Source organism: Sminthopsis crassicaudata, chromosome 1 (assembly GCF_048593235.1).
Source record: "Sminthopsis crassicaudata isolate SCR6 chromosome 1, ASM4859323v1, whole genome shotgun sequence".
NCBI classification, from domain to species: domain Eukaryota; kingdom Metazoa; phylum Chordata; class Mammalia; order Dasyuromorphia; family Dasyuridae; genus Sminthopsis; species Sminthopsis crassicaudata.
Genome location: NC_133617.1, coordinates 585,269,929 through 585,391,824, shown reverse-complemented (window position 1 = coordinate 585,391,824; position 121,896 = coordinate 585,269,929). Strand labels below are relative to the sequence as shown.

Below are 121,896 nucleotides of genomic sequence, written 5' to 3'. Positions count from 1 at the left end.
TAGCAGTCCTGACATAACTCACAGTAGATGTTCATCAATGCAACAGCATTCTTCTAAATTTAACTGGCCACTCTATTGATGTAAATGAAAAAAGTGCTTTTAAAAGAGCTGGAGGGCATCCTAGAGACATTCTCTTCATTATGATTATGTACATTGCACATCTAAAATTCACTTTGTTTAACCTCTATGTACTGGAATGGATAGAATCATCAAGATGACCTATAAAATGACTTCCCTTTTCACACACTGCACTAATGCAGTTTAGACTGCAGAATCAAACTGCTTACAAATTTTTCCCAAAGGAGTAGGAAGATAATCTTCAACTGTGGGCATTATTTTTCCTCTCAGTGGCTGTTAAGTCACCTGTTTTCAAAAACACAAAAACAACATCATGTTAAAAAAGATAACCTGTTAGAGGTAATGTTTTAACTGCAGAAACGTTGCATTTACTATTAGACATGGTCAGTGTAATGGATATTTTTGCTAAACTGTTCTTTGTTTAAAAGGTGGACTAAACTGATTTGGGAAAGAAATTATTTCCAGAAACCAGTGTGATAGAATTAAAACTTGCTTTTGAAGTATGGAATAGAGCTTTTTATGTGTGTCTGACTAAAGTCTCATTCACAGTCACTTCTCTGTAGGGCATGACTGGAGACCACAAAGACCTCAGATTTAGAATAGGGTCAGACCTTGGTAAAGGCTCATCTAAGCCACAGCCCCGTTTTACAGATGAGGAAACTCAAGACTGCAGGTTAATGGCTTGACCAAGAAGGCATGAATTTTAACAGTAAAGATTTAAACCCGCTTCTCTGACTCCAAGTCCAGTGCTCTTTCCACTCTACCACCCTGCCTCCTTGTGGACAGGTAGAGAAAGATACATTTTATAAAAATAAATCTGAAAACACATGATAAACATTTTTAAAACCTTATTAACACATTTAAATAAATTTTAATTTTTTTCCCCACATATAGCCCTGTTTGACAGGAATGACAAAATATATACACTGTCTTAAGTTTACTCATATAAGAATACTGGAACTAATTCATAACTCAGGCTTTAAGGACAGATCCAATATTCTATATGTAATAATGGTTTAAGGTCCCTGATTTGACTTTGGTTATTTAACAAGCCAAGGCTCCTAATGGTGCAGCAAGTTACATTTCTCTTAAGATGATAATTTACATTAAGTTATTTTTTGCATGTCTTAGCACTATCTTAGATTGTAAAGTCTTTGAGGAAAAGGATTTTCTCATTAATCTGTTTATTTTAAAGAGCCTAGGATAATATCTTGTACACAGCCAACACAAAACAGATTTTTTTTTTTCAGGGAGAAATTAAATGAAGTCAAGTTAAAGAACCTTTTATAAGTTTCTAAGCATGTGATATTTATATACATTTACATATATAGAATTGTCTAATAATTATTACTTTGAAATTCAATCTCTAAAAACAAACACCCAGACTATATAGCTTCATCATTCTTTCAAATACTATTAAACAAATAAGAAATATATAAATTTAATCATCTAAGTTACTTTAGGCATTTAGACCTGTACTTCCTTGTCCCAGTGGTACTGTTTTCCTTATTAACAAATTAACAAAAAGAAACTCAGTTATCAGCTACCTGAGATGCAACATGGTTAGTGGTAAACAACATGAAATCACAAGATCCACCTTGCAGCACCATTATGTGACCATGAGCATGTAACTGAACTTCTTAGCCCTTTTGTAAAACAGGAACACTACAGAGATATGTTTCTTGAGAGGTTCAAATAAGAATCTTTATATACTCAGTCAATAATTAAGGACATAGTTGACTAAAATTGCTTAAAATGACAAAGCTGGCAGAGAGGCCAAGAATATAGTAATAATCAGTTAATACAACTATCTTAAACATCTCTTTCTACTAAAAGCAAAAACAATTTCCTGACTTGCCTTGCCAAAAATTTCATTTTTTAGTGGAAGTAAAGGATAGTAAAACTATTCTGGAGCTAGAAGGGAAAGCTGTCAACCAGACAAGACATCATGTTATCTCAAAAGTTTCCAAAACAAAGACCCACTCTATAAGACTTTATCAATCTTTCCTTCTCATCATAGGAGATGGAATGCTGATAAAAATGTTAATGCCATGGCCTGAGAGTAAAAAGGCAAGTTCATTTAAGAGAAACATAAAAGTTCCTAAGGATTGAATTCTAAAGACAAAATCACAAATACTTCTAATGACAAAGAAAAGAAGATCTGAAAAAACAAACAAACAAACAAACAAACAAACAAACAACCTGAAGAGGTCTTTGTAAAAAGCAAAGATAAATGGAAAAGTGTCAAAATCCTATGAGAACAGTATCAGGAAAAGTAAAGAGCAGAAATGATGAGGGAAAATGGATAGCCGATGAATAGGATCACACACAGAAGAAACAAAATTAAGAATGAATTTTTGAAGATGATAGTATAAAAATGTTTCAAAGAACAAGGATGTATATATGTGAAAGGGCACTGGATTTTAAGAGTACTGGGATTTATATCTTATGATTTCAATAATTACATATGAAAGCTTAACTTCTCAAAATTTCAATGTCCTCATCCATAAAATGAGAGATTTGACCCTTTTAGTCCCAAAACCTTTCTTCTTTCTCAATCTGTGAAATGATGAGCCCAAGATAATAAAGAATTCAAACCCTAAATGTTAAGAATATCTAATTGTTCTAAATTAATTCAAATTGCTTGATAATAGTCCAATAGTCAATTAGAAATACTTAAAAGAACTTATTTTGCTAAGTTGCTACTGGTGATCATGGAAAATGGGGAAGATGCTTTTAGCTTTCCTCATCAAAATGATTAGAGAACTAAATGTGTTACATCTTCACTGTTATTATGGATCCCATTTGGGACTGGGAGTGTCTCTACTGGGGTGACCTAGAAGGCGGCTCTGTGCTTGGCCCTGTTCTGGTCAACAGTTCTAATCAAAGTTCTAAATAAAGACAAAGACATACCATCTATTAAATTTATGAATAAAAAGAGGCTAAAGAAAAAAGGTATTCCTATTTCAATGTTAAAAAACATATTAATAAGGCCAGGTAAAACGCATGGGGCTAACTCCCTTGTTTGGTATAATTTACAGTTCAACTCACAATAAGGTATGGCCTACTTTTCTTCACTTCCCTAACACTACCACCACCACCACCACCACCACCACCACCACCACCACCACCACCACCCAAAGAGAATTCACTAGTTGAATTTCTTAACATGTTTTCTATGGGTAATAATTAAGTAATTTATCATTGTGTGGAAAATGTAGAACCAACTATTATTGGCATTTTATTTCCATAACTTAGCAAAGATATACTATTGGAAAAGTGATTCCTTGGGAAGGTAATATTAAAAGTTAAGTGCAAATCAGAAAATCCTAATTTTTTTTCCTGTGATTTGAAATTATTTAGCCTGAGTAACTGTCAATTTCTTCAAGTCAAAAACACTGAAAAACAAAGAAAAAAAATCCAAAATAAAACATGTTCACATTTATAATGTGTTGTAAAAGTATGTTTCACTTTTATAAGGGATATTAATAAGGAGATAGTAGTACTGTAAGGATCATTCAACCTCTATGAGAAAGAGGTGCTTAACTATCTCAAACTTATTTCTCTGATCAACTGATTTGAGGAATGCATAAATGTAAAAAGTTTATTATTAATAACACAATGTGGTGAGCATGTGGTAAACAATATGAATAAACCAAATGATAACCCAACTTTATCTTAACTTCTGCCCCCAAATAGGAAAAAAAAAAATTAAAAATGCTTTTTGACAAAGATAGGACCATTTACATGTTAGTTTTCCCAATCTGTGCAAGGCAAACTCTCTTCTTCATCCTCAGATTCTGGTGATGCTTCTTTAATTCTTCGAAGTGCTTCATGAATGCTACGTGTTAGTGGGTCTGTATCAGGCAAAAGTGTGAAGGATTCTCTCAAAACTTCCTTCTGTACCTTCTTCAGTTTCACCCCTTTCCTTATCTGTGCCAAGATGTTATTACTATCATCTTCATCAGGAAAAGGAGGCAGAGTTCGTTGTTCAACCTTTTTCAGATGAAAACTACCACGTTTCAAAGAAGCCAGTACCTCATCCATTGGTGAGCTCACTTCAATAAACAAAAATCAAAACAGATAATAAGAATTTCTATAGAAATTCTATAATATTTTGTAATCACTAGAACAATAATAATTATTTTAAATAATAATTCTTTTTTCTAAATAATAATTCTAAAGAATAATAAGATAGTGAATAACTTAATATAATAATGAAAACAATAATAATTTAATAAGAGCAAAAATAGCACGACCATTTAGTTTATTCACACAATTTCTACTGAAATAACTTGCATAAGAAAAATATTAATTCTACTTTGGTTAGTTTATGCATTGTTATTTCCATATCTGGTTAAGTAAATAGGGAACTGTTGTCTTTAGTGACATAAAATGTGATTATGCCCTAATGGAGTTCAACACATTCCTAAGACAAAAGTTCACTTTCTTAAAAGGCTCTCTGAAGTTTACAAAAACCTTTTTCTCAAGAAAGCTTTAAGCTATGATGGATAGTATAAATAGTATCTAGAAAACTGAGGTTGAGAGAAGTTTAATGACTTGCCCAAGTGAGAGTTAGTGTGAGACCTAGGACTAAAATTCAAATCTTGTGATTTTAAGAACAACGTTCTTTTCAATATACCACTGATAATGACTTCTTTTTATAACTGCCTATAAATAGCTTTTTTTCCAGGTTGTCATTTTTGTCCCTAACTGGTTTAAGAATAACACACAATTGCTACCTATAGATTGAGCCTTCAGCTATAAAGAACCAAATTCTCTCTCCTTTTATTTATTTGTTGTTTGTTTACTTGCTGAGGCAATTGGTGTTAAATGACTTGCCTATGGTCACACAATTAGGAAGTGTTAAGTGTCTGAGGTCACATTTGAACTCAGGACTTCAGTGCAAATGCTCTATTATACCAACTAGGCACCCATTCTCTCTTCTTTTAACAAAGGACTGAAGACTCAGAGAAAAGATCACTCTTTAAAGTATAGACTTACTGCAGCTAAAGGTTAATCTGATTAGAGCTGTTTTAAAAATGTCCTTCTCAATTTTTCCCACAAGTGCAGTTGGCATTCTAGCCATATTTTGCAACTATGGACAAGGGACATCTAAAGGGAAAATGATTGGACACTGAAAATGTAAATGCTGGGGACAATAGTCTCATGGAAGCTAAGTATCAAATCCATATGTGATGTAATGAAAGGGAAAGTGAGATGAATAAAGGAGTGTAAAGCTGCTTTCTAAACCTGAAATATCCCTATAACTAGATCTGACTTGGTTACAAAATGAACAAAAAAATTACCTTTTGTTCAGCTTAGTGACAGATATACTTTAAGTTAGATAATTTACACATTCAATTCTAATCTAGATTTCTTATTGCATCTTCTCAAATGGTGTAAGCTTCTTATATTTTTGTATCTGTCCCATGATAGTTAATACACTGTAAACATTTCAAAAAACTTGCTAGTGGATGATTAAAGATATTTCAACTCTCATTCTTAAAAATCCATTATTTTCTCTGGTTACTATTCCTATCATCAGTTCTTACCAAACTTATCCTAAGTAAGATTTCTTCTTCTGGTGTTCATGCTCAGACTCTGTATCTTTGTTTTACTAAAATAACTATTTTTCATTTTCAAACTGCTTAAGAATCACTAATCCCTTTCATGAAAAGCAAGAGGAGAAAAATAGAGAACTGTTAATGACAGTAAGCAAAAATAAGTTTTATGAGGAGCTATGAAGTAAAAGTGCAAATAGTATGCATCATTCACTTGAAATAAAAGTTTAACTATAGTTTTTAAAAATTACCTCTTCTCCGCTGCAAACCTTCAGCAGTTTTTTTAAGCTTCTTCCTGGCACTGACCAGCTGATTGCTGTCAAAGAAATGTGCTGAAGGGGCACTGGCAGACTTTGGGATTCTTTTTTCTTCACCTTCCACTTTAGAAAGGCCTTTCTCCAGGGACTCTGTGGGACCATCCTTAGTAGTAGGTAGAGGGGGTGGTGGTGGTGGAGGTGGTGGGGGCGGTGGGGGCGGTGGAGGAGTTGGAGGAAGAGGTGGTGGGAGTGGGACAACAGTAACAGTACTTGGTGTCAGGTCATTATCAGTAAGAAGTGGAAGAGGTGCAACGAGAGGCAGTTCAGAGGTAACACCACTGGGAGGTAATGAAGTGGCTTCAAGTTGTGCTAATGAAGGCTCTTCAAGTTGTGCTAGTCTCTGGGGTTCCTTGGTTTGTAAAGATTGAAGCACCTCTTTTCCTTGTTCCCCCTCTTCGGTTTTCTCTTCTGTCCTTAGAGTTACTGGTAGGGACTGAGGCTGATCTACACTCACGGGGCTAGCAACACTTTTTCTCCTTGCATGAGCCAGCCGAAGTCGTGTTGACTTAAGTATGACTTGTCCAGGGTACCGCTAAAGTAAAACAATTAAACTAGTTAAATGTAAAAGAAAAATGCTTGCAGATAATTTTTATATTGATTTAAAATTGATGTTGTTATACTCTTTTCCTGCAAAATAAAGGCAGTTCTTTGCTGTTCTCGAGACAATCAGAATCTGGTACATATTACTAATGTATGCCACCACAAACTCCTTCATTAAGGCCTTATCTTACCACAAATCACAATGAGATTTTGGTTACTTGAGTTTGTTTACATAAATTTTCATTTTAAATAATTACCCACTTAAGATCAAACAAAAACATGAAAATATGAAGAATAAAATACAGAAGAAAAATGTTCCTTTATATTAGCTAACAGAGAGCAGCTAATTATTTTTAGCTCCATTAATATATTCTTTATATGATGATAACTTTAAAATGAAATAGTATGGCTTTTTTCTGGTTTTGTTTTTTAAAAGAAGTGGGTTTGGACGTAAAAAATTCTAATTACACTATAGTTTGCAGGATCCTTGCTCTACAAATAAGTTACTATTTTGTAATTTCATAGGAATGATTATAGTGGAATCTTTTTATATACCTTATTTATTACAAAGTACAAACCACTATAAGGTGACAGTCTAGGAAATCATTAAGAGTTTCTATTCAACCAACTACTTGCATGTTATTTCTTATAATGCAGTCCTGTAACACTAAGGCTCAAAAGAATATTTAAAACTGATAACTAAGTGATAAGGTTTTTAATTATCTTAATAGATTATGCCATAGCCATATTTTAGTGTGGCTAAAAAAGATGCACAAAATTAGTCTCTCTGGGACCCTAACCCATTGGTGAGTAACATTGGAATGTAAGTAACTTCCATATCTAAAAGGTCTTCAAGGAACTGAGGCTTATCAGAGTAGCCAGGTCATTTATATGCCTCCTGCTGGACTTGTTAGAAAGGGTAGAAGTAGAGCAATGGAAAAGTGGGAAACAAGAGGATTGAAGAATTGGCTGTAATAGTAAGACAAATATTAACTCTAAATCATGTAAAAAGAAATCCTAGGACTATGTGTACAAAATACTTTGCATTCTTTTAAGGAACTGTAAATGAATGTTTTTTATATTACCTGCTTAAATGTGCGAAGTCTATCTAGTGTCTTCTGTCTTTCTTGGCTAACCCAGGTGCTTTTTTCTTTCTTCTTCATCTTGTAACTTTTCTCTCTTCTATTAAAGAAACATAAAACATCAATTATAATACATACTTAGTCATATTTATCATTAGCAGCAAAACCAAAGGAAAAATTCTATCCCAGATGGGATTGCACACAAAGTGATTACTAAGCACTTTAAGCAAATATATTCTGCCAAGCCAAGTGTCCCTTTTAAATAACCAAAAAAAACAAACAAATGAACAACAACAACAACAAAAAAAACCTAGGATGGTAATTTAGGCAGTTTCTAAAAGTTTATACTTTTAATAAACTACCAACTTAATTCGTCAATTCAAGTGGAAGTCACCTCAAATACCTCTTTTTTAAAAAAGTAGCTTGCCATATGTGGTTTTTCTTCAGATTAACTATTACAGGTAGTTTAATAATGCTCACCAAAACTGAATATATCTGCAAATGATACTGCCAACTACATTGATAATAAGGTTGGTGCCAGAATAAATTTTTTTTAAAAGGATGATTTTTAGATAATTTTCCCCCCTAACCATTTAAAATTTTAGGCTTTACATATTTTATATACGTGTGTGTGTGTGTGTGTGTGTGTGTGTGTGTGTGTGTGTGTGTGTGTGTATGTGTAAATCTATTCAGATTACAGACTGAATACAGACTCTCAGATATGTGTAGTCATTTTCATTTTGTAGGAGATGGCTTCCTCTTTTGTATAAAGCAAAGGATGGAACAATATCAGTGATGTCAAACTCAAAACAAAAATGGCAGATATTAAATTGTATATAAGGATGTCCCTGTGAACTACAAAGTAATATGTATGATTTGTATTTTTGTTAAACTAGTTATTTTCCAATTAGACGTTAATCTGGTTCTGGCTGCACTCAGAAGTACTGTAGATTGTATTTGACATCTCTAGACTAGATGATCCCTAAAGTTCCTTTCAGTTCAGTTGCCAGGTTCTATATATTCTATTGATAGAATATCCCTGACATTTGCTCCTTTCTTTTCCTTGCCAATGCATCTGGCTTTTACCTGGGGTAATCTCATAACCTCATGGCTGGCCTCTCCTCCAATTCACCTTTTCTGACAAGGTAGGCATTAAGCTCCCCAATATGCAGCTCTGATCACACTGTTTCTCTGCTTTGCTTAAAAATTTTCAGCGATTCCCCAAATAATCTTCAATAATCAGCCCCCTGTAAAATTTGATTCTAAATAATCTTGCCACATACTACTCCCTTTTTCATGACCCATGTTCTAAACCTGCTTGCTTGCCTCTCTCATCCTGCCTATCTGCTTGACCCTCTAAACAGGGATCTAGATCTCCCCTGAAATAATTTATACTCCCCTTATATGATCCAATTTAAAGACCATTCAGTTCATAGCTTTCCCCAATCTTTCTTGTCTTCTATCCCCATCTCTTAAAATTTTCTCCTAGCACTTCTGCTTTATCTTGAATTAACTGATGTAAAAGGTGAAAGGTAGATCAAAAAAGAGCTCCTTTATGGAAAGAAGCAAGAGACTTATGCTTACTCCCTGTTGATCTTTCTTTGTAATCCTGCCAATATACTAGTACATTTGCACAAGAAAACTCTTAATGTTGGCTGAATTTAAATATTAACGGTTTGTATTTTTAATTTATATTTCATCCATGTCTTTCCTTCACAATGATATTAGAAGCTCAGTATGAAAGTCCATTTTATATCCAAATAATTACCAATAGTAGGCAATAATTTATTGAAAGAACGAATGAAAATTAAAAGGCAATGTAAGGCATAATTTTTTTAGAGTTTGTTTAGAGATTCCTAATCATCTGAGCCCAATCCCATTTTGTTTTCAAAAAGGAGACGCAACTTCCTTTCTCAAATACATAGAAAACTGAATCAATTTTGTAGAAATAGTCATTCTTCAATTGACAAATGGTCAAAAGATATGAATAAGCAGTGGTCAGATAAAATAACCAAAGCTATTTATAAGCATGTGAAAAAATGCTTTACATCATTACTACTAGAGAAATGCAAATCAGAACAACTCTACACATCAGCTAATAAACCAGAAAAGGGAAATTATAAATGTTGGAGGGGATATGGAGAAATTGAGACACTAATGTACTTCCGCTGAAATTGTATATTGACTTGTTCATTACGCAGAGCAATTCAGAACTATGTCCAAAGGACTATAAAACCAAGCATGCCTCTGAACAAGCAATACCACTACTATATCTATATACCAAAGAGATTTAAAAAATAATAATAAAAAGGAAAGAGAGCTATATGTATAAAAATATTGATAAATGATGGTAAAGAATTGAAAACTGAGGAGATATCCATCAGTTGGGAAATGGCTGAACAAGTTATATATGATCGTGATGGAATAACATTTTGCTAACCTAGATGAAATGATGCAAAGTGAAATAAGCAGATCTAGAACAATGTACACAGTAACAGCAATATTGTAGGATGATCAACTATGAGTGACTTAGCTATTCTAAGCAACACAAAGATCCAAGATAATTCTGAAGGTTGCATGATGAAAAATTTTCTATATCTCCAGAGAAACAATTGATGGAAGCTGAACACAGACTGAATGAACTATGTTTTCTTTACTTTTTTTTTCCTGTTTTCCTTCACAACATGACTCCCATAGAAATGTTTTTCATGGTTATACATATATAACCTATATCAAATTGTGTCTTCTTAATGAGGTGGGGGAAGGAGAAAGAGAGAGAGCATTTAGAAGTCAAAACTTGAAAAAGTTAAAAAAATTTTTACATGTAATTGGAAAAAAAGTAAAATGCTAAAATTTAAAAATAGACACTTGATATGAATATGTATATTTGACGTGGCAATACAGTACATTAAATTTTCTTATTACCCAATAAACAAAACTACCATAAGTTTTGACATATACATTAAAGAAACTTTGTATTTCACAACTCTATTCTTGAATCTTTTCTCCCGTTTTTCACTGAACAAGTAATAAAAGAGACAAAGGAAAGATCAACATTAGTGATCCAGTGTTTCAACTGGCCTCCCCCTATATATCCTCCCAACTATATTCTTACTTATGGCTTCATCCAAGCAAGAATTACAGAACAAAACCTTTTCCTGCCACTTTTTGCAAAGTTTTAAATTTAAATTCTGGGTGCATTTAGCAAGTTTCATATCTATTAGTTATGGATGATAAAATTACACTTGCCTTTAATAATTACTTCAAGTCTAAGAGAAAATTAGGATATAGAAATTAGCTTTTTAAAAACTCTTTAAGTACTAAATATAAGAGGACTAGGAAAAGAATAAAGCTATGGACAAATGAAAACATTAATGTACTAAAATTAATAGGGGCAGCTAGGGTGGGACAATGGTTATAGTATACTTAACACTTCCTAGCTGTATGACTCTGGGCAAGTCTCAGCAAAAAAATAAAATAAAATAAAATAAACCAAACCTGAAATTCTATTTGGCAGATTACCCATTTATATAACATGGCACTGTGTTTTATTACCCTAAACTTCCCTTATAATGTTGTGTGTGTGTGTGAAACTAATGATGTTAATAAGCATCAAATTATCATAGCAGCAATACTTTAATTTTTCACGACGAATAAACTAATAATTTAGCTGAAACTTAAATAAATGTAATATTGGGAGTACTTTTTTGCAATCTATTAATTTTTTAAAATCCCCCAATTTTACTTATATTAGAAACACAATTATAAAAATTCGTTAAGAATAAATGTGAAGGCTTTGGCATAAATTATGCCTCAGATAATACAAACAAAATGAAGAGCAATAGTCATACTACCCAATAAAGGACATAGCAAACATAAAAACACCAGGCAGGGAAAATTACATTATGTTTAAAGACATTACAATGGAACAATATCAATATTAAACATATTTGCACTGGTAAGTATAACTATAGTAGACGGTTAGGTTTTTAATTTTTATGTTTTTATAATTTTATAATATAATTTAAAATTATAATTTTAAAAAGCTTTTTATTTTCAAAACATATGCACGGATAGTTTGACAACATTGACTCTTACATAACCATGTTTCAGATTTTCTCCTCCTTCCCCCCACCCCCTCCTAATGGGGAGATTTTAAAAATAGTGTTTCAAATAAATGGTAAAATTTATTTAATACATAAAAAAAAACCTATCTGCTTTATATCCAAAATGCATGTAGATGGCTAATGAAATAAATAGAAAAAATATAAAATTCAGAAAGAAGGATTAGTACTTTAGTTTATAGGACTAGAGGCTAAAATGATAAATGTATGAGAAAAGCAGAAAAAAAACAAAAACATAAAAGATTCAAGGAGGAAAGGATCATTAACTGCTTGGGAGAGGGAGGAAGGGGATAATTAGATACCTTGGATTTCATGGAGAAGGCAAAACTGGACTGAGCAAAATGAGAAGGATTTTAATATGCAGTGATTGGATATGTGGTATTATGTCTATGCCAAGCATGAAGAAATGACAAAAGCAAAAATAAAGAACAGATAATTACTGGAAAACAAAATATACTCATTTTGCCTGGAATATACAATGAATGAAGAGGGACACCATGACATAAGGCTGAAAAGTTGGTAAAAAGCAACTTGTGAAAGACCTTAAATGTGAGTCCTAGGTGACACATTTTCAAATGTAGCTAAATCATATGGTTCATAAAAATACCTTCTAAAAATAAAGATAAAGAATCTTTCTTAAAGCTATTGGAAAAGTGTATTTCTTGCCACTATTAAGAATTTTTCAGCGGTAGCAGTAGCAACACTCAAGAATTTTGGTCATGGTGACTCATGAAACAAACCAATACATATTTGCCATGAATTCTGTGTAGCCCCATTCTAAGACTGGAGTGACAAAGGCAAAGAGGCCAAAAAGATTAACAAAGTTACTATACAAGATATAAGATTTAAACATGAACTTGATTACTGTTCTAAATACAAGATCTTTGTTCTGTGATCAACCAGTAGACACAATACTGAAAGAACTGTAGTGTATCAAAATCAGGCATGCTAATTAACAAATTAAAGTCTTAAGAGAAAAGGATATTACAAGTAACTGGAAGGATGGATCCACAGATCCTTTTTGGAAACACAAATAATGAAGGGATTTCTTTTTTAATCATGTATTAAGGTATTATTTCATATAGTATTTGGATATCTTGTATTATAATGTTTCTGGAAAAAGTATAAATTAGCTTAATTATGACAATATGTCCATTAAATGAGAATGACTATAAAAACTTTGGTATGTGAATGTAATAGAATATTACCATAAGAAACAATGAATATGAAGAATTTAAGAGAATAATTATCTAGATGAACTGATAAAAAATATACAGAACTAGGAAAATATAAACAACAATGTAAATAAAAGAACAATAAAAATGAGTACTGGCCCCAAGAACAATTGAGAAAATGTACCTTTCCCTTTTTCCTGGAGAAATAATCCTTTCTCATTTCCTAAGAAAAATCAATAATTTTAGAAATTGATTTTAGTTGAATGAAAGTCTAAAAAGCCAGATTGCAGAGAGTTTAGAGCAGACTGAAAGAGAGGTGGAGGCACAAATTATGGCTTTCCTTCTCAAAGAATTTAGCCATGAAGGGGAGATAACTAATCAACAGGATTGGTAAGATCAAATAAAGGTTTTTTAATAGATGAAGGACTGCAGTCAAAAGGGAAGGAACAAGCTGAAGATAAGGGTTATTAAGAGTGATAGTGGGGATAATAGCGGGGGGGGGGGGGGGGGGAGGCGGGGGGGGGGGGGAGAGTAAAGTACTGAAGAAGTCAGGAGGCAAGGGATCTAGGACCATATAGAGGTGTAGGGAATTTGCCTTGGTAAACCCATGCTACCTACCTTTTTACCATCAAACAGAGTAAAGGCCAATTGCTGAAAACTCCCTCTTTCTCTATCTACCTTTTATCAACTTGTTTTTCCACTCTCCAAAGCAGTTCTTCCAAACCTTTTCATCCTTCCTCAAACCTCTTATGGCTACCTCAACCCAATTATCCCAGCTGGTAACCTTGTCTACTATTTTACAGAAAAAATTGAGATCACTAGTCCAAGAGCTCCCTTTTTCTTCTCATTCCTTCTATTATGATCTCCTTCAATCCTCTCTCACAAAGAAGGTGGCTAACCCCTCTATCTGCAAAACTGCTCCCTGCCCCCATCCCAAGCTTCCATACTCTCTCATTTCTCTTTACTTTTTCCCCGACTGATGGCTGATGAACCAAGCCTTGTTTCCTCATCCTCAAAAAAATCCTTTTTTGATCCTTCTATCCCCATGATTATTCCTTTGTGGCTCAACACCTGAAGAAGGTCATCTACAATAGATACTGCCACTTCTTCTCCATCACAATTCTTCCCTCCAAAGTTATTCAACATCTCTTAGTTGTCAAATCCAATTGCCTTTTCTCTATCCTTGCCTTTTTTGACCTCTGCACCCTTTGACAACATTAATCACTTTTTCCTCCTAGAGACTCTCTCTTAGCTCTAGATTTTCAGGATACTACTTTTTCCTGGCTCTTATCTTACCTATGTGACATCTCTTTCTTAATCTCCTTTGTTGGGTATTCATCCAAGTCACCCACACCCATAAAGATGAAAAAGTTTTATTTGTGGGTGGTGGCTATTTTGGAATGAATTTAACAGATGATAACAACAACAATAATAATATGTATATATACACATATATATTTTATAATAGTACACATATTCATGTAATTATATCATTTATCCTTTCAACTATGGTATTTCTGCCCTTTTTATATTAATTAATTAAAAGCTATGTATTTATAAAGACTCTTAATTTTCAAGAGCAGAGACAATAAAAGTAGTGGATAGAGCTGGTCTTAGTCAGGTCCCTTTGGTATCCCAGTAATCCATGAACACTAATTAGGTCAGAGCAATTGTATATCTGCACTGCATCTGTAAAATGAGAATTTACTTATACTAATTAAATCATAGGTCTGCCCCAAAAGAGAATTATCAAAACACATATGTTAAGTGCGAAAAATATTAGAGGTGTGTTAGGGAAATAGGGAGAAGTAAAATGGTTTACTAAAGTCAGTTTTCTAAGAAATCAAATTAATTTGAATATGTAGCATTAACTATTAAACAGATCAATCACCAAGTACCCAAACTCACTAGTTGTACTGAATGATGTGTCCTGTATTCATCTTCACTCCGAAGGCGTTGCTGGAATTTTTCACTGTGCTTTGCAATACAGATTTCCTATAAGAAGAAAAAATGTGCATAAATACAAACCAAACTAATTTAACAACTGATAGTAGAATTTAACTTTAATCATGAAATCTTCTGATTCCATTCATTTACCACAATCTAAGCAGGTAAGAGCAAAATTCCTATTCATTCCCACATTCATTTACCACAGTCTAAGCAGATAAGAGTAAAATTCCTATTAGGTCAATTTCAAGATCTGCTTATGTGAAATTTCTCCAAAGACCCAAATGAAGGAATTGGTTTTATCATAACTAGGATAATATTAATAAATACACACCCACACACCTCTAAAGGAGAATAGAAGAAAAAACAATGGATTTGAAATTAGAAGCTCTAGGTTTAAGGTCATGCTACTTACCAAATACATGGACATGGACAAGTTACTGTCCTTCCTAAATCTGTTTCCTCATCCTCACACTACAAGTAATAATGCTTTATGAAAATTTGTTAAATGAAGGCAAGAAAATTTGAAGGATGAGGTACTAAGAAGCTCTCACCAACCCTTCTAGCTTTCCTTTACTTATACCCACCCAGAGGCCTAGGAGAAGGGAAGTTGTGTGATACAATGACACATACTTCTTGAATAATTCAGTGCATCAGTTATCTCACTGATATGGGTATTCCTTTAATCTCGGCAAACTCTGCCCAACTAAGTGATTATTTTCCATTTCTTTTCAAGAATCCTCTACAAAGGATAGATACTTCATGGGCAGCAGAGACAGCCCTTTTCATCAGCCCACTTCCTTTTTAAATCCATAGGTGAGATTATAGATTTTGAGTTAGAAGAAACCTCAATGAGACTATGCCATTTCTTTTCATCATTAGTAATACATGGTACCCTACTAATATCTACCTCAAGCCAGTTCCTCTGATGCTCCTCTGTTGTTTCTTGTAAAATGGGGTATTTCATGATTTGCTGCCATTTAGCATTGCCAGAAGTGTACTGCCACTAAAGTGATGGGGTTTTCTGTTTTATTGAGACATGGGTGCTGATGGACTACATCTCATTTACGAGGCTCAGCAGTATTTTAGTACTTGATGCAATCAGCACAATGTCTAAGATCATGCTATTATGTTCAGACTACCTCTCCTTTTGAATTCTACAATACACATGGATATAGAAATACATACACACACCTTCATGCCTGGTTTCATACTGATAATCAGTACCTATGTCTTGAACAAACAGTGCAGACTGACAGTAAAGCTAACTTAGAATTGAATAGATTGTAAAATTATGTAGCCCTCTCAGAAAACTTAGGCTTCTAGATAAAACAGAAAACCCCAAGACATTTGCAGAGATTAAGGGAAGGTGCTATAAACACATATCTTGTGTTTATTTATATAGCAAAACAATCCTCCAATAAGACATCTCCCTTAAAGTATATGTCACATTTATCTCAAGATTATCTGATACAATTAACAATATAAACAGTATATGATCATAAAGGTTTGTGATTTTTTCATTAAAAATTTTTCCCCCCAGAAAATCGTGTGGTCTGCTATTGAATATGGTTTGCTACAGTTTATATGTTCCCATTTTCATATGTTTATCAAGAATGCCCTTTATATATATATATATATATCTATATCTATATAGATATAGATATATATATAGATATATATATAGATATAGATAATTCTCAAAGATCTTGTAGGACTGAAAGAGTAGGTGTATAGCTTTAGTTATTAATTAGTTATTATTAATGTCTTTTTGCCTATTTAATTTTGGTAAAATTTCATACTGTGTTTTAGTATTCTATTTTGCTTATCTTAAAAATTGAGACTTCAATGCTTTCAAAATTGTGTCACTTCTAGGCAGGCAACACTCCAATAAATAGTCCAAAGGGGAATAATAATTTTTTAAAAGTTTATGCAGCACTTTTAGGATTTACAAAGAACTTAACATGTTTTATCTTATTCAATTCACACAACAATCTTATGAGGCAGGTGCTATTAGCCCAATTTTACCTATGAGAAAACTAAGGCAAACAGAGATTAAGTAATGTGCCCAGGGTCAGACAGTTAATAATCCTGAGACAGAATTTTTACTCAGACCTTCCAAAATCCAGGTACAGCATTCTAACCACTATAGCAATTATATCTTTATTTCTTCTTATTCTCTTCCTACAGAATTATCAAACTTGGGACTCACAAAATTCCTGAGTGCAACTGAGTAAGATCAAAATATAATAGGCTAATGTTTAACAAAGACGTAAAAATATAATACAACATAGATAATATTAATTTGTGGTTTTCTAAAAAAAAAAAAAAAAAAAAAAATATGGCCTACAGGGTTCTGTGTCCAGTTGAGTTTGACACTCTTTCACTATACCATAGTACCTAAACAATTCACTAAAGAAGGACCACAAATGAGTGATAACCATGTTTTAAGAAAAAAAAAAATGTTCTAAGTCACTATGAAAGAATGCAATTTAAAACTAATCTGAGGCTTTGTCTTCACACCCAACAAACTGGGAAAGATGAACAGAAGTAGAAAAAGATCACTGTTGAATGAGCTGTTAGAAGTTAGGCACAATTACACATAGTGGTGAAGCTGTTATATGATCATCTCTGAAAAGCAATTCAGAATTGTACTTTTTAAAAAAGTAACTAAACTATTTCTTTTGATATAAAGATTCCATTATTAGTTATATACCAAAGACAAAGACAAAGTCAAACACAAAAAAGAAAGAACCTATATACACCAAAATATGTGGTGACAAAGTAATGAAAATAAAGTGGAAACTCTTCAATTGGATTATGGATGAAAAAACTACGGTCTATGAATGTAATGAAGTATTACTGTAACATTTCTTGTTATGATTTAAGAAATAAGGACTATGAAGAATTCAGAGAAACATAAGGACACATACATAGAATTTAATAACAAAAAATAAAAAGAACACTAAAATCAAATAATATTATACAATAAATATTGTATAACTGTAAGAGTCTGGAAAAAAAGATAAACAGCTTTTTTCCCTTATACTATTTCATGCAGAATGTTTTATATGCTATGATTCATGCATGCTTCGTTGGTTGATTTTAACTGCTATTTTTGTTATTAAGAAAGGCTTTTAGATCCTCAATCTATATACTATCCAATAGATCAATAAAACTGACTGAAGTTGCAGATAATTGATGATTGATTAATCAACATTTATTAAACACCTATTATGTGCCAGACACTGTGCTAAGAATTGGGGATAAAAAAAGGAGACAAAGGATAGTTTCTGCCCCCAAAGAGAACATGATTTAGTGAGGTAAACAATATGCTAACAAATATATACAAAGTAAAATGAACAGGGGAAGAAGGAGGGAAACATTCACCAGAGGGAAGGCACTAGAGAATACAGAGAAATTAGGGAGAGTTTCCTGTATGAAATGGGATTTTAGTTGGGACTTAAGAGAAAGCCAGAAAGGTCAATGGTTAAGAGCAGAGAAGGGAGAACATTCCAGGCATGAGGAACAGTCAAGACAGAGGAATGTCTTATTCGTGAAAGTCAGCAAGCCACTGTCAATAATCAAAGACTACATGACAGGAAATAAAAGTGTAAGAATACTGAAAAGGTAGGGAGGGCTGATTAAAGGCCAGATAGAGCATTTTGTATTTGATACTTGAAGGAGGGAGCCACTGAAATTTATTGGGTAGTTGGTGACATAATTAGACCTATGTTTTAAGAAAATCACTTTGATTTTGGTTGAACAGAGGCTAAGTTGGAATGGAGAGAAACTTGAGGCAGGCAAACCTACCAGCAGCCTATGATAGTAGTCCTGTTATGAGGTGATGAAAATCTGTACCAGACTCAAGGGGCCTATTTGGAAGATGTTGCAAAGGTAGGAATTGGGGAGATAGTAGCAGAAGGCATCTGAGTGATAGGAGATGAATAAGAAGCTTATAACAAAGGGTCTCAGTTTTTTCCTGCAAAATTAGGAGGCCATTTCTAAAATATATAGAGAACTGATTCAAATTTATAAGAAGAAAAGTCATTCTCCAACCGATAAATGATCAAAAGATACCAACAAGCAAATTTCAGACCATCAAATTTAAAACCATCTAAAGCCATATAAAAAATACTCTAGATTACTATTGTTTGGAGAAATACAAATTAAAACAACTTTTAAGGTACCATTTTCACACCTATCAGAGTGGCTAAAATGACAGGAAAAAATGCTAAACATTTGAAGGTATGTGGGAAAACTAGGACACTAAACCAATGCAATCACTCTGGAAAGCAATTTGGAACCATGAACAAAGAGCTATAAAACTATGTATACCCTCTGATCCAGCAGTGCCATTACTAGATCAATATCTCAAAGAGATGATAAGTGAAAAGGACCCACATGTACAAAAATGCTTGTTACCAGCTTTTTGTGGTGGCATGGTATTGGAAATTGAAGGTATGAATATTAATTGGGGAATGTCTGAAATGGAATACTCTGTTCTATGATGCTAAAACCAGGTGAACATTAAACACAGTAACAACTAAATTATGTGATGATAAACCATGACAGACTTAGCTCTCAACAATTACAGAGATCCAAGACAATTCAAATAGATTTGTGATGGAAAATCTGTCTGCATGCAGAGAAAGAACTATGGAGACTGAATAAAGATCAAAGCATACTATTACATTTTTTTCTTTGTTGTCATTTTCCATTTTCTGATTTTTCTTCCACAACATGACAAATATGAAAATATGTTAATACTATTATACATATATAACCAACATTAGATTGAATTGGGAAGGGGGGAGAAAGGAGAAAAATTTGGAACTCAAAATCTCACAAAAATGAAAGTAAAAATTATCTTTACATGTAATCAGAAAAAATAAAATACTATTAAATGTGGAAAAAATTAAGTTAAGAGGCAAATTTTCAGTTGAGAGCAAGGTAGGAGATCTATGGAAGACTGAGAAGGAATGAAGAAGTCTGGAAGAGCCATTGTGGAGAGTAAGATGATGAATGGATAAAGGAAGATAATTGCCTAGCAGCAATTAAGGGCCTGTGTGATATTGTGGAAATTTGTGATGAATCCAGTAAGAATGGTTGTTTGATTTTCTCCATCTTTGTTCAGATGCATGTGTGAAGGACTGAAAGTGATGAATGGTGGGAGAATTCCAAGGTTGAAGCATGGTTGGAAGTAAGTGATAATGTGATTTGATAAGGGAGCCAGATTTTCAAGAGAGGAAGATACTGTAGAGTTGAACTGGTTCATATTTCTCCTGAGTTCTAGTCACATATTACCAATTGCTTCCTGTATATTTTATATTAAATATCCTACAGGCACCTCAAATTCAACATGCCTAAAGTCAGAATTCTGTGAGGTTGCTCTTCAGTACTGCAAATAGCTTTCTAATTTGTTTCCCTTTCCCAGGTCTTGCCCACTACTATCTACCTCAAGCAAGTTTGATTCCATTAAAATTTCTCTATCATTATTAGGATTAACTCTTTAAGGCTTGAGCCCAGCTTATTTTTTCAGCATTTTTTCACATTATCCATTCCCATCCCCTTTTATCAGTTCTAATCTTCAGTCAAGCTAGTTTTCTAATACTTCTTCATACATGACATTTCACCCTCCCTTCTCGACCACGTTTTTATAATAACTGCCCAACATGCCTGGAATTTTCAATAGATTAATGTCTACCTTCTATATGAGGCTTTCTCCCCCCCAAAAAAATAATTATTAATACCTTTATAGTATGTACAATTGTTTTTTCCAACAGGACATAAATTCCTTGAGGGCAAGGACTCTTCATTTTTGCCTTTATGTCCTCATTTCCTAGCAAAGACTATTATGCCTGACACACAGTAGGAATTTAAAAAACAAAATAATTGTTAATAAAATTTTTTTGGTAGTGGCCTTTTTGCTTATGAGCACAGCTGCTCTTGCTGGCAATAAACTTCAAACATTACTACTAAAGAGCAAACATTATCAAGAATAGTGGAAACTACTTTCTAACATGATCCTTAAGAATCTAGACCTATTATATTGTAACACATGTAAAATGTATGGGATTACCTGCCATGGGGGGGAGGGAGTGGAGGGAGGGAGGGGATAATTTGGAAAAATGAATAAAAATTAAAAAAAAAAAAAAAAAAAAAGAATCTAGACCTATAATGATGTAAAATTACCCATGCATATATCTTGTTAATAAAAGGCTATAATTAAAAAAAAAAAAAAAAGAATCTAGACCTACCTCTAGGCCATAAATTTTGTGGGGATACAAACAACTGCTCCATCAAAATCTACATATCTACATTTACAATTCTATCAGCCAAATATGCCTGCTTATGAGCAGACATATGACGAGACAAGAAATTGTTTAAAATCCCATTTTTCCAGATGAACCATTTAAATCATGCCAGAAATAAAATGTTCCTTCTGTGTACTGGCCACTCTCAAATCTGTGATATATTACTTTTTTAAACAAAAAAAGAGGTTACAAATCTACTCTTTGGATTGACATACGGTATGTTAAGGTAAATATTTCTAACTTGTTTCTTTCACAGTATCTTAAGTCAAGCTGATTCAACTAAATTCTTACTAAATAAAAGCCACTGAATTGATAACATAGGATACTTGCCAAGTACTTTGCCAATGGATACTATGTGTTAATAGATCTGTTACCTTTTTTTTTTTTTTTTTTTTTTTTTTTTTTTTGGAGTAGCAAATGATTACAGGAGATTGGGAAAGTATACAGCCTGGAGAAGATGATTACAAAAAAGCATTAGAGCTTGACAATCAGATAAAAGGATGAGAAAAGAGTCACTAAAAAGGAAGACAATTACTAAAGAAAAAGACAAAAATACTTCTTTTGATAATGATGGTCTTAAAAATCACTTATTAAAAATTGTTTATGTTTTAACTCACTACACAATCAAATGAATAGGGAAGTAGGAATAAAGTCCAAATCTATCACATAGTAGGAACCATCACTAGCAATACTATATAAGTTTGGCACAAGAAACAATGCACAAAATTGTGTATCCTTAGAAATTTAACCCTTATTAATGATACTCAAGGATTATCTTTAGCCATCCTTAAGTATCATTAATAAGGTTGTATTTTTACTACAGGTTAAATTTTAGGCTGACTTCCAATATACATGTGATATATACACATATTTTAATACTAGCTCTGAATAATGAGAAGAGAAGAATATAATGCTATGCTAATAAACAACTTATCACAGATGTTTTGAAGGTACTATAATACTGCCAAATCATCAGAGTGCGTGTGTGTGTGTGTGTGTGCGTGTATGTGAATTTTCCTCTATCTGATTTAGCCAATATCATTTTGCGATAAAAACACTCTACTGGACATGGGCAAAAAACTAGTCTACATGTTAATTATAAAATCAATTTATTTTCAACTAAGACAGAAGTTTTCAGTAGAATAGAAGCCCCTATAGAGCACAATGATTTTCTGGTTAGTGGTGGTGGTATTTGTATACACCTAGCAAAAGTTTTAAGAATTTTATAAGGACCTAATTTCATTTGTATCATTAACTAGCAGTATGATTTTAGGAAATTACTCAATCTGTTTATAGCCTAACCTTCACTGGATAATGGGTTTTTAAAATATCTATTCAACCTACCTCATAAGGTATATATAATTTATAAGAGGAAAAACATTCAAAACCAGAACTACACAAATGTAAAGGACTGTGAGTTGTTGTCATATGTAAACGGGTGCTTTTACAATATCTGGAATCAGTTTCATGTAGCTTAAACATCTTTTCCACCAAAAGCATCTAAAATATATCCTACCAAATCATTTTTTCCATATATAATATGAAAACCATTTCCAAATTCTAATAGTATTCATCTGCATATGTATAAGTAGATGACATTCATATCTACCTATAGTGTATACAATAATGATTTGAGGTCTTTTTGAGCCAAGGTTAGTGGGAGTACTATAGTTTTTTGAAACTGCATAGCATGAAAAATGTTGGGGCACCTACTTTGAAGAAAGTCAGTCACAGTGCCAGTAGGCAGTGCCTTTTTTTTTTTTTTTTTTTTGGTGAATGAGGCTTACAAAAAGAGAACAAGATTCAAAGAACTCAATAAACTTGATCCCAGATTTGTAAAACATTGAAAAGAATGCTTGTGATTCTCCATCTTCTTAAGGAAGTAAGGAAGAAGAAAGAAAGAAGGGGAAGAAGGAAAGCCTGATAATATGTACTTTGAAAAAAAATACTACTGAGAGAGTCAGGAGGCAGAATTAATAGGCATCTCAGAATGAGATTTGGCATTTAAGATCCTTAACAGCATTTTTGTCTATTTAAATCTAGTACCTATCAAACACGAAGTTCTAAATTACTGCTGGAAGAAACCAAATTAATAATTTTCAGAGCATATGACAAAAAGATCATATGCTCTAATCTAGTTTTGGCTCCAGAGAACCATAACAAGTTAAACATGACCGCTAATATTGTACTGCACTTATAGAATTTACATCTATAGATAAGGATGAGTCAAGAAAAAAGGTTGTTTTGTTTTTAATATTCAATAATACTTATATAAATTTCTTTTTATATAGGATCATGGTATAAGTCATCTAATCAAATCTTTCATTTTACAAATAGAAGGCTATATGATAGACCAAAGCTCATATGCATAGAGGCCTTATCTAGTTTGTAAAAAAAAAAATAAAAAATGAGAATATTATTTTGTGTCATTGTTGGTTTTCATTCATATTTGATAATTTTTCTTGTGGTTGTTTCAAATTCCACAAAATGGATATCTTTCCTTTATAAAATAAATAAAAATGTTCAATTTTCAACACAAGTATTTCAATTCAAGTATTTTTATCATAAGAAAAAAGAAGAGAAATGAAAGGTGTATAAAAATTCATTTTCTAACATGAATAAGTTATTGAAGTGATACAAGGAACAAAAGAACCTAAAGAACACAAATACACACACACACACACACACACACACACACACACACACACACACACACACACAAAATAGAGCAACATATATATATATATTATAAACACAGTAAAGAAGGCTACAAGTGTTATCTCTTGGAGTAGGGTTAAGAATAAATAACATGTTATATAAATATGTTCTCATTTATAATCATTCTTATGAAAATGTTTAAATGTTCACATTGTCAGTTAAAATAAAAATAAAATTAAAATTCACTTCCTTTTTTAAAAGGTTAAGTGATTATGTGATGATCAATTAACTGATGAACTTGGCTCTTTTCAACAATGAAGTGATTTTTCAAGGCAATTCCGGGAGACTTGTCATGGAAAATGACATCCACATTCAGAAAGAGAACTATGAAGATTGACTGTGAATCAAAACATAGTATTTTCATCTTTTTGTTGTTTTTCTCGATTTTTTTTCCTGTTCAACATGACAAATGGGGAAATACCTGTAGAAGAATTGCAGACATTTAACATCTGTTATCACATTGCTTACTCTCTTGCAAAATTTGGAAAACAAAGTTTTGCAAAGGTGAATGTTAAAAACTATCTTTGCATGCATTTGGAAAAAAAAAAAAGTTAAGTGAATTCACAAATCAGATCACTGAATTAAGATCAGTATCCTCTGAGGAAAGGTGAGGGTGGATGGAAATGGGATGGAACAAAAAGGGGGCAGGGGTAGAAAACGAGGACCTAACTGGATAGAAGAAACATTCTAGATAGATAGAAGAAAATATTCAGGAGAATATTCTTAAGAATATATAAACTAGTCTGTGACAGGTTAATAGGCACATGCCACTTAACTGATTCAAATTTAAGCAGAGTCTGCTGGCAAATATGAAATTATTCTCATTTTTCTTTTTTCCCTTTGGAAGTGGGGAGAGTCTACAAAGAACTAAATTTATTAATTGTTCTATCAAGCTAGGTAATAAAAAGAGATCACAGCTTCAAGAATTCAATCTTTTAGAATATTTCTTTATAAATCTATTATAATTTTCAGTGTGTGGCTATGGAAAAAATAATGGTTAAAAGAGGAATTTTAAATCATGTTATACATATGAGGAAAATTTTAAAAACCTTTTTATTTCTGAGGTAGGCTTTCTTGGCTGAAACTCGCCCACGCCTTGCTTCCAATTGCCGAGCTTTCTGCTGAAGTTTCTGCAGCTCTTCTCTCTGCAGATGTAGAGATGCTGCCATCTCTTCCTTTTCAAGCATTGCCTCCATGCTTTCATAAGTGTCATAATACACTACTTCATCTCTCTTTTCTGTTATGAAAAGTCAATAAAGTGGAGAAAAAACACATTAATTTGGATCCTTACTAATTTACTTTGCCAGGGGAGGGGAAATGAGGAGGGAGGAAAAGAGATATGTGGTTAAGATTCTGAAGAATAAAGATGATCAATCATCTATGAAATACTCTTCACCTGTGTATGTAATGTCCTAATTATAACAGAGCCTTTATTAGCCATTATAATGAGGCCTCAAGATAGTAATATTTCTATCACTGATTAGTCCTAGTTAGTTTGGGGGCTTTACTTAGAAATTTAAAAAAAAACAAAACCTGTAAGAATTCATAATTCAGACTCTTGTTATTCAATTAATACATAATTAATTCTATCAGGCCTTTCCCCCATTCTTTATTATTAATCAGTGGGGGAAAAAAAAACCCCAAAACTTTCTAGTTTTAATCAAGCCTAAATTTAAGTTAAAACAAGGAAAAAATGTAGAATTCTCTTAAGATTTTATAAAATATAATTCCACAACTCTTTATTTAATTCATAATCCCACACTCCACTGCTACAATTTAAGTTAATTTCTTTTGTTTACATACATAACTATATTCCTAACTCTGAAAACATCAAGCTGAACATTTTTACAACTTTCTAACTCAGGTGTTCTGTTATTTTGTGTCATGGATCCTAAGATGACAATAGGGTAAAGCCTATAGATCCCTTTCCAAAATAATGCTTTTAAATACATACAAAATACAGTTAATAGCTGGGCTTTTCCCCCATAGCTCACAGAACCCAAATGAAGAATTCTTGTTTTGCATAGATATTTTCCTGATTCTTTAAAATTAATGTCGGGGTCACCATTCCTATTAAGAATTACCAAATTTCAACTTTAAGGAATTATAGTCAGCTACATTGGGCATATGCTTAGACCATCAAAAAATTTTTTTTTCCATTTTTTTCAAAATCAATCAATACAAATTTCTTATAATTAATGACCTTAAAAAAAATCTGAACTTTAGACACACCCAATTTCTATATGCATACTAAATGAAAAAGGATTATAAATGAAGTTGTGAATCTCTAATGGACAACTTGATTTTTCTTTTCTTGTAGGTTATACTTCATGTGTATTGGTAATTGTTGTACTGCTTGTCTGTATTTCCTACTTATCTTCCTTTTGGTCTCTTCTATGTAAAATGTTTTAAATATTCAAAATTTTCAAGTCATAAAATCTGATGTAATTAGAAAAAAATTAGAGACTACATATACATTCATTAAGTAAAAAGTTTCTATTTTCTATTCTTCGGTAATTAATGTTGCTACATTCTTAAAAAAAATACCTGCTTTGAACCATTAAGGGAAAAACTTAAACAACCACTCTGATCCTCTAATAGAAATGCAACTTTTGTTTACATTTAAATCCTGCTCCTACCCCCCAATACTTACAGTTTAACAGGAGAAAATGTCTATTATATATACCTGATACAAGTCTCTTGATGCTTTCAAGTTGGGCTGTTAGCAGTAACTCCTCACATTTCAAGATCTCAAACTGTACTTCATACAACTGAAGCTGCAGATCATAATAATCTGCTTCTAACTGATCCAAAAGGGCAATAGCTTCTGTGCCGCCTTGCAAACTCTGCATCTGGATAGAAAAAAAGAAAAATTGCTGTGGCATGTCAAAGTGTAAATTTTTCATCAGAAAATGACAAATATTAGAATAATATGGCAAAGCAAAGAAAGTATCTATATGAGAACTTATTCTGAAAGAATCTCGAAAGATACTAAAGAACCTTAAATGTTTTTTGGTGGCTGGAACTATGAGAGATATGGGCATAGTGTCAGTTCCACTGCTACTATCTATCCACAGACTGCTGAACCCCTTACTCTGCGCACAGAATATTCAATCACAGATAAAAAAAAAAAAAAACTGGTGCAGACGGTTAAATTGGCTGAGCAATATGACATGGCAGCTTGCATGAAATCTGTGAGCAAAGGAGTTGAATGATCCAGTGAAGAGGGCAATAATTTCTTTGTTGCTTACAAAAATGTAGCAGAAACCTAGAGATGTTGTCTTGGAGGACTGTTTCAAGTACTGAGGAAAACATGGAAAGTGCTAAAGATAGCAGATGGTTCATGAGTACAGAGAAAACCAAATTAAGAGATATCTACAATGAAGTTCTGCCTCTCATGGAAAAGTTCTTAATTCCTAACCCTTCACAAAAAAAAAAAAAAAAAAAAAAAAAAAAAAAAAAAAAAAAAAAAAAAAAAAAAAAAAAAAAAAAAGAGCAAAGTCTTCTGTTTGAAAATTAAAGGAGATTACTGCCATTATTTGGCTGAAGTTACTACTGGTGATTAGAAGAAAGGATGAGGGACCAATCATAAAAATATCAAGAAGCATTTGGAATCAGCACAAAGGAACTTCTCTATATTCTATTTATCAGATATTGAACTTTTCAAAAAAAAAAAAAAACTTGTTCTCTCAGAAAGAACAGCTTCTGATGAAGCACATTGCTAAAGTTGATATTTTTAAGTGAAGAATCATTCAAATTAGCACACGAATAACACATTTACTGAGAGACAACCTGACGTTGTGGATAGCAGATAGATACCCAAGAAAATGAAGATGAAGCAGAAGAGGGTAAATTAACCAGCCTTCCAAGTTTTGTCAGCCTCATCCTATATTTATACAGTAGACTATATTGGTCATTGATACTGATAACTGATTATGTTACTTCTATTTGGACATATACTATTTTTCATGTGATTTTTATGTTTAGTATCAAGAGAGTAGAGTCAGTTAACATTCTGTTTTGTTAATATAACATTTTCATCTAAGGTGGCCAATATGGAGATATGGAATTTTTATCCATGGTTTACATGTTAGGCATAGTATTTTGGGTATACTGTGATTTCACAAGGCTGATGTTAAAACAATTTCCATGTCTAAACAAAGAAAACTAATTAGAGGATTGGAGCACTCACAGCTATGGTAGAAATAAATGTTCATGTCATACCATATGTACCTGTGGCACACAATTTGAAATGTATACCTTTATGATTGAAGTTGCAAAAGTGTTGCTTAAAGCAAAGTTTTAAACCTCTAAATTTACTATGGAGATAGGCAGAAACAGTTTCCATTCTATTTTTTTTGTAGTTACCTGCTGTTTGTTTTCATTATTTTTGCATATGGTACTACTCACTTTATTGTATTTAAATGGATATTTTATTGTATTTAACAAGATGAAATAAAAATTAACTACTTGATATTCAAAGTCAACTGTCTAACAAGCATATAAACTTTTTTGCTTTTGATTTATGTTTTTCACCTTTCCAAACATGTATGGGACAAGAAAATAATTAACAGGAAAATAATTGAGATGATGGTCAGTTTTAATGTCTTATGAAAATTTCATGAACAATCTAAGCACAATTATGAAGATCATGTGTATTAAGCTGATATAAGTGAGATAAAAATTTTATGAATGGGGAAAATAGAATTAAGTGATTTCTAACAGAGCTAAGGTGAACAAAGTAAAAACTACATATTGCTCCTTTGCAAAATGGCTCAGGTTATATTAATCTAGCTTTAGTGGTGATAATAATATGCTGAACAGGAACAAGATTACCTGAAAGTTAAAACAAATAAACTGTTTGGTAAAAGAAAGTAAAGGTCAAATTAGTCAACCATTCTGGGTTGGACTTTAAATATTTATTCTCAGCTCTAACACCGACATCCTAACAGTTTTTATATAAGCCAAGACTCTTCTAAAATCAAATTTTAAAGAAAATGTTGTTTCAGTCATTTATTTATTAAGTGCTTATCATGTTCCAAGAATTGGGCTGAGTACTAGGAATACAAAGAAAGATAAAAACAGGGTTCCTGCTAGCAAGAGCTCAACACACACACACACACACACACACACACACACACACACACACACACACACACACACACACACACACACGGTAAATGGGAAGTAATCTTAAAAGAAAGAATTTGCATTTGGAAGGATTGAGAAAAGCCTCTTCTAGAATATCTTGAAAGATATCAGGGAAATGAAAAATCAGACACAAAAAAGAGATTCCAGGCCTGGGAAACAGCCACTGAAAAGATATAGACTTAAGAGAATGTGAAGAACAGCAAAAAAGCCAATAGTGTTGGTATTAGATAAGTGGAGAAGAGTAAAATATTAAGAAGAATAAAGTGTTACAGTATGGTTAAGAGAACTGGAAAAGGTCTGTATGCAAAGGGATTTAAAAGCCAAATAGAGGATTTTGTAATTTATTAAATAGAAGAGTAATGTAATCAAGTCTGAAGCCAGATGAGTGGAAAATAGACTCGATTGGGAAGATATTTCAGATGGGAAGAACTAGAAGATTATTGCCATAGTTCTAGTATGTGATGATCACAGCCTGAATAGGGGGTGGTGGCTACACAGTGTAAAGAGGAGAACAAAATGAGACATGCTGTGAAAGAATAAGTGATTAATCCTGGCAAAAGATCAGATGTGTGGGGCAAATGGGAGGAGTCGAGTTTAATAATTTAACCCTACACGACTGGGAGAATGGTAGTGCCTTGACACCAAGAGAATGTTGAAGGATTTTAACAGTTTTCAAAAGAACTACACATTACAAATGACTACATGAATACATACTCCAATCAATAAAAGAAATATATTTTTAAACATCTGAACTTTCTCATAACACCAGGCAAACTGAAAAAAGATGATGAACATGGACAGGAACAGTGAATATATTGGAGGGGCGGTGGAAAAACAGGCACACTGAGGCACTCAACAGTAGTCAAATAATGGAGTAGTCAAATGACCCAACTGTTCTCAATATCAATTTGGACTGTCTGTACAAAGTCTTTGCACAAACAAAATAAATACAGCTAAAATTAGAAGAGAAACTATTAACTTGATGAAAAATTTTTGCAGCAAGTTTTTTTTTAAATAGATTTCATTTTCAAGATACACAAGGAGCTCACTGACATTTATAAAGACTAAAGAAGCATTCTCTAATTTAAAAATAGTCAAAAGATACAATGTAAAGAGACACTTTTCAAATAAAGAAACCAAATGAAAAATGTTCCAAATCATTAATAATTAGAGAAATGTCAATTCAAGTTAGGAGTTCTACCTTCACACTCATCAGAAGGGCAAAGTTGCAAAAAAGGAAAATGATAAATATTGAGAGACTGTGGGGGAAAAGACTCATTAATGTATTGTTAATAGAAATGTGAATTAGTACAACTTTTCTAGAGAGCAATTTGAAATTATACCCCAAGTGACTATACTCTTTGATTCAGCAATTCTAAGACTAGACTCCCAAAGAGATCAAAGAAAGAAAACATAGATCATATGTACAAAAAATGTATAATTTCTTTCCTTCCCACTCCTTTCCCCACTGAAAATCCTTTTAACAAGTAAGCAAAATACATGCACACATCTGTCACATCCCAAAATCTCTATTTCATTTGACCTCTTGAATCCATCAACTCTATCACAGAATATAGTACAATCAGTTCTGCTATAATGCAACATATGAATTTCCAAAGAGCATTATGCACTGCAAAAATGAATAATAAAAATACACAGAACTTATGGGGGAAATGGGTTGAGGGGAACAATGCTCAAAAACTTAAATCAGTGCAAAAAAAAAAAGAGAGAGAAAGAGTCAGAAATAACTGGAAAGACTAGTTTGAACCAATAGAGTAAGGTGAGCACAAGAACAATTCATACAGCAACACTATAGAGGCTTAAGAACTAAGATCAATGCAATAACCAAACACAATTACAGGATGGCTGGAAACCCATGCCCTGATAAATGATTCTTCAAGAAGCAAAATAAAATACAGATATATATTTTTTTGAATATGACAAATATGGGCACATGTTTTGCTTATTTGTTAAAAAGGATTGTTTTTCTTCCTTTTCAATGGGGAAAAGAGAAATAAAGAAAACATAGGGGAAAAAAAGTGATTAAACTTCCATCTTTTTTAATCCAGATATTCAACAACAGAGCCCACAGTCAAATCAAGGATAAAAAGCAAAATGCTAAGAACAATATTCTGTGGTAATGAAGCTCTAGAAGCAAAGTGGGTGCCCATCACTATGGAACATCTGAAGATAATGGTTATATATTTTGTTATATAACTGACAAGAATGAAGAATTGGGCAAAATCTGTATGAATAGATGAAGAGTGAACCACAGAGCAGAACCACAAAAGCAGTATGCACAATGACTAGAACAATGCAAATGAAGAGATCGCTACAAAATAGCTGAATTCTTAAGTAATAGAAAAACTAGTGAAGGCTAGTCAATCAGTAAATGTTTTTTAAGAACCAGGCACTGTGCTAAACACTGGGGATATAAAAATAAAAGACCATTTCTGTTCTCAAGGTGCTAACATGTCTAATGAAAGTGTAAGACAACATGCAAATAATTATATACATAAAAAAGCTATATGCAGGATAAACTGGGGGAAAAAAAATCAACAGTCTTCCTACAGAAGGTGAAGTTTTAACTGGGATTTGAAGAAATCTAAAAGGCAGAATGTAGGAGAGTTGCAGGAGTGGAGGACAGTTAGTGAAATTGCTAAAAGTATCTGTCACTAGACTGCAGATTACCTGATAGGATTGGGAGGGTTAGGGGGAGAGCAGAAGAGGGATGGGTTGTAAGGGGAAAAAAAAAAAAAAAAACTGGGAGAGGGAGAAGGGGATGTCTTAAGTTACAAATGACTTTAAATGTATTTTATATTTGATCACTAAGGTGACAGGGAATCACTGGATTTTTACTAAGTATGGGGGTGATACAGTCAGGCCTAGACTTTAGTAAGATCACTTTCAGAGCTGAGTGAGACAGGTAAACTAACCATCAAGGTTTTGCAAAAGTCCAGTTGTGAGATGATGAGAAGCTGTACCATGATGGTGGCAATGTTAGAAAAGAAAAGGAGATGTGTAAGAGATGGTACAAAGATAAAATTGATAGGCTTCGGCAAAAAGATTAGATAGGGAGGGCAGAGGGTTTAAGAGAGAATGAGAAGTCAAGGATGATACGTAGACTGCCAAGCCTAGGGAAATTGGATATCCTCAACAGTAAAAAGGAAGTCATATACTTATCTAGCTCTAACCTTTCTGCTGATCCACCACAGACTCACATCTCCAGCTACATACTGGACATTTCAAAGTAGAGGTTCCACAGACATTTTAAACTTGACATGGTCAAAACTGAACTTAATTTTCCCCTCAAACCCTCGCCACCTTTCAACTATCCCTCCTTATGCCTTCCTCCCAATCGTAGGTAACTGAGAAGATATCAACAACTATCTACCTATATATCTACCTTTTTATCTTAAAACAATCTTTATATGAATTATGAATGGTCTATGCACAGAGGAACTATAGTATAAATGAAAATTCAACAGGAACTGTCAGGCTTTCACAAGATTACATAGCACAATAGATGTGACCTATGAGAGAGGTGTAGAGAATATACAATCCCATCTGTTTATTGTTTGTTAGCAATGAATATTTTTCCATCCCAAAAAAAGGCATTTATTTATGATACCAAATTACTGCCATCAAAACTTTTATTTTTCCTAAAATTTGTTCTTATTTGACAATACTAATAGAATCCCCATTATTTCAATAACAGAAATATGTTTCTAATATATTCTGTATATAGTCTAAAAGTTCTAAAATTTTGATGTTAAGTAGTTTACAAAAAAAAAAAACAAAAAAAACCCCACCAAGTCAATTTTCTATTATTTTAACCCACCTAAAAAAATCTATAATTTAAAGTAACAACAAGTCTAATATGAAGAACTTCTATATTTGGTAATTACAGCATACATGTACATACTTTCACACATATATGAACACAAACATGCTGTACATATATGAAGAATGTAGATTCAAACCTCCTTGAGGATAAAGATTTCTTTTTCTTGTTGTTGTCATATTGCCAGTGGCTGGCACAGTGGCTTATTGATAGTATCCACTTAACAAATGGTTGTTGGATTAGACTGTAGTATGCTACTGAAAAAACAGAATTAAGCCGCCACTCCCAAAGTTCAAGTTCATCCTGATTCCTTTCCAAAACATTGGTCCTGGAAGGTATTTACTATGTCCTGCTGCTGTTTCTGCTCTTTTAAATTTAGTTCTCTGGAACCTGTGGGGGAATTCAGTATACATGAAAGGGAACAGGAAGAAAAAGAAGTAGCACTGGTAAATGTGGATAATAAAAATTTAGACAGTGAAATAAAATCTTGGTGGGCTCAGTTTTTAAATTAAAAAAAAAAAAAAAACTCCTTCAAGTCTAGCACTGCATTTAATATAAACTTCTGAGGTCTTTATTTTGTTTTTAAATTTTCAATTTTGTCACATCAGAGGAACTAAGTATTTTAATAGACAAGACAGCATCTATAACATATCCTGAACATTTATGGAGTCTTTCAAAAACTAAATTGAAAGGTACTATTACTACGTCTTTAATGAATAGCAGTCCTCTGGGATGGGCTCAATAATTCATTTTTCTCCTTTCATGAGTAAAATCACCTTAATATTAATAATTCAGAATAAACTGACAAAATCCCAAAAGAATAGTTACTAACGGGTCAATGTCAACTTTTTCAAAATCAAGTGAAAAGCATGTTTACCACTTTTATGGAGAATCTTCAGAATACAGAAAAAAACAGAAGAGAGAATCGCAAAGAATGTTGCAATCTTCCAGATGTTTCTGTTCATAGATGGCACTGTTCTGTTTCCAAGCTCTGGACCACTGCTAATCTTACTAAATATATTCACAGTTACTCAAAAGATTATGGTCTCACTACCCTTAGAAGGAAAACTTGGTAGATTTAAAAAAACATTTTTGTCTAGACTAAGATATGCAATTTAATGGACAACCCACAGAGTTGATCCTCAGTACAGGTTTCTAAGATGATTCAGATCTAGAATAAATTAGGAGAATGAGCTAGAGAACGTTTTGAAGACTGCATAAAGATTTTTTTTTTTAATATTCATACCTCTCCCTGAAACAAAGGCCATTTATATTACTATTCTTGAAGTGATGTGATAATGATTATAAGCAATCAGTCTCTGAAAAGTTAAAGTAAGAAGGACCTGAGAAAATACTACCCACAATGACTAAAACAATGCAAATAGAAAAAACAAGAACTAAATAAATGAAACTAAATGGTGTGAAATAATAATGATCCATCTTGACCCAAATAAAGAGATATTTGAAGGTATCTATAGGAGGAGGAATATGGGTATTTTCCTTCTCTTCAATTCTTAGCTAAAAGGAATGGTTCTCTGGGAAGAAAGGAAGGAGGACTAAAAACTAAGAAATATAAATAATATAAACACATAAGATTATTTAAATAATCAGTTAAATAACTAAGGTTTGTTTAGCTTGGATAAGAAGACTCAGGGAAAGAGCCAATGTGAGAGTGATATTCAAGTATTTGAATGGCTTAGTGTGCAAGCCATTAGAATAGTTCTGCTTAGCTAGAATGCAGAAAAGGGCAAAATTGTGGAAGATGTACAGAAGCTTATTTAGGCTTAATATAAGGGAAATGGGGAAAGGAGGAGAATATTATTAATTAGAGCTATCTATGTGGAGAATAGAAGTTTTCTCTGCAGGAAAGAACTTCATTCAGGCATGGAGACTAAGTGGCCTATGAAGATTCTTTCCAAATCTGGGATTCTATAATTATATATGGCTTATATGATTAAAAAAGTCAGTTCTCCATGCAAGGAAACAGATACAGAATATAAAAGAAATTAAGTTTCATTATTTTCCCCACTTTTCCAATAATTAATACAATGTTACCTCTTCTTTTAATGCATGTTTCTTCTGTTCCAAACAGATTTCTTTAGCTCTCATCATCTGCAGAGTTTCCTTTGAAACTGCATATTGAAGTTTTTCCATCCTTTCAGCTGCTGCTGCCCATGATGCTTTACCAAATTTTTTCTGATCTGCTCTCATCCTATCATACACAGCTACAGAAAGACAATATATAATAAAGATTCAATATGTATTCTGCTATTTCTGAGTCTTCTTGATATGATTGACAATCTACTTCAAAGGAAGAATATGAATATGCAAATTGTATTTAAGAGATAGAGGCTATGTAAGATATAACTATAAATATCAAATATTTCAATATTTTTAAATAATTAAAAAAAAAACTCCTCAAAGGTCACAACAGGATTTTTCCAAAGGATTTCAGTCAAAAGATAACAATAAGTTATTCGTCTTGAAGCATAGTTCTATTCAAATCAAACATAGCTGATGATTTGCCAGCTTTCCAACAGTTGCTGAACTATTTCTAATACTTGCCATTTTCTTTTTTGTAAAAAAGGCATTCTTTAAAAAGAAACAGAGGTAATTACTTAAGATATGTGAAACTGAAAACATTGTGCATCAACAAAATTGAATGCATCAAATGAGAAGTGATTAACTGAGGGGGGGGAAAAACTCTTTTGTCAGATATCATTAATAAGGATATGATATCCAAAACATATGTTCAACTAACATGAATATAAGATTAAAAGCCATTCCCCAACACAAATAAATGGTCAAAGGATACAACAATTTTTTCTGCCCCCCCCCCCCACCAATTTTATTTGAAGAAACAGAGTAAGAAAAAAGAAAAACAGAAAAGCAATACAAAATAAAATGAAACAAAAGAAAAGAGAACGTTATCATGTGCCCAGCAGATCAGGGAGGATTCAAAATATATAACAACTTCCAATTTAATAAAGTACACCCATGCACACACACACATTAATAGAAGAAATTATATTCAGGAAGGTGTGTCAAATATACATATATAGTAATAGAATTAATATTAAATTAATATAAACATAATAAATTACATTCAGGAATGTGTGTCTTTTCTTCCTTGTAAATAAAGTTCTTTCTTTTGTTCTTGGTTGCACACCTTTTTTACTTTATTCTTTCTTTCCCACTTTCATCCCTCCCACCCCCAAGCAGGCTAGAATTAAGAAGGTATATATTGATATATACATATGTAGACACACACACACAAATCTCACTTTTATCCCATTATCCCCAAGCAAGTTACAGTTGAGATACATTTATGTATACATACATGTATGTGTATACACCCCCACACACCCACTATCCCTACTGACTCATTAAAATCTGCTCCGTAACTTGGCTTGCTATTACGTAAATAGCACCCAGGGATCCATCTCCCTTGTCTTCTTCCCTCACACATTGCTTCCCCCACCCACCTAGCCCTCCCCCCTCATTTTTTATTGATTTTGGAGGGTTCTATACCCTTTATGGTATATATGTAGTATGGCCTATTGCACCCATTCCCAATGTGAGTAGGTTTTCAGAACTACAAGTCCTCCCTCCCCCACCCAATGCACCTTATCTGTATAACATGATTACTATGTTTACCTTTACTCTGCCAATTTTTTTAGCTTCTCTATTGTTGATGTGAGTCTTAAACATAAAAGACATATTTTCTATGTTAAATAAAAAATGAAACCATTTGTCTATGTTTAAACAGTCTGTGTATTGAGTTCCTTAAAACTGCTCATAAATGAATATTGGTTTTTTTCTCATTCAAAATTATTGCTGAATATGATATTTTTGGCTGCAGGCCAGTTTTTTTTTTTGCTTGTCTGTAGATATAATTCCAAGATCTGTGGTCTTTTATGGTAGCTGCTAATAAGTCTTGTACAATTCTAATTGTACCTCCAGCTTATTTGAATTTTTTCTTGTTTCTTATAAAATTTTCTCTTTGTTCTGGGGGTTTCAAAATTTGGCAATAATACATGTTTTCTACAAAGGATGTCTTTAAGGTGGTGATCAGTGGATTTTTTTTTTCTATTTCTACTTTCCCTTCATGTTCTATCACTCCAGAAACAATTTTCTAAGATTATTTCCTGCATTAGTTTGTCAAGGTTCTCTTTTTGGCCACAACTTTCTGGCAGTCCAATTATTCTCATATTTTCTCTTTTTGATCTGTTCTCTAGATCTGTTGTTTTTCTTATGAAATGTTTCACTTTCTGATCTATTTTATCATTCTTCATAGTGTTTTATTATTTTTTGAGCACTCATAGAGTCACTGGCTTCCCCTTGCCAGATTTTAATTTTCAAAGAGTTATTTTCATCTTTGAAATGCTGTACATCTTTTTTTTTTTTTTTTTCCCCTTGCATGGGTAATTTTTCAACATTGACCCTTGCAAAACCTTTTCCCCCTCCTTCCTGTCCCCTCCCCTCCCTTCCCCTAGCTGGCAGGTAGTTCAATAAATGTTAAAGATGTCAAAATCCATGTTAAATCCAATATGTATACATATTTATCTTGCTGCCCAAGAAAAATCAGATCAAGAGGGAAGAAAAAGAAAGACTAAGAAAACAAAATGCAATCAAACAACAACAGAGAGTGAAATTGCTATGTTGTCTTCCATAGTTTATTCCCACAGTTCTCTCTCTGGGTATAGATGATTTTCTTCATCACTAAAAAAGTAGAACTGGTTTGAATCATTTCATTGTTAAAGAGATCCACGTCCATGAGAATTGATCATCATGTAGTCTTCCTGTTGCCATGTATAATGATCTGGTTCTAAAGCTCATTTTCCTTAGTATCAGCTCATGTAGGTCTGTCTCTCCAAGCCTGTCTGAAATCATCCTGCTGTTTTTTTTGTTTGTTTTTTTTTTTTTTTTTTACAAAACAGTAATATTCCATAACATTCATATACCATAATTTACTTAGTCATTCTCCAATTGATGGGCAGTCACTCAGTTTCCAGTTTCTTGCCACTACAAAAAGGGCTGCCACAAAAACATTTTTGCACATATAGGTCCCTTTCCCTTCTTTGAGATCTCTCTGGGATATAATCCCAGTAATGGCATTGCTGAGTCAAAGGGTATGCACAATTTGATCACTTTTTGAGCATAGTTCCAAACTGCTCTCCAGAATGGTTGGATCCATTCACAGGTCTACCAACAATGTATCAGTGTCCCAGTTTTCCCACATCCCTTAGAGTTCTGGTCAAGTTATTCTTATGTAAATTCTCTCCGGGCAGGGAGCCATTTCACATTACTCTTTGAGACAGAAGCTTTTATTCCTTTCTTCCTTTTTTTTTTTTTAAACTAAAATGTCCTCTGAAGATGAATCTCAATCTTCCCTTTTTCCATAATGTATGTTTCAATGATGGGGTTCTTTCTTTTTTGTCAGTTTTTTTTTTTTAAATAAGAGGTATTAATATAAATACCTCTAACCATGGAATAGGGAGATGATGCCTCAAGCATCCCTTCAGTTCTCCATTCTGACCAGGAACCTCAAACCAACAGCTTCACCAACAGCTTTCCTACAAGTGTCCACAGCCACTAGTGCTCTTGGCCCACTGCTTATGCACGTACGGTACTAGTTCTTTCTCAGCAAGAGTGGTCTCAGCATCATAGCTGGGCTTGGCTTTCCCAATCTGTCAAGGTTCACTCTGTCTTCCCAGACTCAAAAAACCCCACTCAACACACAGTCCAGGAGATGCAAGTTTTTCTGTGGTTCCTGCTTAGGTGACCAGATAGCCTGAAGAATCCCCATTTGATGTTTCTGTGGAGGTTTGCACTTAAAGTGTCCTGAGGTGTTTGCATTTAAGACAGGTTAATTCCAGCTCAGGGTCTTTCTCCAGGTCTTGAGGACCCCTATTCTGCCATAAGTCTTGGTTTTTTACCAATCTATGTTTGCCCTGAGGTGCAAATCTGTTTTATTTGTGGAGGAAATTGGAAAAGCCTGAAATTTACCAACTTACTCCGCCATCTTCCCAGAATTCTCTCTTCATAAAACAATTTTCAAAAGAAGAATTTTAACTATAAACACAACCATAGGAAAAAATGCTCCACATCACTAATAAGAGAAAATTAAAAAATCAAAATAACCTTTGCATGTTGATAAAGATGACAAAAGAAGGGAACAGTTAATGTCAGAGAGGTATGAAAAGATAAGCACATTAATGCATTGTTGATAGAGTTATGGCATCAGTACATCTATTCTGAAAAGCAATTTGGAATTATGCAAATAAAGTGATTTAAATGTCCATGCCCTCTGAGGACACTGATAGAAAGATCCTTTGTACACCAAAATACTTTTTTACAACATTCTTTGTATCAGCAAATATTTAGAAAAAGTAGTTATATACTGATATATGGTTTTCCTTTTATTTATTAAATGGCCATATGATTCATTACAATTATTCTTGTCTACTACTACAGACACAATATACATTTCTGGTACTACTAGTCATTTTAATAAATATAACATAAAACATGTTATATTTAACGCAAGATTCAATGATATGTAATGGAATAGTACTGTGGTATAAGAAACAAATACAGAGGAAGTATAGAAAGATTTACATAAAGTAATGCAAACTGAAATAGGAGACAAAAAAATATATACAATGCCCATAGAAAGAATGATCAAAATTGAATGTTGTGAATTTTTAAAAAACAAAACAAAATAAGCATTGCTCCCACAAAGAAGAGAGAACACATCACCTTTTGTTCCTTTTTATGGGGGCTCCATAAGTGTGGAAACAATGCACATACTATCAGATTTTTATCCCTTAATATATAGAATGACTCTCTGGGTGGAATGAGGAAAACAAAATAAAGGCAATACTTAGGTTGACTCCACATGAGGTATATGCATAGTCACAGTGCAGTATAATAGAGAGTCCTATATAAGAGTTTAGAAACTCTTTTGTGTTCCATTATTGGCTTCAACCTTTGCTAATTATATGACCTTGTGCAAGTAACTTAAGCTTTCTGTGACTCAGATTCCTCATCTGTGAAATAAGTCAATAACTGTACTTTCTGTTCTTACCTTCTCTGGTGGGAGAAAAGAACTTTGTAAACTTTGCATCAATTAATATCTTCCTTTTTGTCATATATTTCTCACTATATAATAAATCATACTACATTACATTCAGACATCCAACTTCAATCAGATATTCCCAAATGATGAGAACCCAGCAGTTAGTTGCCAATTCTTTTCTATAACCTGAGTACTATCAATATTTTGGTACAAACTAGATTTTTCTGGTTTTTGGTTTTGTTTTTTTTTTTTTTTTTTGGTTGTTGTTGTTATTAGGAAGTATAACAAATTCAGTCATTTGTCTAACATAATTTTGAATTTCAAACTGATATCCAGAATGATTTAATGTCAACTTCTGGAAAAAATCAAAAACAACTAATCACTCTAAAATTTTTTTACACATAGTGGGTTTTTAAAAAAAGTTTCCTATTGGGATATTTAAGTATTTCATTGGAATTTACATTTTAATCAGGAGAAGTATCATGGCAAAGCATATATAAGTGCTCTCTGAGTCATTAAGACCTATATTTATGTCCTGCTTCTGAAATGTTGGCTTGTGTGACAAAGTAATTCACTTAAATTCTCAATATTCCAAACAATACTTAGTATCATATAACTTTCAGAGAATGTGGCAATTTGCACATATAAAATTTGCACAGTAGAAATTTAGTAAAAAAGTTGCTCATTAGGCGTTCCCTATATAAAATAATAGGTTTTTAAATAAGTTTATTTGTAATATATAAGGAAAATTAATGGTTACAGTTCTCCATTTCAAGTTAAAAATTTTAAATTACTAGTTCAAATACAAGATGAAAAAATTTTGCTACCTGTTGCCATGATACCCACCACATTTCAGGAACAGAATCTAAGAGAGAAAAATGTCTTTTTAATAACTGAAGTTATGAAACTAAGTCATGAAATAACAATGTCATTATAATATACCTTTTCTCACAAATGTAGGATTTCTGCTTGTTAAAATAAGTTTTGTCTTTTCTCTAGAAAATGTGCCCTAAAGATAAAAATGAATGAATAAAGAAAAGTGCTGATAAGTAAAGGATAGAATGTTCTCAATACCTAACCCAGTGTGTCATTCATATTTTAGAAATGTTTACTGAAATGAATAGTACTTTTTTGAAAACCAGAAACAAACAACAACTTTCTCTAGACTTCATACTCTATCCAAAGAGCTTTTTTTAAAAAAATTATTACCACTGAAATTTGCTTCTATGGTAATGAAAAATTTAAGTAAACATACTAGATAAATTCTGTAAAAGATTTCCTGAAACATAGGTCTTGATCATATTATTCCATTGACTAAAAATTCTCAGTGGCTGTTACCTCAATGGTGAAATACAAACTCTTTAAGCCTAAATCATAAGACATAATCCACAATCTATCTGGATTAATCTGAACTTTTTGGCTCTATTTCATATTCTTCCCCTTCATATATATAGTCCTCCAACAAAATGTGAGCCGCTTGAGAACAGGAATAGTTGCGTTTTTTGTCTTTATATCCCCAATGCCTAGATCAGAGTAGGCAATTAATAAATACCTCATTAACTTGGTGATTCCAGACCAACTAGACCATAAACTGTCTCTTGAAATCTCAATACACCTTCTTCCACTTCATATATTTGACTACCTAATCTCCCTTAAAGGCTCAGCCAAGATGGATAGCCAAAAGAGGTAAGGATTTTGGTAGTGAACACGTGAGTCTTCTGACCAGGTGTTCACTCGGGAACCAACAAGTCAGGGCATCAGTTAGGGCATTATGTGAGTAGGTATAATAAAGGCTTTTAAGATTACACGTGGCTGTTCTTGAGTGCGCTACCGGTTATTAAGCTATAGATTCAAGAGATTGTGGCCAGAGACCTTTGAAGGCCTCAGAGGAGGCGAGCTGGGTAGAGTTCACACTGCTAAGCACAGTGGTCAAAGGTACTCTGGTGGGTCTAGGACAGACTAGTAATTGTAACTGCCGGGAGAGCACGTTACAACTTTTGTTCATAAAACCTTCTATGGACAGCTCTCTTCTACATCTCCACCCCCCCATACAAAAGTAATGTTTTTTTTTCCACCTGAAGCATTCCTAAAACTGTTCTTAACTTGGGGGCTATAAACTTGTTTGATTAATCTGATTTCAATAAATAATTTTCTTTATAGTGCCATGTATTTCATACATTTAAAAATTACTCTGAAAAAGAGTCAGACTGTCAAAAGGATTCATAATATAAAACAGGAAATGACTCTCATCTTCTCTCTTGTTCACTTTTTCCCTTTCCTTATTTTATCTGTATACATGGTACATCTTTCTCCCAAATAATGTAACACTTCTTGAGGTCAGGCACAATTTAATTCTGTCTTTGAATCACCAATCTCTAATATAATGTGTTTTACATTAATTAATTGGTGATAATCAAAATCCAAGCACTGGTGGTACAAAGAAAAAGATATAATATTTTTAAAAAGTATTTACATACATAAATACAAAAGTATTTACTCCAAATTCTATAAACTTCTCTATTCAGGGCTAAGTATTTGAAAATTCTAGGTAACAATATTATAAAATAAAAAAGTTTCAAAGAAAAGATAATTGAATCTAATGTCTTACAGCTTTGGAGAAAACAAATATGATAGTTATAGAACTTTGTGAGTAGTACTATGAAACAGAAAAATATCTGTTTAAAAGTAGTTTAAGCCCAATTTAACTCTTCAACTTACCTTTTTGAGCCTTAGCTGTTATTTCAAAATACTTGACAGTGAGATCTTGAATAGACAACACTGCCATGTGGGCTTTGCGTTGCCAATCAGCATCTTCTTTTTGGAGACTTTCAATTCTACGGGGGCCCAGATAATCATTCTCCATAGAAATCTTTGGAGAAAAACAAGCAGCAGTTAAGAATCTTCTATATTCACATTTCCCTCCTTTTGATAACTCCTAAACATTTAATATGCAACATAATGAGCATTAACAAAATGAGGTAGTAGACTTTTATGTACAAAAACTTCTCTAAACACATTGAGCTGACCACCTGCAAAAATGATGAGTACTTGTCCAAGTCTTAAGTAAAAGCTTAAAAATATTCTGCAAAATGTTAATTGCAATATGAATTAAAGAAAAAAGCATGTTTGCTTTTTCCCAAAAAGTGTATGGTAGAGAGTGCTACTTGATATCACTATTACATATAATTTAATTCCTGCTTAGGGTATAGGATTCAAAGAGGTACAAAAGAGGAAACATTCTATGCAAGAGTTAAAATATGAACAAAAGGTACAAGGGCAAAAAAAGTGTACCTATTTTGTGTGAGATAAAGTACATGGCTGTCAAAGAAAACTCAAATAGATTGATAAATATAGTTGATAGGCTGAATGGTTAGTTCAGAGTTTCATTCCATTAAAAAGATTTAGTATCTGCTATGTGTATTTAGATGCCAGGAAACACATTTTAAGTGAAGACCTTGAAGAATATAGTTTCAGTGAGAGTGGAAGGCAAAGATGGAATAATGATTCACTCCCAACAAGAAACCAAATTTCTCTTTTATTGTTCCTTAGGGACCTTCTCTAGACATTCCTCATCTTCCAAAGCCCTAAGGCCCTTACTCCCTAGGAGGGTCTACTTCCCCATTGTGTCAGTGTACTCTTCTTCAGGACCCAGAATACCCAGAGATAAAACACTATACATTCCTCTATCCCTCTCCATAGTACCCCATACCAGGCCTATTTTTCCATGCTACTTTCTAAGTAGGCCCCTAGATTTCCAGGCATACACCTGTTTCTATTTGCTATGAGGCCAGGTTTTAGGGACCTCACAAGACACAGCATTATCTATCATAAAAAAGAACCCTGTAAAGATCTCCTTCCCTGACCTGTATGTGCCAAAATGTTTGTGGCAGCCCTTTTCAGAGTGGCTAGAAACTGGAAAATGAATGGATGTCCATCAATTGGAGAATGGTTGGGTAAATTATGGTATATGAATGTTATGGAATATTATTGTTCTGTAAGAAATGACCACCAGGAGGAATACAGAGAGGCTTGGAGAGACTTATATCAACTGATGCTGAGTGAAACGAGTAGAACTAGGGGATCATTATACACTTCAACAATGATACTATATGAGGATGTATTCTGATGGAAGTGGAAATCTTCAACATAGAGAAGAGCTAATCCAATTCCAATTGATCAATGATGGACAGAATCAGCTACACCCAGAAAAGGAACACTGGGAAATGAGTGTAAACTGAGAGCATTGGTTTTTTTTTGTTTTGTTTTGTTTTGTTTCTCTTCCCAGATTATTCTTAACTTGCGAATACAATCCTTCCTTTGCAACAACAACAACAAAATTCGGTTCTGCACATATATTGTACCTAGGATATACTATAAGATATTTAATATGTATGGGAATGCCTGCCATCTAGGGGAGGGGGTGGAGGGAAGGAGGGGAAAAACTCGGAACAGAAGGGAGTACAAGGGATAATTGTGTAAAAAAAAATTACCTATGCATATGTACTGTCAAAGAAAATGTTATAATTATAAAAATTAATTTTAAAAAATGTTCTGAAAAAAAAAAAAAAAAAAAAAAAGACCTCCTTCCCTGAACAGCTCTGTCTCCAATCACCAATATTCTGCCTAGCCTCATTCCCTAATAGCGCCTAACTCCTCTCCCTTGTACCCTTCTCCATTTCAGTGACCCTGAATCGCATTCCCAGTCTCTTAATTACCTGAAGGCCCTCTCACTCGCCATGTGTCTAGATCTGCCCAACTATTCTACAATGCCCTAGTCTCTTAACAAATTTTCTTTCATCTTTAATCTCTTCCATTCTCACCCCTTCCATCTCCTGACAAATCAATGAAACATGGTTCACTCTTGGTGACAGGATGATACTTTTCTTGCCATCTTTTCCCTTACTGGTAATAGTCTCTCCAGTGACACTAGTCACTTTAAAGCTGCAGTAGTAGAATTCGAATAGTCTGCTCCCCACATTTCAACTTTACAGACTCTTCCTCTGGATACCCTATTGGCTTATCAATGCCCTTGTTCTGAATGAAAACTCCTTGAAAAGTTGAGATTATTTTTTGCCATTTTAACAGATTGCCTGGCACATTGTAAGTGCTTAATAAATGTTTGCTGACTTCTCTCTACATCAAGCTCTTTCCCACTTTTCCCACCACTCAGTAAATATGCTTTCCTTCTGAAATCATTTTGTACTACTTTCCATATAATTTGCATTTATTTATGAGCTTAGGTATTATATTCCCTCCCAAACTTCCCTTTCCCCTAAATGTAAGGACTTAAGGGAAAAGAATTGTTTAATTTTATCTTTTTATTTCCAATACAGCAAGCACAGTGTCTATGGAGTATGGATTAGATGAAATGAATCTCATCCTTGCTTTCCTCCTCATCTTAAAAAAAAATAGTGCACTAGGATAAGTAACAACATAAACTCATAGATATATACATGTTCACACATTTGGCCTCTTTTTGTATTCCCATGCTTATATATCACAATGGCCAAAATAGGGGTCACAGAATATGAACATAAAAGCATCATATTGTCAGACCTCTGCTTCTCAAAAATCATTTCAGTTAAAGACTTTAGGCAGGAAGACATAAGCTACTGTAATAGTCTCCAGGTATGAGATCATAAGGGACTATACAGTGTCAGAAAGGAAAGAGGCATATTTGAGACATATTGCAAACATGGAACTGATCAGTTTTGGCAAGAAATTAGATTTTGGGAAGATGATAGTGTGTGAGAGTGAAGAACCTTAATTAAGAATCTAAGTTGTTAGCCTGAGGTGTTATATACTACAATAACAGGAATAGGGAAGAGAGTGAGAACAGGTAGAGAGTTTAGGGAAAAAAACAATGATTTTAATTTTGACTAAGTTGAGATTAAGATGCCTACTGGTCCAATAGGAAGAGACAGAAATGTAAATCAAAAAACCATTTTGAAGTACCATCTCATACTTATCAGATTGGCTAACATGATATAAAAGGAAAATAACAAATGCTGAAGGGAACTTGGAGGGGGGGGGAAGGAAGGAACATGAATGCACTGTTTTTGAAATTATGAACTGATCCAATCATTCAGGAGAATTAATTTGGGCCTACACCCAAAGGACTATAAAATTGCACAAACCCTTTGACCCAGCAATACCACTAACAGGCCTATATCTCAAAAAGATCAAAGAAAAGGGGAAAGGATCTATTTGTACAAAATAACAGCTCCTTTTGTGATGGAAAAGAACTGGAAACTGAGGGGATGCCCATCAATAGGGAAATGGTTGAACATGGTATAAGATATTGCTGATATATATTTGTGTATAGATATCACACATATTTATACATATATGTGTGTGTGATGGTATAACATATGGTACATGATTATGATGTGCAATAAGAAATGATGAGCAGCATGGTTTCACAAAAACCTGAGACTTGCGTGAACTGATATAAAGTAAAATGAGCAAAACCAGAGCATTGTACACAGAGTAATACAATGCAGTGATTAACTTAGCTACTCTGATCAAGTCAATTCCAAAGGACTCATGATGAAAAAAAAATACTATCCACTTCCAAAGAGAGAACTGATAACTGAGTACAGATTGAAGGACATTTTTTTTTACTTTATTTTTCTTGCTTTCTTGTGTTTTTCTTTTACAATATGATTAAAGAGGGAAATATGTCCTGCATGACTTCACATGTATAACTGATAACATATTGCTTACTTCTTAAGGTGTGGGGAAAGGAAGGTGAACGGGAAAGAATTTAGAAATCAAAATGTTTTAAAATGAATACTAAAATTCTACAAATTTTATTGGGAAAACTGAAATTTTAAAATTAAAAATTAATCACAACTTTGCTTAAAAAAAAAAAAAAAAGAGGAAGTCTATGGGACAGCCAGTTCAAGATATCTAAAAGGCAGTTGGATATGCAAGACTGAAGGTCAACAGAGAGGGTGGGGTAGGATAGATAGATTTGAGAATCTCAGCACAGATGAGATATCCAAAGGGAAGCAGTATAAAAGGAAAAGGATAGCCAGTTCAAAATGTCTAAAAGGCAGTTGGATATGCAAGACTGAAGGTCAACAGAGGGGTTGGGGTAGGATAGATAGATTTGAGAATCTCAGTACAGATGAGATATCCAAAGGGAAGCAGTATAAAAGGAAAAGAAGACCCAGGAAGGGACATTCGTGGACATCTATGGTTAGAGGGTGTGATATTGATGAGCTGAAAAAGGAGTCTCAGGAGAAGAGTCAGATAGGTAAGAAGTTCTTCAGGAGAGACCTGTTTCCCAAATACATAAGAGAGAAGAAAGTACCAAGGAGAAGAGAGTGATTAACAATATTAAAAGGCTGTAGAAAAGAAAAATGAGGATTAAGAAAAAAGATTCAGCAATTAAGAAATGGTAATTTTGGAGAAGGTAATTTCAGTGGAAAGATGGGGCTGAATGCTGGATTCTAAAGGATTAAGAAGAGAATGAAAAGAGAGTAATTGGAGGCATCTATTGTAGATAATTTTTTCAAGGTCTTTAGCTGCATAGAACAGATGAAATAGTTAACAGAAGCAGAAGAATGAAGTAAAAGTTTTTTTCAGAATGAAGGAGATATGTTTGTAGGCAATAGGGAAAGAGGTAATATACAGAGAAAGACTGAAAATTAGTGAGAGTGGGGATAAAAAAAGAAAAATCTATTGAAGGAGATAAAATGAAATGGTAATGCTTGAGCAGGTAGAGAGGTTACCTTTAGTAAGAAGATCAACTTTTCATTTGAAAGAGGGTAAAGGAGGAGATGGGACAGATGACAAATAAGTAACATGAGATGAGGAAGAGGGGAGAAGTCACAATGAATGATAAAAGATAGGAGAGTCTTGAGAAGTTTGAGGAGATATGAAAAAGTAAAAGAGCTATTGAGAAAAGTGGGATAGTAAGTTGAAAGAAATATAGTAGAATTGCCAAGCAGCAGTGAAGGCCCAGTTGAGCTAATATAAATCCGTAGTTGATCCAACATGAACAGCTGCTTTTTTCCATTTTTATTTAGCAATTAATGAATAGAAAGGGGACAGCAGATGGCTGGAGTGATTTAAGGTTTGGCATAGCTCAATTAGTGAAATGGTTATTGGACAAAGAACACAAATGAAAAAGAGAGCATAGAGTTACAAGAAGCTTTTGAAGTGTGCCTTAATAGTAGTATCTTCCTTTTGATATTATTTCCAGTTTATCCCACATTTATCTTGTTTATACACTGTTATTTTCCTATTACAATTTTCATACTGATTTTCCTACTGCTATCTTACTATTAAGACTATGAGCTCCTTCAGAGCAAAATCTATTTTGTGGAGTTTTTTTGCTTTTCTTTGTATCACCAGTGCTTAACACAATGCCTGGCAAATAAAAGGCACTTCGGATAATTCAGTTTCATATACAATTCCCTTTTTTATGTTTGGCTAATTAGATAGAAATATTTGAGTTTTTTTTTGTTTTGTTTTTTTAATGGTTAAATACAGAATAAAAATAGAGTTCTTGTAGCCAAAAATATCAGTTATATCATGATCTCCAGAATCTTTGAGAAGCAGAGATAATTTAGTTAACTATCTGAATCCCATGATGCAGATAAGGTCACAAGCAGATTGCCTTAGGTGATTATTTTTGGGGCACAGAGCAGAAAGTTGCCCTGGAATTGTAGGTAGGGGAAATATAGCAAAATAACATTTTTTTTCAGGTTACTTTCCAAAATGGATTTACAAATATTCTTATCATTAACTATCTGTAGGGGGACAAAAACAAAAAATCAAAAAAACAGTGAAAGACATTAGTGCTAATAGACTATACTCAAAATTTGATAAAAGACAGATTTTAGAGATGGGAAAGGTACAGATGTGCCATATAGCTAGACCAATGTGGCATCAAAATAATTATGTTACATTAAAGCAAATTATACCATTTTTAATTAGTGAAATTTCTCAAATCTTATTTTCATTACTGATAATATATTGGCACAATATATTAGACATATCATTGGCACAAATGTGTATCTACTAAACAGAAAGATGCCTTAATATTATGAACACCAACATTCTTTATGTAATACAAATAAATAAAATTGCAGCAAATCTAAACTGTGCTTAGTATAAAATGATTTCTAATTGTTTTTGGTAGGTCTATTCTAACAAAACACATTATAAAAAAAGTAAACACATTTTGAAAAATGAGAGTATAATCAATTTGGATGAACCTTCTCTAATGAACCTTTAGTTGGCTATATAAATTTTTTTACAATTCAGACAAAAAACACATACATATATAGGACTGTACATATAGAAGAACACATATTTAAGATACACACATCTAAGTACATTTTCATTACATTATTCTCACTCAAATATCTTCATTTTAAAAGATACATTTTCTATAAAATACGGAAGGGGCCACAACTCTTCAACTAAAAAAGATTTGGTTCTAAAAAATGCATCCAACTGAATTCAAAATTAGTTGATGCTCTCTTCCAATTCTGAAAATGAACTTCTTAAAATGATTTTTTAAGCTTTAATCTAAAAATATAGAGGAAAAAAAAGGTCCGCTGATAGAAAAATGGAGGGAAAGTGCTTATTATAACAATTGACATTTATAAAATATATTAAAATTTATGAAGCACTTTACACATAGTATTTGAGCCTCCTAAAAAACTGATGAGAATGACATAACAGATCTTTATGCAAAAAAGGAGCCCAGTTGTCATTTAGTATCATCTAGTCCTACTCTAGTACCTGCCTCCCCTCCTTCTATTTTACAGGTAAAGAAAGTGAAACCCAAGGAGGTTATAAGAGACTAGTCCCAGAATATAAACAGAGGAAGCATTTGAGATCCTCTGACTCCAAGCCAATGCTCTTTCCACTGTTCCCTACAACCTTACTTCAAGGATTATGTGCATTTTACATTCCAAGAGCATGTTGACCAAGAGTAGCTAAGTGTCTTGTCTCTTGGTCACATAGTTAGGATTAGAAGCAAGATTTGAATCTAAGTCTTCATACCTCAAAGTATGGAACTCTATTTACTATGAAACAATACTATTCCAAAAGAAATGCTAGTTTTAAGAGATTACTGTGACTGACAACTCAAAAGTTTCAAAGATTACACACATTTCTTCTCTCATTATTATTCAAGCAGAGAATTAAAAATTCTTATGATAATGTTGGAGGGGATGTGGGAAAACTGGGACACTGATACATTGTGGGTGGAGTTGTGAAAGAATCCAGCCAGTCTGGAGAGCAATATGGAACTATGCCCAAAAAGTTATCAAACTGTGCATACCCTTTGACCCAGCATTGCTGTTATTGGGATTATATCCCAAAGAAATACTAAAGAGCGGAAAGGGACCTGTATGTGCCAAAATGTTTGTGGCACCTCTTTTTGTTGTAGCTAGAAACTGGAAGTTGAATGGATGCCCATCAATTGGAGAATGGTTGGGTAAATTATGGTATATGAAGGTTATGGAATATTATTGCTCTGCAAGAAATGACCAGCAGGAGGAATACAGAGAGGCTTGGAGAGACTTACATCAACTGATGCTGAGTGAAATGAACAGAACCAGAAGATCGTTGTACACTTCAATGCTGTATGAAAAGGTATTCTGATGGAAGTGGATATCTTCAACATAAAGAAGATCCAACTCACTTCCAGTTGATCAATGATGGACAGAAATAACTACACCCAGAGAAGGAACACTGGGAAGTGAATGTAAATTGTTAGCACTACTGTCTATCTACCCAGGTTACTTATACCTTCGGAAGCTAATAATTAATGTGCAACAAGAAAATGGTATTTACACACATATATTGTATCTAGGTTATATTGTAACACATGTAAAATGTATGGGATTACCTGTCATGGGGGGAGGGAGTGGAGGGAGGGAGGGGATAATATGGAAAAATGAATACAAGGGATAATATTATTAAAAAAAAAATTAAAAAAAAATTCTTATGATAAATTGTTAATTGTATTTCCAAGAAAAAAAACTTTGATGGAATGACTGATAATCTATCAAAAACAAATTTATACATTGGTTTAACACCATCTAATGAGTGATAGAAAAGATAGGTAAATTCAGTTGTTAATACTTGCACTTCAATAGATCTGAGCCACATTATCTAAATATGAAAACTGAATGTCATGAGGTTAAAATCTGTGACCTTATCAAATCATCCTCATGACTATGGACCTTCTAAATACAAGAAATTGCAGAAGTCTCCCCCTGAGTCCCAAGCCTATACTAGGAAAGAAAATGCAAATAGAAGGGTAAAAAGAAAAAGGAAGTTACAAGATTTTCACTGCATTTTCACTAGTGTCAAACCAAAATATGAGCATTCTACAAACAATCCAGATAGTCTACTATTATTTAAAAAAAAAAAAAAGTGTACCTTTATCTGTTGTCTTCTCAGCATTGCAAGTTCCCGCATATCTCGAAATGGCTGTAATAAGTACTGGTATAATTCAGTTGTGGCTTCTGCTAGACTGCTATATGCTTCATCCTCCATCTGATATAGATCAAGAAGCTCCACCATACTCTCTGTGTTCTTATGTTTTTCTAATAACTGAAAAGAGAATTGGAAGATTTGAAGGATAAACTGAAACCCCCATAATAAAATAAACTGATTACATAAACCTTAAATGCTTAATTAATATCAGTTATTAATATAAATACTATGAAAAGCAATTGGGAAAAAAGTTGATAAAATAATTTTAACAGCTTTCAAGTTGATCTCTATTCCCCTAATTATTTACATTATCTCATTTGATCAGGGATTGCAATTAATATTTCTATTTCACATGTACAGAAACTAAAGGTCAGAGGGATTCTGTGACCTGATCACAGTCAAAAAACAAATAAGCTTCAAAGTCAGAATTTAAATGCTGACCTTCTTCTATCTAATGCAGGTCTTCTGTATTCTATCCACTGTACATGCTTCCTGAATAAAACAAGACATAAAAGTCTAGTATTATTTTCTTTTTAAGTTTAACCAACATAAAATTTATCACCTCAACAGGACAAAAAAAAAAAATCTAGAAACCAGCTCAGTCAGTCAACACTCTTCTTTCACAAAACAGACAACTGCCCAAAACACCAATGATTCATAATAAAACTTTATATTTATAAGTAAAACTTTATATTTGTTATAAACTTATAACATATTTATATAAACTTGTGTAGAAAAGGATAGAAGACTGTAAACATGATTGCTTCATAACAGCAAAAAGCAACAGAGGGAGAAAAAACAATTTATAGAAAAGCTGGCAATAAACCCAATTAAGCTAGATTATCTTGAGAGTAATTCAAGGAGGAAACTAGAAGAACAAAGATGAAAATACGATTTAATGCCAGTTTTGGAGCAAACAGATTTTAATAAAACACAAAGTCCATCACCAATACTTATTCACAAAAAGAACAAGGCAAAATGAAGGACTCTCAAAATGGTTAGATAGTAACAAATATTTTAAGAAGAATCAGATAAAGAGCGCTGGGCTAGAGTAAGCAGGTAAAGCACTATAAAGAAAGCTGAAATTAAGATAGGGTATAGGATTCAAAGAGGTACTAAAGAAGAAACATTCTATGCAAGAGTTAAAATATCAGTAATCACTCCTGTAACTACTTTTGACTACTTTGAATCTCTATAAATTCTCTGAAAATTATATTAAGGGCACACAGGAAAGGATGAGAAAAGAACAATAAGTTTCTTTAACTGATATTCTACAGCAGAAAGTAAAATGCCAGTGTGCTTATTGTTTACTGATTACTAAAAATAATATGATTTGCAAAATGTCACTTTAGAGGCTCTCTCCATCAAATTTTTCCCATAAAAACTTTCTTGAAAGATTCAGGGAGAACTTTACTTGATGTGCCACTATTATGGAGGATTCCAAAGAAAAGCCTAAATGTGTGTTAGGATTCTTACAAGGTACTAAGACAGTGAAATTGATAGAGACAATAATTATCTAATTTAGCAGGATTCAGTATGATTGATCTGATTCTACAAGGAGATGTTATGGGCCAGAACTACTTGAAACTTGAAACAAGTACTAAGTGGAATTGATGAAATGATTCTCTAATTCACATGTACTTAAGTACTTACTATAATTCCACAAGATTCACGCCTTTAAGAGAGTATATATATATTTATATGGAGGAGCTCTCAGGGCCAAAGAGGACAAGCCCACTAAAGGACAAGCCCACTAGGGGAGAAGCCCACTAGAAGCTCATACGGAGGGAGCTAGAGGCTAAAGCTGACAGAGGCAAAGGACTAGCAGCAGGAGCTCTGGGAACCAAGCAGAGAGATAGGCCTCTAACAAAGCTAACCGGGCCCCAGGAAGGAAACAATACTTGGAAGGAAAAAAACAAAGGATTAGGACTTTTAATACCTAGCTGCACTTGTGATTACTGAGCTGAAAGGAAGGCTGCCTCCAGATGCCCCCAAGAAAACTGCTCTCAGAGAACATTATATTCTAGAGAAGAATATTACAAATGTGAAAGGCAATCTCCTTATGAATGGTGAAAGCCATGCTTTCACTTATAGAAGACACTATACTATTGTAGCAAGTCTAAAAACATGGTACACTGATGTTTGACCTAACTTAAGTGAATGAAAGATGACTTGCCTGGATCATAAGCTTCAGTGGATGGACAAGTCAAAAGTCAATATACAAGGATGTATTTTGGACACATATTATAAATGTATAACCAAGGAGACCCAATTACTGTGGGTTATCAGTATTTCCTAAGAGCTTGGGATACCAAAAAAAATAATAATAACAAATAAAACCCAAAAACAAAAAACACAATGGTTAAGATCTTAAAGGGATATATAAAACAATTCTTCTTAATCTTTTTTTACTTCTGGGTTACCTGTTCTAGTCTGTGTACACTTCATTGGTTTTTTAGAAAGGGGGAGACAAGGAAAGGGAGAAAGGGAAAACCCAAGATGGTTAAAGAATGGGAAGAGGCTAGGTGGAATGAAAAGCTGAGGTAAGCAGGGAACTGAGAAGAGTGTGCAGAGGAGAAGAGTTGAGAGGAGATAAGGGGAAGAAAGAAAAAGGGGGAAGGGAGAGGGAAACAAAGAGGAAGAAAGGGAGAGAAGGGAAGGGAGAGAGAGAGAAAGGAAGGAGGAGAGGAAGAGAGAGAGGAAGGAAGGAAAGGAGAAGAAGGGAGAGAGAAAGAGGAAGAGACAGAAGAGAAAAGAAAGAAGAAAGACAGACAAGACAAACACAGAACTTGGCCCAGGGATTTTAGACAGACAGAACTTAAAGGAAGTGAGAAGACAGCATTAATTGTTTATAAAGGAAGAACTAGCACATAGAATTTTCTGAATCTTATTAGGTTTCTTGACAATAAAGGCAAATTGAGTATCATTTTTTTAGTCATAAGTCAACCAGTCATATTTTTAACAGTATATATCTTACTCTTCAACACAAAATTCTATATTATTACTGGGTGAACAAGAGCTTATTTAGAAAGATTCAATAAAATTTTAAGTAGGTATTTTTTTTTGAAAAATTTAGTAAAACCCTTCCTTCACAAAAATAACTTTTTTTCTCTTCTTGAAATTTGATTCAATTAGCTTTAATCTAAAAATTAATGTTATGGAAATATCCAAGCAATCCTACTTCAGCATTCTGATTTCTACATTCTTAATTGAATTTACTATCTCTCAAGCTATACATACACATACATATATATGTACAATGTATATATCTCACTTTATAAAAGATATGTTCCTGAAAAATTGTTTATAAATTGAAATTTTGCAAATCAAATAAGGTATATCACAAAGTGACCCAATATGTGCCACACTTAGCACTATTTCTAACGTGATGATAATCAAGATCAAAGAGAAATGTTTTTATTTCTACTTTACCAAAGTATTAATTCTGCTTTTTAAAATAATCAGTTTATCAATTTAATTATGGCACAATGCTAAGTTTTAACTTTGTTTTGTGGTGAATAAATATAACAAAGGTAAACTGAGGCACATACTGGAGCCAAATCAGTTCATTAACAGCATTCATAAAGTGGATCAGATTGGCCACATCAGTTAAGCACCTCATTCCTAATTGAGAAGGGAACTGTCTTTACTGATATCTAGGTATGGAGGGCAGTCAAGATAGTTTTGAAGCATTACAAGTGGCTATACTAGGAAAAACTGGTTGGCAATCAAGTGTAGTTAATGGCAACTCTCTCTGATAATTAAGACAAGTCAACTATTTTATGGGACTACTCATCTATCTTTTCAGAATTTTTTGTTAGGGGGACTAGAACGGTCAGGTTTGTTGTTTTGGGGGAAGATCAAGTCTTTCCAAACAGTACAAGGATAGGCAAGAGCCAAACTAGGCTGTGGCACCAGATTTGGCAAATTGGGATTTGCAAATAAGGAAAAGTCTGAGGGGCTAATGGCTTAACTTCTCTTTTCAACCACATCCTTAAACTAATTTGACACAGGAAAAACTGAAATTTCTTGAGCAAAATGAGTTCAGGTAGATAAGAGGTAATACTAATTTTTATTTTTTCACACTTGTATAAAATATTATTCATAAGTTTTTAAAATATCCAGAGAATTTTGTTTTTGTGTTTTTTATAGTACATGAGTAAAATACTGGCAGTATCTGATTACCTTGAAAACATGAAAATTCCTGAAAAGTTTGTGGTTCTAGGGCAATGGATCCATGATTTACTACACAGTGCCTTGGTGGTTTTTTTTTTGTTTTTGTTTTTGTTTTTTTTTAAGGCAATTGGGGTTAAGTGACTTGCCTAGGGTCACACAGCCAGGAAGTGTTAAGTGTCTGAGGCCACATTTGAACTCGGGGTCCTCCTGACTTCAGAGTTGGTGTTCTATCCACTGCGCCACCTAACTGCCCCAACTCAGTGCCTTGTTATAGATACCCAAGATAGGCAGAATTATGTTATTTTCACAAATATATAATAAGTCCTTTTCACTAGGATCATTTTTCCTCCCATGCTCTACTCCTTTGACTAGAATTATTACACAAAGAAACTTACTTCTAAAACCAAATTTTCAGACTCATAATTCAGACTCATAATTCAATCATAATCCTACTTTTTAAGGCTTCCACAAAACATTAGTATTACATGCACATTATATGATTCAATTGTTGTTTTAATGAAGCTGAGGAATGTAAACTTTTATATGGCTTTATATGTTCTTCTTGCCCCAAAAGGTATCTCTTTGGGGAACCTGACTACAGAAGCTTTTCAGCTGCTTGAAGGTACCTGGCCCATCCATTTCAAATCAATAGTCTAGAACAGGGCTTCTTAAACTTTTTTCAAATCAATCTAGTCTAGACCAAGGCATCTTAAACTTTTTCCACTTATGACCCCTTATGTAACCCTAGGTATATAGGTATATAAAAATAGGTGTACAAAATCATTTATTCATAATTAATCATAATTTCATAACCCTACATGGGGTCATGAACCACAATTTAGTAAACTGGGGTGGACACCAAAGGAGAAACTATACAAAATTAATAACTTCTGACACAGAATAATCAAAATTTAGAAAAGATGTGAACCTCTATTTAGGTTTGAATGACCATTTCTATCTGGTAGGAATGGTGAAAACCTCAGTCATGTTATCACTCACTGGGAAGTTTATGGTAGTATCTTTTGAGTTACTAGAGATGACTAAGCCAATGACACAAAGACAGAGTACTTCCAAAGGATGAGACCAAAAAAGACAAGTTAATAAACTGAAAAGTGTATATTAATTTTATCAGACTATCTCCTTTTATTTTCTTACTTTTCCTCCAAGTTTCAAAAGAAGTTTAAGATTGCTATCCTTTGATTATTTTTAAATGTATTATTTATGAATTCAGGGGTCCTATAGCATAATCTCTATTTAAAATGTCTTAAGTTTCAATAGTATGTGATTATCAGTCTTAGGACATGCAAATTAAGTTGGAACTCTGGCTCAACGTACAATAATAAAAAATTAATGATGGTGCTGTTACAATGATTAGTAAGCTATCTCTGGATATAAACCACTAGCATTTTAAAAATAATTCCTTTCTGTTTAGAAGGCAACTTAATTTGGTGGAAAGAAAAATAGACACGTAGTCAGAAAGCTTGGGTTCAAATCCTAAATTCACTACTAATAACCTGCTGTGTTGCTTTCGGTCAAATTATTAATGCTCACTGTATAGATATAGATATAGAAGAAACTAAGCAGCAAAATTCTGAAAAACAAAAAACCTTGTATATTTATATCCCTCCCCCCAAGTCAAATGAAATCATATATGTAAATCACTCTGTAAACTGTAAATCACTATATAAGTATCATTTATACATTATAAGCTAGTGAACCAATTCTCCTTGTCTATAAAATGAAGTCATGAGTTGAAATAAATCTATGCTTTCTTTGAGCCCTAACTCTATTAAATCATTTACTGGTATTTGCTCAAAAGCTTCAGGAATAACAAACAATATACTAAAGGTTGAAGAGAAATAAATGGCAGCAAGCATAACAGTTAAATTTTGCCAAGTTAATGCATGGTGTTCTTCCCAATACAAAACAAATCAGTTCTCAAACACATTGCTTTAATTCCTCTTTTTAAAGTAATTTAAGTAAAATTTGTTTACAGCAAAGCATTAGGAAACTGGATTGTTAATATGTATACACCAAGTTTTATGTATTTTTTAAGCAAACTATTATATATTACCATCTTATACAAATGTACACTCAACTTACAAAGAATTACTAAACAATGTAGCAAACTTAAAAACATTGGTACATACAAAGTACAATGAATTTATAAAGATAACTAACATTCCCACAATATATCCTCCACACATAGCTCATTTCCCAAGCTGAACAGCATTTTACAGGGCTATTATGCAGAAACTGAACTTAATACTCTTGCACACCAAGGCTCACAGCATCTCAGTTAACACTGTTAATTTATTAATCTGTCTTCCTTCCTATTAAGTTTCATGCTTTTCCAACATTACGTTATCTTAAATGCAATTAGTTTTCAATTGGTTAGTCTCATAGCTAATACACTATTTTGTATTCTGCTAATAATTAATTACAGTTAAACAATTGACTACAGACCATATTCACTAAATGAGGAAAGACTATAGCCAATGGAAGACATCACTCACTCAAAGTGTACTACAGTATACAATAAATGAGGAAATATAACCAATGGAAGACTACATCATTTAAAGTGTACGTTAATTTTCTAATCCACTGGAAAAATCAATAAGGGCCAAGAAAATAAGTTGGCCTAGCAGTAATTACTAGATAATTTTAAGCTGCAATAACTATTAGATTTCATTTAACTCTAAGATTCTATGCCTAAATGATAACAGATTTAATGACTCTTGAAGGAGTTATGTTGAAAGAAAAATAAGAAAGGAGAATAGGGTTAAACTGGTGACAGAGCAGGGTCCTAAAAGGATAACTGGGGATAAGGGTTAGTTAGTTAGTTTATAATTTTTTATCATCTTGTTTGCCTTCTCCGTAGTGGGGAAGAAGAGGGAGAGAATGGAACTCAAAATTAAAAAAGAAAAGAATGCTTAAAATAGTGAAAACTTAAACAAAAAAAAAAACACAAAAACAAAAAAAAATTGGAAATCAGCCCTCCTCATTTTACATATTAGGAAACAAGACCATACAGTAAAAGAGCAAAGCTGGCATTCAAAACAAGGTCTTCTGATTCCAAATCCAGTGTTGTTGCCATTATAACCATGCCAACTCTTGTTGGGGACCTTTACAGGTAATAATATAAGTAAATGACCTCTAAGATTGCTGAGAAGGATATGAGAGCAGCCATAGGGTTTACACACAAGAATGCCTTTATGAGGTTCGCCACATAGATGATACCATAGTAGTACTTTTAGTAGCTGTGAGAAGTTACAAAGACACAGGAAACATGGACCTGAGAAAGAAAGCTTAAGTAAAAATCACTTATTTTCTTTTAAAAACAAAATTCCACTTGAAACTTTTAGATTTTTGCTTTCTTTATTACTTATATCAGAAACAAAGAATCTCCTAAGCTCTCTCCTTAAATTGCTCTTTTGTCTTTATTATTTTTTTTTTCCATTTCCCTCCCTTTCTTCTACTCCATGAGAAACTCCTTACTGTAGCAACAGTGGCTGATTTTTCCTATAATCACAACTCAAAAACTCAACTTTCTAAAAGCCACTGGTAAGAGGGTACTTTGCTTAAACAGGAATCAGAATTTCACCATAAAAATTTCACTATGTATACAATTTCGAATAACTCTTCTTTCTCTAGCTGGATTTTTGGTCAGATAAATCAACTAACTCTTTCTTTGCTTTAGTTTTCCTTTTATAGGAAATTAGTTCCAAGAAAAATAAAAGAGTAATCTTTACAGATTAAATAAACTATCTGTCAAACTTTTCCCCTCCAATTTTGTTGGAATAAACAGAAAACTGGCTCTCCTCATATTCCCATTTCCTACTATCTTTTCCATTCAACCCTTTGTAGGGATTTCCAACAAGTGTTCAAATGGTAAATAACTACTCTCCTGCTTGGGAGAAACAATTTGAGGAGAGGGCTGGTTGGAGGTGGAAGAATGACTCCTTAAAACTTAAGTCTAATCCTAGAACTCCAGAAGTTCCCAAAAGTCTCACAAGGCATACAGTATTAGCTACCTTCAACAAACACAAAACTACTGGCAATAGCTACCTTTCTAAATTCAAGAACCAATTTTAAAAAATCTAGTCAAAAACTTTAAGAGAAGAAAATTTGTTCTCCATCAGTGATATAATCTAGTTAACTTTCAGGAATTGTTCAAGTGATAACCTCATTTATGCAACAATTTTTATACTAAGCACAGAAATTAACTACTCTAAAACATATCCAGTAAAATAATACAGAACTAATTTCTTTGTAAATTATAAATGGTAAATATGATTGCATTTCACCACCTCCAAACCAGATCATCCATTAATGAAGTATACATTTTTATATATGTGGATAAATGAATAATTGTCTTTAGATAAAGTTAGCTCTGTGGCATTTAGAATTTAATCAACATCTTGCTCTTTAATGAGAACTCAAAAAGGCATAAAAGATAGTCCATGCTTTGAAAGTTCTCAGAACTAGAAATTAAGATATATACATTGAAAGATCACAGTAAGAGACTTCATATATGCTAAGAGATTTTTTAAAGTGATAGCATATATAATACATGTAATCTAAATAATAAGCTTAAAAAGACTTTACAGAGTGACATTCATCAAGGGATAAAAGTGGGACATGCTTTGTTTAAGAGGTAATATTTAAGAAGGATCATGTAGAAAGGGGTCTGATCTGAGAGACAGAAGTCAGAAAGGAGATTTTCAGAAAGACAAAACATTTGTAGCAAAAGCTTGGAATAGAAATATCTATAGCCATCTCATTCTTTTTACAAAGTTCTGTCATTCACATTCATACCAAATTAAATCATTTTTAGTATCAAAATAATGTCATTGGTATTTAACAATTTCAAAGCCAATACAATCATGTAGACACACACACACAAAATATGAGTTGAAGAAAATGGCAAACCACTCCAGTATCTCTGCCAAGAAAGCCCCAAGTGGGATCATAAAGAGTAGGTGAACATAAGTGAAACAACAACTACAAAAAACTGGTAATCAAACTTCAAAAAACTCAGCTTATGATTAAAGCAAAAGATTTAACAATCCAACACTGTATTCCCACACTATTTGACTTAGCTAAAGAGAGCATACTACTACAAGTATTATGCTTTATTTATTTAGGAGAACGTTAGCAAGAATGATTTAAGAGGTCTAGGTTCATTGCCTTCACCACTAACCCATTAACATACTCCCCAAATCCTTGCAAACTAGATTCCATTCCTACTCCCTTCCTCTCAAAAGTCAAGTCCTAACTGACAAATCAAACTATATTTTACTCAGTTCTCATCTTTTGATTTTTCTGTCTCTACTGACAATGCCATACAATCTCCCTCCTTAAAATTAGTACTTAGTTCTTTTGCATTCAGGGCATATACTCTGAATTCTTCCTGCCACTCTAACTGCATCCTAAGACACTCTTGTACACATTCCTACTTCCAAGGTTAGTAGAATTACCTCTTCAGGCTTCTTCTCTGCTCCCCACCAATGAGCTTCAAATAATCACCTTGATAGCTTGAGCTGAAGTAGTTCCAGGATCTGGGCTCCCTTTTCAAATCATTTTCTGAGAATTCCCTATCTCACTAATTTCAAAGGTTTCTTCCAACTTTAAATCTTTGATGTTTCCTATCAGCAGCACTAGTAATTCACCCATGTCCACAATAAAATCCATCCATCTTGCTCCTATTATACTATCTCAATCAATGACATTACTAATAAAGCCATATGGTTCGTAAACTCTAAAAATACCTCACATCTCTTATAAATTCAAACCACACTGAATAGTGCCTAATCAATCTTCCTCATGTATATGTCTACCCATATTAGTTATCTGCTTAAAAACTGACTCTCAATGCCCACCAAATTCCTTATTATGGCTTCGAAAGTTTTCCAAAAGCTGACCCATCCTACATTATATATTAAATACTATTTCCCACATCTCAATTCATGTTCACTATGCTGCAGCCAATTGGAAAGAGTTATTCGTGGAACAAAGTTTCCCAAGTTCCTCATTTCATAGTTTTGCTCAGTGTTCTTGAATATTTTCCTCTGACATGTAAGACTGCTGACAACTTATGCATCCCTCCCAAAGTCAACACTAAACAGCACCTATTTCATGAAAATGTTTTTAACTTTCCCCAAAAATAATCTCTAACATCAGACCTCACTCTATATATATTTTATGCACTTGTTTTAAAAGGTGGGTTTTATGTATCATGTACATGTTTTGAAATCTTGTATTTATATCATCTGTATCCATGATAGGGAGGGCTGAATAACATTTGTTGAATGTTGAAAGCATAGATTTCAAAATATAAAAGTACTCCTTTTCCTCTTTACTAGACGCAAATGGAATTTTCTCTAAATAGATTGACATTTATATAAGCATTTCTAGGGGCAGCTAGATGGCCCAGTGGATAGAGCACCAACCTTTAAGTCAGGAAGGACCCGAGTTCAAATGTGGCCTCAGACACAACACTTTTTGATTCAAATCTGGCCTTAAGACACTTAATATTTCCTGGTTGTATGACCCTAGGCAAGTCACTTAACCCTAATTGCCCCAGAGCAAAAATGAATAAATAAGCATTTTTAGGTGCTCACTATGTGTTAGAATCAGTTCTAAGTATTGAGGATACAAAGAAAGAAAAAACAAAACAAAAAATTAACAACAGTTTCTGCCTGTGAGAAGCACAAATTTTTAAAGGGGGAGATAGCATACAAGTAACTAGATATAGATATCAATATCTAGAGATCAAAGTAATTTAAAAGAGGAAGGCATTAGCAGCTGGCAAAAGTTTATAGAAGCTGGGATTTGAAACTGAGTCTTGAAGGAAGCCAAGGAAAGTAAGGGGTAGAGAGGAAGAGCCAATATATTCCAGGGCTGGGAGAAAGGCAATGAAAAGGATATATTTAAGGAACTAAGAGTAGACTATTAAGACTAGATCATAGAACACATTAGAAAGTTAGAAAGCAGCTAGATTATGCAGACCCTTAAATATTAGAGGATTTTATATTTGATCCAAGAGGTAAATAGGGAGTCACTGAAAACTCACTGAGAGAAAAGAGTGGCACGATCAACACGATGGAGGCCTAAATGTTTTCTCTAAATCATACCACCTCTCAAATCTTTCCAAACTAAGAATTATGCACAAGAAACAAAAAAAAATTTCAGCTGTCTCTGTGGTTTATTAAATGGTTAACAAAACTGTGGTCAGATAGTTTATGTGGCCCTGTATAACTCCAAAGTGCCACCCTAATCAATTATCATGTAACTGAGAAATTTATTTAATACAATATAGATCTGAGGGTTTTCTAAATAAAGATGCAGCCTATTTCTATTTGAGTTTGGCACAAACTGGTTGGGTTTGTCTAATAACAACCCAAAGAAAGAAATGCAGATTAGTTTGACCCCTACAACTTTATTTGACAACCTCTCTCCCATCAGCCACAAGCTCTGGCAGAACTATGAAGATTGACCTACTCACTCATTTAAACAGAGTTCATTCTGACCCCTCTTCCCCCAACCTTTTCCCCATTCCATGGAAAATCAAAAGCCAGGATCTGATCTATCAGCACTGTAGCCTGGCAATGCTATGTGCTGCAATCTAAGGATTCTTATTGTTGACTTTCATCTAGAAGGCCCACATCAGGAAAGTGAAGTCACAACCTGAAAGTAAATTGGATTTAGTGAAGCAGAGCTGTACTAAGAGAGCCAGAGAACTGAGAAAGAAAAAGAACCAAGGCAAGACATCAGCATGTATGTAAACCATAAGACCTGAACAAAAGGAACTGGAATTCTGCTGGGCCCAGCTCTGTCTCTCCACAAGTCATTTGAGACAGATAGAACCTTGAATCCAGCCTTGGATAAACTGCCAGCAAAGGGGAAGGAGCCAGAAAGTGAGCAACAGAAGAATATAAGGGAGAAAATGACTAAAATTACCTATATCTCTAACTTAATCATGTTGGGAAAGAAGCTCAAAATGCTCTAGTAGAAAAGTTATCTAGAGATGGTCTGGGTTTAAGTTCTGGCTTTTATTTATTAACCTTGACAAGTCACTGCACCAAATGAAAGGGGTTCAACTTTGATATTTAGGATCCATTGTGGACAAATCAATTAGCTTCCCATACAATAATAAAATCAGGGAGTTTAAACTAAATGATTTCTTAGGATGTTATAATAGACTACAGAAGGTACATAATGATTAAATAGCCTTTTTGTCTAATGCTAATTTTAAATATAGTTTCAGATTATTTAAAAATCAAATTATTAACTGTGTCTAGAGCAGATAATGGTGTAATAAACTACTGTTAAATGTGGAGAAATCTATAGACTTTTTGAATAATGGTTTTAAAAATTTATAGTCTAAACAATTACCACTCTTCCAAGGACATATACATTGAGACACTACTACCATAAGGGATCTTTCGCATGTAAGAGTGCCACTGATTCTTTTTATTAATAAAATGATTATTTATCCTGAAACTATCTCTCTCAAACTTTTAAAATGTCACATCAGAAAAAATGTAAAGAATTAGAATATACACAGAACACCAACGGGTAGTTATTCATAGGCAATTATGGCAACTCATGATTTCCTTTTTTGGGGGGATGGGGTGGGATGAGGTGGGGGCATTAACTAGTCAGCTTTCTGACTAGTTAATGACTAGTTTCTGACTTTTTTGCAGAGTCCAGTCCAATCAATCCAATTGATTGACATCAATTTACAACTTGCTACAGGTTACTTTTAATCTGACATTCAAAAAATATCTAGGTTGTTCATAATATTAATAATGTATGCTAGGGGCACAGTCACAGATCACATCATTTAGAAATTGGAATAACTAGAATGGCATGATTTAGAGCAAGAAAGACCTGAGGAAACCAAAGCCCTGAAACAGCTACTTGCTGTCTGTGCATAGATGCGAAAGTTAGAAATAATTCTAAAAATTAATTTACACAACTTTTTTACCATTTGGCTTATAATACAATAGGCCATCCAATTTTAAACAGAAGTCACACATAAGAAACTCAACACAAAAAATTCTCCCTAATGATTTCATCCCAATTTTAAAGAGGAAAGCTATAATCGTACATGTAATCAAATTCCCCGAATAATGATTGACAGAATGAAGTTCAGGCCATTATAGGTAACAGACTGTTTCCAATTTAAAAATTTGCCAAACACAACTATGGAGTTAACTATCTTTTCTAGTCCTTTTAGTCAGTGGACTTAAAACCGCTAATAGGCTAAGCTTTGAGGAGTAAATTATATAATATGGCCCAGAAACAAGAAAATCCAAGTTCTAAGTATTGGCTTTGATACTACTTCAATATAGGACCCTGAACAAGTCCAAATTTTTTACTTTCTTGACAATCCTTTTCTGGCTCTAAAATTACCTTTTCTTTTCAGGTTTCTAACATGAGACTGAGGCAAATGTTACATATACCCAGCCACATTTTGTCTTAATGCTTGTTTACAACTGGAAGAAAAACAAAAAAAACAGGACCTTGAATCTTTTTCTTAAGATTCAGATAAATTGGAAAATATAAATAACTGAGAAATGTAACCATAGTACCTAATCCCCACAAAAAAGAAATTAAAGGGCCTTAGTTTAAGTTTTGGCTACAACTAGTGAGCACAAAACTATGCGGTAGAATATGATTAAGAAATAGACATGACAGGGTGACTAGATGGCATGGCAGATAGAACATCTCCCTGGAGTCAGGAAGATCTGAGTTCAAACCCAGCCTCAGATATCTGACATACATTAGCTATGTGACCCTGGCCAAGTCATTTAACCCTGATTGCTTCACCAAAATAAAAACAAAGACATATGATACTACAATTGGAGTTTTTATAAACTAGCCTTAAAAATGAGTGCTTTTCTAAAGATTTCATTATCATGTAATTGCTTGCATATAGGAAGGCTATCTGTTCTCCAGCAATTTTCAAACATAAAAGTTAATATACCTACTTTAAAAGCAGGCTTTCCCCCTCCTTTTCAATATCCAATATTGCTTCTCAAACTTTTTTTTTTAACATGACAATCACAAATGTCCTATAGCCTACAGTAATCCTGTACATTAAAAAGGGGAAAAAGAGGCAGGTAAGAATTTCCAAATTCCCCCTCTCAAGCCAGGCAAAGGAAAGGCTAATCAATGAAAATAGAACAAATATGCTTTTAGCAAAGTAGCTGAAATAGGGAGATAGATGAGTAAAAAAAAAAGAGATTTTATATTTATTAGTAGCTGATTGAAGAGAAAGGGTAACACAAGAATGATGAAATAAGTCAGATTTCCAGATGGAAAACAAAATCCTATAGAATGAGTTGAAATATTTTTAAATGACACTTTTTAACAGAGTTATTATAACTTTCAGATCAACACATTTCACTTTGTCAATCATGTACCCCAAGAAACAAAATGTTTCAAACAATGACAAGTTAATAATACTTAAAAGTGGGCATAAAGTTTGTTTTCTTCACTGAAAAACAATAGAAAGTTCACATTTTAATAATTCCTGTAAAAAAAGAATGTGGATTCAGTCTTATAGCATTATGTCTCAAATAGGCAGGGTGAATTAACCTTCCAGTACTTACAAAGGTCTCTGATCCCAGGAGATGTAGTTTATAAAAAAATAGTCAATCCCTTTGTAATCTACAACCATGAAAAGGACCCTTATTAACATTCTTCAAGCTGTCAATGGATATACTAGACAAAGGTGGGCTGATTCTTATTCTAAAAAAACCCCCAAAACAAACAAAAAACCTCCAGTAAATATTACCAGAATTGGGAAGGGAATTGGTAGGGAAGACAATAAAGAAACTAGAGAATGATCTGGAAAGAAAGGTGGAAAAGGGGAAAGGGGGAAAAGGTGTTTGAAGAACTTTAGTAGATAGATATCAGTTTTTCAAAAATAATCCCAAATAACTATTCCCCTAAAGTTATTAAACTATGCACACCTCTGACTCAGCAGTAAAACTATGTCCCAAGAAGACCAAGGTCCTAGATGTACAAAAAAATAATTATAGCAGCTTTTTCTAGTGGGCAAGAATTGATAAGAGGTATGTCCATTAGTTGGACATTGAATGGCTGAACAAATTGTGATATATGATACTGTCATGCTATAAAGTGAGATTCAGAGAAATCTGAGAAAATATTACGAACTGATGCAGAATAAAATGAATGAAAACAAAAGAATAACTTATTACAACAATACCATAAAATGGTAACTTTGGAAGTCTGAAGAAATCTGTGATCAATACAATGATCAACAATGATTCCAAAAGACCAATGATAAAAAATGCTACACACCTCTTATAAGTGTAGCAGACACATTTTTAGACATGGCCAAAATTATCAATTTGTTTTGACTATGTAGTTATAAGATTTTTTGGGGAGGTAGAAAAGTAAGAAAGTAGGTAAGAAAAAAAAGAAAATGTTTATTAGTTGAAAATAATAATTTAATTAAAAATAATAATCTTAAATAATTGGCTAAAAACCAAGTGAACCATAATATGAAGTAGGAAAATTAATTTTTAAAAAATCATCTAAGGAGCAGTTAACTGAATGAAAAATAAGGTTAAGTATCATTGCTATAACACCCTCTGCATTCAGGAAACAGTAGCAAAGGGTTACTTCAAGCTCATATTTCTTCAAATGTCAACATGTTGGCCAGAAAGATTTGGATACTCTACTAGGAGTATAGTATTCTAGGAGTCTAGACATCTGTACAAAAATGCAAAAAAGTAAAATAACTTAAAATTTACCTCTCCATCTGTTATACTGACTGTGAATTGGGACTGGGTATTCAAAACCATGTCCCAATTCAAACCAAATAGCACTGAATCAGCAACCAGACTTATTTAAAACTCAGCTCTTCAAGATCAAACATTTGGGTTGTATTACTACAATCATGAATCTCCAAGTCAAAGAAACTTTGCACTTCTTACAACTCTTCCTTATAAACTCTTGTTATTTTATCACTTTAGTTTATTTTACAAAATTATCATAGTATTCAATTGTGAAAAATAGCATAGCACTATGGAAAGGAACAATGGGTTTTGGAGCTAGTAGACCTGAGTCTAGATCCCATGACTGGAGAGTTTTTTTTTTTTTTTTTTTTTCAGCAAGCTTTTAAAGAACCAATATTACAAAAATACTAAGCTATTTTTTAGGGATAACTTAAATAGAAACAGAAGGCTCCCCCTACATAACAAAAAATAAAAATTCTTCTGACTTCTTAATAAAAGAATATTTTCTTCTCTGGTCTTTGCTTAGATCTTTGGTAACTGTATTGTCATTAGTCATTGTCAATATTCTCCTAACTATGCTTGAAAAGTTTAATAAATATCATTAATGTCAAAAGGTAGAACTGAAGCAGCAATATTCAATAAACATGTTAATGAAGGTGTACCCTCTCATCTTTGTATTATGCTGAATATGTCAATTCTGCTTGCTGACAACAGAGAAATCAGTTGGGGAAGGAAAAACTTGTCTTCTTTTAATCAAAAATGTGCCTAGAAAAACTTGTTTTAAATATGTGAAATATAGCACATAGTATGAAATGAATAAACTTTTCCCCTAAAAAATTTCATATATGTAAATGAGATACTATACAAAAGAAAAGCTGAAAAAATTATACATTACCTAATTTTAGTCTGAAAGTGACATTTGCAATTTTCTTGGGAGTTAAGAGGCTAAATCAACTCTGAATATAATCATTAAATAAAAACTTATCCTCTAATGACAAATCAAAAGTGAAATTTAGGCTTCTCTCAAACTATTCTTTGTTCCAATAGTAAAGAAATAGGTCCCAGACAGAGAAGGTAATGTCTGATACACAGCTTATTCTCTTTTCTTTTATCCCATCTTTGTGAAGTACCCAGAACCAGAAGACAAGTCTTATTAGCTCTTTGCCTCATTTTTTGCTCTAATCAGACATTTCAATTTTTGAGTTTTACCAAGAAGCTAACAAAGCATTTACTCTTTTCAGTTATTTGAGTAACAACTTGAAATGTATTTGACTAGATATAAGACTAGAAGTTTTGTAGACAAATTATTGTAATTGAGTTCAAAGAGCACTAACATGTCTTGATTTTAACACTAGATAAATAAAACTCAAACTTCAGACAAAAATTCAACATTATTTTGAAGTGATTATTCATATTACAAAAGGATTGTAAAGTTTCCATTGAATAGTCTGCTGCTCTTTTTATACAAATTTTGCATAAAGAAAAAAGTTTGTATCAAATTCAAATTCTAGAACTGTGCTAAAAATAATTAAAGAATTTGTAGCTAACTCAATTTACTAATATTAAAATACCCACAGGATTGTCTGATCTGATTCAGAAAACTTACTGGAGAGAAGGAAAAAAAAGACTATAAAACAATAGAAAGACCACTGGGTCTTGAGTTTACAATTTAATTGTACAAACTATTCTATTTTTAAAAACTTCAACCATTTTACCAAACATTTTAAACAATAATAGGTGTGGTCTCCAAATAACAATCCTTAAATAGATGGAAAAATTGAACATCACAAGGACAAAGAATTAAAAATATCTAAATGAACGGCAACTTTGAAGTGAAATAACACCGAATTTGAGATTCAGTGGATTCAAGTCTCAGTATCTGATATTTAGTGACCTTTAACAAGTAAAAGCACCTCTTAGGGAGCTATGATTTCCTCATCTATAAAATGCAAATAAAGAACATTTACACTCCTTATACATCCCAGAAATGCAAATCTTTGTAAACCCTACAATGCTATAAAACATTGCGTTCCAACTAATAATTAGGAATAGGAATAGAGAATGGATCTGTGATTTTATTAGTATAAGAATGAGGAACCTTCTTCCACCAATCCAGGCTGGCACTTTATCTAGTCTCAGAATTTCAAGGAGCATGAAAGAGGCTGTAATTTCCCCAGGTATCACACAACCAGCCAAGTAAGAACTGAAGTGGAACATGAACCCCAGTAGTCATTCCTGGCTTCAAAGCTCCAGCTCTCTAGCAGCTCTCATTCAGACTCAAGGATAATTAAGCATAGTACTGATTACTATATGTTGTAGTCATAGGCCACTCTTAACCATCCTGGAAGACTTTAAGTCTCATTTATAAAATGAAGGGGTTAGGTTAAGATGGCCTGTCAGTTCCAGATCTATGATTCTATGACCTAATAGGGAGGAAGAGAGAAGGAAGAAGAATGGAATGAAAGCTAAGTCAATAACTACATTTATGCCTTTGTTTACCTAGTGCATATCTAAGACAGTAATTGGTTTACCATGCTTGGTTTTAAAACCAAGAGTAAATTAAAGAAATGTGAATCAAATAGAAGACAGAAAATAAAAAAAGATTCTAATGAAACAAGCTACTATGTATGGGCTCAAAGATTTGGGAGACTGTGCATGACTTCTCTGGAAGGTAAACATTTTCAGTTAAAACTAATGACAAAACAGCTAATTATATGTTTCCCATTAAATATTAAATTGGTTTTTAAAGTACGATTTATAGTTCTTGTCCAGCAAATTTACAAAAAGATACTATACTTATTTTGGATTTTGTCTTACACAGCACCAAAAACCTTGAAAGAACCTTAAAATGTAAAAAACTGGATATCCCCATTTAAAAAAAAAAAAATTGAGTTGGCATAGAAATCCCATTCTGAAAATGTATTTCCTTTTTTGGGGGGGATTTCATCTTTCGTGCAAAGAACTTAAGAAAACCCATACTTATCTTTCAACTGTACCTCTCTATGTAGGACAATTTTCATTTCTGACCCAAATTTACTTCCTACAAAAAAAAAATTCTCCTTCGTGTTAAGAATTACAGCTTATACACTGCGAAACTAATCACTTACATATAAATTAAATGTTATTAATATAAACTTTAGAAAAGCAGTTGGTAAAATATCAAGTGAGTCAAAGAAAAACATATATAAGTTTTATGGTATTAAAAACAACTACCACTATCAAAACCTTTACAACTACTACCATCATCAACACTAACAAAAATAAAAAAATAACAGGAGTAAAGAGATTAAATAGAATAGCAAGAGAATAACAAACAAAAAAAAATTTAAAGACATTCAGTCTCTTCAGAAGAAAAACTGGACCTGCCTGTGATCCAACACAAAATTCAGCATAATACATGTCTGTTTTAGACACAATCCAAAGAGATTCAGTTACCCAAAAAAAGTGCTTTATAATAATAATAGAGATTGGTGCCAGCAGTTCCATGCTCCACTCAGATCCAAGCAAAGTTGTAAACACAGATAAATAAGAACATTTTCTAAATATTTCTAAACTCTAACAAAAGATTTTTCAAGTTCATTATACAAAGATGAGTATTATCTGACTTGATATCAAGATTAGGTATTATATCAATAATAGAGTAACTCTAGGAATAGCAAAGCACAATAAAATTTAAAGGTGCTTTTTTTTTTAAATTCAAGAAGTACAGTACTAATGCTAAAATAAATGTGGGTAAACTAAAAAGATTTAAAAAATACAAATTCTCTTGAGAACTTTACTTTCCATTAGAAGAAATAATGAATTCAAAATTCTAATTGCTGTAAGCTCATAAAAAGATTACATATTGATTTTCATGCCTTACAATCTAAAACATATGTTCATTAAGACTTTCTCTGTTTATCTCTAATATATACCTTGTACTGGTATGGCACAAATTGTTTCAAAAATCTACACTAAAATTTCCAATTTAAAAAATATCTATACTAAATTTGAACACAACATCCTTTCTTAGTGACTTATTATGTTCTTAATTATTGAAGAGTTAAACAACTTAACAAGAACAGTTGAAACCTGAGTCCGGAACAACCTCCGAAAAAGATTTTAAATTCCTGAGGTCTGTAAAAGTCTTTCAAAGCATATTTGTATTATTGTATTTGTTTCTTTTACATATGGTCAGTCAAATTATCTGGTAGGATAACGTATAGACATTTACCTAAATTACTGCACAATAGGCAAAAAATGAAAATGGATATGTGGTCAACTTTCTAGACCACCACTGTGTCTTGAGGAAAGAAGTTCTGATTATCAGGAAGTTACTTGTGGATTAGTCAGAAATACACACTTGTACTCTACAAGATCAGATAGCTTGTCAGCTCTAACCACAAAGGCTAGCATTCTGGTACAGTTTAGAAGTCTATAGAGAACTGCATAGATGGAGGAAACCTTAATGAGTATTTTGTCTGAATTTTTTGGAGATTGTTTTAGCCCAATAGACATTGGAATTAGCTGAGGCCCAGAAAGGTTTAATGCCATGCCATCTCTCATTTCTATGCCTTTCAAAAGTCTGCCTTTCAATCCTTGGAGGCTCCTTCTCTTAATCTCTACCTCTAGAATCTCCTAGCTAGCTCTCTTCACCTTTCAACGCTAGTTCCAGATCTTTTAAGAGACCAACTCTTCCAGCTAATGAACCGTGCCTTACCACTGAATATTTATTTTGTGTATACTTATACATTATTGGCACGTGAACAAGCTGTACTCTCCTCAAGAAAAGTAAGCTCCTAGAGGAGTCTCATTTTTTGAATTTGTATCAATAGGACACAACACCTCCTCAGAGGTGCTTAACAAATGATCATTAACTGTTAAATGACTTGAATTAGGTAACAGCTATACAGTGTCGGAACTAGGACTAGAACCTAAGTCCCTTGTAGAGCAACAAACAGCTTACTCAAGATGCTCCAAAAGGCCAGGAGAATCAGGTTTTACAGACTAATAGCCCTTCAGGATGACAGAATTAACTGAAAAGCACCTTCTATATTATTTTCCCATTGAGGAAACTGAAGTCCAAAGAAGTGACGTGACTAGCCAGAGGTCAAGAACTCAGGCTCTCTGATTCCACAATCAGCACTCTTTCCACAGGGGCTCTTTGCTTCATTACTGAGACCAGAATTCTGTAAAGTATCACTGCTCTCAGTGGAGACAGATCTGGGATCCAATTTCCACCCCACCGCCATCACTGTCTGACCCTGGGCATGTCATTAAATCTCTGGAATCCTCAAGTTTCTTCATCTCTAAAATGGGTTAATAACAAGAGCATCCACCTAAAAGGCTCATTGTCAGAGGAAAATGAAATCAACAAGAAGCATTTTGCAAATCCCTATATAAAAATGTTATTTCTAGGTATTCAGCCAAAAAGCTTTCTCAACTTCCCCTCCCCTCTTCCAAGCCTCCAGCAACAGTGACCAGGTGTTCCTTTCCCAACTCCTCTCCCCTGTACCCGCCGGGCCGGGCCGTCTCTCACCTCCTGAATCCTCCTCCTGGCCCGCTGCAGCACTTCTTCGTAGCCCTTTTGCCGCAGCTCGCTTAGGCTCTCATAATACTCCTCCGGGTCGTCCGTCTCTGTGAAAAGAACCTGGGAAAGAATTTTCCAGCCGCAGGTATCCAAAGCATGGCCCAGGTAGACCTGGAGTTGGTAGCAGAGGCTGTCCACCTCCTGCTCGGTCATCTCCGGAGCTCCCCCGAATAGCACAGTCCACATGCCCGAAGGCTCTTCTGGGAAGAGGGGCAGGCAGGGTTCCAGTTGAGAGTTCACCGAGCACAGTTGCTGGTGCACGGCGCGCAAATCCTGGAAGGAGAAGAGTCCGGCCCAGCTGCACTCCTCCGGGGGCGAGTCCAGTTCGGTTGGTGGCTCCGGCGGCTCCGGCGGCTCGGGCTCGGGTAGCTCCAGGAGCGTCGGCGCAGCTTCGTCCTCCTTAACAAGCTCCAGCACCTCGATCTCCTCGGCGGCCGCACCGGACGCGCTCACCACCCTCACCGAAGACGGGCCGGGCGCTTCCGCTGGGACCGGGTCCCGCTTCGCCGATGCTTTCCTGCCCGGGCTGGGCTGGGCCCGCGCTGGATCCCCGGTTTTGGTCATGGGGCCCCGGAGCGAGGCGTCCCCCCGCGGGTGCGCGCTCCGCGCAGCACCGCCTTCCGCCCAGGCCGGGCTCCGCCGCAGGCTGGGGCTCCTCCGTCCGGCGACCGGCTCCCCTCGGCCTCGCGAGACTGGGCTGCCCCCCGCGCTCCGGGGCCCCGGGCTGTCCGGCGGGGGTCCGGCCTCGGCTGCGCCTCGGGTGGCCGCCGGCTCCCGGGAGCCGCTCCTCTGTCTCTGGGCCGTGCGATTGTGACAGGTTATGGCAAACTTGCCCTCGATCTCGTTCCAGGCCACAATGAAGACGAACTTGTGCTTCTCCCGCTCCTCGAAGACGTGCGGCCGAACGGCCACCCAGTCCGACTCCAGCGTTTCCTCTAGCGCGAACGACATGGCTGGGTCTCCCCCGCGAGGCGGCGGGGCCGGGGCCCCGGCTGCCCCTTTTTCCCCCTCCCCCGCCCTGCTCCGAGAAACTCACCGGCCCCAGCCGCCCCCCTCACCGGCCACCATCAGCCATCTTAGAGCGGGAGGAGGACTGGGGGGGATTGAGTCCGGGTCGCGCTTGCGCTCGGGTCTCGCGCACAGGCGCTCACGGCCCCGGGGCTCGGCCGCGCTCTTTGTGGAGCGCGAGGCGGCGGCGGCGGTTGCTCGGCTCCGGCCGCCGAGAAAGACAATACGCGTCGCCCGAGCAGGTAGTTCACATGGTCACGTGTGACAGGATCTGTTTACAAGCGCCAGCGCTGCGGCAACTCGCTCCTCTCCGGCCGCCGCCACCGCCCCCCGCTCCGCTTCTCTCCGCTCCTTCGCCGTCAGAGGGACCGCGGCCCCCACGTACGTCCGGATGCCTCAGCAAGCAGCGGAGACCGGCTAGAAGCGGATGCTCTCCGAGGATCGGTGGGCTCGGATTGCTCTGTCAGCCCCGATCGCCAAGGCCAGCCCACTCCCACCCCAGCCAAAGCCGGACGAGTCTCTCTAAACTCTGTGCCTCATCACCGCAACAATGTTACCATTCTGCTGCTGACGTCGTCCGGCTCCACGAGGGACGTAAACACGGACACGTGCGGCACGCTGGTGACGTGCGGCGACGGCGGCGGCGCGCGCAGGCCTGGACCCGCCTACCTTCCTCCCAGCCCCCATCCGCAACTTCCAACAGCTTCTTAGTGCTCCTTTCTTTCTAAGGAGTGAAGAGGTGCAGTCTGCTGGGGGCGAGGGGAGGGACTGCAATTCAGTTTTCCACTGAGGTTGGGGGATGGGGTAAAAGGGCGGAGTAAACATTGGCTTCAGGAACTCTTAGAAAAACTGGAATCAAATAAGGGAATAATATGGTCTGCACTGTCCGAAACCGAGGTTCAGATAGTACCTGGAGAAGCTGAGGTGCGCATCCCCCCAGGGCTCTTCAGGTTACCCCTTCTGCGGTGCCCATGGCAGAGCTGGAGCAGTCCCCTGGAGGACGCGTTGGGTGCCATGTAGAAGCCTTGTCACCGAAGAAACCCAAAATTCAGTGAAATCGGCGGCGTTTGGACAAAATCTCTTAAGCCTTTTTTGTGTCGTGGCAGTTTTCTGAAGCCTGTGGATTCCTTCTCAGAATAATGTTTTTAAATGCATAAAATAAAATACATCAGACTAAAAAGGAAACCATGTTGCAACGCATTTTTCAAAATAAAAAATAGGTTAAAGCTCCCTAACCAAAGGAAATATTCTCCCCAAAAGAGGAAGTGAGTTCGAGGATTCCATTCATGTGTTATACTCTATGCTAAATTTAGGGATACCAAGATAACAAGGAAACTAGTCTCTTTCTGGTCTTCCAATAGATTAAAGAATGTCCGAAGACATGCAATAAAATGCAAACTGAAGAGCTGTAAAAAGGTTTTAAGCCATTTCCAAGCTTCTGGGGCAATAAACCATCGATTTCAGATTTCATCATTATATACTGTTTTGGGAACCTGATTTTGAGGGCATTAAACTCCTAAAAGTCTTGGTAAATTATTAAGTTATCAGGGCTTCTAGAATAAAAAAAAAATAGTGCAAAGTAAATGTGCAATTTAGGCTTCTGATCTCTGTCACTCACGTATAACAAATGCCTTTTTTTTTTTTTTTTTTTTTTTGTAATAGGAGAAAATATTCCCCTTTTTATTGACATCCCTGTCCATATTTCAGGTTTTCTACCTACACAGTTGCAACTCAGTGCACTGGAAATCATTCTTCTTCTCATCTGTAAAATGCACACAAATTTCCGCATGTTCCCTGAATGTATCTTTAATCCCTAGTAACATGCCAGCATTGGCAGTCTTTTCTACAAACAGCTGGAATCTTTGGCCTGATCTCTGCTTCTACAATATGGTACTATTTGGTGTTCTTTGTGAAGTTAGAAGTCATTGGTTTTTTTTTTAACATTTTCTCCTCAGTTCTTGGTTTAAGAAAGGATTTTTTTAATTATTGAGACTCAAATACAAATTTGTGCCAAGATAATCCTTAGCAAATAGGTTTTCCAGATTGTGGGGCATAAAACCCTACAAGGATAAAATGCAAGGCCCAAGATTATTAGATTTTTTTAGTATAGTTTTCACATACATTAGTCCATTTTTTTTCCTAATGAGAACAAATTTAAAATTTCAAGTTGGCAAAATGGATATTGATACTGACAGTATGTACAAACCAATTTAAATAGATAGTCTCTAAGTTCTTTTTCTGCAATGGATCCTGATCCTAGGAAAGACCATATAAGCTCTTCTATCTTACTCCTAACATGTGGATTTCAACTCCACCGTTTTTTCTCCCTGATTGGGCTGTGATTTTGAAGTATGCAATCATGAAATCAAATGATATTTAGAGTGAGCCAGGTTGGAAGAGATTCACTATTACCTTGAATATAAAGAACAATTCTCTTCTGTCAAGATTATGACCACCATGTAACTATAGAGATCACCCAAAACTATTCTTTTGAAGAAAAATTTATCATTTTAAATGAATGAATGAAATGATCTTTTCTTAGTTTTCTTCCTTCACCTTTCATTTATTTGATACTATTGACCGTATCATACTTTGTTTTTTTTTCTTTCTGAGTTTTCTTGGCATTTCTTTTTTTTGGTTCTCTTCCTTTCTATATGATAATTTCTTAGTCTCTTCTACAAGATGACCATCCATTTCCCATTCCTTAAGGATAGGTGTATGCTATGGCTCTGTCCTTCTCACTCTACATTTTTTCTCTTGGTGAACTAAACAACTCTAATGAGTATGAAGATTATCCTTATGCTAATCCTTATTCCTAAATGTACACATATATCCCTCTTCTCAGTTCCAGTTCCATGTCACCAAATTATCTATTGCACATCTCTACTGAGATAATGCATAGGTGTGTCAAATCTACAAAAAGAAAAGAATAACATGCCTACTAGCTATTTTATCTGTGTTATACCCAATGCTACCAAAACACTAATAGGCAAAAACAGAACTGCCTAGATTCTTACCACTAGTGACACTAAACAGCATACAGCACTACTGTAGAAAGGAAGACAATTGCAAGAAAAAGCTATAGAAACTGTAACAAGAATAATTCCATGGAGAAGTTTCAATTATTCTTGTTATGTCTCCCCATTTTACCTCCCAATTTATTTTATTACAAATTCAAGCAATTTTACAGAAAAAATAATCTTATGAGCACTAAATTAAATTTTCTCAAAATATTTTTAATCTATAAATTTTTCTTTTTCTCATTTAAATTATAAATTTTTCTACCATATATGTATATTGAATATTTACTTAATTATAATCAACTTGTGATAAATCATTTCCTGTTTTTTCTACTTAACATTATTTTAAAGTAATATCTATTTTTATTTGTGGTTGTTAAATCATTTCAATCATGTCTGATTCTTCATATCCCGATGCTGAAATAATTTGCCATTTCTTTTTCCACCTCATGTTATAGATGAACTGAGACAAACATGATTAATTGATTTACCTAGGGTCACACAGCTAGTACATTTCTGGGATTTGAAGTCAGGAAGATGAGTTTTCTTGATTCCAAATCAAACTACTATAAACTGCATAAGGTCAAGATCCCTGTCTTTTTATATTCTTCAAAACATAATGTCTTGTACATAATACCTAACATTTAGTGAATAACTGAATTAATATATTCCACATGAGAGTAAAATTGTGACATAGGATGTTATAATTTATATAGCTGTTCACATATTAATAATCATTTAGCTTTTTTTCCAGTTTTGGTGTAGGCAGTAGAGTACCAGAACTAGAGTTCAACGGTGGCTTCTGGCAATTACTGGTTGTATGGCTCTGGGCAAGTCACTTCACCTTTGTCTGCCTCAGTTTCCTCATCGATAAAAGGAAGATGATAATAATACCACTTACCTCCCAAGGTTGTCAGGAGGATTAAATGAGTTAGTAAAATGCTTAGTACAATGCCTGGCACATAGCATATCTTAGCTATATAAATATTAACTATTGTTATGAATGCTGTCATATCATTCATAATTTCTTTTTGATGAAATAGTCCTGGGACAGGCTGCTAATTGCTATTTTTATTATTATTTTATGTTTAATAATCTATGGTCTATTGTACAGGTAGATGTATAGTTTTTCTGAAATTGATTGAAGGTATTGGGATGTAATCTTACCTTCTGTTAGCTCCCAGAAAAGCTTTTTGGGACAATATCAATAAAAGCATGAGAGGAATTATATGTACTTCCTATTGTTTATACATGATTTTAATTTTTTTTCTGATAGTCTCTATATTTTTAAAGCATTTCATTCTATGTAGTTTGAAGATTTTGAGTATTTGGTAGAGTGATAATTATTTAAAATGTTCTTAAATTTAGATGCATCGAGATTACATCCAGGTATTTGCTTTCTCTAAATATAAAAATTCTTAATTATAGCTCTGGTACTTCTTACCTGCAGTTTTTGGATCAAGCAAAGCATCTCTAATTCATCCATATCAAAGTCCATCAAATAATTAAATGCAGCTTTGCTTTCCCTTGACCCCCAAACCCTCCCTTGTCCCAAATTAAATATTCTGACTTCCATCCCAACTTCTATCAACCATCTCATACTAGTTATATCTCATACTAGTCCCCTTAACATTCTAATCACCTTCTCCCATATCTTAACAGTCAAAAATATATGCAGTCCACATGAAACTCTGCCATTATTATAAAGTTAAAATATTAAAAAGCCTCTGTCAAGTATTTTTTAAATGCCCTCTGTATGGAAGATGGTATTCTGTGATATTTTTCTCTTGCATTAATTTAAGTTGTTGTTTTTATCTTTTCATTATCTGGTAGTTTAAGAGATTAAAAAGAAGGCCCACTTTGAGAAATTTCTAATTCTTTGATCTCGTAATCCCAAATTTTAGATGAAGATTAGTGTGCTAATATTATCAGAGACATTGTGGGAATGGAAGAAATAGTATTTCATTTCCAAACCTGTTAAATGATTACTTGGCCTAGCCTAGTAATAATCAGTGCTTGCGTAGCTTAGGGATAGCAGTTCAGTCTCTTTTGATGTTATGGTGACAGAGGAGTCTTTCCCCATGAATAAGGCAATGCTTTGTGTGACTTGTAGATTAATCCTCTTTGCCCTGTCTTTTCACTTACTGCCTTCCTGGACTAGCTAATTTTGGAACTACATTGAGTTTACCCTTCCTATGATCCTTCCTCTCCTACCTGAATCACAGGCAGATGTCAAAATTAAATGTGGTGAAAATGAAATATACTGAGAGAATATGGGGAGGAGTAATTTGCTAGGAGCATATTCACCACAATTTTATTCACTAAGGAGCAGTGATGTGAACTGATTATATGTTAGTTTTCATTTTTAAGTGAAGTTTTCAAGTGAAGGAACTGAAGTTTTTATTCAAGTAGCAACAATAACTTGACCACACTGAAAGTGTGTAGTTCAGTAGAACTTCATTCTAAGAGGGCTTCTTTATTATACATAAATTTAGAAGTTCAGAAAATTTCAGTGTGATCATGTTGAATGTAAAATATTCAATTTCTTTATTATAATTCTTTCTAAAAATGACTTGTTTTTTCTATGATATTTTTGTATACAGAATTCAAAAATATAAGAGAAATTGGTAGGCAATAGTTTAAAAAAGTATAAACTTCCCCAAATAGATAAAAGAAAATATTTTTCCACCTTAAAACTCTTAACAGCTGTCTCAGATCTAAGCTCTGAATGAAACCTAATGATGCATTATTCAAAATGAGGAAATTATAGCTTTCAAATACTACCTATCTTAAATAGTCACAGTTAATAAAGGGTTCATATTAGTAAAAAAAGGGGAAACCACAAAACCACAGAAAGACAGCATTTCTAAACTAAATAGCCACAGCAAAATGGAATGTTTTAATTCCTCATTTAGTTTTCTATACATGTTTTAAAGATTATCTGTAGCTAAATTGATAATATGTGAATATATATGATATGCAAAAGTATATATTTTCTCAAAGAACTTTACAGGACCTAAAACAGCTTTTTAGATTTTTTTTTTCCTTCACAGAATAAAAAAGATAGAGCTAAAATACTGGAGATTTATATTATTTATATTAATCTTTCTCCAAAAAAAATTATCAGGAGAGGAAAAGTATTGTAAGTCCATCTGAGCAGAGAAACTTATATGGAATACACTAAATTCCTATAAAAGTAGCCTAGACTTGGAGGCTAGATTGGGTGGAGCTAGAGTGGGTGTCCTTCTTTCATGAAATAGTGCTATAGGAGGAGATAATAGAAGAAGGCACCTGAGGGATAGGAAAGGAGGAAGAGGAAAAGAGAAGAAGTTCATAGAGTTGGCCTCACTTATTTTTGTAAAGTATGAAGCAAATTTGATCCAGCAGTGCCACATGAGTGGATGTCCGGAATGGCTGAATAAGTTACGGCATATGAATGTAATGGAATATTATTGTTCTATAAAAAATGAAGAACAGCCTGATTTTAGAAAAGCCTGGAAAGATTTATATGAACTGATGCTGAATAAAGCAAGCCAAACAAAGAAAACATTGTACACAGCAACAACAAGATTGTATAATGATTAACTGACAGACTTGGCTCTTCTCAGCAATTCAGTGATTCAAAGCAATTTCAACAAACTTTGGATAGAAAATGCCATCCACAACCAGAGGGAGAACTATGGAGACTTTTTTTTCCCTTTTTTTTTTTTTTCATGATTTTTCCCTTTTGTTCTGATTTTTCTTTCCCAACATGACTCATATGGAAATATGTAAAAAAATGAATATGCATATATAATCAAAAAAGAACTAATAAAAAATGGGACAAGTTTCTCATGTAAAACAGTGAAATGAAGAGGAGCTATTGGAAGTTTGGAAAGGGAAGAAAAGGTTTGGAAGAGTATCTGTGGATAATAGGATAGTGAGCTGATAAGGGAAGTATATATAGTAAGATTACCTAGTAGCAGTGAGGGTCCAGTTGATGTATAATATAAATTTGTAGTAAACCCAATTAGAACAATTGCATGATTTTCTCTACCTTTGTTCAACAGCACTATAAGAGTGAAATCAGGAAATGATGGAAATGATCAAGACTGAGGTTTGGTTGATTGTAACAGGTTTTCACCTAGGGATTCAAGAAAGGAAGACAGAGTAGACATGAATTGGTTCACTAAAGGTTCAGAATAGGGGAAAAAGACAGAATGGGTACTACAGCCTAGGAGAGAACTGAAGGGTGAAGAGACTGGAGGTCACAACATAGAGGAAGAATAGGCTTTGGTAAAGGAAGGCAGAGGAAAAAGTGAAAAACCAATAGATTATAGTGGGATAAGGTGGATGTGATATATTTGAGGGTGATGGCAAGATCAACAAGGTATGACAATTTTTAGGTATAGGGGAGGTGGGATAAAGGAGAAACGGGAAAAGTACAGGTTGAATAACTGAGTGATTTAGGTTACTTTTTACCTATGTGATCTCAGGCAAACCACTTTACTTCTCTGGGATTCAGTTTCCTCATCCATTAAAAGAATTGGGTAGACAAGATGATCTATAAGGCACTGCCCAGCTTCTACCCCATGATCCAGACCAGATAAAAGAATTCAATAAAACCCACTACCACTTAGTGAAGTCACTCACTGGATGGATATAATCAGTGCAAATAGCAGGCTTCTAATAAAAGCACAAATGGAAATTCTGTAGATATCCTGAGTCCTCTTGAAAGAAATTTTATATTTTGGACCTGAGTCATATTTCATTTTGCCACTGAGTTCTCTTCAGTTTCCTAATCAAAAAGGTAAAAGATATGTCATCCACAAGGACAAATATATCAATTAGCCAGTACCCTTGAAAAAAGAAAACAATGAACATTGATCTGATATGGTGTGCCTTTTTTTTTGTTTGTTTTAAAGCACTTGGTAACAACAACAACAACAACAAAAGTTACTGCTAAGCTTAGAACTAGTACCCATATATACCCATTGATAAAGACTCTAGTCTATAGAAAGGAAAAAAAAGGTAAAGATAAACCCTGGTTACCTCATACTACATCAAAGGTGCCCCGGAAAGGAACATAACACAATGGTTGACTATCTCTCCAATGTGATTTTTCCTAACCTTGGCAGGCTCAATTCTGGACCAATACTAGACAGGTAGGATAATATTAGGAGCCTTAAAGCAATTTATTGGTTAACGGTTGCCCTAAAGGTTAAAGATTAAAGATTTACCTTGCTTTATGGGTCCTCTTCAACTTTGATGAACTTAGTCTCTGAGCTCCTTCCTTTGTGTCCCATTGACTGAGTTACTTGTTTATATTTTAAGCATCTAGGTAACACAGTGGACAGAGCTTTGGGATTAGAGTCAGGAAAGTGTCCAGCCTCAGACACTTACTAGTTTCTCTTCTATCTACTTAGTTTTCTTCAACTGTAAAATGAGGCATAATAGACTCTACCTCTTAAGATTGTTGTGGGGAACAAATAAGATAATATTTGTAATGAGTTTAGCATAGCACCTTTCACCAAGTAAGCACTATGTAAATGCTATTGATGATGATGATGATGATGATTTCTTAGTCTTCTGGTATCAGGAGGTAGTAGCAGCCATTTCTGCTGAGGCATTAACAAAATGATAGCATTCTAAGCAGCAATTACACAGCATGTCCCCAAAGTCTTCCTATATTTTTAAATTTTAATAGTTTAAAAACCATTTAAGCTTTTCTCAAATAGAGAAGTGAGTCAAAGTATAAGAATGCAAGCCATTCCCCAGTAGATAAGTGGTCAAAGGATATGAACAGATGGTTTTCAGATGAAGAAATCCAAGCTCTAAATCACTATGGATTGGAGAAAAGCAAATAAAAACAACTTTGAGGTACCACCTTATACATATCAGATTAATATTATAAAAAAAGAAAAATTACAAATGCTGGAGGGGATGTAGAAAAATTGAGATATCATTGTGTTGTTATTGGAGTTGTGAACTGATACAACTCTTCTGGAGAAAAATTTGAAACTCAATTTGGCAAATTGGGAAATTTGTCCAAAGGAATATAAAATTATGCATGCCCTTTGAATCGGTAATATTACTGCTAGGTCTAGAGATTTAAAAAAGGAAAGGGACCGAGGGGCATAAAAATATTTATATTTCTTTTTGTGGTAACAAAGAATTGGAAATAGAAAGAATATGCATTAATGGGGGATGGCTGAAAAAGCTGTGATATGTGATTGTGGTGGAAAACTATTGTACTATAAGAAATGATGAGCAGGATGGTTTCAGAAAAACTTGGGAAGATATGTGAACTGATGCAAAAAGGTGAACAGAACAGGATTATACATAATAATAGCAGTCTTGTAATGATTATAAACTATGAAAGACTTAGTTACTCTGATCAGGACAGTGACTCAAACCATTCCAAAGGACCCCTGATCTAGAAAAAGAACTGGTGGGTTCTGAATACAGATTATAACAAACTTTTAAAAATTTTTATTTTTCTTGCTTTTTTGGGGGGTGGGGAAGAGAGGTCTGTATTTTCTTTTACAACAAAGCTAATATGGAAATGTTTTGAATGACGATACAGCCTTCTCAAAAAGGGGAGGGGAAAAGAAGGAAGGAGAGAATTTGGAATTCAAAATATAAAAAAAAAATGTCAAAATTGTTTTTACATATAATTGGAAAAATAAAATGTAAAAATACAAATATAAAATTAAAAATTGAAAGGCATTTAAGTTTTAATAATCTAAATCCGCTCTTACACATTTGGGACATGCTGTATAATAGATGACATTTATAAGCATTTAAAAGTTTGCAACATATTTTTCACACATCATTATTTAATTTGGTTCTCAAAATAACCTTGTGAAATGATATTCAGACTACTAGTTTTCTTACCTCACTTTATAGATGAGAGAATGCATTAAAAAAATTAAGTTTTAAAATTTTATTTTCAATTAAAAATTATCTGTCCCTCTACCTCTCCCCAGCCATTAAGAAAGCAAGAAATATGATACCCATTATATATATATATATGAAATCATGCAATACCTGGTATTGGTTGTCTATTGGGGCCTACTGACTGTTTGAGTCCTTCAGTGTATTTCTGGAACCTTGAGGATCAGATGTAATTGGCCTGGCTTTGAGAAGACGAGCCAGAGCACACTAGATTGTATTTACATGAATATAAAATGCTTTATAGTGTTAAAACTGGACATTTCTTAGAAAAATACTTCATCTTCTATTTGACCAATTCTGACATGTATGAGAAAGGTAAAAAAAAAAAAAAAGTCTCTTTTGTTTATATAAATTAAGCATTGCAGTAATGGAGAGTCATTCATTTTTAAATTTAAAATGATTTTACAATGCTATCTTCCCCAATTTTTTTTTCTCTTGACTGTTCTCTCAATATGATCTTTTGGTCTTTTCATTTTTTTTTTATTGCTAGCTAAAATTTGAGATGGCCTGAGGAGTATAAGTAATTTCTAATGTGACTAGGCATATTTTTAGTTGGCAGGTGATCACAAAGTGGAGCAATTAAAAAGACAAAGGCACCTAACTACAGGAAATTACTATGAAATACCACTGAAAACACACAAAATCTTTGGCATTCTGTGTTTCTATCAGACATATGTATCCTGTCTTGTGTCCATTTGTTCTACAGAAAATGAGACCACACCTAGAATTAAACAAAAGACTAGGACCCCTAGATGCCACCTGTGGAAAAATAAAATTCACAGGCAAGCAATAGACTGGGAATAAATTCAATCAATGACATTCTGCTACTATAGAGAGAACAAAATTATGTTACCTTTTCTTTTGTAATTGTCATGAAAACATTCTTAACAGCGGCAAAATAGAATTTAATGTCATTATTTTCTATAAGAGTAACATTTTTCCTCCATGTTTATATCATAGTAATTTCTCTTTAAATATATTTGGACATTATATCATAATGTAAAAGTTCAACTAATATTTCCATATTCAGGACCTAACTTGAGAAATTAATTGATCATTTCTTATTATGGCTAATTTAAATATCTACATGAATTTTTTATTTCTCCTTTGCTTGCAAATGGGACCACCAATCAATGAAAATTTGGGGAGCTTACGGTGATAACATCACTCCACACTATGCTCCTGAGTGTATTTTTCTGCTATCTAGCTTTGATCCAGAAGATCCTGCCTTTGATGACACTTCTGGCCTAGTTTCCCTTGCCATTGTTCAGATAGAGGTGGATGTCTTAAGCAGTGTTACTGAGTGAGGACAAGACATAGAAGTATATATATATATATATGTGACAAAACAAACAGTAGGTTAAATTATTTTCGGATAATAGTGTTTCCTTCATTAGTATGGATAATGAAAGTTGATGTGCAATATGATCAGATAAGTGTAAATTTGAAACTTTGGTGGGGATGTTAGTCTAATCCTGTAGATTCACTTTCTTTTAGGAGTTCAAAAGTCTGTTGAGTATTCATTTAGTTGCTACTTCTGTGGCTTTGACTTTTATTTTTAAAAGATTTTTATCAATGCCTTTTGTTTGACCAACTCATTCATTTCAAATATGCCCCTCTGCATCTCCTAATCAGTGAATTATTCCTTAGAACAAAGATTATAGTTATCTCTTTCACACTGCATGACTTAGGGGTGGGGCACCTCAGCAATCTGTAAAATCCTTGTATTATATTTTGGCTCTCCTTTCATAGAAGAGAAGAAAGTCTAATTTTTTTTTTCTTATATGTGGTGATTAAGGTCCCTTATTGTAAAATTAGGTTGATATTATATAATACTATACATATATTTTATGCATTTCTGAGTTTCTAAACTTTTTCAGAGTCATATGCTGGTCTTCATATGTCATTTACAGGTTCTGCAAAATTCACCAAAAATTCCCATTTATGTCTTATACAAACCAGTGATATATCGAAACTGTGATGGAGAAAGTCTCAATGTGGAAGGGATAAACATGAGAGAGAGAGAGAGAGAGAGAGAGAGAGAGAGAGAGAGAGAGAGAGAGAGAGAGAGAGAGAGAGAGACAGAGACAGACAGAGAGAGACAGAGACAGAGACAGAGAGACACAGAGAGACAGAGAGAGAGAGAGACAGAGACAGAGAGACAGAGAGACAGAGACAGAGACAGAGACAGAGAGAGAGAGAGAGAGAGAGACATAATTTGCTTGCCAGTATAAAAAAGATAGCCACATAATATAGAAATGTTTTGCATGACTTCACATATATAATTGATATCATATAGCTTGCTTTTTTAGTGGGTGGAGGAAAAGCTGAGGGAGAGAATTTGGAACTCAAAATAAATGTTTGAAAAATTATTTTTTTTAATGACAGCAACACAATCATAAGTCTTAAAGCTAGAATAGCCCTGAGAAATAAACCAGATAATATTAGATTTCTTTCATGTGTTGGCTAAGTTTTGCTGATCTAGTTTTCTCCTCTCTCTTTAAGCTTTGTTTTAAGGGATAACTGAGATGGGGAGGGGACATATATTGGGAAATATAGGTGAAATAAGAACAAAAGATGGGAATACAACTTTAAAAAGAAAAAAAAAAAACAAATCATCTATTACAACCCCTTTATTTTATAAGGGGATAAGGACATTGATGTCCAAAAAGAGTGAAGAGTTAGGCAGAGCCAGGGCTAAAACCATAGTCTAGGTCTCTTTCCACAATTTTTATTTGTCTCAAAATTTCCTCATTTGAAGAATGTTCTCTAAACCAACTTATCTTGGGATATGGTTTTTTAAAAAGCATTTCTTCTATCTATATTTTTCATAGTTTTAAGACAAATTATATTTTCTTTTAGCTATCCTCTCATCAACCTGAGAAGTTCTAAGCTGTTTTGTTGTTGTTGTTTGACCCGACCTGCAGGTCTCGAACTAAGGGGGTCTGAAGCCGCGTGTCAACCTGTAAGCAAAGCTAGTAAGGCAACAACCTGGGAATGGGTGAAGAAAGCAAGAGGCGGAGACAACTCTGTGCAAAGCAGAATAGCTCATTTATTGGAGGAAAGTACAAGGCTTATATATGTTTCCAGAGTATAGGTTTGAAAAAACAGTTCTGTGACTATGTGACTAGGGGAACATTTGATGATTAAGGAACATCTGGTGGTAGATATGTGTGACCTTGTGATAATTTTATGGCAGGATGCTCTCAGGCTAAGAAAGAATGCTTTATTGTTAACACCTGGGCTTTATGACCTTCAAGGCAGGATGTTCTCATGCTTTACTGTATTGCTTATCAGTTCTTGGTATTTGGGGTGTGGGGCAGGGGCTCCAGCAGTTGTTGTTGTTTTTGTTGTTGTTTTTGCTGAGGCAATTGGGGTTAAGTGACTTGCCCAGGGTCACACAGCTAGGAAGTGTTAAGTGTTTGAGTTCACATTTGAACTCGGGTCCTCCTGACTTCAGAGTTGATGTTCTATCCATTATGCCACCTAACTGCCCCCTGTTTTTTTTTTTTTAACTTTCTCCTAACCTAGATGCTGATATGTTCCCTAGACTATTTGCTTTTTTCAGAACTCAGCCAGTCAATAAGCATTTAAGTGTTTACTCAATGCTAAGTTCAGTGCCTTATAAGCTCTTGGGATTCAAAAAGTGACCAGACAGATCCTTGTTATGGGCCAGAACTCTGAACTTGAAACAAAGGATTCTTATAACGTACTAAGTCCGGGGAATTGATAGAGACAATAGTTATCTAATTTGGCATGGTTCAGTATGATTGATCTGACCCTACAAGGAGATGTTATGGCCAGAATTTGAAACAAGGTACTAAGTGGAATTAAGGAGACAATGGCTAAATCTAATTTAGCATTGATTTAATCCTACAACAAATAATGGTTTCCTAGTGATATAATGATTATATACTCAGTGTGGAGCATATAAGAGAGAAGCTCTCAGGGCCAGAAAGACAAGTGCACTAGAAGCTCTCAGAGGCTGAGACAGATTCATTCCACCTTTGTGGTGACTGGAGCTGAAGCACAAACCTTTGGATTCAGGCAGATTCAGAAGCCAGGGAAGGCAGGAGGGGGCTCAAGCTCTCAGAACCAAGGAGAGAGATACGACTATAAGAAAGCTAACAAGAAAGGAGACAGGACTTTGAAAGTGATAATAAAGGATTTGGACTTTAACACCTGGCTACTTGTGTGGTGACTACTGAACTGAAACGAAGGCTGCTCCCAGAAGCCCCCCAAGAAACCTGCTCCCGGAGAACATTATAGATCCTGACTTCAAGAAACTCAGAATCTAATTGTGGGGGAGATAGCAAGCAAGCAAATATGTACAAACAAGCTATATATGGGGAAACTAGGAAATAATTAGCAGAGGAAAGGCACTGAGATCAAGAGGGGCTGGGAAAGATACTGGTAGTCAACACCCTCCAGTTCTTTGCAATTTCTTTAAATCAGTGACTCATGAAAAAGTGGCTGCAATCATGAGGTCTGGTGTCCTCTAGCTTCTTCCTTTGATTGTCTCTACCTTATCCCAACTGCTGGGAAAAAACCAGTGAAACTACAGCTCCTCCAGAACTTCACCAGTGGCCCTTTTTCCAATCTTGTTTTCATCAAAAGCCTTCCAACAAAATGGAGATTCAGCTTCAATCTAATTAGGTGGTTAGACTAGCAATTTGAGAACCCAGAGTTCTATGATCCAAGTCTATGCTCTATGACCCACCCAAACCATGTGTATTTATGAGGTTGATGAGATAATGTCTCTAAAAGGCTTGACATCCTAACATGAAAGGAGCTCTTAAGGGTAAGAATGTTGTTATTATGTTTATAAATCCAGAATGATATGATTGTAGAACTATGTAGTAGATTACTAATTGTTAATCGTGAATGTGCCAAGATGTGTGATTCATACTGTTCTCTAGAAAAAAATCTCACTTAAAATTCTACTGTATGTATCATGCATCTTTTCTTTATTAATGAACCTTATGCACACTAGGTTATGGGACTGTCTGCTGCTTTTGCTTTAGTTTTAATTCCTGTCTGAAAACTTGTCCAACTAGTCTTTATATCTGAAGACATAAAGTTATATAAAAGTTTTGGCATTCTTTTCTAGATGACTCTTCAGGTGACTAATTGAGTGACATGCAAATTCCTGTTGGATCCTCTCTCCCTCTCTCCCTCCCTCCTTCCTTATCTCTCTCTCTCTCTCTCTCTCTCTCTCTCTGTGTCTCTCTCTCTGTCTCTCTCTCTCTCTGTCTCTGTCTCTGTCTGTCTCTGTCTGTCTGTCTGTCTGTCTCTCTCTCTCTCTCTCTGTCTCTCTATCTCTCCTCTCTCTCTCTCTCTGTCTGTCTCTGTCTCTGTCTCTCTGTCTCTGTCTCTCTCTCTCTCTCTGTGTCTCTCTCTCTGTCTCTCTCTTCTCCTTCTCTATCTCTTCTCCTTCTCTCTCTCTCCTCCTCTCTCTCTCTTCTCCTTCTCTCTCTCTCTGTCTCTCTCTCTATCTCATCTCCCTCTCTCTCTCTCTATCTCTTCTTCTCTCTCTCTCTCTCTCTTCTCCTTTTCTCTCTCTCTCTCTGTCTCTTTCTGTCTCTCTCTCCTTTCTTTCCCCTTCTTCCCCCTCCCTCTCTTTCCAATATTCTTAAAACAACATTTCTTCTTTATTTTTCATGCTTTGCTTTCTTCTTATTTATTGGGTTAAGTGACTTGCCCAGGGTCACACAGCTAGGAAGTGTTAAGTGCCAGAGGCCAGATTTGAACTCCTGACTTCAGATTAGTGCTCTATCCACTGCATCAAACAGCTAACCCATGCTTCGATTTCTTTAGATGTGTGTGTGATGGTGTGTTCACATTTTTCTCTTCTTTTCTCTGTTGCTTAGGACTTTTCCATTTGGCAAACACTACCTTTCCAAGGGTGCTGAAATATGGCTTGATTTGTTTTCATTTACTGTTTCTGAGTTATTTACCAACATATATCAAAACTGTTCTTGGAACAGAGCTTGATCACTCAGTTTTTGTTCCTGAAGCTTGGATGATTAGCTTGGGGAAAACAAAACAGAATTAATTTATACCAACTCCACATAATTATTGCTGCAGTATTTCTCCAACCTTCCTTACTTCTGCTTGCTTTTGTTTATATACATGGCTATGAACAAGATGTCTCATAGTAAACCATTGTCTTTCTGACCAACTAGTGCTAAATGCTACTTTTCTTGTGAAATTCACTCTAAGAGCCTTCTCTTTATGGATCATGGGGATTACAAAGTAATATAAGATCTTCTCTATCAAGCAACAAGCTCTTATGTACTACATTCCAGGAGGTATGATCCTTAGTATATGAAAATACCAAAAAGAGAAAAAAAAAAACAACCAGTGCCTGCCTTTAATATTGTAACAGAGGATATAACATGTACAATTTAAGTATATTTAAAAGATATACAAAGTAAATGTAAGATATTTTTGAGTGATAAGGCACTAGTAATTGTAGGGATTAGGAAAGGCCCCATGAACAATATAGTGCTTGATCTGAACTTTGAAAGAGGTGAATAGAACTTTGGGCTTGGAGTCAGGAAGTCAGTTCAAATTCAGTCTCATCTGGGTGAATCTAGGGAAATAAGTAAACACTATAAGCCTCGGTTTCTTCACCTTCAAATAAATGATCTATAAAAGGAAATGGCAAACCACCCTTGTAGCTTTGACAAGAAAACCTCAAATGAGGTCATGGAGTCAGACATGACTGAAATGACTGAACCACAGTGAAAAGGAATTCTATAATGGGAACTTGAAGGAGGGGGACATGGGGTTGTATTGAAAGAGGAAATGCAAAGATACAGAGACTAGAATTAATGTTGTTCGTGAAGATGCAGATAGCTCAGTTTTCTTAGTGCCTGAAGGTGAGTAGTGTAAAACATCTGGGAAGGCATGGTGGAACCTTCCAAAAACCAAAGAGAAAAGTTTGTATTTAATTCTAGAGGCAACTGGAGCCCCTGGAGCTGGGTAGAGTGTGTGGGGGGGAGCAACGAGGTTACAACACTGAGTCCGGTGTTACTTTAGCAGTGTTAAGTAAAGACTGGAGGGAGGGAAACCAATTAGGAGGTTTATGAAAAATGGTGAGAACCTGAACCAGGGTTGTGTGTCTCATATAGGTATGCATAGATCATGAAAAGGCTCTGTTGGCTGATATTCTTGGCATGCTTATGATGTCTAAATACATATAAAGGGGGCAGCTAGGTGGCGCAGTGGATACAGCACCAGCCTTGAATTCAGGACCAGAGTTCAAATCTGGTCTCAGACACTTAACACTTCCTAGCTGTGTGACCCTGGGCAAGTCACTTAACCCCAGCCTCAGGAAAACAAACAAACAAACAAATAAATAAATACATATAAAGGAGGTCAAAGGGAAAATAATTCAACCTGGGCCTAACTAACTTTAATTTATCCATGATAGAATGTTGGTCTACTACAAAGGTGAAACTTCTGCAAAAAAGAAATTCAAGCAGGAGTTTTAGATCCATATTTCATTTTTTTCCCTTCAATGTTGTTAATTGTCTCTTTCATATTCATCTCTTAAAAAGAGTCTTTTCTGGTGATGGAAAGTGCCATCAGCTTCCAGAGAGAGAACTATGGAGACTGAGTGTGGATCAAAACATAGTATTTTCACCTTTTGTTGTTGTTTGTTTGCTTGCTTTTTTTTCTTTCTTGTGTTTTTTATTTCTTTTTGATCTGATTTTTCTTCATAGCATTATGAATATGGAAATAATGTTTAGAAGAATTGCACATGTTTAACCCATGTAGGATTTCTTACTGTCTTGGGAAGGGGGGAAAAATTTGGAACACAAGATTTTGGAAAGGTGAATGTTGAAAATTATCTCTGCATATATTTGGAAAAATAAAATACTATTTAAAAAAAAAGAGAGAAAAAGAGAGTCTATCATTTTCCACAAGTTGTCTCAACTAAATCGTTTGTGTGATATTGAGCAAGAATAAGATCAAAGGCTACAGAAGTAGAGAAGAATCTTAGAGAATGTCCAATCTATTTTATAGATTAAGAAACCCATATATAGAGAGAAGTGAAGTCACTTGTTACAAATCATACAACTAGTTATTGGTATTTGAGATCTGATTTGGTATTCAAATCTACTAAATAACTGTGGAGTGCCCTTTCTATTATATTGTGCTGTCTCTTCTCTTCTGTGGCCTTCCTTCAGTTTTCTCACCAATAAAATAAGTGGTTTAGGATTTTCAGTCATTTTTCAGTTATGTCCAACTATACTATCCCCTTTTGGGGTTTTCTTAGCAAAGATGCTTTGGTTTGCTATTTCCTTCTTCATATGAAAGATGAGAAAACTGAAGCAAACAGGATTAAGTGACTTGCCCAGTTACACAGCTAGGAAAGGTCTGAGGAGTGTCTGGTTGAAATAGATTATTCCTAATTTTTGACAATTTTGACATTTTGTTCATTACTGTAGGTCCCAGAGACACTTCAGATGATTGGAAAAGGAATAAGAGATCAGAAGAAAGTCAACTGCAGAGTGAGAAGTAAGAGAATGGAGATGAGAGAGCTGTTGAGGACCTGAGCCATGAGGCAGCATGGATAGAGATGCAAGTGGAAATGTGGCAATCACCATCTCCTCAGCTGTCTCCTCTTACTAAGTAGAGAATAAAGTTTATAGAGAAAGTCTAGACTAAGCAGCCTAGCTTCTATAAATCATTAGAACACTATCTTACTTGGAAAGTAGACTCCGCATGTGGAGAATTGCATATTCTACCTGCTGGCCAAAGGGCTAATATTCCTGTTTTGTTTCTTCTCATAAGAAAAGTTTTCCATACCTGAGGGTTCACGGAGGTAACTCTGTCATGTTGTTGGGGAATTGACATCATGAAGAATTGCCCAACTTACTACTTTGGTGGCAGAAGATCAACTTAATGTATCTTCCTTTCCTACTTTATTGTGATTAAGGAGAATCTTGAAGGAGGAAGAGACTAAGATAATAAATACCCTTACTGCTATATGCTGGAAATTAATTTCCCTTTTGAAATTCATTCAGTAGGGAAAACAACATTATTAAAGTGTCATTTTCTGTTCCTGGATTAACAATTTAAACAGAACTATTTCCCCTGCATTATTTGGAAAGAGTTTCAAGTCTTGAATAATATACATGGGGGTAGCACAAAGCACACAGACATCTGGTTCTCTATTTCTGCAAAGATCTCTTATTTAAAAGGTAGTTCAGGAAATTAATGATGGATTCAGGGAAGTAATGATAGATTTTTAATTTCTAGGATTCAGCTATTTCACAATAATTTTGGTTTTACAGATTCTGCTAGCCTCTAATACGTAGGCTGGAGGAAGCTGAGCTTCAGCCCTTCAGAACAGATGATAGTACTTACTCAATTCTTTGGAACTCATTTTACTTGGAAAGCAATGAATATGTGGATGACACAAAACTGGGACAGATACCAAATGTAGTAGGTGACAGGATCAGGATCCAAAAAAGATCTTGGCAGGCTAGAAGAGTGGGACAAACTGACAAGATGAAATTTAATGGGTATAAATGTAAGAACCTGCATTTAGGTCCAAAAAAATAGTTGTATAAATAGAGGATTGGAGAAATTTGGCTATCTCCAGACCAAAAGTCCTGTCCCCATTCAGCATTTGCTGAGTGGATTCTTTCCCCTGTTAGATCGTGAGTTCCTTGAAGGCAAGAACTCTCTTTTTTTTTTTTTTGTTGTTGTTGTTGTTGTTCCAAACATAGCAGGCATTATCATTAATTAATGGGTATTAATTATTGTTAATATTAATAATTAAGGAATATTAATTCATTTAGCAGCTACTCAGAAATAAAACTCCTAGAGGTTTTAAGTGATTGAAAGCTCAAATTGAATTTAGTGGAATAATGTGACTACCCAATGAATGATTTTATTTGTGGGCCAAGGGAAGGAAACAATGAAGATTTAGGATATTGAAATCATATTTTTGTGTAAAAAAAACCCCCAATAACTTGATGGAGGTTCAGGAGAAGAGGAAACTTGATAACAGACTTCAAACACTTGAAGACTGTCATCTGGAAAAGGAATTATTTTAAAGTGACCATCAGATTATGCTAACATAGTGAACTATTTGTAGTTGGTTTTCAGAATTGAAATAAAATATTGTGAAAATCCATACATAACAGTGACCCCCCTAGTTCAACCCCTAGCATCTCCTGCCTAAATTATTGTAACAGTCTCCCAACTGGATGCCTGACTTCCAGTATCTCCCATCTCCAATTCATTTCTATTCAGGGACAAAATTATCTTTTTTAATGGAATTGGGATTAAGAGACTTGCTTAGACTAACACAGCTGATAACTATTAGGAGGTCAGATTTGAACTCAGGCCCTCCTAATTCCAATGCCAATGCTTTCTATCCACTGAAGCATCTAGCTGCCCCCAAAACTATTTTTCCAAAGCACAAATTTCACCATGTTACTCTCCTGCTCAAACACCTTCAGGTTCCCTGTTGTCTCTAGGATAAAATACTAACTAATTAATTTGCTACTTAAAGCTCATCATGTTCTCCTACTTTTCAAAGCTTATTGCATATTAGTCCACTGTGTACACTCCAAGTTCTAGACAATTGGCTTGCTTTCTGTTCCCAAAACTCAGCTTTCTGTCTGCCTTTGGATAGCTACCTCCTTTCCTGGTATATATTTTCTTTTCATCTTCTTATCTGAGCTTCCTTCAAGGCTCTGCTTAAGTTATTTTCTCTCGGAAGCCTCTCCTGATTTCCTTAGCATTGTCTTTTCTCAAATGATCATGAATTGAAAGAAAATTTGTTTTTCTTTTTTCTTTTTGTGTTTGCATGTCCTGTAACTAGCAAAATGACTTGCATGATAAATTCTGAGTATTGGATTGGTGGACTGAATTTTTATTAAAGCTTTTTATTTACAAAACACATGCATGGGTAATTTTTCCACATTGAGCCTAGCAAAACCTTCTGTTCCAAATTTTCCCTTCCTTCCCCCCACTCCCTCCGATAGCTGGCAGGTAGTCAAATACATGTTAAATATGTTAAAATATATGTTAAATCCAATATATATATATATATATATATATATATATATATATATATATATATATATATACATACACACACACACACACACACACACACACACACACACACACACACACATATTTATACAGTTATCTTGCTGCACAAGAAAAATCAATTCAAGAAGGAAGAAAAAACTGAAAAAGAAAACAAAATGGAAGCAAACAACAACAGAAAGAGTGAGAATGTTATGTTGCCATCCACACTCAATTCCCATGGTCCTCTCTCTGGGTGTAGATGGCTCTCTTTATCACTAAACAAATGACACACTTGTTTGAATCCTCTCATTGTTGAAGATGGCCACGTCCATCAGAATTGATCATTGTATAGTCTTCTTGTTGCCGTGTAAAATGATCTCCTGGTTCTGTTCATTTCACTTAGCATCAGTTAATATAAGTCTCTCCAGACCTCTCTGAAATCATCCTACTAGTCGTTTTTTATAGAAAATTATTCCATAACATTCATATGCCATAATTAATTCAGCCATTCTCCAACTGATGAGCATCCACTCAGTTTCCAATTTCTTGCCACTACAAAAAGGGCTGCCACAAACATTTTTGCATATACGGGTCCTTTTCTCTTCTTTAAAATCTCTTTGGAATATAAGTCCAATAGTAACACTGCTGGATCAAAGGGTATGCACAGTTTGATAACTTTTTGAGCATTGTTCCAAATTACTCTCCAGAATGGTTGGATCAATTCACAGTTGGTTTACTGATTAAAAAAAAAGAAAAAAGAAAATTTCTAATGACTTTTTTATTATTATTTTTATTTTTTTCTGAGGCTGGGGTTAAGTAACTTGCCCAGGGTCACACAGCTAGGAAGTATTAAGTGTCTGAGACCAAATTTGAACTCAGGTCCTCCTGAATTCAAGGCAGGTGCTCTATCCACTGCACCATCCAGTGCCCCAAATTTCTAATGACTTACAGAGTTTCAGAGGATAGCACTAGAACCAAGAAAGGTAATTTACTGTTTACTTTAAGGATGCACTTTGTTTCAATTAGTGCTGTGAAGTAAAGAGAGAGAGAGAGAGACAGAGAGAGAGAGAGAGAGAGAGAGAGAGAGAGAGAGAGACAGAGAGAGAGAGACAGAGAGAGAGAGACAGAGACAGACAGAGACAGACAGAGACAGAGAGAGAGACAGAGACAGAGAGAGACAGAGACAGAGACAGAGAGAGAGAGAGACAGAGAGAGAGAGAGAGAGAGAGAGAGAGAGAGAGAGAGAGAGAGAGAGAGAGAGAGAGGAAGAAAGGGAGAGAGAGAGAGAGAAAGAGACAGAGACAGAGACAGAGAGAGACACACAGAGAGAGAAAGAGAGAGGGAGACACACACACACACACACAGAGAATACTGACTTCATCATGAGTTCTGCATCACAGGAAATATTCAAGCAGAAGGCTGACCACCTATAAGTAGTGCTATAGAAGTGATGGGGGTAGAGAAGAGGGGAGGTTGGAAGATCTTATTTTTAAAGCTCTCTTAGAGATCTGATTTTCGACTAGAATTTCTTGTTTTTTTTGAGCATAATAGAAACCTAACTTACTTCTCTGAATGTTAAACTTTTGTTTATGTTCTCTGTTGGTGTTTTGGGTTTTATTATCTGAATCATTCAACAGCTAGAGTATGTCTTAAGTAGTTTATGTCATCCTTTGACTGAACCTTATGCTGTAATATTTAATTTAGAATAGTATCTGCACATAGTAATAATAGGTGCTGAAAAAAAACAACATATAAATACACACAAAAAGTGTGGTGTGCTCATCAAAAACCCTGGGCAGGGCCACACGGTAACCTTGCCTAGTACCATTTGGAGCTTGTAGTGCTTGTAAGAGACTCTATAGGCCAATGACCATAGTTTAGATCTTTGATGATTATGGAAATGTCAAGTACTAATTGTTGGAAAGAGTAGTATATCCTATTTAAAGCTACATAGTTTACAAATGACTTAGGGGAGTTTGGACTATTGCTGTGTTGGGAAAAAGCATTACTTCTTTAATAGCTCTAATAACTCCATTCAGGTCACAGGAAGCACCACCTGACAAAATGATTTGAAGTCACTTTGGCTTCCCATAGAGGCAGTTACATTGATTTTATCACATCTTGAGTATATCTTGTTAATTTATATCTCAGTTCATTAATTTCATCTCAGCTTTACAGTACATAGGGAATTGTATTTAAAAGTCTGACAGGCCCTTTTCATTTATATATGCATCTTCTTGGTTTAGTATGTTCCTGAATCAATGGTTGTTTTTGTTTTTTAGTTATTGTTTTATTTTATGATGTAAGTAGGTGAAATTAGGTAGCTAGGTGGCACATTGGATAGAGTGCTGAGCTTGGGGGTCAGGAAGACCCATCGAGTTCAAATCTGGGGACACTTGCTAGCTGTGCGATCCTGGGCAAGTCACTTAACCCTGTTTTCCTCAGTTTCCTCATTTGTTACATGAGCTGAAAGAGGAAATGGCAAGCCACTCTAGTACTTTTGCCAAGAAAATCCTAAATGGGTGATAGAGAGATGGGCATGACTGAAACAACTGAACAATAACAAATACTTCTGTTAGAATGGAATTAAAGAGAAGTATCACTGAAGAAAAGAGACACTAATCATCAACATGGTCCTACTGACAATCAGTTTATGATATAAAGACATTAAGGATACAAAGAAAATTTTGGAGTAAAAATAAGGATATAAATCTTTAAAGTTTAAATATAACCTATAAGGAAAAATTATTGATAGTAAGCTAAAAGAACTAAGGTATTTAAGGCTTTCTGAAATATTCTTATGTTAATAAATTTGAGGTGACTTTATTGGCAACAATCATCACTTAACTCTTACCTGCATAAGAAACTTTTCATGCAAAAAAAAAATAATTCAGGGGCAGCTAGGTGGTGCAGTGGATAGAGCACCAGCCCTGAAGTCAGGAGGACCTGAGTTCAAATCTGGTCTCAGACACTTAACACTTCCTAGCTGTGTGACCGTGGGCAAGTCACTTAACCCCAATTGCCTCAGCAAAAAAAAAAAAAAAAAAAAAAAAAAAAAGATTTAGAAAGAGAACAAGGAACTGGTCAATCCTTTAGTATACTTATATTTAATGTTGATTCAGTAGCCAACAAGGAGGCTCAATCTAGTGATGAATCATTGAACTGGTCATGTCAGGTAGGGGCCATGCATATTCTAAGGACTAGTGACTAAGCATGTTTTGGGGGGAAGTGACCCCATTACATATTAACAACCATGTAACTCATAATAATAGAAATGAAAATAAAAAAAAAACTTTAAGATTCATCTCACACCTGGCAAATTGACAAAGATGATAAAATATGGAATGGTGTTGGGAAGCTACAGAAAGACAGATATACTAATTTAGAGTTTGTGGGACTATGAATTAACATGGAAAGCACTTGCGATTATGTTAAAAACAAAAAGTAACTAGAATGTCTGTGCCTTGACCTAAAGAATCTATTTTTAGGAATATAGGTGAAAGAAGAGAGAAAGGAAGGAAGGGAGGGGCATGGAAGAAAAAGAAAGAAAAAGAGAGAGAGACAGAGACAGAATTTTATTTATACTAATATATTCAGTGCAGTACTTCTGAGGGATATCAAAGAACTAAAAACAGAGTAGATGCTCAATAATTAGAATGAACAAATTATGGTACAAGAATATAATAGAATATTATTACACTGGCTTTTAAGAAGCATAGGCAGACTTATAAGAACTTATAAGAACTAATGAAGACTAAAGTAAGCAGTACTGTGAAAACAATATATATGGTGACTATGACAATGTAAACAGAAAGAACAATAACATCAAAGGGAATTGCTGTGTAATTATAATGACCAAGAAATTTAGTCTTGGAAAAGAATTGAGAAAATGTACCTCCTCCCCTTGTTTGAAAAAGTGAAGGACTATTTTAAAAAAAATTGTTATAAAAATGGTTCTCTGGTTTGGGAGTGGGATGGTGGGATATATTTGGGAATGAAGGTCATATAAAAACAAAAGGCTTCAGTACAAAATATAAATTTTTTAAAATTTCTCATTTGCATGTTATATCTTCCCAATAGTAAGAAAACTTCTTGAGGGCAGGAACTAATTTTTTATTTTTATCTTTGTGTGCACAGTTTACAGCAAAATAACTTAATAAATGCTTGTTGAATTGAATGATCCAGAGTCAAATTTGAATCAGAACTTCTGAACATTGAATCCCAATATTGGGCCACAGAAATTTATTATTTTATCATGTAAATAGCATTTTGAAAACCAGTCCATTTATATTTTTGAATATTTTGAGATATTTTGAGATGTGTTCAAGGTGAAGTAAAGTAACTCTAGTCTTTCAAAGACCATTAAAAAAAAAGAAAGAAAGAAAATTAGTAATATCACATCAGTCTGAGTTAAAAGAGGGCTTTTGTTTTAAATAACATATAAGCCAGATTTTGGGAGGGTGAAGTTTTGCTGTTGTTTTTTTTTTTTAAACTTACCAGATAGCAAACCTATTTACAAAATGCTAAATACACATCACAAAGCACATTTCTTAGAGTACTGCTCTCTCAAGCAAATAAACAAGACTTTTAGTTACTCATACCTTTGAACTTTAGAGTACAAATTATGCAGACTAGAATATACAGTGGTGGAGAGGTGCTTTTTTTTAATTTGACAAATTATGCTTTGTGTGTGGTTTTAGAAAATAACATGGCAGGACTATACAATAATATGCAGCATCATGTTTGGTTGGAAGAGCTTTAGATCTAAGTTTGGATGACCTGTATTTGAATCCACCAATTACTACTTGTGTGATCTCAGTTTGCTCATTTGTAAAATGAGGGGTTTGGACTATATGACCTCCCCTAGTTTTAAATTTTCTGATCTCTATTAGTTAGTCACCATTAAATTAGTACTTATTAAGAGCCTACTATGTGCTAGTCACTTTGTTAAATACCTATCTCCCAGTATTTTTATGAGGATGGAATAAGGTACTATTTTAAAAGCATTTAATATAGTATCTGGCACACAGCAGGAGCTTTTGTTTGTTTGTTTGTTTGTTTTGGGGGGGGAGATTGAGGTTAAGTGACTTGTTCAGAGTCAAACATCTACTAAGTGACTAAAATCTGATTTGAACCTAAGTCTTTTGGACTTCAAGGCTAGTGCTCTGTTCCTTGTACCATTAGCTGGTTCCATAGTAGGGGTCATTTTTTTAAAAAGTTCATTCCTTTCTTACCTCCCCTCTCTTTCTCCCAGTGGTAGGGATAGTTAGGAAGTAAAAAGACAGTTCCTGCTCTCAAGAAGCTCACATTGTAATGGGGAGAAAACATACAACCAAATACAAATAAGTTATATGTAAGATAAATTGGTGGTGGTCTCAAAGGGAAGACACTAGTTTTAAATTAGTGGAAAGAGTGCTGGATTTGAAGATAAGAGATCTGCATTTGAATCCTGGCTGTCACTAATGTTACTACTACCTGTGTAACTTTGGGCAAATCATTTCACCATTCTGGGACTCAGTTTCCTCATTTGTGAAATTTCTAAATTCCTTCCAACTCTAACTCTACCATCTTCCATTCTGCCTGAAACATTTTTAATAGGCTTAACAGTTAACATCTGCCTAGGAAAAAGCCTCAACTGTTCTACTGATTGTGTTAGTAGTTTTGCTTTAGGCAAGCTAGCCTTTTCCTTTTTTTCTGGTCTTGTTACCTAGAATTCAGGCAGATTCTTCTGAGGTAAAAAAAAAAAAAAAAAAAAAAGCAGGTGAGGAAGTTTCTTCTATTCAGGGAAGGAAGCCAAGTTCAGGGGAACTGAAACAACTTGAAATCCCACATCCTAAAACAAAATCTTTGCAAAAGTCCTAACACAATGATGGGCATGTTCTTGACATCTGATTGCTTGTTCTTGTGGCAGCTAGCCAGATAGATAGGAAGGGGTGTGTGTGTGGGGGGTGTGTGTGTGTGTGTGTGTGTGTTTTAAAAGTAGGTCTTGCTCTATAAACACTGGGCTTTATTTATAAACATGGCTTTGTTAAAGGAAAGTCTATACTCCCTTCAGTAAAGCATAGACTACTACAGTGTTACAGTTATGTGGTCAAATGATCTGAGGTAAGTTGTTCAATGAGTTTGAAATCTACATTAGTGAGGAAGGAAAAGCCCACAACCCACTGCAAGATCCACTGGAGTATCACAATGCATTGTGGGTATTTTTGTTCTGTCAAGGTTTCCATTCTATAGCCCTATCCTCATCCTCTTCTTAATATTTGTATTTATAGGTGGTTCATGTCTGTTTGCTCCTTTGTCCTTCTTTTTGTTGTTATTCAGATATGTATGACTTTTGTTACTCTCATTTGGGGTTTTCTTGCCAAAAATACTGGAGTATTTTGTCATTTTCTTTTCCAGTTCATTTTACAGATGAGAAAACTGAAGCAAACAGGGATAAGTGACATCATCCGGCTAGAAAGAGTCTGAGGTCGAATCTGAACTCAGGTTTTCTTGACTCTAGGTCTAGTACTCAATCTATTGCATCACCTAACTGCCTCTTTGCCCTCCCTTGACTTCCAATAAAAAGAAAAAAAAAAAAAAAAGCAACCCTTCCAGTGTGTTGATTCCTTCCCCCACAATCCAAGGGAAATAAGTGGACCAGTGAGCCACTGTGAATATGGCTAATCATTCCCATTCACTGGTAGAAAAAAATCAGTCAGGCATCACAAAATATTATCGCTATTAAAGACCCCTTCCAACTAGTTTTGAATCTATGATTCTTTGATCAAATGTTTTACCTGATGTTTCAGAGTAAGTAATTTTAGAAACAGAATCAAAAGTAGGCTTAAGTGCCCAGCTCTTGGTCTGTCCTTGGCTTACTTTATTTGGTTGTCCTTATGAGGATTGTAGGTACAATTAGTTTTGGTTTCACATAAAAAGAAATGAGCCATCACAAAATCAGCAAAGAACTAACAACTTCTTTTGATTTCACTTTGTAATAATCATATATCAAAGACCCTCCAAATTGATGCTGATTCTTAAGAATAATCATATTTCAATATCAATGTTATCAATGAGCATATTTTCTCCATTTGTGTATGAAACAGTAAATACCCTGTCTCTATTGCCTGTAAGTCGGCTGTGTTATATGTAACTCTTCCCCAAGAATTTTCTAAGACTCTTAAGGTAGTTTGAGGGTCTCTAGTATCTCTGTCATTGACTATAGTCCCCACTAATGATGTTTTCCTTAGTTTTAAGGGTGCCTTTCCCCAGGTCCATTTAATCCTTTAACTATCAGATTAGCTCTTACAAAGGAATTCTTACAAATTCTAACAAAGGAATATTTATTGGAAAAGAATAATGAAAACAAATTTTAAAAATCCTTCCCAAACCTGGGGGGTATAATCTCCTATTTATACCATCTCAGTCTTTGGGAAGGGGAAGAGAATTAGGCTTACAATTTTGCTTAAGAAATTTAACTTCTATCCAACTCACTTCCAGTTGATCAATGATGGACAGAAACAACTACACCCAGAGAAGGAACACTGGAAGTGAATGTAAATTGTTAGCACTACTGTCTATCTACCCAGGTTACTTATACCTTTGGAATCTAATACTTAATGTGCAACAAGAAAATGGGATTTACACACATATATTGTATCTAGGTTATATTGTAACACATGTAAAATGTATGGGATTGCCTGTCATCAAGGGGAGGGAGTAGAGGGAGGGAGGGGATAATTTGGAAAAATGAATACAAGGGATAATGTTATATAAAAAAAATTACTCATGCATATATACTGTCAAAAATTATAAATAAATAAAATAATAAAAAAGAGAAATTTAACTTCTAAATTCCTATATAGTTTCTATATAGTACAGTCCCACCAAGTTCCAAGTCCATCTTGTCCTTTGGATTCAAGTCCTGGGCATCCTGACTTCTTATGACTTCCCTGGTAAGCTGTCTCACTATATATCCAGCCTGGAATCTTGGTTAAGGATTCTGGTTTTGCCGGTGATGTAAACTGTGTTCCCTTTAATCTTTGGGGGAAGGATTGGAAAGGCCCTGATGTAAACTGTGGGGGAAGGGTGGTCCTGAGTCTCAAACCCTCTCAGACTCTGGGAGGAGCTTGCCCTTCTGTCCATAAGGGAAACTCCTAGATAAGTAATCTCATTCAATTGGAAATCTTGGCCTGAGACATAATCATCACCCTCTACGGAATCAAAAACTAGCCTTTAGTCTCCCCAGCCTCTAACCTCAGCTTCAATCTCAGAAGACTAATGAAATTCAACTCTGAACCCCGAATCTTTGATAATGCCCTTCTGGACTTAGCCTGCTGGATCAGTGTAAACCTTTGCATGAGTCCTAACAGGATTTTGCCCACTGATGAAAATATTTTCTTCTCAGTGTAAACCTATCTTTGCAATAGTCCTAACAGGATCTTGTTGGCTAAGAGAGCTGTCTTCTTAAAATAAATAAATCCATTCTTGCCATAAACCTCAAGCTTACGTTCATTGGGGTTTGCAAATTCTTTGCCAAAACCTACAACCAGCAAAAGGGGATCCCATTGCTGTTGGGAGATTTCTCAACCCTCAATTTCTCACACCTCAATACCAGGAATTCTACCACCTACTTCTATAATAGAAAATAACAAATGAAACAAATCAAACCCAAGCCCCAAACTCAAACCTATTTCTCAGGATTTCTTAGAGTAAAAGGGGAAAGGATGAGAAAGCAGCTCTTCTTCTCTCACGAGTTTTGTTTATGGTATCTGTGATATAAAAGGAAGGGAGCACCTGTGCCAGGTACTATGGTTAAGTATATCACAAGTATCATTTTATTTATCTACACACCACAACCCTGATATGTAGGCACTGTTTTATAGTAGTGGAAACAGAGGTAGACAGGGTTAAGTGACTTGCCCAGTATTACAAAGTTAGTAAGTGTCTAAGACTAGTTTTGAATTCAGTTCTTCCTTATTCCATGCCCTGTAATCTATCTACTGAACCACCTAACTTCCTCCTGGGGGTGAACACGATCATTCTCTTTTTAGAATGCCATGGAAAATGAGACCATGACTATCCTATGTCTCATAGTTTTAAAGATATAGTCTGCTTTGACTATACAGCCGATGTAAAAGAGACTTGCTATACATACAGTTAAGGAATATGAGATGTCTTCTCCCAGAAACAGGTCACCATGTTAGGTGATTTGGATGTATGCAGGAAAGCCCATCATATGTAGACCTATTATCTCATTATGAATAGCTCTTGTCCATGTGCTTCTTTCCATAGATCTTCCATGGGAGTCCACCCAATATCTTGTAGAGTTTCCTCCAGGTCTCTTGTTATTACACAGGCCAATGAAGCTCATAAGCTTTTCAATGTAATCACTTGCTTTTGCTAATATCCATCTCATTTCTCTTTTCATTAATCTACTCTGATGATTTTTACTCAGATTTTTGGATGTGGTTTGTCATGAGCAAAATGCTATATTGAAGTATTGCCATCTGGGCACAAATTGTTATTCTCTAAAGTATCTTTAGGTGTCAAATAGTAAGGATTAGTCATTGGTAGACAGAATAATCACTCACTCAACAAAATGTCTAAATCCTATGAGTTTTTTTCAGATGAGATGAGAAGAGAAATTTGGCAGCAAGGTAGTTTTGATCTATGATTTCATCTAGGTGTGTTCTCTTTTTTCAGTGGCACAGATCATAATCCTTTTCTCTACCCTTCTTCCTATCTTGTGCAGTTCTTGTTCATTTGAAGTCTCTAAAACATGGAATAGAAGCTATTTCAATACAACACCTAAAACTCTTTTCTGCCTTCATTTTTACCTGAAATTTTACCTCTTAGTAGGTACCTCAACCCTATGCCAACTTTCAAAATCAGTACTTTATTTTATTTTTTTTAAATTTTTTTTTGTAGTGTCTCTTATTCCTTCCATTGTGTCTTTTCCTCCCCTGTAGTGTTGCCTTCTGTCTTCCTCAGAATGTGCTGTAAGGACTGACCCAATATCAGTTATTTATCCATTACATCTTGCTGATATCTTGCTCTCTCTTTCATAGGTGTCTGTATTTTAGGTTACATGCATAATCGTGAACTTCAAGTCTTGCTAATGGAATTTTAAGGTTCAGTGCATCTGGAGAATGTATTTTGGGAGGATGTCATTCCACATAAGGGGCCCCTTCTGGACTCACTAAAATTAATAAAAAAAGATTCCTTGCAGCTGTCTCTCATCCAGAAATGGGTATGAGTGTATATAGAATGGGGGATGGTCAATCTATTTACATTATATTAACAAGTATATTAAGCATACTTGGTAAACAAATTGCTTAAGATAACCAGCTTTTTTGTTTCAGAAACTTGAACAGTTGTTTAGAGATAGCTTGGGTATGAAGAAAAACTATTAAAAGATATTTCTGGGGGTCTTTAGCTAAAGATATTTAGATCAACACACACACATCCCCTTAAACATAAATTCTTCTACTCTAAATATTATTCCTTCCATTCACGTGCTCCATTCAGTTTAAGTTTCCACCTGCAAAATGATGAAATATATCTTCATTGTTCTGCTAGATTTGCCCCAGATGACCAGTTACCAATCAAAAGTAATGAATAAGGTGCTAATTATAATAATAACAGTATCTTCAGAAATACTATTGGAATAAACAAACATCACTGAATAGTAATAAAAGTTGACAGCTGGTATCCACCCATGAGCGGTTAAATAAGACTGAAAATGGCTTAACTTTAGTTGGAACCTGTAAAGTCCAGGTTAATTCCCTGGAGGCCTCAGAATCAGCCTGAGTCAGGATAAGCAAAAGTCCTTGTTCTTTAGGGGAAGAAGTGAAGGTGACAGACAAACTGCCACAAGATTCACCACCAACCTCCCTTCTCGTCCTCCTCCAAAGTGACTCTGGCTTGTCTCATCCACCCCCAAATCTCTCCTACAATTATCTATATACATCAAAACATCAAGCCAGCACAGAATAGAGAGAAGGGCCATTTTCCAAGCATATGCTAATAGAGTTTTGCCCAATAGATAATTAGCTTTAAGTGCTCGGTTGTCTGATTCCAGTGCACCTATTCAGAATTTCAGCCCTTTACATGAACGTATGAAATAAAATGCAAGAAAAGAGCAAGAAGGCCTTCTATGGATGACATCTACATGAAGTCATCCAACAACATGTGAACAAAGGGAAGAGAAGGAAATAAGCTTTTATTTAATATATGCTATGTGTCAGATCTTGTACAAAGTACTTTACAAATATGATCCTATCAATTCTGTTATTGTTTTCATTTTGCAGTTGAGAAAATTGATACAGAAAGAAGTAAAATGAGGCACCTGGGTTCACATGGCTCAGTAAGTAATAGAAATTAATCTGAAATTGGATCTTCCTGATTCCAGGTCCAGCAGCACCTTCTCTGCTATGACACTCTACATCAGTGGTCCTCAAACTTTTTAAATAGGGGGGCAGTTCACTGTCCCTCAGACTTTTGGAGGGCCGGGCTATAGTAAAAACAAAACCTCACACTCTGTCTCCACCCCTTAGCCCATTTGCCATAACCCGCATAAACGTCCTCAGTGGGCTGCATCTGGCCCTCGGGCCATAGTTTAAGAACCCCTGCTCTATGTCATCATTATAGGATTATGGAAACAAGGATTAATAATGACAGTTCAGGTTAAGCTTATTGCCACAAGAAATTACATAAGAATTATTTCTAAGAAGCCCTTGATAATCAATACAGATTATGCAAGAAAATGGTTGAAAGTACAACACTGCACTGATGTGCAGCCTGAAAAAATTTATCACCTACCCCATGTCTAACAGAATCTAGTAGTTACAGTTCTGCTTCAGGAGTTCACTGTTTTTCATTTCATAGATCCCCGTACTATAAATATAGACCTCAAAAGATTCTTGAATTCAACCTACAAAGTGTACAGGGACCAGATTATTATCACAGATCAAATGATTACTCATGATCACCTGCAGAGAACTTTATAGGAGCTGGAACTGGTAAATATCTAGCAGTTATGCATCAGAAGTTTGCTCTATCATAAATTAGCATATAACAAATACCTGTTTGAGAACTGAAAATATTGAAATATCCTTGAGAATTTACCAATAAACTGCATTGAAACCAGAATATTATTGATATGGGCTATAGTCCCTTTAAGATTCCTTTCTGATTACCAACCCCCAAGACTGAAGAAGCTAGGACAAATCCTGGTCAAAAGCACCCTTTTGAATTCCAATGGGAGATATCCACCAAGCCCAAATCAGATCTGAGCCAACTTGGGCTGTCCCAGCCCCCATTCTAATGATCTGCTCAGGTTTCCCACTCCCCCACCCCAAGCACAAACAGTTTCCTCCTTATCTAAAAACCCATTGAATTCTCTAACCCTGGCTGAAGCTTAAGCCAGAAGCCAACCCATGAGCCCCTTCAGATTATCCAAAGCCCCCCCTATTATAAAAGGGGCAAAACTGGAGCTCACTCTTTGCAGAGGTCCTAAACATGGCATCCTTACACCAGTCATGTCAAAGGTTTCTGCCCACAGGACCTGTAATTCCGGTGCCCTCTTATCTCTACTCTCAACTTTACTAACTAAACTTACTTCCAAACACCACAGTAAACCTCTTTTATCAATCTAGGTTTTCGGGTCTGTAAATTCCTTTACAGAGGACTTTTGCACCACTACTAGACCTCATTTAACTCTGTATCCTTGGGCCAAATCCAAAGGGGTTGCAGGGGAGCTCTATTTGACTCCCAGTACCCCAAACCTGCCACTAGACCTCAATTAAACCCAATTTCATTTAGATACTCCTTATCTAGTTCCCATCATTATCACAAAAAACTATTTTCCATACTCTCTCAAATATTACATCGATACATTAAAAACTCAATAACATTTTAATAACTGTCACTACAGTAACTTCCAAAATGAATTACTCAATAACCTTCACTTCTTATGTGAAATGAACAATTTTCAAAATACAAAAACTGTCCTAAATGTGACTGTCCCTACACAAAGAACCTTGAACTCTATTGTCCTTTTCAACCCCCACCTCTGAATATAGATTCCTTGAGGCTAGGAACCATCTTTGCTTTTTGTATTTGAACTCCCAAATCATGTATGACTCTTCATGACCTTATTTGGGGTTTTCTTGGCAAAACACTAGAGTGGTTTGCCATTTCCTCCTCCAATTCATTTTAAATCTGAGGAAACTGAGGAAAACAAGGCTAAGTAAAATGCCCAAGGTGATACAACTAGTGTCTTAGGCCAAATTTGAACTCAGGAAAATGGGTCCAGGCTTCTAACTGTCTTTTAGCATAGTTATTAGCACTCAATGAGTACTAATAAATGTTTTTTCATTTGCTTATTCACTTACCCAACAAGAGAATTCAAAACTATCTAAGAGTAGGATGAGATTCAAAGCAGATTGCTATTGGAATTGTCCCTAGGATGCTTTCGATGAGCCTATAGACAATGAGTTTATATCCTAATACTGTATAATTCAATCACATAATGCAAAAATTTTATCTAGCTATGTAAAATAGTCTTGAAGCTAGTTGTGGTCCCTTTAAGAAACTGTATTTGTGATTCCTTTCAGATTGATCTGTGATTCCTTTCAGATTCCCAGCTCCTCCTGACTGAGACATAACAGTTCTGGAAGCTAGGATCTTTGATTCACAAATTCTGGTCAAAAGCACCCAGTGGGGAAGGCATTGTGCACTCAGTTTTGGGTGAGGATAAAGTCTTTGAATAGATTCCCCAATGTTGGAGACAACTTAGAAGTAAATGACATATTCAAAGTTCATTTGAATAGGTTCAAACCTTCATTTTAATATTCATTCTCCTATGAATTATTAACCTGCCACAGTAGATTGTTACTCTCAGGAAACCCCTCTTCCAATAGGCATATAAGCTATGAACCCACATCTCTCATTGTCTTTGGTCTAAGAGAGAGATTGCCAAATAATCATCTTTTTATTTTTATTTTATTTTTTAATCATCTTTTTATTAATAAACATGCTGGTGATGCAGTTTGAATGCTCTCAATTCCTGGTGGTCAAGAGGTCAGTGGTAATAAGAGAGATGTTAAATATCCCCTTTAAATCGGCCACAGGTTTAGAGTGAAAGAATTCACTCATTTCCAAATTATTAGTTGCAAAATTAAAGTTTATTGTTAGATAGAAATCAGTTTGCTAAGGGACTGACATTTATAGTGGCAGTGATCTCTTAAGGAAATAGCGTTTTGGCACTGAGAATGCTTTCTCAGTGAGCAGAAGGGTCCTGAGCAAGCTACCTAGGGCCATCTGCAAAGACCTTAGTTGAGGGAAGCTGTTATATTGGGTATCTTGGTGAGTGCTGGGACAGCCAGAGCTGATCAGAACAGGATTCTTGGTGGGGACTGGGACAGCCTGAGCTGATCAGATCAGGAGTCCTCAATTGAATGAAAATTAAGAATTTCTATGGAAGTTGATTTGCCCTTGAATAGTATCACTTTTCTTACCCTGGAAGGATGGGTCTTCTCTAGACTCCTTGGAGCCTAGGAGATCCTGATCTCTGAGATCAGAAAAAGGGACACAATCTCAAAGTGATAATCTTAAAGAAAATAGTTCTCCTCCCCCTTCACTGGGATTATTAAGAAAATTACTACAATGGCCAAATATTATGTTTCTCAAACTTTTTAATTGCTGCATAATGAACTCACACATTTATGTGTGTGTGTGTGTATGTGTGTATGTGTGTGTGTCTGTATGTGTGTGTGTCTGTGTGTGTATCTGTGTGTCTGTGTGTCTGTGTGTGAGAGAGAGAGAGATCAAGTAATACGGAGTTAGGGGAACCAAAATTCAAATCTCACCAGAGCCACTTACTATCTAAGTGACTTTGATATGTAAAATAAGGAATTGGGGGCAGCTACTTGGCAAAGTGGATAAAACACAAAACTTAAGTCAGGAGCACCTGAATTCAAATTGGACCTCAGACATTTAACAATTCCTAGCTAGGTGACCATGACCATGGGCAGGTCACTTCACCCCAATTACCTCACAAAATAATAAATAAATAAGGGGTTAAAATTAGGGCCTTTTAAAACCCGTCCAGCTCAAACTCTTCTTTACAATTCTTTACCAAGGACCAGTGGCTATAAAGTTTAGACACAATTTCTAGGCTAAAGGCTACAAAGTTTAGACACAGTCGTTACAAAGTTTAGACAGTTTCTAGGCTCAAAACAATTTCAAACACATCAAGTAAAAAGCAAGTAAAAAATTCAAAGTTACAGACAAGGTCTGAAAAGGAAGATAATATCATAAGTTAAATTTAGTGAGGAAAGGCCTCAGAGTAGTACTGTGAGAATTGGATGAGGGTTTAGTTTCCAGAGTTATATAAAGAAAAAAAACAAAACAAAACAAAAAAAACCCTAAAGGTTAGAATGATCTGGAACAAAGGAAACAAAACTTATAGAAGGAAACCAAAAATTTGAATAAGAAACATTCATTGATAGTTGCAGAAGGAATACCCAACCCCAATAAGGGCTAGGGTCAAGGAAATGTGGGGCATGGGGAGTTGTAATTAGGGGAGGGACTGCCAATGCAGTCACTGATCGGGACCTATGACCAAATAAGGTATCTCTTGATGGGAAAGATAATCTAGGGTGAGGACTCATGCTCAAATTGGGGAGTTGGGAGTTTCAGATAAATTATAATCTCAGTAGTACCCAGACAATGTGGAATCAGGGGAGGGATTAGCATTTTGGGACAGGATGCAAAAAATTATGCTTTGGTGTTATAAGGAGTGTGCCTGCTTTTGGACACCTATTCTTGCAAGATCTTAAATAAACATCTTTTCCTGGCTTTATCAGTGAGTCTGTAGTGTTCTTGCTAAGATGCTTGCCTCTTACTCGAAGCATCTCAAACATGGTAAATAGTATGACAAGGACACAGAGGTGACACCTGCTACAATGACCCCCACAAAATGCCAAAGATGACAATGTGTCTGCTTCTTGCTTAGAATTTTTTAGTATAATATAAGGGGGGAAATTGTATATTGTGGAGGCTATTACTTTGTATATCATCAGTAAACACTACAAACGTAGAGACTTTAAGGTTAAAGCTCAAACCTTGCTGAGATAATATTTTAAAAAGAAAATTTAATTTATCTGAAGTGGAGATTCCATCCACAGTATGTCTGATTCACTGGGTGTGTATTCAATTAACCAATCAATCAACTTTGTATGCAGACAGCTAGATAGCACAGTAGATAGAGCACTGGGACTAGAGTCAGGAAGACCTGATTCCAAATCCAGTGTGACCCTGTTTGTCTTGATCTCCTGGAGAAGGAAATGGCAAATCATGCCAGTATCTTTGCCAAGAAAACCCCTGGCCAGTATTGGCATGTTATGGGACATGGAATCATGATTAGGTGGCTAAACAACAATGTGCTAGGCACTCTGCTAAGTGTTGGGGCTACAAAAAAAGAAGCAAAAGACAGTCTTTGCCCTCCAGAAGCACATAATCTCATCCTTCATTCTTCATTTTTTTTTCTTTTTTTTATTATAGCTTTTTATTTACAAGACATATGCATGGGTAATTTTTCAGCACTGACCATTGCAAAACCTTTTGTTCCAACTTTTCCCCTCCTTCCCCCCACCCCTTCCTCCAGATGGCAGGTTGACCAATACATGTTAAATATGTGTTAAAGTATAAGTCAAATATAATATATGTATACTTGTCCATACAGTTATTTTGCTGTGCAAAAAGAATCGGACTTTGAAATAGTGTACAATTAGTCTGTGAAGTAAATAAAAAATGCAGGCAGACAAAACTAGAGGGATTGGGAATTCTATGTAGTGGTTCATAGTCATCTTCCAGAGCTCTTTCACTGGGTGTAGCTGGGTGTAGTTCAGTTCATTACTGCTCTATTGGAATTGATTTGGTTCATCTCATTGTTGAAGAGGGCCATGTCATTCAGAATTGATCATCATATAGTATTGTTGTTGAAGTATATAGTGATCTCCTGGTTCTGCTCATTTCACTCAGCATCAGTTCATGTAAGTCTCTCCAGGCCTTTCTGAAATCATTCTGCTAGTCATTTCTTACAGAACAATAATATTCCATAATATTCATATACCACAATTTGTTCAGCCATTCTCCAATTGATGGGCATCAACTCAGTTTCCAGTTTCTGGCCACTACAAAGAAGGCTGCCACAAACATTCTTTCACATACAGGTCCCTTTCCCTTCTTTAAAATATCTTTGGGATATAAGCCCAGTAGTAACACTGCTGGATCAAAGGGTAGGCATAGTTTGATAACTTTTTGAGCATAGTTTCAAATCATTCTCCAGAATGGCTGGATGTATACACAATTCCACCAACAATGTATCAGTGACCCTTTCATATGAGTAGAAATATTTTCAATTTCATCATCTGAAAATTGTCTGTTCATATCTTTTGACCATTTATCAATTGGAGAATGGCTTGATTTCTTATAAATTAGAGTCAATTCTCTATATATTTTGGAAATGAGGCCTTTATCAGAACCTTTGACTGTAAAAATGTTTTCCCAGTTTATTGCTCCCCTTCTAATCTTGTCTGTATTAGTTTTGTTTGTACAAAAGCTTTTCAATTTAATATAATTCAAATTTTCTATTTTGTGATCAATAATGATCTCTAGCTCCTCTTTGGTCATAAATTCTTTCCTCTTCCACAGGTCTGAGAGGTAAACTATCCTATGTTATTCTTTGAGCTTATCTTGGTGTACAGTGTTACATGTGGGTCAATACCTAGTTTCTGCCATATTAATTTTCAATTTTCCCAGTAATTTTTGTCAAATGGTGAGTTCTTATCCCAAAAGCTGGGGTCTTTGAGTTTGTCAAAGACTAGATTATTAAAATTGTTGACTGTTTTGTCCTTTGAACCTAACCTATTCCACTGACCAACTAGTCTATTTCTTAGCCAATACCAATAATTTTGGTAACTGCTGTTTTATAATATAATTTTAGATCTGGTATGACTAGGCCACCTTCATTTGATTTTTTTTTTCATTAATTTCCTTGAAACTCTTGACCTTTTGTTTTTCCATATGAACTTTGTTGTTATTTTTTTGAGGTCATTAAAATAGTTTTTTGGGAGTCTGATTGATATGGTGCTAAATAAATAGATTAGTTCAGGTAGTATTGTCATTTTTATTATATTTGTTCATCCTATCCAAGAGCATTTAATATTTTTCCAATTGGTTAGATCTGACTTTATTTTTGTGGAAAGTGTTTTGCAATTTTGCTCATATAATTTCTGATTTTCCCTTGGCAGATAGATTCCTAAATATTTTATACTATCGGTAGTTACTTTAAATGGAATTTCTCTTTGTAACTCTGTTGGATTTTGTTAGTGCTGATGACTTATGTGGGTTTATTTTGTATCCTGCAACTTTGCTAATGTTGTGGATTATTTCTAATAGCTTTTTAGTAGACTCTCTGGGATTCTCTAAATATACCATCATATCATCTGCAAAGAGTGATATTTGATTTCCTCATTACCCACTCTAATTCCTTTAATCTATTTTTCAATTCTTATTGCCAAAGCTAGCATTTCTAAAAATATTGAATAGTAATGGTGATAGTGGGCAACCTTGTTTCACTCCTGATCTTATTAGAGATGGTTCCAGTTTATCCCCATTACATATGATGCTTACTGATGGGTTTTAAATAGATGCTACTGATTATTTTAAGGAAAAGTCCATTTATTCCTATACTCTCAAGTTTTTTTTTTTTTAATAGGAATGGATGTTGAATTTTATCCAATGCTTTTTTCTGTATCTATTGAGATAATCATATGGTTTTTGTTAATTTGGTTATTTATATGGCCAATTATACTGATAGTTTTCCTAATATTGAACTAGCCCTGCATTCCTCATCCTTCATTTTCAAAGACAAACAATGACAGCAAATGATAAGGGTAATGTTTGTTCAGTTATGACTGATCAGGCTCAAAATTTAATGGGGAGACCATATGCAAACAAAGGAAGTTATATAGAAGATAAATAACAGGTAAATTAATCTAGAGAAGGCTCTGGATTAGGAAGGGTTAGGAAGGCTTTCTGTAGAAGATTTAATTGAAATTCCTTCAAAATCCCATTAGGAAAGAAGCTGAACTTTTATTTTTTGCATCAGTAACTAAGAAGCAAGGTGTTCTAATAGTCAACATAACTGACATTTACACAGCACTTTAAAGTTGGCAAAGTTTTCTACATACATTTCCTTATTTGGTTTTTACAACAATGCTTGTAGCTAAATGCTAACATTATCCCCATTTTATAGATGAGGAAACTAAGGATCATAGACATTTAGTTATTTATCAAGGTCACAAAGTATTTGAAGTAAGATTTGAACCCAGCTCTCCTCCTCTGGCTTCTGTGACATTGTTCTTTTCTAGATCCCCTCCTAACTTCCTATCAGTCTTTTTCATCCTCTTTTAAAGATTCATCTTTCTTCTATTCCTTAAGTAACTAGATATGTATTGCCAGATTTGGTCAATGTGTTGATTAATTTTGTTGAACAAGATTTTTTTGGTCTCTCTTTTTTATTCTTTCTTATAGGGGATTTCCTAAGGAGGAATATGTTTTGAAAGGATTCATTTGATATTCATTCCTTTTCAGGGTTCATTCCATCTATTGATGAGAGTTAGGTTGGCTCAAAGACAGTTACATGATGGCGCAGAGTCCCCTGTAAATGAATTTACAAGCCCCAAAACCTAGATTGATAAAAAGGTTTATTGTAGGGATTTGGAAGTAAAGTTTAGTTAGTAAAGTTGAGGGTAGAGATAAAAGGGCACCAGATTAGGTCCCGTGGGCAGAAACCCTTGGCATGATGGACATAAGGATGCCATGCTTAGGACTTCTGCAAAGCATGGACTCCAAAGTAGCCTCTTTTATAGTGGGGGCTGTTGATGATCTTGAAGGTGGGTGGAGTCCCAGGCTCCTGTTGGGTTTTTCAGCCAGGGTCAGCATTGAATAGAATTCAATGGGTTTAAACTGTGGGGGTTGGGAAAACTCAAGTTAGCTCAGATCTGGTGGGGGGCTGGGGAAAGCCGTGACCAGGATTTGTAAATCAAAGGTCAGCCATGGGGAGGGTTTCTTAAAGGGACCTCAACCCCCATCACTATGAATTGAAAGAACATTGGCTATGGAACAAAAAAGATCTAGATTTGAACTCTGTGCATTGTGCTAAATCTTTGGGCCATTACTTGCTCAAGTGCAAAATGAGGACATTGGTCTCTATGCCTGCTGGGATAACTTTTAACTCTAAATCCAAATAAATTATTTTAAAAAATAATTCACTCCTATTTAGCAATACAGAATACTATTGACACAGCAGGACAATATATGCTGTTTGTTCCTATAGTGGGTGGTATCCTGCTAATTGAATTGAAGCATATTTTCCTTTATAATCCAGTAGAACAATTAACTTTTATTAGATATCTCACTGGATTATTTATAGATTTGTGCAAAATAAAATTGTTAAGGTAATTCTCAGGTTACTCATTTAAAATGGGGAAGACAATGAAGGCATTAAGGTTCCTGGTGAAAGATTCATTTGTCTACACCATTGCACATACTGCTTAAGATTTTAGTACTAGAAAATCCTGTGGCTGTGCAATGAAGGGGGAATGAATCTAATTCATAGAATTAGAAGAGCTCTTAAGAAGTCATCTCATATAATCTGTGACCTTCAAACAAAATCCATATTAGTCACTCCAGGCAGTATGTCTGTACTATTCACTGAAGATATGTGACCCCTTCACATATTGAGGATATATGTCAGCTGTTATAATGCACTTATATAAAAACTTTTATACTTAAGATATCTTACAACTAAGTCTAATGTGAATTAATATTTCTCATCAGTCATTTATATTTTTGCTTACACAATATAATGTACTTAAAAGAAAGAAAATTAAATTCTAGCACTTAGTTCAGAGCATATATAAGTGCTTAATAAATGCTAGTTGGCTGATTGACCAACTGACTCCTTTTCTGAATTAGTAGTTTTTTTGGAGAATGGCTGAACAAATTGTGGTATATGAATATTATGGAATATTATTGTTCTGTAAGAAATGACTAGCAGAATGATTTCAGAAAGGCCTGGAGAGACTTACATGAACTGATGCTGAGTGAAATGAGCAGAACCAGGAGATCACTATATACTTCAACAACAATACTATATGATGATCAATTCTGAATGACATGGCCCTCTTCAACAATGAGATGAACCAAATGCATTGAAACACTAGGGATTCATACCAGCTAGAGAGAAGGGAGGAAACTAATTTTTCTTAAAGATATTCTGAAGTTAATAAGCATCCCAGAATGCTTATTGTCCTATAGACCCCTACATGTTCCTCTTATCAATAGTTGCAGTTTAATGCTATTTCTTCCTTTTTTTTTTTTTAACCCTATTAGGGTTCTTGGAATTCCTCAACCCCTTAAAGACAGGATAATCTCTCCCCCCCCTTTTTTTCTGATTCTTTGAAATGTAGGTAGTCTTCCTGTTTATGTCTCTGCATTATCCTAAAAAACAAGGAGGATCCAATAAATAATAAAAATAAAATAAATAAGATCAAAATTTGGTCAGAATTTAAAAATTGAACTGAAAATTCAAGAATTTAACTTGCCAAAACTTGGTTCCTCCAAAAGATAAGAAAATGTACTTTTTTTTTCCTTTTGTGGAGAAGAGGGAATGATATCTGTATACTTTCTCTTCCTTTGGCTTCTGTGACATTGTTCTTTTCTGGATCCCCTCCTAACTTCCTTCTTCCACTCCTTAAGTATCAGGGCATGTATTGCCAGATATAGTTATGTGTTGATTAGTATTGTTGAACCAGATTTTTTTGGTCTTTTTTTTTTTTTTTTTTTTTATTCTTTGTTATAGGGGATTTCCTAAGGAAATATATGTTTTGAAATGATTAGGTAGAAACATTTGTAGTATGCTTTCTAGAGTCCACAAGTTGGGGTGCCAGAATGTACTATGCTTTCTAGAGCCCTCACACTGGGGTGCCAAAATATGCCTTCTGGACTAGCTCTCTGTATTTCGGGACCAACCTGAGTCCTTAGTGGAGGAGTGATGAAGTAGGGATCCAGGAGGCTGGTCAAAGATGGAGTCCATTTAATTCAAGTCCTCTCTGCCCCTAAATACCTTAGTACAATTATATCAAGTACCAATTATAGTATCATTACATCACCAAAGAACACTGAGTAAGTGCTAACTATAAGCACCCTGCTATTGATATGTAAATGCCTCTCTCTACTGCATGTATCCTTGCTTCAAGTAGAACATAGGTGGTTACATGCCCCACCCCACTCCCCACTTCTCAGGAATGGTGAGATGTCCCAAGGGGAGATGAGAGTCAAACCAGACATCATCAACAGGTTCCCTCTGGGCAGAAGGGTTTTATACCTCATCCAGAGTTTCCCCATTGTCTGTAGCTCTCTACAAACATTCATTTGATATTAATTCCTTCCAGGATTCATTTCTGACTCTTCTGGACTTATCCTACAATGTCCCAGAATACTCTTCATCTTGCTTAGCCTTAGATTTCATCCTGTAGAAGTACTCTTTGACCCTGAGAACTCTCTCAGAATTCCTCCCAGAACCTCTTTTAAGGAGGCCCAGACTGTCTTTATTCCTCTCTAGGCTGCTTCCCTGACTCTCCTAAAAGTTCTCTAAGATGCCTTAGCTCTGGATGTTTTCATTTCTTCTCAGAATATAATCTTCTTGTCTTTCTGCTTCTATTCTGCACTTAGCCCAGTGCCTGAAACATAGTAAGCACTTAATAAATGGCTGTTGACTTGAAAACAAGAAACTGTACATCAGTAAAATTTAAATAATCAGAATACCATCTATATTCCTTAACTTTGGAATCTAGTTTAATTTATGAGGTAGCCTTTATGTAGAGTACAGGATGTGAAATCAAATGAAACCTGGTTTGAATTTTTTCTGATATTATTTGTGACATCATGAGCAAGATATAGTCCTCTCTGAGCTTCAGTTTCTTCATCTGTAAAATATGAATAATACTAACTGAAGCAGTTATACAGTTGGCTTAAGTATCAAATGAGATAATATTTGTGAAATGTTTTATAAATCTTTAAGCTCCATAAAATTGTCAGCTGTTATAATGTTCATACATTAAAACTTTTTATTCTTAAGATGTCTTATAACTAGGTCTAATGTGAATTAATATTTCTCATCAGTCACTTATATTATGGCTTACACAATATAATGTACTTAAAAGAAAGAAAATTAAGTTCTAGTACTTAGTCAGAGTATATTTAATTGTTTAATAAATGCTGGTTGGCTGACTGATCAACTGACTCTTTTCTGAATTAGTGGGCTTTTTTATGTAATGTATCAAAACACTAGGGATTCAAACCAGCTGGGGAGAAGGGAGGAGACTATTTTTCTTTCTTAAAGTGATTCTGAAATTAATAAGCATCCCACAAAATGAACATTTACATATATGTTGTAGAACAGAAAGGGAGGATTATACATGAAACTGAGTCTCTATTATGTAGAGCTTACAATTCTTTTTATGGATGTAGTAGATTTGATATGCAACTTTCAAAGCTGCCTTGCTTCTTTATTTCTCTGTGATCCTTTCTGCCTTCTTTTTCTTTTTCTTTTTTTTTTATTAAAGTTTTTTTTATTTACAAAACATATGCATAGGTAATTTTTCAACATTGAGCCTCGCAAAACCTTCTGTTCCAAATTTTTTCCTCCTTCCTCCCACACTCTCCCCTAGATGGCAGGTAGTCCAATACATGTTAAATATATATAAAATATATGTTAAATCCAATATGTGTATACATATTTATACAGTTATCTTGCTTGACAAGAAAAATCAGATCTAGAGAGAAAAAACCTGAGAAGGAAAACAAAATGAAAGCAAACATTAACAGAAAGTGTGAAAATGCTATGTTGTGTCCACACTCAGTTTCCACAGGCCTCTCTCTGGGTGTATATGGCTTTCTTCATCACTGAACAATTGGAACTGGTTTGAATCATCTCTTTGTTGACAAGAGCCATGTCCATCAGAATTGATCATTGTATAGTCTTGTTGCTGCTGTGTATAATGATCTCCTGGTTCTGCTCATTTCACTCAGCATCAGTTCATGTAAGTCTCTCCAGGCCTCTCTGAAATCATCCTGCTGGTCATTTCTTACAGAACAATAATATTCCATAACATTCATTTACCACAATTTATTCAGTCATTCTCCAATTGATGGACATCCATTCAGTTTCCAGTTTCTAGCCATAAACATTTTTGCACATGTGGGTCTCTTTCCCTTCTTCTCAGTTTGATAACTTTTTGAACATAATTCCAAATTGTTCTCCAGAATGGTTGGATCCGTTCACAACTCCACCAGCAATGTATCAGTGTCTCAGCTTCCTCACATCCCTTCCAGCAGTCAACATTATTTTTTCCTGTCATCTTAGCCAATCTGACAGGTGTGTAGTGCTATCTCAGAGTTGTCTTAATTTGCATTTTTCTGATCAATAGTGATTTGGAGCACCTTTTCATATGACTAGAAATGGTTTCAATTTCTTCATCTGAAAATTGTTCACATTCTTTGACCATTTATCAATTGGAGAATGTTCTTCCATCTATCTCTGACTGCCTCTCTGTTTCAGTCTCCTCCTTCTTTTCCTCTTCCTCCTCCTCCCCTTCCTTTTCCTTCTTTTCCTGCTTGTCTCCTCTTTTCTTTCTATCCTCCTCCTCTTTCTCCTCATCCTCTTCTCCTCCTATTCTTCCTCTTTTTCCTCCTCTTCACTATCTCTCTCCTTTCCTCTTCCTCCTCCATTCTTCCTTCTCCTCCTTCTCTTCCTTCTCTCCCTCCCTCCCTTCCTCTCTTCTCCCTCTTTCATCAATTTTTAGAAAGTGGGAGGAGGTTGTATCAGTAAAGAAGGGTACCAGAATAGAAAGATTAGAGGAGTGTTTCAAAAACTAGGGGAGAAGACCATTATTCAAAAGAAGTGATCAATAATGTTAAAAGCTGAAGAAAGTCAAGGAGGATGAGCACTGAGAAAGGGCCACTGTAATTAGAGATGAAGTCCTTGATTTCCTTAGGTTTCCAAAGAGAGGTGATCTCAGAAGCCAGGCAAGCTACAAGGGGCTAAGAAATGAATGTGTGGAAGGCAATAAGAATAGACTATTTTGAGAAGGACCAGAAGATCATTATATACTTCAACAACAATACTATATGATGATCAATTCTGATGGACATGGCCTTCTTCAACAATGAGATGAACCAAATCAGTTCCAATAGAGCAGTAATGAACTGAACCAGCTATACCCTGTGAAAGAACTCTGGGAGATGACTATGAACCACTACATAGAATTCCCAATCCCTCTATTTTTGTTGGCCTGCTTTTTTGATTTCCTTCACAGGCTAATTGTATACTATTTCAAAGTTGGATTCATTTTGTACAGTGAAATAACTATTTGGATATGTATACACATATTGTATTTAACTTATACTTTAACATATTTAACATGTGTTGGTCAACCTGCCATCTGGGGGAAGGGGTAGGGGGAAAGAGGGGAAAAGTTGGAACAAGAGGTTTTGCAGTTGTCAATGCTGAAAAATTACCCATGCATATATCTTGTAAATAAAAAGCTGTAATAAAAAATAAAAAGAATAGACTATTTTACCTTGGAGCTTTGAAGTTCAGTATGAAAGGAGTGATTTAGATCAATAGTCAGAGTGATAGCAGTGAATGATTTTTAAAGATCCCAGAGTTCTCAGCATATAATCAGAAAGGAATTACTAAGGATGTAGGGAGAGATCGAATATAAGAGAAAAGGGATTGAAGTGGCAAGCTTTGGAAGGAAGCTGAAGTAAAGTAGAAAGGACACACGGAGAGAGGTGAATTCAGTGAAAGGTCATTCTTTCCTTAAAGCAGGGCTTTAAAAAATTTTTCCACTTGTTATCTCTTTTCATCTGAGAAATTTTTATACTGCCCCAGGTATATAGGCATATAAAATAGGTATACAAATCAAACATTTGTTGATAATAAATTATGAAGAAATTTATTTTATTTTTCTATTAAATCTTTTTATTTTCAAAACATATGCATGGATAATTTTTCAACATTAACCCTTGCAAAAACTTGTGTTCCAATTTTTCCAAGCCTTCCCTTCATCACCTTCCCTAGATGACAAATAATCTAATATGTGTTAAACATGGTCAAAATGAATATTAAATCCAATATATGCATACATATCTATATAATCATCTTGTTGCACAAGGAAAATCAAATCAAAAAGGAAAAAAATAAGAAAGAAAATAAATGCAAGCAAACAACAACAAAAACAATGAAAATGCTGTTGTGATCCACACTCAGTTCCCACAGTCCTCTCTCTGGGTGTATATGGCTGTCTTCATCACAAGATCATTGGAACTGGCATCAATCATCTCAGTTGAAAAGAGTCACTTCCATCAGAATTGATTATCATATAATCTTGTTCCTTCCATGTGCAATGATTTCCTGGTTCTGCTCATTTCACTTAGCATCAGTTCGTATAAGTCTCTTCAGGTTCTCTGAAATCATCCTGTGCATTGTAAGAAATTTATTTTAAAACAATTCTTTGGCATACATATAATTTTACCATTTATTAAAGATGAAAGAAAATTTGCATACTAATGAGATGGATGATAACATGCTATTTATTTTTATATAAAAAATTAAATCTTGGAGGAATATTTATTATCTTTTGCTGTTGTCAAATTTTTTGCAACCCCTGCATTCAATTATGAGATCCTATATGGGGTTGGAGCTATAGTATAAGACTTTTTGTCTTAAAGCATAGAAGACTGCAAGAGGCAATTGGGAAGAGGATTTTTAGGTAAGGAGGATGGTGCTTGCTTTCCTTTCTGTAAAACTTAAGAGT

The 121,896-nt window shown here is 34.7% G+C and overlaps 1 protein-coding gene across 1 annotated transcript; it reads right to left on the bottom strand.

The window, feature by feature from the left end:
* Positions 1-3,654: 3,654 nt before the first annotated feature.
* JMY (junction mediating and regulatory protein, p53 cofactor) lies at positions 3,655-73,880 on the bottom strand. The gene is given in 11 exon segments (XM_074282346.1): positions 3,655-4,136; positions 5,894-6,491; positions 7,585-7,647; positions 7,649-7,681; positions 14,789-14,875; positions 24,912-25,099; positions 26,549-26,714; positions 34,913-35,082; positions 42,657-42,807; positions 51,351-51,524; positions 72,879-73,880. Coding segments are annotated over 11 exon segments (2,940 nt in total). The 3' UTR covers positions 3,655-3,828.
* Positions 73,881-121,896: the final 48,016 nt, after the last annotated feature.